Raw genomic sequence first — 144,179 nt, forward strand, 5'->3', positions numbered from 1 at the left:
TGTAATATATATGTATTCAAAAAATTATGTTTTATACCTTAAATATATATAATTTTTATTTGTCAGTTATACTTCAATAAAACTGGAAAAAATAAAGTGGATAGTTTGTGCTAGATTAGCTTGGATAGAATTTGAGAATTTGGATTAACTTTTTAAGGTATTCTTGACTTAATATAAGGTTTTTAATATTATTTACTATATATTACATTATGCTATTTTCTTTCCGTACCCTTGGACAATCAACACCACTGTATTTTTACCATGTCACCTATCAGATTGAATTCTCAGAAGATTTAATAGCTATTTTCTTCTTGGCAGAGTCAGATTTATGTTTCCTGATTAATTGTTTTATTTTGAACTAAATCAAGACTCTGAACTGAATTTCTTATTTTAAAAGAAAATAAAACTGTAAGTATATTTCTATTCTAAAAAATATATTTTAGAAAATATGTAGACATGTACTTTTTAATGTATGCCATTCTTTATTAATTTTTGGTGTCTATGTATGTTAGGCAATAACTCCTCATTCTTGAAAGGTTATGTTTCTATGTATTCTATTTCTTGTGACAAAGGCTGCAGGCATATAGAAAAAACATCCAGGTGAATGGCTGGTATGAAATGGGTGTCTCTCTTCCTCCTAGCCTAACCCCTGTGAAAGTGTCCTTGAAGAATTATGTTCTAGGCATTATCACACCTTTCCTGTGAGCCACAAGGGAATGTATACGCCGTGCTGTTTTTCCTAGGACTCTACTTTTCCTTTCAGATGTTATTCAAGGTGATTTATTTCTAACTTTTGACAGGAGTACTGTTGTTACCCATTGGGCATCATCTTTGCCCCAGTCCACAAAGGTCTAACTTTGCACTTATAAAACCAGCAATAGAACCAAACTTTAATTTAATATACAAAGCATCTATCATCAGTTGATTCATGAGATTCATGGAATAAACCAGTATTTTTTTAATGATATTGGACTCAATTTTACTATTAGGAGATATTAATACTCTTCTTGGAAAAATATTGTTTTTCAAATTTGTTTGGTTATTTAGTGAATTAAATAGAAATCTTAACAGTCTATATTCACTAACTGTGTAGTAATAGTACATGAATACACCAGGATTATGCTAGTTATCCTGTCTGCCCCTATACTGCTCAGGGAATGAGAGAATGTGCCCTTTTGTTCTTTTGTTTCATTTTTAAATTCTGATTTAATTATTACAGAAGAAACAAATACATAAGCATTTTGTGTCATTTTGAATCATTAATATTTACTTTTTGTGTGAAATATATAAAGAAATTCTAGATGTGTCATGTAAATTTTATGAATAAAATAAAAACCTGTGAAATACATTTTGAAAATATACAAATAAGTTAGCATTAGTGCTACCAAACATAGCAATTGGTAACACCACATAGCCTCAGGAAGACTATGTCATACCACAGTCATACATGTAATGCCATATACACGTTCTCCCTAGAGCTATGCCTCTTTTTATTGAAGCCTCTGATTCCTGTTAAAATACAACTACACTTAAAAGAAATAAAAAAATTAGATATTCTGTCATTTACACTTTACAATTATGGAAAAGCCGTATATTTTCTTAGGAACCGATACTGTTAGATGGCATACATTAGAACAGGATACACATGAGGAAGAGTAGACCATTACACCATCAGATAATGAGTGAAGATATGCATATGTACACAATCAGGAAGCAAGAAAATATTAGTGACTATTTTCACCTCAATGAGAGAATTGTCCAGAAACAGGGTGAGATAAAAAGTCACTATTAAAAAAAAAGAAAATGAAAAACTGCCATACCAAAGCAGCTAAGTAAATTATTTGCTTAGTAACAACTGCTGCCAAGAACTACAGTTGGAGTGTTTGTACATTAAAGGGCTAGCAAATTCAGGAAGCATGCACAGCTCATCACACACACGATGATGGCACAATCCTGCTTCCCATTCCATCTTTCCTCGGAATGCTAATTGCTTATGATTTTTGAACTCTGTTTTCCATCTTGCAGTTGGAATTCTCCTTCAGAGCCAAAGCTATAGGAAGGAGAAAAAGATTCTGACTGACAAAGAAGGAAACATGAGGATGATGAAAACTTCATGGCTCCAAACCAGATGGTTTGTTACTTGAATAAAGCTTATCTGCCTAATAAATAAAATCATTTCAAGATCTCTTCTCCCTCAGTGTTTTTTAGGCATCATTTTTAAATGTGACAATTTCTATTTATTTTGAAAGAATGGAAAATAGTTCTTGCATCTTCTAAGAGGTAGTAAACTTATTTATAGGCTGAAAAACACAAATATAAGCAGGAAGATTCTTTTCCTGCCTTTCTCAATTTCACTAGTCATTTGCTACTGATATTGAAAATGAAGAATTCACTTCTCCTAGAATAAAAGCCTAATGTTTCTGTGAAACACAGGACATTGGAAACAGAGCATTCCCAACACCAAACTGAACCCGTATTTGTGGTGTTAATATAAGGACTGGGGTAAAAACTTCACTTCCTTGTGCTTAGAGAGATACAGAATTCCCCTAAAGTCTATGTGCATGGTTTCATCTATTGAATCAGTAAATCTTTATTTGGGTTTGTATACTCTGCTTCATCATGTTCTTGGTACAAAGGATACAAATATGAACAAAACAAAGATATAACCTCATGACACTTACATGCTGTTGGAGAAAAACAATAAACAAATGAAAAAGAAATATAGCATAATCAAGGGTGATAGGTATTATGAATATAATAAAGCAGGATATTGGGGGTAGAATGTTCCCAGGAAAGGTTTTACATATGATGATTTTAAATACGTTGGTTAGAGAATGTTTTTCAATATAAAGTATTTGAGACGAGACTTGAAGGAGGTGAAGGAATAATCTATTCAGATAAATGGGGAAACTGAATTATTTCAAACCTATGGAAAAGCAAATGTGAAAACGCTTAAGAGAATATTTATTTGCATGAATAATAGCAGGAGATCAGTAGTGAAGTATGAAATAGATGCAGATTATTTGGAAATTTGAAGGTAGAGCCAACATGACTTGACAATGGACTGGATATAGAATTTGAAAGGTGTCAAGGATAACTACAACAATTTATGGCCTGTACAACTGGAAGACAGATATGTCATTCATTTAGGTAGAGAAGACTGCATATGAGACAGTATTTGTTTGTGTTGGGGGACAGTGATAGGAATGGAAAACTGTGCCTTGGAGTTGTTGACCATGAATTAATAATCTTTCAAGTTGAAATATTAAGGAGGCAGGTAAATAAATGTGAGTTTGGAATTCAGGAGAGAAATATTGATTAGAAAGATAATTTTTGGAGTCATCAGCATTTAGTTGGCTCTAAAGTAAATACAATGTTTAGAAAGATATAAACAATGAGTATAGATAGGTTTAAAATATCCTAGGATTCATTTGTGGCCATTTTGTTGCTGGCAAGGCATGAACAAAGAAAACTTTGAAGTGGACAGTGAGATAGAGGGAGACAGAAAAGAACGTGCTATCTTGGGAATATGCTGTAGTTTTCACAAGATAGGTTAGGTTTTTCATAGCTGCTAGAACAAATTAATATAAACACTGGATTAAAACAACACAAATTGGCTGAGTGTGGTAGCTCACACTTGTAATCTCAGCACTTTGGGAGGCTGAGGTGGGTGGATTGCTTGAGCTCAGGAGTTTCAGACAAGCCTGGGCAATACGGTGAAACCCAGTCTCTACCAAAAATAAAAAATAAAAATTAAAAAATAAATAAAGAGTATATAAACACATATATATGTATGTGTATATATATATATACTCAATAGAGAGTATATATATATGTATATATGTATGTATATGTGAGTATATACATATGTGAGTATATGTACATTTAAACAAGAGTGTGTACATATATATATAGGCCGGGTGTGGTGGTGCCTGCCTGTACTCAGCTACTCTGGAGGCTGACAAGAGAGGATCACTGGAGCCCAGAGGTAGAGGTTGCAGGTAGCTGAGATAACACCACTACACTTCAGCCTGGGCGACAGAGTGATGCCCTGTGTCAGAAAACAAAATGAAACAAAACAAAGCCCCATAAATTTATTATCTTATAGTTCTGGAGGTCATAATCTGATGTGCATCACCCTGGGCTGAAATCAAGCCTCAAAGAGCTGCGTTCATTGTGAAAATTCTAAGAGAGAATCTGTTTCCCTATGTTTGCTCACTTTCCTTGGCTCATATTTCACTCTCATCTTCAGGCCAGCAATGGTCAGTCAAATATTTCTCACATCACATCACTCTGACACTAACTCTTCTTGTGCCTCTCACTTTCACTTTTAAGGACTCCTGTGATTACATTGGGCCCACTCAGATAATCCATTATAACCTCCTTATTTTGAGGTCATCTGATAAGTAACCTTAATTCCTTTTCCATGTAATATAACATCCTCACATATTTTGGGGTTTAGGATACGGATATCTTTGTTTGGGGCGAGAGAAACTTTTCCTTTTTCTCTCTCTCATAGAAGGGAATAAATGTAAGATACTGCTGATAGGCAATGTGGGAGTCACTGATGATCTTAACAAGCAATACTTTTGTAGAAAAGATAGAGTAAAACCCAATTGAGATGTATTCAGCAGAGAGCAGCAAGAAGATTTGGATAAAATTGCTATAGACAGCTCTCTTGAAGAGTTTGCTAATAGAGAACACAGGATGAGGTGGGAGTTGCAGAAAAATATGGGTACAAGACGGGGTGTGCTTGAAAAGGAAGGCAAAATGATAGGATATGAACTGATAAAATTCACCATTACAATGAGAATTATTGAAGATGTGAGGAAAAGGGAAAATTACAGTGGTATAATTCTTGCCTATGGGAATAATGATGAAATCTGGCGAAAAATATGTGGTTGGATCAAAAAATGACTTCATTTACAGCAAAAGAAAGGAATTTAGGAATCATGTTTTAGGTAGGTTGGTTTATCTGGTTGGAATTAGATGAATAGTTTCTGGTTTACTATTTATTTTTCGTCAATATGAGAAAGAAACCAATCAGCATAGAGTGAGGATGGGAAAGCAGCATTTAAACTTGAGTGTAAAATATCCATCTCAGACAGTACTTTGTGACATTTTCACATCATGGTGCACAGAAAATAATCTTTGGGCAAAACCTTGGCTCACACCTGAAGGTAACTGGGCATAAGTCCAAGGTAACAATGAGTTCTAAGTCACACCAGCGTTACCTAGCTTCTCCTTGGGTGGTGGAGCAAATATTTTTGCAAATTTATATCCTATTTGTGGCATATCAATGTACATTAACACAGTGGTTGGAAAATTCTGATATAGAGGAGTGGAAGAGTAAACAGATGAGGGAAAATGTTAGTATTTGCTGAGCACCTCCCTTAAAGTTAGTTCTCTTTCATTTCAATGAGACTATAGCACAGATGTATGTTTTCCTAAAGCCACCCATTTAGAAAAATGGGTGAGAAAAAGAATTAGCAAATTCATTATTAACTACGGTTGAGTTTTTTCACAAGTAGAAAGAAAGTTAAGGAAGTAACCATATGAGTAAGGGAATAAATTTAGTGTTTGGCCATGGAGAGAAAAATGAGGACTGACAGAATGAGGGATGTGCAAATGTGATAGAATCATGGAATGATCTCACAGTTCTGCCAAAGAATTGAAGGTGTGAGAAATAAATACTAGAATGCAGAATAATTAAGGCTAAGATTTTTACCTGATTACAGTTATTGGTGATGGCAGATTTTAGGGTTTTATCATTACCTGGTATAGGGAAGTTGGCAAGGTAATTGGAGAAGAGAAGAAGCCAAGTGATCAGAATTATCACCAAGATTTATGGCAAGAGTTATGTTGACTTGTGAGGGAAGGACCAGGAGCTAAAATTTTCAAGCAAAGACTCCAAATTTGTTCTCTGGTTCCCTGTTCTCAGGTGCTGGCTGAGTGCTTACTCTGCTATTTTGGAACAGTCAAAACCATGTGGTGGCCATTTTCCTGAATTTTCAGTGCATTTTATAGAAACCCAGCTAGCCTCCCTTAACATACTTGACATTGTATGAATCCATTATTACAAACCTCAACTGGGCCCCATAAATTGCCAGGCATTGGTCTGAATTTCTCTAATCCACTGTCTGACTGCTTTCTACCTGTTCCTCTTCTCTAATACAAAAAATACTTTCTACTTTTCCATCCACATACCAGAGGAACCATACTTTCTAATTTTGTTAAAAAACTGAAGCAATCAGAAGAGAAATCTCATAGATGCTAACCAGAAGCTATACATAGCTACCAGTTTCCGTACTCACATATTCAGCATTTCAGTTTATTTAGGTGAACATTGCAGCTTATATTTAAAACCGTTTTCTCCAAGAATGTTCTAGAATATTTCTTTCCTACTTAAGGACATTGCTATAGCTTCATTATTTTTTTCCTCTCTAGTGGATCTTTCCAGAGCCAACAAACATAAATTTATGTGAATATATATATATATATTTCCTCTTATTAAAAAAAAACAACAAGAATGTTTTGATGACATTTACTCTTAGAACAGTTAATAAACTATTTTTGCTTACTGCTGTAATGAGTTGATTTTTATGGTTATCTATATTCACTTTTTCCATTTATTTTTCTCTCATTTCCTTTATCCATTTTGTTTTATTAGATTCAATTTTATTTTACTATATGGAGCTATACACATTATTGTATGCATAATTTATAGACAATGAAATAGACATGGCAAGTTTGCACTTTGATGAATTTTTACATATGAATACACTCAAGCAACTCATAGCTCAATGAATATATATTTCCATTAATATTTCTCTAATTTCCATTTCCAGTCATCCTTCCAAAACTCTCCAGAGGCATCTACTATTGGATTGGTAGTGATACCATTACAGGAACGACGGGAGGGGAACATGGAAAATATTTGTTAGAAGAAGACAATGGGAGTATTTAAACGCTCTCCTGTCATCCCAGTGACGTGGGAGGCTGAGGCAGGGGAATCCCTTGATGCCAGCAGTTTGATCAGCCTGAGAAACATAGTGAGACCTCATCTTTTAAAAAAAAGTTTTAAAATTAGCTTAGCTCCATAGTGCCTACCTGTAGTCTCAGCTACTCAGGAGGCTGAGATGGGAAGATCATTTGAGCCCAGAATTTTGAGACTACAGCAAGACATGACCGTGCCAATATACTTCAGTCTGGGTGGCAGAGTAAGGCCTCATTGCAAAATAAATAACTGAAAAAATAAAAATAAAGCCAGGCGCCATGGCTCATATCTGTAATCCCAGCACTTTGGGAGACTGAGGCAGGTGGATTGTTTGAGCCCAGGAGTTTGAGACCAACCTGTGCAACAAGATAAAACTCCATTTCTGCAAAGAATAACAAAATTAGCTGAGTGTTGTGACACATGCCTGTAGTCCCAGCTATTCAGGAGGCTGAGATGAAGGAGCCATTAAGCCCGAGGTTTGAGGATGCAGTGAGCTGTGATAGCGCCACTGCATTCCATCTTGGGAAACAGAGCAAAACTGTTAAATAAATACATAAATAAAATCAAAACAAAGCAAAATAAAAGTGTTAAGGATTATCCATCCATGCATTGTCTAGGTACGAGTATATTGTATTCTGTTTTATCAAGAGAAGAGCCTTTTAAAATACTACAAATTTTCCTTCAACAAACTAAACTAACCATTTTAGTATACTCACTCGCTTACAAATATCTTTTGCTCATGATTTTGGCCCTGACAAATAAGCCCATCTGATATAAGTGGCATTGGGTTGCTTGGAAATCTTGAATTTATAGACTGTGTATCATTTTTTTCCTGAAAAGAGACAAAACACATGAAATTACTCTAAGTCACTAACTTCACTGTTGGAAAAGCATGGGGTCAAAAATGAGCAGGTGTGAGTCTCCGCAGTCTGCTAACTCACATGACTAACCTTTGCATGGCTCTTGTCTTGGACAGGAGAGGGCTCTCCTTTTTTGTCTAAGTTCTACACTAAAATTCCTATCTTCCATTTTCAATATTTCCTTTAATTCCGACTGAGAGCAACATTTATTTATTTGTGGCAATTGGTGTTTCACTCACTAAACATATATTATCTAAATCTAACTAATCCAAATTTCAGACCTTTGTAAAAATGTTTTTAAAATTGATTTGATACTTTCTACATACATATTTATATTTAATCACTACCTTACTCTCTTTCCTGAGTTAAAATCTTTCTTATATTTTCTTTTTCATCCACACATATGTAATACTTTTTTAATCTACCCATCTCTCAAAATGTCTAAGTGTATGCAAGGCTGCTTGCAATCTTTACATTTCATTATTAAATTAATTTCAACTTCTTTCAGCCAAGCAGTGCTGAGCTTCTTGATTTGTTTTGGTGCTTGCAGATTGTCTAGTCCAGCTTCCTGTTGTCACAGGCTACTTGTATTTTAATTAGGGTGCTTTATGTTATTTCTAGGTTAATTTTCATCATATTTTTGCTGTTTTATCTTAGTAATTAGTCTTTGTTTAAGAAGGTTGATGAATATACAATTAGTCAAACTTTAAAAATTGCTTTAAAAACTAAAGTTTAACTAGAAGAAGGATAATTTGATTTTGTACTCTCATATGCCAGACTAGATTGAAGGGCTGTCCTTTGGGTGTTGGTGACTCCCTGGTTCACAGACACAGATCAAGTAGGCAGCTGCCTGTTCCCATAAACTGAAACACTTCATTCACCTCTTCTGGAGAGAAGAGAGGAGAAATAGAACACTGCAAATACAATTTTTTCATTTATTGTCTCCTGACTCTTACCAGACTAGTATGTTTAATTCTTTCACCCTCCTTTTATACAATTTAAGTGTCTTTCACTACATAGATCTTGTTATTAAGTCACAGACTTAAGTTTGATGTCATTTAATTTTTACCTTCTGTCCACAGTATGGTATCCACTAAAGTGGGCCATGGACTCAGCCTACATGGGTTAATACTACAGGTTTGCTCCTAGGTGTTCTGTGGCAATGTGTTTAAACTTTACTTGCCCTTTTCACCTCCTGTGCAATTGCTATAACTTACCTGGTAGGATAGACATTATAAAATACATCTCCATAGGCCCTGTTTCTTCCTATGCACTTAATAAATGTTAGAGGCTCTTTTTATTAATTTTGGGAAGGCAAAGAGTACTTTTCACAGGTTCTGTATCCCATAGTTCCACTTCCTTTCCACTATCTTCCCATCTTTATGAAAGAACAGTATTTATTCAGGTGCACCGCTGCTTTACACTAGCATGTGTGTGACCCTTTTGCCACACTTATTAAAAAATACACACATACACACACACACACAGCAAAAAGTTCAGATTATACATGTGAGAACCTCCTCAAATATTTGCAGAGTATTTCAGAAACTAATCATAGAATAAACAGGGGAACTTGATAAAAGAATCCTGTCAGAACTCTGAGACTTCCCACAGTTCTTCAGATTCCTCATACAGAAAATAATTTCTGAAGATACACCCACTTTACAGAGCACAGCCCCACCCTCTAGATTCTGTCTGTCCATATCAGAAAACCTACCTACCCTAGGATAGAACACGGCTTCTGTCATGAGTTCAGCAGTGATATGTTCATAATAAGTTTGCATAGTTTTATCATTTCCCTCAGATCCCGGAGGAACTATACTAGTCTCTCAATTAGTCCAAACTGCATTTTCTACTAAGTCCTTTGCCTGGAGCCCAAAATCCAGATTAGTGCTTGACATTTGCATATATCATCCATCATCATTAATTGCCAAATAGTTCTCACTCTCAACCTCCCAGATATATAGTGGGATTGCCTTTTATGGTCTCTTTGTGATCAAATTCAGCCACATAACTCATTTTGCCCAATAAACTGTGAGCAGATATGGCATGAGACACTTCTGGGCTTGATTATGCTATTACTGGTGCTAACCTCTTCAAAGTGCTCTGTTCCTCTGGTATGGTGATTGGCCGTGTTTTCAATGATGTCTCCTCTATCTGCCTTAATTTCTGTGTTATGGTAATAAACAAGGCCCTCTTGCCAATTCTCAAGAGGCATGTGACGTGAGTGAGGAATAAACTCATTATTTTGTTTCAAGACATCGAGACAATGAAGTTGTGTTTTACCATTACAAGCTTATCATCTCCCACCTGATATTATCTGGATTTAATTTCTTCTTTGGACTCATTTTAGATCTTAGAATTCCAAACAACACCCACAATTGCACATAACATCCACAAAATATTTTTCACCTATGTTATTTTAGGATATTGTATGATAGGCAGGAAAGTAAACATATTCTTCTTTTCTCATGAGAACATGGGACATTCAAGATTTTGAAGAAATTGAATTGAAGCCTGTATTCAGATTTCAGACAATGATCATTTTTATACAGCATCATTCACTTAAACATTTTAGAATTCCTACACTACTGTTTTATTCTGAATTAAGCTGGCTGGGAGCCTTGCAGTGTTGCCTGAAGGACGCTGAAGAAGTCTGTGTTGTTTCAGTAAGCAATCTAAAAGCTCTACCTAATATATGAGATAGGTGAGAGTGTTTTTAGGTTAGTAGACAATATGTAAAATAATTTTTTCACAAAATCTTTTGTGGAAACACCTTATTAAGGATTGAGACCAAAATAATGACATTTAATATCATTTCCAGATTTATTTGCAATTAATATTCAGGAATTTACTTGGGTTTTTGCATGCTAAAGTTCACATATTGATTAATTTTTCCTTCAAGCCCTTCATATAAATAAAAATCCAGGATGTCTAAATGACCAATGAATTGGAAACAATATTCTTGGTGATCAGGCCTGAAATTGGATAAACAAGAACTGTTGGGTAGCTTTTGACGCAAGGCTTTCCTGATCCAATTCACTGTAACATTCTGCACTCCTCAACTTGACTGAGGCAGCCACAATCTTAATAATTTTTAGCCAAACAAATTCTACCGTTAAACCTTTTTGAAAGGCAGTTTGATATTATATTTTGACAAGGTGGAGATTGTGTCTCATTTTTCTATGTAAAATGTAGTCTCCAGGGTTAATGTCAGAGGAAAGAGTCAAGCCCCAGTAATCTCATGCTCCATATCCAAAAAACCCAAATTTTCACTCTAAGGAAGATTAAATATGGTAGTCTTCCCACAAGAAAGCATTTTTGTGAAAAAGATAATCTATATGTGATCAGATAATACTGTTGTGAATATCAGTAATATGGAAAGGAGCTTGGGAGAAGTCTCAGGTGGCTATTCAATATGATGATTCAATAAAGTAGAGTGACGCTGTCTGGATTTGTATTTTCATAGGTCTAGATTTCAAAGCTATAGAAATCACAGGACATGGTCCCTTCCGTTCTTCCAGATAATGGAAGTGGCATCTTTTATGCTTTTTCTGAGCATTCTGCCATCTTTGTACTTGTCTTTCTCTTCAAACAGAGTCATTACTTTAACCATGGACAGTGGTTTCCAAAACTGTGATCTTAAGTTTGGTACTTACTGCATTCACTTGGGGACCATGAGAAATAATGATTTCTGGGTCTCACACCAAACTTACTAAATCCCTTGAAAAGAACTAGAAAAAATATATATATGTATATATGAAATGCATATATATGCCTTTTTATAGAGCTCTACAATGATTCTTATGCTAACAATCCACGACACAATATTTAGGACCCTGGGTTGAGGCACTGTCTTTAACTTCAGATTCTTACACTTGGGGAAAAATGCACTCGATCAAAAGGCACTTCCACAGGATTAAACTGTCAAGTGATGTCTTTATCAAAACAGATGGCTTAAGAGATAATGCTTACATGAAAAACATTATTCTCTCTACTTCTCCTTGTTTTTCACAAATTATTATGTAACACCCAGTTTCTGAACATTGATATTCTTCCTTCCTTTACCTGTCTATACTCTGATTTTGTTTTCCAAAATTTTGTTCTCAGTATTGTATCTATTAGAGAAATACAATATGTAAGTATGTTTTGGAACTATATTATACAGAGCTATATTAACATAGGTGACTTCTTGCCAAAAATCCTATCATGTTTAACAGCTACATGTGGCTTTTCCTAAACTTCTTCCTATATTGTTGAAATTTACAACAATATTGTCTGATCACATAATCTCAAACTTACACAAGTACTTTCTCATTACAAGACAACCATACTTTCTTTTTTTTTTTTTTGAGACAGAGTCTCACTCTGTTGCCAGGTGCCAGGCTGGGGTTCAGTGGCACAAGCTTGGCTCACTGCAACCTCTGCCTCCTGGGTTCAAGCAATGCTTCTGCCTCAGCCTCCCAAGTAGCTGGGACTACAGGTGTGTGCCACCATGCCCAGCTAATTTTTTTTTTTTTTTTTTTTTAGTAGAGACGGGGTTTCACCATGTTGGCCAGGATGGTCTCAATCTCCTGACGTCGTGATCTGCCCGCCTCAGCCTCCTAAAGTGCTGGAATTAAAGGCTTGATCCACCGCACCCGGCCAACTACCTTACTTTCTTAATATCATATGAGGTTCCACAGCCAAAACAGTTTTTTAAAAACTGATTATTTTTATGGTCACACATCCTCATGAAACAGAAGGTACAGTCTCTGTGATAGAATGTATGCTAGAGGAATATTGCAAATTGTTCAAAGTGTTCATTATCAGTTTAGCTTGAAAATGTATCAGTCTTATTTTATGAACCTGTTCAAATATTTTAACTATCTTCTGTAGTGCTTGAAAATTACTTTATGCTAAAGAAAGCAGAAGTGAGGGTCTGTTTCACATTGGGGTTGTTTGATGCCAAGAGATTAAAGATCGTTAGGTCTGACAGAGGCAAGTAAGAGCTTTCTGTACCCTGCTGTGCTGCTGATCTATCAACAACTCATCTTCCTCACTTTTTCAATCCTTTCTCATGCAATGCAGAGACATACCAAGGTGTGTGTGTGTGCGCGCGCATGTCTGTGTGTGTGTGTGTGTGTGTGTGTGTGTGTGTTATAGATTGACTTCAGTTGCAAGCTAGCTGCTGGCTAGCTTTAGAGAATACTAAAAACGAATTTATGTGCCAGCACAGGTTTCACAGAGGAGTTTCTCTATACTTTTCTTTCCCTTCCCAGTTTATGTTGCAAGATAATTTATTGAGAAGAGGCCTCTAAGTAAGGTTTTTACAGCACCCGATTGGAAATTTGTCACTAATCTCCTTTGGCATGATAAGCCTATGCCAGTCTCTTTGATTTTCTGTCTTCTCTCTTTCCTCTCTCTATTTTCTCCTTCACTAAATTGATCCTCGCTAAATAAAAGAACAAAACATGTTGATGAATCAAAAATGGGTTTAACTTTAATAATTTACTATGTAATTTCATGGCAAACCTTTTAATGATGTTTAATTTTCTTAATACTCTTAATTCTCTGTAAGAAAAATGTTGATAATGCTACACATTATTATATTTGAACGAGGAATGTGTTCCTGCAAGTAATTGCTTAATTACTTTAGTGGATTGTGTACTGCTGGGTTGATGTGCTTCTCCATCTGTTTTCTTTAATTTATTGAATTGATGCCATTTGACAAAAGAGCAAATGTAAGTCACATGAGATAGGGAAGAGACTAGGTCAGAAGCCTAAAGCTATTGGGAATATATGGTGGCTTAGAAATTTGTCAGCCAGCTAAAGTGTAAAATCCTGGACTTCAAGGCTGAACTCCTGTGTCTGAATTCGGCCTCATGTCATTCAGAGTTACATGAACTCGGGAAAGCCTCGGTTTTCTCAGCTATAAAATGGGAGTAATAAGTAACTTAACTGACATATACAGAGTAATTTTCATGTGCAAAATACTCTTTAAGAACTGAGTAGATAAAGAAAAGTGAAAACCTTAGTGATTTGCCATCTTTTTGCTTGTTTTCCTAATGGAGTGATTATGAGTACCTACACTGAAAATAATTGGGAAATTCATTTGACATTTCTTGCCTTGGATATGGTGACTTTACCCTTGACTTGGATATGGTGACCTTATCTTTGCTCTATTACTTCCTATTCTGTTGAACTTAATCCTTTTTCTCCCTTGCATAGTAGAAAATATTTTTCATAGACTACTTTAATCTACTGTGCCACTGGCCCTGGTTTTGAGAACTCCCTGAAATTTTCCACGTGTGTGTTTCAGCCTCAGTATCTTAAACTGAAAATATTTTTTTCTCCTCTAAAACTGATTTACTAACTCGTGGGGTTTGCTTTGTTACATCAATGTTTCCTCTGTAAAATAGGCTTGGTGTTTCAGAGCCATCTGATTAGTTGTACAGACTTCCTGTTTCACATAAGCCCTGATGCTTATGAACATGTCCTTTAAATTTAAACTCAATCTGGTTGAAATCTTGGCTCTACTTAGTATGACTATGGATTTGGGCAAGTTATTTAATAACTCTAAGTCCCAGTTGCCATCTCCGTAAATTGGGGATAATAGTACCTGTCACATTGGGTTGTTGTATGTGATAAAGGAAGTAAGGTGCATAAAATTATTATTATAATATTTAGTACATAGTAAATGTTTCAAATTGTAGCTTATATAAATAGTTCAATCTGAATTTACTTCAATAACATTATAACTTGTGAATCTCAATTCTAGTTTTGTATTTTCCAAGGTATCTTGAATTTCATTGCTGATTTAATCATTTTAATATTTTTTTACCTGTTTTTAAACTTAATAATGGATTTAAATAACTACAAAATGGTTTCTAATCTTACCCTGTAGTTTCATAGAATAAATCCATAGAGGATTTTAGAGATTTTGTATAAGGATTATTATGTTGCTTGCAAAATTTCAGTTGTATAAGAACAAATAAAACTTTGAGAAGAAGAAATCAGTGGTATGATAGCAACTGGTGCAGTTTAATACTTTCTGTTTGGGAATTTCTGTTTATGGCAACCAATGATTCTTTTTAAATTACTTTTATTAAAACTCTATAAAAATTTTTCCTATTCCATGTATTAAAATTAATATTTATATAATAGGAATTCAAAACAATCTTTCATATAAGTTTCTTTGTATTCACCTATAATCTATTTGATCACTGTTTGAAACTATGTAGAAAGCTCTGTATTTTCTTTTGTTGTATTTTTTCCCAAATTTTAGATTCTCTAAAGAGTTATATATTTAAAAATATCATGAGCAACTGGTTACAGATATACAATAAGGAAACATAATTTACTACAATAAAATACACTGTGTCTAGAAATAATGTTAAAAATAAGTAATTATCAACCTATATTATGCAAGCTACAAAACTTGAATGAAACAAAATAGAAGATATTAAGTAGGATAACATATTAGATCTCTTGAAAGAAGCCTAAATGTGGCAATTACGTTAATTCTTTAATTCATCAAACTTTTGTTATATAATTCATAGAATCTTTTAAAAAATCACACAAAATATTAAATGAACAGCATATCAAATAATTCTCTGTAAGAATTGAGTGGTATGAAAAGCTAACTTATCTCCTGTTTATTATAAAACAAACAAACAAAAAAGCAGTTTAAAATCAGGAAAGGTTGAAACATATTTTGATACTTAACTATTGAAAGATACCTACTGATCAGGATCTTGGTGAATTAAAACCAAAAGTAAGAAAGATATCTACTGAAATGTCAAAATAATATAAAAGCATGAAAAAAATCTACATTAATGATGTTATGTAGAGAAGAGTGACATTCGTTTTCCATAAGCAACACATGAAAGTTTAGAAACTATGTATGAACACATTGAGGATTCTTTCAAAAAGCTCTTCAGACGAAAGTCTATTGTGTCACCAATAAAGAAAATAGATTGAGCAAATCTTATTGAGGCATAAAAACATTTCCTTCACGCCAGAAAAAAAATGCCTAGAAACTAAATGGATGAAAGTACAGAAGAGAAAACTTATTGAAATTATCCAGGAACCATGAAGCTGAGAGGTCCAAAGACAAGCTGAGCTAAAACAGATCAAAAACATCATGATGATAATAGAGCAGGTATTTCCCTAACATCTTCATGAGACCCACGACAGGGGTACCTTGTTCACCCAACCCACAGCTTTTAACTCCTCACTAGAGAATGGAGTGAACAAGGTGGGACCTGAAGTGCGTGAACGCTGGAACTAGCTAGTCACTTCAGCACAGGCAGGGGCAAACTCCACTCACTTGACCTACTGTGTTCTACCCCTCATGGGAGGGAGCACACAGGTGAGCAGGTGCAGGAGCCAGGGAAGACCTTTTTGTGTGCTGGCAAAAGAAATCTCTGTGTAGGCCCTGCAGCAGCGCCTGAAGGGGAGTGCCTGTGACACCTGAACCCCCGGAGGGAGTGTAACAGTGCTCTTTTTGCTTTGCCATCCATGAACAGCTTAAGTGTTAATAGCTAAGTGTATTCGCACGCTTATATTTGCTCTTGTGGCTCCCAAGCTCTTGTCCTGCATCCAGGAGAAATGAGGTTGCATGAACAAATCAAAGGATGGTAAATGTGGGAGATTTTATTGCTGACGAAAGTGGCTCGCAGTGGGAAGGGAGGCTAAAAAGTCCAGGGTGGAAAGGTAATCTTTCCCTGAAGTTCAGCAATCACCAGTCATATTTTTCTCTGAAGTTATGCTGTCAAGCGCTCCCTCTGAAGTCAAGATGCTTCTCTCTGATGTCCAGTGTAGTCTCAACATTCAGCTGCTTCTCCTCTCTGCTGACTGAATCTGGGGTTTTTACAGGCACAGTATGGGAAATGGGGCAGGCCATGGGTAGTTCTGGAAGTGGCAACATTGGAGTGGGAAAACAGGGATATAAGGTTTCACTTTGGGCCCTGGTCTCAGGCTTTTCAGGTTGAGGGTGAGGCTTCCCCAGGGACCTGTCCTGTACTGCTTAGAATTTCTCTGCATCCTATCCCTATCAATAGTGTTTTCCATAATTTGGTATATTCCTAATATGATGAGCTCCTTACTGTGGAATCTAGACAAACAGGTCCAAGGAAGTGTCTTATCCCAATCTGATATGTGACATGGAGACTAGAACAAAGCAGAAATAAAAAAATGAAGACTAGGGCAAGCAGTCCCTCCATAATCAGAGAATAAACCATGTTCCTATTTGGGCCTTAGGTCAAATATTTGGAAAGATGCTATTTAGAGTAAAAATTTCAACACCTTATTTTGTAATAAGAAAAATGATGCATACATTCTTTATACTCAACTCAAGAAATTATAAAAATAATATAAAGTTTATTGAAATAAAAAATAGAATGTAATGATATTCGGTAATAAAAGTGATAAAAACAACAAAAACTACCAAACTGAAAAATACAGAAAAAGTCAACAAATATTATACCAAAAAAATCTTACTTGTTATTCAAGGAAAATTAAATAAATAAAACAGATTTATTTATAATTATGTAAGAAAATCTGGCTCTAGACAAATTTAGCAAGGACCTTACAATTCTTCATAGATTTCAGGTTGAAATGTGTGAAAGTCATGGTGAAGTAGATGCTTTTCCAGGAAAGTAGTATGTACTGAGGAAGATTACATAAATTCTAGCTTGCTTAAATTAGAAATGTATTTAGGGTCTATAAAAGGTAAGAAACTTTATTTTAAAAGTCCATTTTAAAGTTTCAGAGAATAAGACAGTGTGACATTAGTATAAAGGTAAAATATATCAGTATGTAGAATAGAAAGTCTGGAAAAATATTCTTACAAATATGGGAAACTGATTTTTTTTCTAAGGTATATAGAAAATTCAGTGGCAAGAGGATTGTTTTTTCAACAAATGGTGCTAGATAAATGGGATATTCATAGGCAAAACATGGCCTTTATACATCTTGTACCACATACAACATTTAAATTAAAATGAATCATATACTTGAACATAAAACATGAAATTAGAATTCTCAAAAAAAAAAAATGAAATACACAAACTACAGCATAGCCATACAATGGAATTATACTTAACTGTAAGAAGAGATACACTATTGTTACATGAAACAACACAGGTGTTGCTTAAAAAGTAACCTGAATTAAATATTCAGGTGAAAAATAAATACATACTGTATGATTTTATTTATGCAAAATCTTAGAAAATGCAAACTAATCTACAGAGATGAAAAGCAGATTAGCCATTTCCAAAGTTAGGGTTGATAAGGTGAGAGGAAGATATTACAAATGGTCTCAAGTGACCTTTTGGGGATGATATGTTGATATCATATGTTCATCATCCTGATTTTAGAATTCAAATTCTCTTCTTTCGTTACAAGTCATGAGAGAAAAAAATGACATTATTATTAAATATAGCTAACAAAAGGAATTATGTTTCTATAATGGAAAAAAAGCTCTAAAAATTATTTTAACACTTTTAAAAACTCTTCAATATCAGGCAAGAATATATAAACTCCACTAAATAATAAAGTGTTATATTGAGATAAAAAAAAAAAAGAAAAGAAAATCTGATGTTAAAAAAACAGAAATAGAATAAAAACAATTTCAAAAAGTAAAAGAAAAAATAAACAGCAAAACAGCAAAATCAAAATACTTATTAGAGAAAATGATTTATACATAAACTTTATAATATCTATAGACATAACTAATTTATGTTCAGGATAAACATGAAAATGAAAGGAAGTTAATAGTAATAGATATCGGAGAGAAAAAAGATAGTAATTCAGTGTAGAAATCATTTGGTTATTGAAAAAAATACGAAATATTCTAAATAGAAGCAGTCATTAAAGAGACAATAGAGGAATATTTCCCTGATTGGAATAAAGGTTTGTGTGTGTATGTTGAGTGAGCTTATAGATGTCTTGACAAATTTAAATGAGGGAGAGGAGACGTGAATCTAGCCTTGGCCGGATAAACTCTTTGAAAGTGATTAAAAAATAAATCAGAAAAATGTCAAAGAAAAAAGAATAGAACATTCTATCTAAATGACACAACTATCTTTCTTCTAAATTCTGACAAAACAGAATCGTCTTGTTTTTTCACAATTAAAGAAACTGAGCAATATCCTAAGATAATATTCAAAATGATGTTTTCTTTTGTAGTGTTCCTGAAGAGTATCCCTTGCAATCCTAAATGAACAAGTCTACAGGTGAAATATATTATTAATATTACCTAGAAATCAGGGATTTTGTGTTACAGAAAATAAGCAATGAACATTTATTTTTATTTTTCAATCCTTTCTGTTTCTTAAACTAAAAACAGGAAAATAAGATTTGTAAAAGTATTCATGTGATTAAATATAAATTGACATGTAATACATATACTTTGAAAGAAACATTTCTGTCATAAAAGAGATAAAACATAGTACTTATATACAAAAAAGTAACTGCACTTCATTTTCACAATTGGATATAGATGAAGAAAATAGTAAGGAAAATGTATCATAAATTTATAAAGTCATTATTAAACAGTTTGCTATACACTGGAATTTAGGAAATACATGTTCATTAGGCCTTTAAAATCAAAGTAAAGTGTTACATATACATGCATGTATATAGTGATATATGTACATATATGTATACTCCATATACATGTGTAATATATCTGCATATATAAAATAGAAGGTAACAGTAAAAAACGTAGTTCACATATAAAATAAAGGGAATAAAATAAAGACATAATAACATGGTGTTAAAACAATAAAGACAACTTGATAGAGACAACTGGAAAATTATGAGTTACCACAATTAATATAAATGGCTTAAACTCTCCTTTTATTATGACACAAAAATTCTTGAAATGCATAAAAAAGAAAATCCAATTATGTATTTTTCTTTTTGCAAGGAATACATACTAAAAATCAGGTATGTATGAACCAAAAGAAATTAAGGACACAAAGTTGATACCAGACAAGGTTGAATTAATAATCTAAAAGTAAATAAGAGGAAAATTTTCTCTGGATAAATATTGTTTTCTTTTGTTAAATATGATGGGTGTGATACAACTATGTACCCTGTTCCATCTGGATACTGCAATAATATGAAAATTAAAACATTTAATAAGTGAGCACCTACTAAAACAAAAATAGTGGTGACAAAACATGATACATATTTTATAATTGGAAATCACAAAGGATATGAAATACTTTATTTCAGAAATTCAGAAAAACTGAAGCAAACAGTCTTCATGCTAAAGCAAGAGTAAAAAACTGAGAGCTCAAGAATTGAGGGGACTGGACATCTAAAGTTGTTTCCAAAGTAAGGCTGGAAAAAATAGGATTAGACTCCCGCCCTGTATGTCTCTCCATCACACTGTCAAGCACCTCCTACTTTTCCAACCTGACTAAAGAACTCCACATTCTGGCATTTGAAGGCTTTCCCAGGAATATAGCCAACTCTACTTTATTTCAGGGAATTTCCTTACTGAATAAACCCATAAATATCCTCAGAGAGTCTAACCAGAAAAGTACTTTATTCTCAAGCAAACAAACAAACCAGTACACTTAAAAGTCTACAATCCTGTTGGAAAATTTAGGGATGGGTAAGTCATAGATGCATATAAAACTAATAAAAAAATGAGGCAACTATTGAATCCCACAATGATATAGACAAAAAGCCACTAAAAATATAAACAGATTATTCATCTCATCTCTGAATAACACGTATGTTTTAATGAGTTTATAAACACTAAACATATAGTAAACAAACATTAGCTAAAAAGAAATCTTGGAAAGGTAATTGCAAGTATGGCAGGAAGGTATAGTATCAGAAAGTTGAATATCGATCTGCCATAAATCAATGGATAATGTGTAAGACTGAAAAAGAAATCAAGAACTAGTGGTATAAACAAGTAGTTTTGAAGTATGAGTTAATTACCAAGAAAACAAAATAGCTTAAACATTTGAAAATTATTTAATATAAAATTATGTAACAATGATGTACATTTTTAAGACTGATGTATATTTCCTAGTTAATAGTTGTAAAAATTAAAAAATAATCTTAAAATAGCAGCAAAAAATGAATGTTTGTGAATATATATATATACATATATCTGAGCAACATTGATTCCTATATGCAGAACATTAAAGCAGAAAAACAGATGTATTTACACAGCTCATTCACTTCTCTTAGATTTTCGTGGATAAAACAGACTGAAGAAAATAAGAATATAATTAATCTGAATAGTATGCTCTATTTCATTGATATTATAGATGTGTGTCTGTATATGAGTTTGTGTATGTGTATAAATAAATTCAATCTACCATGTTTGTTTTTGGTACTTCACTAAAAACTGAATTTTCTTATAAACAACAATGACACTAATATTGATAATATTATGCAATAGAATGTGTAATGCCTACAGTTTCTAATTGCAATGAAATGAAAATTTCAACATATTACATAACTAGATAAGAAAGAAATCAATCTCCTTGCTAACTTTTAAGTTAAAAAATACAATATTACACCTTTAGGTTATATGCAATAATGAATTCATTTTTTCTTACTTTCTACTGGTAGATAACTTGTATTAATCATTCTAGGGTTTGCAAATATTTTATCTCAGCAATTCGACAATGTTATTGCTTCATTTTGTCTATAGGTGCTGATGAGGAATTTGCTGTCAGCATGATGTTTTGGTTGTGCCTCACTTGGTTTATTTGGGTCATTTTTTTTCTTTCTGTTTGGTTTTGTGATTTTCTTTTCCCTATACTCCTATAATTCCATTATTATTCTACAGTTTCAATGTGATGTATAGCTATGAATGTATTTTTGCTATTTATGCTCAAACTTAAGTATACTATTTTTAACTTGCTGCATCACATCTTTCATGAATTCTGGAAATTTCTCAGCCCTCCTATATTTTGCTATTATCTCGCTAGTGATTTTCTCTTCAGGATTTTTCAGCTATTTCACTATCATATGGAATTTGAATATTCTCATTCTGCATTCTATATTTTTTAAAGCTTTTTCTTCTTAAACTTTAATTTCTTTTACATTTCTTTATCCATATGTGCAGGATTTTTCTTATTTACTTCCTATGATCTTCCAGTTCACTATTTCCTCTCCAAGAGTTTCAATTTCAAAGATACTTTTTTCTTCTCTGTTAAATTCAATTTAAATACTTTCATCAATGACTACTGTTTTTAAGAATTTCTTATACGTTTCTAAATTTATCTAATTCAATTTTTGCTTCTCACGTTATTTAAAGTATACTTTGTTTTTATATTTAGAAATGCAATATTTAGCTATTTTTTTCTCAAGATTTGAGTGCTCTGCATTGTATTGTGTGTCTCCTGCCCATCTCTCATGGTAAATCTCTTTTTTGTATTGTTTGAATGTTAGTTTTCACTATGACTTCATCCTCACTGAGAGTTGTGCTATGGCCTGCACATGGTGGCCACCCCACTCCCACCCAATCCTGTGGTTGGATTGCATGTACCACATTCTATAAACACTGTCCCGAGAGGTTCTGCTGAGCTTCTGCAGGTTCTCCCGGAATTTCATCAGTCCCCACCATTATGTATATTCATTTTCAGGCAAGTAGAACCCCACATCCCAGTTATAGCATATTTTTAGATTCATTACAAATATGTAACCTGCTTTGAGTTTTGGTTACTGAAGAAAGGCAAGAACAAAAGACAACCTTTGCTTGTTTGGGTTTGTGGGCACATTTTTTCTGTTTCTCTATTCCTCTTTTACTGAGGAGAGCAATCCCAACGTTTGTCATGCTCTCAGTTGTAGCTCACTGCCTGTGCAAGACCAAGGCAATGTCTGTTTTTCTCTGAGGCAATAAAAGTACAGACACTATTCAGTAATGGCTCTAGATAACTGTCCTATAACCTTCATACCCTGAAGCATTAGCTTATGAGCATGCTGCTCAGGATTTCAGTTCCCTCTTTGATTTCAGTGCTTAAAAATAGCTCTCACTTTCCTTTTGAGCTCAGCAATTAGGTTTTTTTAAATGTTTTTCTTATCTACTATATTTTGTAGACAATTATTTATAATAGCCATAAATTGTAATGACTAAATCTTCAGAGATAGGTGAGTGGACAATCAACTGTGTTTTATTCCTATAGTAAAATATTTTACATAAGTTAAATGTATTTATGTAAGTCTACATGTATCAATAAAGAAAAATAAAATAGTATTTCAAAGATACAATATGGAGATGCAAAAGAATAGGTACAATGTAGCATTAAATGAAAGATACATACAACAATGTGACATTTTATAGGTACATGAATATCAAATCAACTGTGAAATGTATTCAGTAAGTGTAGACATTCCTCTCAGAAATGAGGTAAGCTCTGAAAGATTCTCAAGGTTTGAGTGATCTTCATTGTATTGTGTGTCTCCTGCCCATCTCTCATGGTGAATCTCTTTTTTGTATTGTTTGAATGTTAGTTTTCACTATGACTTCATCCTCATTGAGGAAATGCCCATGCTGTGGACATTGTGGCAGCCTTCACCTAATTTTATGACATATTCTTAAAATAAAAGGATACAAGTTAATATTAACAAATAAGACATCAAATCTGTCACTCAATATTAAATATTAGCTAGATGTGGTGACTCACACCTGTGGTCTCAAGTGCTTAGGAGCCTGAGGTGAGAAGATCACTTGAGCCCAGGAGTCCAGCCTACAGGGAGCGATTCTCACACCACTGCACTCTAGCCCAGGCAACACAGGACAAGAGCTGTTTTTAACAACAACAACAACAACAACAACAACAACAAGACAACAAAACCCTTAGCACTCCAGAGCACATTATGCTTTTTCAATTTTATTTTTAAAATATGGCATAATTTTTTTTAAATTTTTCTTTATATTTTAAATATTTTAGACCTCCCTCCATAATTAATAATTAAAATTATTATATTTAAATAATTATTATATTTAAATAACATTCAAAATTCCTCTTTCATAGGACAATTAAAGATGGGAAAATTTTTCATATTTACATTATTCTTCACATTTTTACTTTCTCTTAATCCCAAATTTCTTATCTACATTATTTTAAAAATATTATTTCATTGCTTTCTCAAGTTTTGATGATTCTAATTCTCTTATGTGTGCCTCCTATAATACCAAATGCTTCTATAACCATATAAATGAATGATTTTAACTTGTAATTCTTTATTTAAATAATTCAATACTTTCTGCAAACACTCATGTTTTAGGTTTGTCACTGATCACTTGGTTGACTAAAATGGATTCTCTAATATTTTTCTTAAAACAATGTCATGGGAACTCTATTCCCTGAGTTATTACACATTCAGAAATAATCATTTTTTCTTTAAAATTCAGTAGCAGCATCCATACAAATTTTATGAATCCATTTTTATTTTATTAAAGGCCCAGTGGATATTGATCCCTGTTTTGTAGGCTGCCTTCCTGCCTGCCTGCCTTCTTTCCTTCCTTCCTTCTCTCATTGAACAAATATTTATATCATTTCTAATATTTGACTAGCCCTGTTCTTGGGACAACAGTCATTGCAAAATACAATAATGCTATAGAAATTATGCTGTCAACATTAAGTTTATCTACTTTATAGGTTTAAAAATTCATAGTAGAGTGTTTATAATTGTTGAAGTTATTTTTATATGCAGTAACTTGACAATGCCATGCTTCAAGACTGGTCATGCTGTATCAATTTCCCATCAATGCTATGAGTACTTTCTACTGTAGTTTCCAAGCTTCTATTTTCATTGTCTCTTTAAAGTTATATATTTTAATTTTCAATTTATCTTCTTTTTCTTCTTCATGGCTGCACTTTCAACATCCTTTTGTTCTGATTCCAATACCTAATATATATGTAGACAGGAAATAAGAGTGGGATCAGTAGGGAAAGTGGAACTTAGTAATTATTTTTACTGAATGTAATTGAAAGTTTAAGGAAAATGGTATTAAATATTTTATAATTGTACAACATATAAATAGCCTTAAAAGTGTAGCAAAGAATTACATTTTTCTGAAATACCAGTGTGATTGGAAGTTGATCTTTGGCCACTAATAATTTAGTGCTGAAAAACTTGTGACCCATATAATACCTGCAGTCTTTTCCTTTCAAAATAATTAAATAAATGACATAAAAATAATAAAATTAGCTATATATACTAATTTGGATGAATAGGTTGATTACTAGACTGACATCAGAAGATTTTGTAAATTTAAGTGGATACATTACCATTGTGGCAGTATAGAAGGACATCACAGAGGTAACATTGTCTCCAATCATTTTTAAACATTTGTTAATTTTCTTCTATTGCAAATAAGCCATGGTAGTATGTTGGCAAATCCCATTCAGTGTACTAGAATGGTATATATTCCTCCTTTTGCTGTTTCCGACATATTATTAATTTCTTAATTGCCAATGACTTTTCCCTCTTTATTGATTGTGTGTTTTCTCTTATCTCTTTCTGTTGTCTCTGAGATCTTCTATTTGAGCTCTGGATTTCTTGCTTGAGTTTATGATGACATATGTAGATAGAGTTTGCAACAATACTAATTTTTCTTCCTGTTGTGAGGGATGATTTTCATGAAAAAGAGGGGACGAGTATATCATTTTTCTGCTGTTGTAATACCATAAGACAACTAAGGTGTTTTTATTTTTCCAAAGCTTTAAGTTTGGTGAAAAATAGTAAGTGCATATTATGGTTTACTACAATTCATATATATTTATCTGAATAAAACGGAATGAATAAACAAATCCAGAGAGAATAACAAATAATATTTTCAATTATTAGGTACTTGAAAGTTGTTATTTATCTTTGTATTTATCATTCTCAGGTGATAAAATAAGGAAAAGCTGAGGAAAAGAAAAATAATCCATAACTGCTTCGGATTAATTAATCATAAATTTAAGAAGTAAAAAATAAGAAATAAAATTAGAATCATATTCACCCTATAAGCTATAACAAATCCAAGATGGTTCAATAAAGTATAAAAATAATCAGAGAATAACTTTGAAAGTGCAAAAAGAATACTAGGTCTCCTGAAGCAATTAGAGTCAGCTCTCTGTATCCCTAGGTTCCACATACATGATTTCAACAAACTATAGATTAAAAATATTTGGGGGAAAAGAAGTGGATTGCTTCATCTGTACTGAACATGTATAGCAATTTTTTTCTTGTTATACTTTAAACAATACAGCATAGCAAATATTTACATGATATTTACATTGTATTAAGTATTATAGGCAATCTAAGTATATGGGAGGATGTATATAGGTTATATAAAATTTTTATGCCATTTTATATTGAGAACTTGAGTATCCATGGATTTTTGGGTATCCACAGGTTATCCTGGAATGAATCCCCCACAGTTACCAAGGTAGAGTTCTACCTATAAATCTGAAAGCAATAAAATAAAACTAAACAGCAGAAAGTTTAAATATTTATTAAGAATAACAATAGAAATTTAAAATATTGATCATAGAAGGAATTTTTGCAAATTAGTAAAAGAAAATTCCGGTAATTTAAAATATATTAAAGACCATTAAAAGGTAGTTGACAAAAGACTTTCTTGCATGTAATAAATCAATCTAATACATACTAAAACCATAATTTTAGGTGATAACAAATAAGCATGTTGTTATTCCGGGAATCTTGAATGCAAATGATTTATATTCTTTATAGAATCACTCTGTGCCATGGATATTATTAACAGCTAGCTATTTAGCTTAAGACAGCAGATAGCTATTTAGCTTAAGAAAACATAATTCACATGTAGTAAGGTCAGGATAGCCAAAAATCTGTCTGACTGTAATGGCTATGGAGCACCATCAGGCGTCACCATTTTCTACCCTACATAAGTAACTTTTACTTAATGTGTGCTGCTGGAACTATAAAATGGTGTAATAATTTAGAAAATAAATTAATAATATTTGATGAGTTGTAAAAAACAGTCATGCCATTGGAAGATGTATCTTTGGTCCTGAAAATATTTTAGAGATTTGTTCCTAAATATAAGAAATGGTTGAGAATATGTGCTTATTAACTTGTGATCAATCAGTAGAGGAATTGTCAATTCATTCTTGAATATCATAGTACTAGTTATTTCAACATCATGATTTTTAAAAAGAGGGTGGAGAAAAGGTCACTTAAACTCTAGGTATACGATGTAGATGGTAATTTTTAGTATGTTTCTAGATAATATATTGTTTAATTAAATGAAAATATTTTAATTACTCATATAGGAATATCTTTATTAATTTACTGTGCTATTAAATTGCAATAATTTTTTTAGGTCATTTTATCATCCACCTCCAAGTTGTGATGGTATGGTCCTATACTGAAAAGTTTAGAAGTCATTTTTTTCTTTATATTTCAAGAATAGGTATAATTTAGAGATAAATAAATCAAAGATACTTTATCACTTAGCTTTTGTAGAGTGATTTTGACATTTTGCCATGATTTGTTTCTACTTTCTAATGAAAAAAATACTATTGTGATCTAACTTTGGACACACTTCTCTCCACCTGTACATATTTGTTAGTGTGTAATCAGAAAATCCTTGATTTGTAGTATGTAGTTTCAGATAAGAATAGAGGATTTTAGATTGTTCTTTTCTCTTTAAGTTATTTGGCAAAATTAGATAAAATCATTTGATGTCATAGTTCTTAGACCTTCTCTTTTGCTATTTATCAGTTACGATGCTGTAGGGCTCACTTTGAGATTTGATTTTTTTATCAACAAATTTAGGTCCATACTGTTTATTTCTTTAATGATCAATTTCTTTGTAAATTGTTTAGGCATATTTAATCCATTTGTAGATTTCCATTTAAAATTTTTCTTATTAATATAGAGTTAAGAATATATACAAAAGAATGTTTATAGCAAGAAGAAAATACAAGAAAGTAAATTAAGATTCTCTGATAGTCCATGTTTATCCGTGTTGTGATTTTAAGGGGAGAATAAAAAAATCTTCTTTTCTATTCTAACTTACTACTCATAGCTTTCATACCATTTATTTCTCATAAGAAGAAACTTATTGAAAGTCACCATAGGCAGAGGAAAATATTCAGATCTTATTAAAATTTCCAATATTACATCTCCAAGATTTGTTTTGTAAAAAGTCCCAGCTGACAAATCATTTCAAAAATGTAAACACATTTGATGTAATGAAACTCTACACTGCAGTCATTTCTGCAGGGTTGGCCAAGTACTGCTCCGTATCCTGCTTTGTTAAAACTTTATTCCAAACACATAAAGTAGAGAAAGAAGTAGAAGTTAGGAAAGAAGCCATTCCGATGAATTTACATAGCAATGGTTATCTTTGAAAGGCTTCTAAATTGCATTTTGAAATTCGAGTAACATTATTTTTGCATCTTATTTTGTAACTGGATTAGCTGCAACTGATTCTCTGAAATTTAGGTTCTTGGCCTCTCCGACCCAGACGAATAGAGAAGAGGGCCTCGGTGTCACAGTGAGTGTTACAGCTCAAATAGGACTCATGGACCCAAAGAGTGTGTGGTAGTGCAGTTTATGAGGCAGAGTGAAAGGACAGCTTCCACACCGTGGAAGGGGACCTGGAGGGGGTGCCACTGCAGGCTTAGGTGGCTGGAGCTCTTACCTCTGAGCTTTTCCCATCTCATTCTTGTGATCGTCCAATGAGAGGGTTTTTTTTTGTTTTTTTTTTTCCAAACTTTCTCTGGATTTGATCTTTGAATCCTTTACTGGATTGGTTATTGTTTTAAAACCCTGAGTCACTAAGCCTCTGCCTCCGGGGATCAGAGGTGGGAAAAGTCCCTGTCCTTGAACAAAGCCCCTATGAGCCAGAGGCAGAAAAACTGGAAACAGCCCCTAGCCAGCCAGAGGCAGGAAAATTCCTGCACTGAAAACAAAGCCCTAGCAGATCAGAGGCAGGAAAATTCCTGTGCTTGAAACAAAGCCCCTAGCTGATCTGGGAAGTTCCTCTAACAAAGTCCCTGAATTTTATCCTCTCAACCAACCCATGAATTGGGAATAAATAATTATTATATATATTTAATTTTATGGTGAAAATTGAAGTCCACTGGGGATAACAACACACCAAAGGTCTTATATCTAGTAAATGGCATAGCCAAAATGAAATTCTGGGTTCCCTATTCTCACACAAACTTTTAGAACATGGGCAAGAATCAGGACAAATTTACCTAAAAAAGTGAAGGCATTTATTAGATAATGAAGCAAATTGTTCAAGAAAGTAAAAGAGAAAAGATGGTGCACAGGACCAGAGGGAAAAAGATGGTGTTTGCAGGATTACCAGTACTGGAGCATAAATTGTCCGCACTTTGTCGGTTAAGTGCATGTGAAGAAGGAGGAAGCAAGAGATTCTGCTGAGGAAACTCATGTTGGCCAGAGTCCTGCACACCAGGCTAAGTACGAGGAATTTTTTGTTTTCTTAAAGACAATGGAAAGCTATTGAGAAAGGAGTGAAATAAAAAGATTAGATTTTAATCTTGAGAAGGACATTTTGACCCACATACAGAATGGCTAGCATAAAGCTAAAATAGAGGCGAGCAGAATCATGAGAATATTATACAAACAATGCAGTTGAAAGATAATGATGAGGGTGTTTACAGCTTCAAAATGAATTGCTAGATGAGAAAGCTAGAACAGTTTTTGAAATGTGAGAACTTATTAATGAACAGGAAGCTAGAGATGAAGTTTCAGATCCATATATCAAGATTAAATTCATGTAAGCCATGTAATAGTGCATTGAGAGTAGCTAGAGAAAATACCAAAATAAACAAGCAACCTCCTATTAAGAATGTTTCCAAATTAAAGCCTTGTTTAAAAGTTTTAGCACATCTCTAGAAATATTTCCAATAAAGAGAAAGATCTGAAAACCACTTCTGAAGAATGATTAAAATTAAAAGTGCTTTCTTATAAATAATAAGGTCTCATAGATCTTTCAAAACCTCTTAGACTGAGGTAAAATATTTCTTTCCAGAGAGATCCAAGATGACTGATCACTAGCAGCTCGGTCTCATAGTTCCCAGTGAAAGCGCAGAGAACGAGAGGACGCCACACTTTCAGACGAATATTTGTTGCTCACGGACCAGGAGATCCCCAGCAAAGGAGCCCCACGTGTCGCCAGGGCAACTCTTGTGGCCGGCACGGTGGTTTTGCTAGTGCCTTAGCACGCCAGTTTTTGGTGCAGAGTCCGGAGATTCCCGGGCAGAAAATCACCATCAATCTTAACACCGCTGTTTTGGCCGGCGCAGTGGATTGCTCAGATTTCGGCGCTGGGAATCAACAAGTTGGACATCTGCTCAGAGACCTAGTTAGAAAGTCGGTAGTTACAAAGACAACAGACGGATAAATATATAATGAAGGGAAGAAATCAGCGTAAAAAGGCAGAGAATACTCAAAATCAGAATGCCTCTCCCTCTACAGGGGATCGCAATTCCTCATCAGTAACGGAACAAGGCTTAATAGATTACACGTGTGTTCCAATAACAGAAGCAGGTTTCAAAACGTGGGTGATAAGAAACTTCTGTGAATTAAAAGAACTTGTTCTAACCCAATGCAAAGAAACTAAGAACCTTGAAAAAAGGTTTGACGAAATCTTAACGAGAATGGACAATTTAGAGAGGAATATAAGTGAATTGATGGAGCTGAAAAACACAACACGAGAACTTCGCGAAGCATGCACAAGTTTAAACAGTCGAATTGATCAAGCAGAAGAAAGGATATCAGAAGTCGAGAACCAGCTCAGTGAAATGAAACGAGAAGACAAGATTGGAGGATGAAAAGGAATGAGCAAAGTCTCCAGGAAATATGGGACTATGTGAAAAGACCTAATTTACGTTTGATAGGTGTACCTGAATGTGATGAAGAGAATGAATCCAAGTTGGAAAATACTCTTCAGGATATCATTCAGGAAAATTTTCCCAACCTGGCAAGGCAGGGTAATATTCAACTCCAGGTAATACAGAGAACACCACAAAGATATTCTTCAAGAAGACCAACCCCAAGGCACATAATTGCCCGATTTATTAGGGTTGAAATGAAGGAGAAAATACTAAGGGCAGCCAGAGAGAAAGGTCAGGTTACCCATAAAGGGAAACCTATCAGACTTACAGCAGATCTCTCAGCAGAAACCCTACAAGCCAGAAAAGCGTGGTGACCAATATTTAACATCCTTAAAGAAAAGAACGTTCAACCCAGAATTTCCTATCCAGCCAAACTAAGCTTTATGAGCGAAGGAAAAATTAAATCCTTTGCAAACAAACAAGTACTCAGAAAGTTCACCACCACCAGGCCTGCTTTACAAGAGCTTCTGAAAGAAGCACTATACATATAAAGGAACAACTAATATCAGCCTTTCCAAAAATATATCAAAAAGAAAAGAACATTAACACAACGAAAAATTTACACTAACTAATGGGCAAAACAGCCAGCTAGCATCAAATGCCAGTATTAAAGTTATATATATTCAAATTGGATAAAAAGCCAAAACCCATCGGTATGCTGCATCCAGACCCATCTCACATGCAATGATACACAAAGACTCAAAGAGAAGGAGGAAGATTTACCAACCAATCAGAGAGTAAAAATAAACAAATAAAACGCAGGAGATGCAATTCTCGCCTCTGATAAAGTAGACTTTAAAACAACAAAGAGCAAAAGAGGCAAAGAAGGACATTACATAATGGCAAAAGGATCAATGTAACAAGAAGAGCTAACGATTTTATAGATCAACGAGACAGAAAATTAACAAGGACATCCAGGACTTGAACTCAGACCTGGAACAAGTAAACTTAATAAACATTTATAGAACTCTCCACTTCAAATACACAAAACATACATAACCACCTCACACCTATTCCATAAGTGACTACATAATTGGAAGTAAATCACTCCTCAGTAATTGTATAGCATTTCATAGGTTTAAATGAAATATTGGTTGACTGCTCATTTGCTATTTTCTTCCCTTATTCCTTCCTGTTTACATCAAGTATAATTATTGGTATAAAAGAGGTTTTCAATATCCATTACTAAACTGCATTCTAGCCTGGGCAAGAAAGCAATACTCCTATTCTCTCTCTCTCTTTCTCTTCCTTTTTCCTATTCTTCTTTATTCTTTTTCTTTCTTTCTTTCTTTAAAAAAAAAAAAAAATTCTTTCCATTTGGACAAATGGGCAGACATTGCAGATAAAAAAAACCTAAGTCAACATAAGGATTTCAGATTTATCTCACAAATTGGGGAACTTGCTCATCTTAGAGATATTGTCAATGAAAAGAGTCAAAGTCTGTAAAATGAAATATTTAAAAAGACTTATTCTGAGCCAAGTATGAGTGACAATGGCCTGTGACACAGTCCTCAGGAGGTCCTGAGAATATGTACCAAGGTGTTCAGGGTGCAGCTTTTTTTAATACATTTTGGGGAGACATAAGACTTCAGTCAAATAAATTTAAGAAATACATTGGTTTGGTCCAGAAAGGCAGGATAACTCTTAAGTGGAGGTGGGGGTGAGGGATCCAGCTTATAGATAAATTTTAAAATTGTCTGATTGACAATTGGTTGAATTTATCTAAAGACCTGGCATCAATAGAAAGTAATATCTGGGTTAATATAAAGGATTGTCGAGACCCAAGTTCTTATTTGCAGAGGAAGCCTTCAGGTTCTAGGCTTTAGAGATAACAGGCTGTACAACGTTTCTTATCAGGCTTAAAGTCTGTACTGATGTTAATACCTAAGAGGTATAATGAGGCTTGTCTGGCCCCTACTTTCCGTCAAGGCCTGAACCAGTCTCTCAGGTTAAATTTTAAAGGAGCCCTGGTTGAGGAGGAAGTCCTTTCAGATGGTTAGGGGGCCTTAGAATTTTATTTTTGGTTTACAGTATCTAGAAGTGTAATTCTATGGAACTGATTACTGCAACATGGGAGAGTGTGAATTATAAATCTACCTCTTAATTCTACCATTATTTAATTTCAGTTACTATGGACACTTTTGGAGAGTCATTGGGCCAAATGAAGCATTTAAAAAACTCAAGCTGAGGTAAATAAATTGTGGACAAATTTTTCTTTCCTCCAGTAGCAGCCACACAGCATCACCTTTCTCCGTGATGCTTATGAATTGGCAAAAAGAGGTGTGGAGCACTTCCTAGCACAATTTTTGTTTTGTTTCGTTTTATAGGTTTTTCTTCCCTAGTCCACTAATTACAGACTTGAAATTATGCTTTACAGCAACGTTGGAGTAAAAAATTGTAGACCATTCCCTTGTTTGATCTCTGTCAACAAACTTGTTTTTTAATCTGAATTCCAATAAATTATTTTCATCATCTCATGAATCCTACTGTTGCATTTTGTTAGGGAGTTTCTGGAGGTCTTGATTGAAAATTATAATTGATTCATAAAATTTGATTTACTAGTTCAAGTTTGTCCTGGGTAGGGGAATTTTGGATTAGATTGAACCATATATTTCTTTCAGTTTCATTTCAACCAAACTACTCTGGGCCTGATTGTTTTGCTGTTTGAATTAGTCTGATTTTCTTTGGTCATCTTGACAGGGTAGAAGTGATGAGAAACTCTTGTAGCCTGATATGTATTGTGAGGTACCATTGCTTGGTCTTTCCCATACTGAGCAAAATTCTTATGCCTACAAAGAACTGTGGAGAGAAGACAGTACTAGGACTTATCATGAGAAAAAAAGAGAGAGAAAAGCTTAACATTTCCAGCTCTACTTGGATTACCCTGATCCAAAGGTTTGTAATCACTACCAGTGGACATAGGCAATTCTATTCTTTCAGAAAACTATTTTTAACAATAAAAACTTAAACAAAAACAAAGAAATTCATCAAAAAATAACATTAGGAGAATCATTATTCTGGGAATATATTCACAGGGTATTTGAGCATTTGTTTCTCTGCCATATCTGTCTCTAACACCATGTCACTGGTTTCATTCTGAAGAATTTTTTTTTTCAATGTATCTTGGATTTTAAATGTTTTTAATTAAAATTGCCAGTAACCTTTTAAAATATAGAAAACACAAAAGAGAGGAAGCAACTTGCTGACATATACCAAATGAGCTGATTTTCTTTGAAGATTTTTCAGACAGCTGGAACTCAGGACCATTGTATGCTCCACACCTGATCCTTGTGCAGTTTTGAGCACGATGGCTCTTGGCTGGTGGTGTAATGGGAAAAGGATTCTAATCTAAACCAGCGTGAAGAGAAAGACTTAAAAATAATACTAAACCATTTTTGTCATTTAATTCCTTCATTTGACTCTGCTCATTTTGAAACTTTGAACTATAAAGAGTCTTCAATAATGATCATACAGTTGCTTATGTTAGCATTTTGAAGCCAAAAACAAGGCAAGAGTCATCATCTCTTTAACTGTCGACATGGATAAGCATCAAAATTGAAGTATGTGTATTACAAAGGCAAACCTTATTTCTGGCTTCACCGGTAGCCCAGTTTTCTCAAGTAGGTAAGCATCAAAGCCCACTCAGCGTATGAAGATGTGATAAAATGTAAGAAGATGCCACACGGCCATACTGAAAAATTGTGATTCTTCTATTATGTCTGGTAATCTTTGCTAGGCAAAACAAACACACAAACACAAACAAAATTCTCTAAATGTTGTTTCTATGTGTCTCTGACTTATATGTTATTATACCTCACACAACTCTGAAAATGACTGTGTGGACAAAAACACTAAGGTCATTAAATTCATGAAGCATGAGACTTCTGATATAGAAAGTTTAAAGATTCAGCAAAATTAGCACTTTGCTGTTGACCACTTTACGCTGATTTTATTTCTCTGTACCTCACCCAATCAATACAGTGTTAATATCAATACCTTCATGATATACTTGTTGAATGGTATTAATTACTATATATATGTTGATAATATCTGTCAAATATTAATCACTTTATTAATATAAGTATGGCTACTATTATTACTAGTAGTATATGCCATAACATTTTAGAGTACAAGCTTCAAAAGCAGAGTATCTGGCAAATGATGCCACTTACTAGCTGGTAACATTGAATACTGATGGCATTATCTCATTCTTCTTTTTAAATAATTTGTCTCAAAGAAGGCCTCTCAAATTATATCTTAAGTATATTGAAAGTTTATGATTTCCTTGCAAAAAAAAATGTTTCTTCATTATTTTTCCAAGGACAATACTTTCTAATCTCTTTATCGAAGAAGTTTCTTAAAGTTTTATTTACCTGGTTGTACAATGGATTTAACAATAGTACTCATTTCAAGGTTTTAGATATGAAGATATGCTTAAGTACTTAACAGTCTTGCAAAAATATAATGTAATTAGCATAGCCAGCAATCTCATTGCTACAGTGGCCAGAATGTGGTTCCCGCTTTAATCTGTTATGCTTATGAAAAGAAAAATGATTTAAGTATTTTAAAAATAACCTGACAATACTGTTCTTTGAATTAGTTTTTATTACTAACTCTTAATTGTATTGCTTTAAAGTAAATTTTAAAAGAATTATTCTGCATTGGAGGAAATATGATTTATTTCCACTGCTATAACTTCTAGGGATTGGTTTTAATAACAAGATCAGCTAAGTTGATTTGTATATGTCTACATTAAATCCTAAAAAATTTGTACCTTCTCTCTCATGGAATTCTTTGTAAAGAGGAATTTCCTCCAGAACTCACAGCCTAAATAAGGTGACAATTGGCACATTATAAGAATTCATGACTCCGGCTGGGCACGGTGGCTCATGCTTGTAATTCCAGCACTTTGGGAGAACAAGGCAGGAGGATCACCAGGTCAAGAGATTGAGACCATCCTGGCCAACATGATGAAACCCTGTCTCTACTAAAAAGTAAAATAAGAAATAAAAAAATAAAAATAAATTAGCTGGGCATGGTGGCATGTACCTGTAGTCCCATCTACTTGGGAGGCTGAAGCAGGAGAATCACTTGAACCTGGGAGGCGGAGGTTGCAGTGAGCTGAGATTACGCCACTACACTCCATCCTGGCTACAGAGCGAGACTCCGTCTAAAAAAAAATTCATGACTCCAAAATGTATTCTATCAACAGAAAACATATATGCTAAGATAATATTAATAGTAATTCAAAAATACTTTGCTATGAGCTTATAATATTGACTAAAACCATGTCACTCATATCCATTTATCAAGTCTCAATACTAATTGAATTAAAATAAGAAAAAAAATAAGAATAGTCAACATTCTTTATATACCACCATTTAATTCCTACAGCAAATGTTTGAGGCAGAACCAGTATTATTCATTATATTGGCTATCTCTTGCTTTATAACAAACTATGTGAACTAATAGTGGCCTAACACAACACGTAATTATTACAGCTTTTGTGGGTTAGGAATCTGAGCAAGACCAAGCTAAGTTCTTTGATTTGGGGTTTTTCACAGACTGCATTCAAGGCATTGGCAGGAGCTGTGGTCAACTTAAGGCTCTACTAAAGCAAAAATTGGCTTTCCAGTTCAGTTATGTGATTTTGTGCTAGATTCAATTTTTCATGGGCTGTTGGACCAATAGCTTCGGTTCCTTATTAGATGTTGGATGGAGACTGCCCTCATTTCTTCATAAATATCCTCAATATGATGGTTGACTTATTTAAAGCAGGCAAGTAAAAAGACAGGAGAAAATGTGCTGGCAAGAAAAAAATCAGTCATTTATTGTCTAAACTCAGAAGTGACATCATATTACATTTGTTATATTCTATTTGTTAGAAGCAAGTGAGAAGGTCAAGTTCCAGAAAAGAGCATGAACAGTGAAGGTGGGTGGGTATTATCTCAGAAAGTGCCTACTATATACATGTTTTATAGATTAGAGATCTAAAACCTCATTTGAATATTTACTTTGTTCCATGTCACCTAAGTAATAACTGGCAATTTGGATCCATAGGCTTAACTGTTTAACTGTACTTATATACATTAAGCAGCAAATAAGAGTGAAGGTCAAATCAAATATTTCTCTAAAAAGTGATATAATTTAATTAGCAGTCATCATATAACTTGCTAAGGAAAAAGAGGTAGAATTTTACAGGTACTAACTGTATTCAAGAAATAAGGAATCTTCAAGTTTATTGGCCCTCTTGAGCTCAGTTCCTCACTAGCTGCTGGATAGAGATTGCCCTCATTTCTTCATAGAAATTACCTAGTCTCAGGCATTTCTTCATAGCAGTGTGAGAATGGACTAATGGAGTAATGAATTCTTATAATGTGCCCTCTTTCCTCTTGAGCTGTTCCATGTGGAATTGCACAGCAGGAAACTGCAAATGGCAGAATATATTCCTTTGACACTGGGTCAGGCAGTACATTACACATGCCAAAACCTTAGTGTTAGATGCCATTGTAAGAAAGTTTGGCTCTGCAAAGGGCATTTGAGAGCATTTGGATTGTATCAAAAATTGCTCCCTAAAAATAGAATATTTTTCTCTAAGAATGAAACAGCAAATATTATCTCACAGAAAATAAAGATAATGCTTAGGCCTACAAGATTCCCAGATAACATGCTTACTTAGTGCAATATGTGTGATACATTTCATCAACATACAATAAAAACAAGGACTTACTTTAAAATATTTAATTTAATATCTATCATATTCTGAACTCACTACTCCATCTATGCATTTCATCTTCAACTAGATTCACTCTTCTTGGCGTAAAGCCTTTCCACAAGGTGCTTAACTGTAAGACACAATTATGGTTATCCCATTTCCTTGGGAGTAAAAATTCAGACACAGTAATTTGAGTCCAGAAAATACCACGGTTGTCACCATGTACAATTATTACCTGTTGATATGATCTGGCTCTGTGCTCCAAACCCAGATATCATTTTGAATTGTAATCCAATTTTAATCCCCATGTGTTAGAGGAGGGTCCTCCTGGGAGGTGATTACATCATGGGGGTGGATCCCCCATGCTGTTCCTGCGATAGTGAGTTTTCATGAACTCTAATGGTTTCCTGCTTTGCTTCTGCCGCCATGTGAAGAAGGACATGTTTGCTTCCCCCTCCACCATGATTGTAAGTTTTCTGAGGCCTCCCCACACATGCAGAACTGTGAGTCAATTAAACCTCTTTTGTTTATAAATTACTCAGTTTCAGGTATTTCTTCATAGCAGCATAAGAATCAACTAATATAGTAAATTGGTACTGCAAAGAGTGGGGTGCTGCTATAAAGATACCCAAAAATGTGGAATCATCTTTGGAACTGGGTAACAGGAAGCAGTTGAAGCAATTCAAAGGGCTCAGAAAAAGATAGGAAAATGTGGGAAAGTTTGGAACTTCCTAAAGATGTGGAGAGTTTAGAAAACAGGAAGATGTGGAAAGTTTGGAACTTTCTAGAGACTTGTTGAATGGCTTTGATCAAAATGCTGATAGTGATGCAGACAATAAAGTTGAGATTGAGGTGGTCTCAGATGGAGATGGGGAACTTGTTGGGAACTGGAGTAAAGGTAACTCTTGCTATGCTTTACCAAAGTCATTCAAATTTTGCCCCTGACCTAGAAATCTGTGGAACTTTGAACTAGAGAGAGATAATTTAGGGTATCATGGAAAAAATTTCTAAGCAGCAAAGCTTTCAAGAGGAAGCAGAGCATAAAAGTTTGAAAAATTTGCAGGTTAACTATGTAATAGAAAAGAAAAACCAATTTTCTGGGGAAGAAATTCAAGCCTGCTGCAGAAATTTGCTTAAGTAACAAGGAGAAAAATCTTAATCACCAAGACAGTGGGTTAAATATCTCCAGGGCATGTCAGAGAACTTCATGGCAGTCCTTTTCATCACAGGCCTGGAAGTTTAGAAGGAAGAAATGGTTTTCTGGGTCAGGCTTAGCCTCCCACCCCACTCTATGTAGCCTCAGGACATGGTGCCCTGTGTCCCAGATGTTTCAGCTTCTGCAGTGACTAAAAGGGACCAACATACAGTTCAGGCCATTGCTTTAAGGTGCAAGTCCAAGTCAGGCCCATGGTGTTGGGCCTGCAGGTACACAGAAGTCAAGAATTAAAGTTAGGGATCCTCTGCTTAAATTTCAGAGGGTGTATGGAAATGCCTGGATGTCCAGGCAGAATTTTGCTGCAAGGGAAGAGCTCTCATTGAGAACCTCTACTAGGGGAGTACAGAAGGGCAATGTGGTGTTGGAACCACCAAACAAAGTCCCCACAGGGGCACTGCCTACTGGGGCTATGAGAAATGAGTGACTGTTCTGCAGACCCCAGCATGGTAGATTCATTGACAGCTTGCACTGTGCACCTGGAAAAATCATAAACACTCAACACCAGCCTAAGAAAGCAGCTGAATGGGGGTGCTGTACCCTGCAAAGCCACAAGGGTAGAACCACTCATCTCTTGCCTCAGGGTGACCTAGATCTGAGACGTAGAGTCAAAAGAGATTATTTGGAACTTTAAGGTTTAATGACTGACCTATTGGATTTTGGACTTGCATAGAGCCGGCAGTCCCTTTGTTTTGGCCAATTTCTCTCATGTGGAACAGGTGTATTTATCCAATGCCTGTACTCTATTGTATCTAGAAAGTAACTAACTTGTTTTTGATTTTACTGGCTCATACTCAGGAGGCACTTGCCTTATCTCAGATAAGAATTTGGACTTAAACTTTTGGGTTAATTCTGAAATGAATGAAGACCTTGGAGGAACTATTGGCAAGGCATAATTGTGCTTTAAAATGTGAAAAAGATGATATATAGGAGGGGCCAGAGGTGGGATAATATGGTCTGGCTCTATGTCCCAACCGAAATCTCATGTTATAATGTAATCCCCGTGGTTGGGGGAGGGAATGTGTGGGAGGTGAGTAAATCATGGGGGCAGTCCCCCAATGTTGTTCTCATGATAGTGAGTTCTCATGAGATCTGATGGTTCTATAGGGGGATTTTGCTGCTTTACCCTCACTTCTGTATCATGATGCCATGTGAAGAATGGTGTGTTTGCTTCCCTTTCTGCTATGATTGTAAGTTTCCTGAGGCCTTCCCACCCATGTGGAACTGTGAATCACTTAAACCTTTTACTTATAAATTACCCAGTATCAGTATTTCTTCATAGCACCATAAGAATGGACTAATACACTAATATATAACTGCTTGCAGAGATGTTGTTCTAATTATCTAACAAAAACCAGTAGTCAAGCAGCAAGAAGTTTGAAGAAACTCTGTCTAACAATATCAAGACATCTCGGAACAAGTCTCAAAGAAAGAACCAGAGAATATCTACTAAAAATATCTATTGAAAATAGAGTACGGCATATTTGTCAGCTGATGTGATGAAGCCTCTCCTAATCTGAAAGATTTTCTCAGTGCATGTACTGTTAGATGATAGTCGGGCGTGGGTGTGAAGAAAAAAAATCTTGTCTACTCGATTGCTATACAGACTGGTTTCTCCATAAGACTGTATAACCTAGAGCTCTTAATTTTGTATTCACCCACAGTCTTAATCCCAAAACAGATTCATGATCAGGACCTTTGCTATTCTATTTGGTGCCTTCGATCAAATTAGACATAGGCACTTCTATGGAAGAATGCAAATTTTTAACAAAGTTAAGCATGATAATTAAAGTATGCTGGTTATTTCTCTCTGTGTACTCCATCCCTAGTTCTGCACCTATCTGAAGAGCATTAACATCATAATCATCTGTGGCTATTCTATATGAAGTTGTAAGTGTTAGATCAAAAGTTTTCTGTCTCCATTTCATGGTAGTCATAGAACAAAACCTTTCAATATCCAACTAGGTGCTGACTATTAACTTGGTTTATCACTACAAACATCCTGATTATGAAAAATTCAGCATCAAAAGGTAGAAGGATAAGGATCTCAATTCTTTCTTTTTAAAAAGACTTTTAGATTTCCATGAAAATTTTACCAAATCTTTTCCTAAACTTCAAAATCTCCGATTTAAAATAAAATTGTCATTTGATGCAGCAGATATTTTCAAATCCAAAACTAATATATATATATAAACTACTTATATATATTATAATATATACATTATATATATATGTGTGTGTGTGTGTGTGTGTGTGTATTTATATATAAGTAGTTTGGTTATTTTTCACACCTATATATGTCACATCATCAAATAGTAGCAATAACCATCTTAGTAATTTCCAGAAGAAGAAAAATTAAGCAAACAGTTTTGATGATTCTTTTTCCATCAGAAAGTCAGCTCTAAAGTAGACATGAAACATTAAACTAATTTTTACCTGAGGTCATTAAATTTTAATTCCTTTTCTTTTGGTTTCATATCTGCCTTATATAACATAGTTTACCATGTCTCGTTGCTAACAGTGAAAGAGCTGGTTCATTGAACTTTAGTTTCTGAAGGCAGATATTTAAAATTATGCCTTTCAAAATAAATGTTTGAGCTTATACACAAATTTACTGAACTTTTAAAAAAGAAAAATTTTCCTCCTTGGTGTTTAGGCAAAATTATGTTTCTGCTTTCCAAGACTGAGTCTATTTTCTGGATATAAGTAAACTCACTATAGTAAGAAACAGTGGGGCTGCTTTTCCTGCCTTACAACCCATATTGCTTATCTTACAGAAATGCCTAAGGGAAAGGATATTAGATGTCATCTCTTCTTCAACTAGGCACAGTAGTATTCTTTCAGAATACTTATCTCACTCACAGATGGTTCTCTATTGCCATGCAAACTTTGGCTATGTCTATCAAAGACCTCACCCTCTTGCACATCAGCAATATCAGCATCGTCTCTAATATTTGGAACGCATTTCATTATTGTTTGATGACATAACAGTGCTCACACATACCATCTAATTTAATTTTACTGTACAATTAGTTTGATAATTGGAATTATAAAGAGGGAGACGCTTAAACTTTATGGATAAGTTACTTTCCTGGGTTTGTAAGCCTGTAAATGCTGAGTCCAGGATTGAAGCACAGGAGTTTACAAACATTCTGAGGTTTGACCTCAGTTCTCCACTAACCAATCTTCCTCCTCTTTAACATGTAGGTATTATGGTATCCCTAGAATTTTATAAAAATAAAATAATGAACTTAGCATTGTGGTGGGTGTAACAATATAATAAGTAGTGCCTGCCAGAGGAAATATTATCTTTACTCATCACTTTTAATTCATAGCCAGAAAAAAAAGGCAGAACATTAGAATGGGGTTTAATCTAACTCCAGATGAAATTAGTATGCATAAAGCCTTATGAAAATAATAAACACATTGTAATTGTGACTTTTGTCTGCCTGTAGTAACCACATTTACTCATTCTGAAACCTTATTGACTTGTCTAAAGAGAGAATGAGCTTTAGACCCCTATTTCTTCAAATGCTGACTACTTTTATAGGCTTAGAAGAAAAATAAAGAAAACTAATATCTATTTTCATAACAACTAACCACTTTGAGATACATATAGGGGAATGAATTTGGCATTGTTTCTCATGGTAAACATTCAGGTACTCAAATTAGTGATTAAGTAATATACTAATTGCTGAAACTCTTAAATGCCATTTATTTAAATCAATATGTATAGGCATGGATTTATGGAAAGTCAAATAAATTTGACTTTAAAAACTATATAATCAGGTTTGTCAAAGAACTAATGCTTGTAGATGAGTGATGTTGTTTCTGAGGCCTCTCTCTGTTCCATTAGTCTATATATCTGTTTTGGTACCAGTACCATGCTGTTTTGGTTACTGTAGCCTTGTAGTATAGTTTGAAGCCAGGTAGCATGATGCCTCCAGCTTTGTTCTTTTGCTTAGGATTATCTTGGCTACCCAGGCTCTTTTTTGGTTCCATATGAAATTTAAAGTAGATTTTTCTAATTCTGTGAAGAAAGTCACAGAATTGGACTTTAATGGAGATAGCATTGAATCTATAGATTACTTTAAGCAATTGGGAAAAGAATCCCTATTTAGTAAATGGTGTTGGGAAAACTGGCTAGCCATATGCAGAAAACTGAAAGTGGATGCTTTCCTTATGCCTTATACAAAAATTAACTCAAGATGGATTAAAGACTTAAATGTAAGATCTAAAACCATAAAAATCCTAGATGAAAACCTAGGCAATACCATTCAGGACATAGGTATGGGCAAAGACTACATGACTAAAACACCAAAAGCAATGGCAACAAAAACCAAAATAGAGAAATGGGATCTAATTAGACTGAAGAGCTTCTGCACAGCAAAAGAAACAATCACATCAGAGTGAACAGGCAACCTACAGAATGGGAGAAAATTTTTGTAATCTATCCATCTGACAAAGTGCTAATATCCAGAATCTACAAGGAACTTAAACAAATTTACAAGAAAAAAGCAACCCCATCAAAAAGTAGGTGAAGGAGATGAACAGACACTTCTCAAAATAAGACATTTATGCAGCCAACAAACATATATTAAAAAAAAAGCTAATTATCACTGGTCATTAGAGAAATGCAAATCAAAACCACAATGAGATATCACCTCACACCAGTTAGAATGGCAATCATTAAAAAGTCAAGAAACAACAGATACTGGAGAGGATATGGAGAAATAGGAATGATTTTACACTGTTGGTGGGAGTATAAATTAGTTCAACCATTAGGAAAAGTGTGGCGATTCCTCAAGGATCTAGAAATAGAAATACCATTTGACCCAGCAATCCCATTACTGGATATATACCCAAAGGATTGTAAATCATTCTATTATAAAGACACATGCACATGCATGTTTACATGTATGTTTGCTATGTTCACAATAGCAAAGACTTGGAACCAACCCAAATGCCCATCAATAATAGACTGGATAAAGAAAATGTGGCACATATACACCATGGAATACTATGCAGCCATAAAAAGGATGAGTTTATTTCTTTTGCAGGGACATGGATGAAGCTGGAAGCCATCATTCTCAGCAAACTGACACAGGAACAGAAGACCAAAAATCACACATTCTTACTCATAAGTGGGAGTTTAACAATAAGTACACATGGACACAGGGAGGGGAACATCACATACCAGAGCCTGTCAGGGGTCAGGGGCAAAAGGTGGGATAGCATTAGGAGAAATACCTAATGCAGATGACAAGTTGATGGGTGCAGCAAACCACCATGGCACATATATACCTATGTAACAAACCTGCACATTCTGCACATGTATTCCAGAAATAAACTTATATTAATAAATATATATATATAAAATCAAGAATAAGAAGTGTGTGATAATAGTCACTAGAAATAGAACACAGATTGTCCCTTGTTTATTTGTTTGTTTGTTTTGAGATTGGATTATACTCTGTCACCTAGGCTCTAGTGCAGTGGTGCTATCTCGGTTCATTGTTGTAACCTCCACCTCCTGGGCTCAAGCAATTCTCCCTGCTCAGCCTTTCCAGCAGCTGGGGCCACAGGCATGCATTACCAAACTTGGCTAATTTTTGTATTTTTTGTAGAGACGAGGTTTCTCCGTCTTGCCCAGGAATGTTTTAAACTCCCAGACTCAAGCGATCCACCTGCTTTGACCTCCAAAAGTGCTGAGATTGTAAGTGTCAGCTAGCATGCCTGGCCAAGATTTTTCCTTTATTATTTATGATTATCTTACGAAAGTATTAAGGCAATCTTCTTGCTTAGGAGAAGCAATAATAATTACCAACAGAGTTTATATTAGTCAGCCAATGCTCACCTTACTTCTTTTCAAAATTTCATTATATAATTAATAAGTTTATTATTCATTTATGTGTTTTTTGTTCAATAAATATATTTTATTCTGCCCATATTAGCACTTTCTAGGTCAAGTTTCCAAAAGGCACCATAGACTATTGGAGTTGGCAGAAAATTAACAAAACAGAATTATGTCATTAAGCAATTACTTTTGTAATACCTGTTACATAATAACATAATTTTCCTTGAATATTTAACATGATTGGAAACTCTCAGCTATAGCAGAAATTTATATACATACATATATACACATATATGCAATGTTTGTTATTCATGTCCAATTTGAGGCAGCTCACTTCAGTGTTCTTTTTCAAGGAGTAAATCTGGACTCCAAGCTGCTTCTCTGCCGCCCTGTCAGAATACATTGCTTCCATCTGTACAGACTGAGAATGGGCAATTACGAAAAGTGTAAAATACTTTCTCAACAGCCTCATATAGAAGAAGCAGCATATGAATTTTGCTGTGGTCTACTAGCAGTCTAGATTTATCACTTGATATACCTGGATGCAAAGGGCTATATAATATAAATCATGTGGATACATGGAAGACACATGTGGCCTCTCTCATTGTCTATTCTTTCAGTCACCAAATGCCTTTGTTCTTCCTTCATATGTGTGACTAATAATCCTAAAAGACAAGTGGTGTACCATCTTCATACTCAATATTTAAAAGTGAAATAGAAAAAAATTATATATCTATTAGGTTTCTCTAGATTGACAAAACTAATAGGATATGTGTATATATGAGAGGGAGTTTATTAAGGATAATTGACTCAAAGGATTATTATATTGGGGTCAGGGTGCCCTCTCTCCCCTGGAGAGACCAAGCTCTCCAGGTTCTTGGTCTCTTGCCCTCTCAAGAATGAGAGAGGGGACCACGGCTCAGTGCACAGTAAATGCCAGACTCCAAAGTGTTTGTAGAAAGTTGTGTGTATAGAGAGAGAGAGAGAGAGAGAGAGAGAGAGAGAGAGAGAGAGAAACCAGAAAAGGAGAGAGAAGAAAACAGTTAACTCTCACACTGAGTGAGAGAATCCAGAAAGATCAGAAAGATGGAATCCAGGAGAGGAAAGCAGCTTCCACACTGAGTGGAAGGGAATAGAGAGAGATGGAGTTTAGGAGGCAAAGACAGGCTTGTGGAAGAAGAGGACTTTGAACCTGGGAGGAACCCCCACCTTCTCTAGGACCCCACGTCAATGAAAGGAATCCCTTAGAACTTCCACTGGAGTGATTGACTCTTAGTTTTTCCCATGCCTGCAAAATTTAAACATAAACTGTTAAATCTCCTGGATGGAGATGGATGGGAGGGGGCATGGCCCTGGGAAGTTCTTGCCCTTAAAACTACACCCCCTTGTGGACCCAGAAAGAGAACATATTCCCTCAGGATCACAAGGTAAAGCCTCACAATAGGCCGTCTGCAAGTTGAGGAACAGGAAACCAGTGGTGGATCAGTCTGAGTCCCAAAACCTCAAAAGTAGGGAAGTCAACCGTGCAGCCTTCAGTCGGTGGCCAAAGGCCTGAGAGCTCCTAGCAAACCACTTGTGTAAGTCCAAGAGTCTGAAAGCTGAAGAACTTGGAATCTGATGTTCCAGGGCAGGAAGCATCCAATGTAGGAGAAGGATGAAGGAAGGAGGCCGCAGCAAGTCTACTCCTTCCATGTTCTTCTGCCTGCTTTTATTCTAGTTGCACTCTCAGCTGATTAGATGTTGGGAACCCAGATTGAGTGTGGATCTGCCTCTCCTAGTCCACTGACTCAAATGTCAATCTCTTTTGGCAACACCCACACAGACACACCCAGAAACAATACTTAACACACTAGAAATAATACAAAATATATTTATAATTATACATTTATATGTATATAGATGCTAACATTAAAAAAGGGTAATGATAGGAGACATCCCACAGTCATTAGTCCATAGCAATCTAAATGTCCTTGAGCAGACAGGTGTGAAAGCCCTCTGAATCTACAGTAAAAGTTGGAAATGTTTTTGGTGTGGCCATAGTATTGCTCTCTAGAAGGAACTTTCTTGATTCCTACTCTTCTCCAAGATCATTATCTTTGCCATCTGGGTTCTTCCTTTTTCATGATCACGTTTGACACCATCTGAAATGACTGTGGTAACTCACGCCCTTTGTGAGACTACACAGCCTTCGAAGCCTGCCTCATATCTGTGAAAGATTGGTGACACATGGTACTATTTTAAATCTTAAACAGGCAAATTATTTTTCTAGTTCATCTTTGGCAGTACATTTTATTCAGATCTTCATCGACTTCTGGCCAATTAGCTTTTCGTCTACAATGAATTGAAAACTAAATATTTAAAATACATTTAAATATACATATGTTAAAGTCATAGTTCTCAATCTATTGAACTTCTTTGATTTTTTTTTAGTTCTCTTGCCTCTTCCTCTCAGCCTAATTGCCAGCAATATGGAGGCTATTTGGAAAATAAGTGAAAAGCCCCACCCTAAATCTAATCTGCTCCCTAAGTTATTTTATTGAGTTGAGGTTTGCTTGTAGAAATTTTTGATTTTGATATTCTTTAAAAAATCTACAAAATTAATGCAAGAATAGTCCCAGGAACTGTTGTGCATCCTTACCGAGATTCTCCAATTATTTCAATCATGTACCTTTTGCCCTATCACTCTCTTCACCTTCACATATGTGTATATATTTATGTATATATATAATATATGTATTTTTTTGAACCTTTGAAAATAATTTGGAGATGATCTGCTTATTTACCATCAAATATTTGCATGTATATTTTCTAATGCAAAAATCTCTCTTTCTCAAATAAGAAAAGTTTTCTATCATACAAGAAAAATTATGAAAGTTTGGAAATTTAATGTGAGTGCAACAATATTATCTAATGAGCAAGAATTTCTTCAAAAACATGGCTCATAAGAACACTTATAGTGATGGGAACTCATAAAACTATCAGAAATCAAAGATACCTTATGTAAGTATTTGGTAGAAAGTTGTGACGTTTGAAGCAGCTGTGAATAACTTTTGAAAATTAGTATAAATTTAAACACACAAACATATATACACATATTTCTACATAAAATATTATCAGTATAAAATTATTAAAATGCAACCAAAAATTTAAAAGAAAATCTTTTGATTTGAGATATATCTTTATGCAGTTACATACAAATTTTTCTTAGTTTGAATATAATTCACTACTGACTTTAACCTTTTTAATTTTATATACAATTTCTTCAAGCAATGGAATATTTCATGAAAACAGTATTTTCAAGGATTCAATATATTGTATAATGTCAAAAATATGAAGTCATTTCCATGCTACTCAACAAATTGTTTTTCAAATTTGTAAATTAGTAAATAATATCATAATGAACACTTTTTAATGCAAATGTTTTTATCTTCATGTTTTCTTTGAGTACATTATTAGAAGTAGAATTTAATATTCAAAAGTGTGACTGTCTTTTAAAGATTTTCAATATGTATTACAAAATTTGTCTGCAGAAATATATCCCATAACACATTCAAAAATCATGGATGATAATTCTTTTCATCCCTTTCAACTGAAAAAATATGATGAGGAAGCTAACAATTTCTTTTTTCATTTTATAGAGAAAATTAGAATATTATTTAAAACCTTGATATTGCTTTAAAATCTTAAAGCACTAGAACTTTAGATATGAATATTGTACAGAGTTGACTTTTTAAAATTTGTTATTTTTCTGGACAGGGCATGTGTGATATTTGCATTTTAATCTGATTAAACTTTTAAAATAATGTTTCTAAAAAGTTAATCATATAACACACATGTGTACATGTCCTGTGTCTCAACATATTACTAATATTTTGTCATATATATCAAACTTTTAAAATATATATTGAGGATTAATTTGAAGCACTCTATGTACCCCTCTCTTTGTCACTAAAAGTAACCACTGTCTTGCATCTGGTCTTGGTCATCCCTTATGTATTTTGTATGTATTACTTCATGCTGTAATACTCAGTTTAAGCATGTGGGACAGCTTGCATATTCAAAACATTAACAAAACAAACTTAGTTTTATTGTTGTATCCAAGCGAGTTAGAAGGAGAGTGCCACACTCTGAGCTCCAAATTAATACTCCTTTATTAATTAGCTGGTGAATGAGATATGGCTAATGCTCAAAATTCTCTTGGCCCTGAGGAAGGGGCTTGATTCCCCTTTATACCTTGAGTTAGGTAGGGGAGGGGGAACCTAGCCGAAGCAGAATTTTACAGAAGCATGACAAGCAAGTTAGATAAGGAGGCTGGTAACCAGGGGGCAGGAGATTCCCAGGATTGTTGGTTGCTAAGGGTATTTCCATACAATCATCAATGGGGGTAGCAGAGGGAACTTTCCATACAATCAATCACCAAGGAAGGTATTCCCAGTAGCAGGTAGCCTTGCCAAGCAGGATGCGGTTACAGTGGTTACAGGTACTGTGAACAGTGTGAACCGCTCTTAACAGTTCAAAGCTTTGAGGTCAGCGTGACCCAGTAATGCACCTGTAGGGGCTGAGGCAGGGAGGGAGAAGCTGAGCTGGACCTTACTGCTGAGATGGAGTCAGTTAGGGTAACACAAACTAGGTTATTACAATACCATAGAGAAAATATTCAACTAGGATTACTGATACATAATTTTGACATGTTATTTGATTTAACTGCTCTATGTATTCAGTTGTTTAATTTTGAAAAAATGTATTCTTCTTACTTTTGTGAACATTTAAGATCCTCCACCTTAGTTTTTGTTGTTGTTGCTTGTGTGTTTGTGTGTGTGAGCACACGTGGGTGTGAACCCTATTACAATGTAATAGTAGCTGTAAAGCCCCACCCTAAATCTAATCTGCTCCCTAAGTTATTTTATTGAGTTGTGGTTTGCTTGTAGAAATTTTGATTTTGATATATTTTTCAAAATCTACAAAATTTTTGCAAGAATAGTCATAGGAACTGTTGTGCATCCTTACCCAGAATTTCCAATTATTTCAATCTTGTACCTTTTGCCCTATCACTCTCTCCCACCCTCACATATGTGTGTGTGTGTGTGTGTGTATTTATATATACACACACACACATATATACTGAACCTTAGAAAATAACTGGGAAATGCTCTGCCTATACATGTGTGTGCATCCTATTACAATGTAGAAATACATAGTTTTTCATGTGAGCAAGAGTTTAGGAGAAATGTGAAAAGACTTGGTTGAATATTATTTGATATTTTTACTTTACTAGACATTACCTGCTTGCTTTCCAAAGTTATTGAACCTCAGTTGCTGCTTAATTTGCTCTTTTCTGTTTACAGATGAGGTGGGGCTTATTGTGGGTATGTACATACTTTGACCTTTCAAATTTCCTTTTTTGTGCTATCATTATGTGTAATGTATTTTGCTTATATTTGTATTTATATTGCAGACTTTTTCATTTTCTTGTTGAATTCAAATGTTCTTAATGTATTTTAGAAACTATCTCCTTATTAGTTATATGCCTGGTAATGTTACCTAACTAATTCATTCTATTGATTTGTCATTTTTGAACAATGCTTTACATTATAATGCTGTCATATTTATGAGTACTTTATGGTGTTATTGATATTTTCATCCATTATAAAAAGTGCTATTTAACACTAGAAATCTGTTTATTGAATATACTTCTTCTTCCTTTGATATGTAAAGTTGTCTATGTCAACATGAATCTATTTCTGGCCTATATAACTGATATTGTTTGGCTGTGTCCCCACACAAATCTCATCTTGAATCATAGATCCCATAATTCCCACATGTCATGGGAGGGACCTGGTGAAAAGAAATTGAATTATGGAAGCGGTTACCTCCATGCTGTTCTTGTGATAGTGAGTTCTCATGAGATCTGATGATTGTAAGAGGCTCCCCCACACTCTTTGCTCTATACTTCTCCTTGCTGCCCCCAAGTGGAGAAGGATATGTTTGCTTTCTCCTCCACCATGATTCTAAGTTTCCCGAGTCTTCCCAAGCCCTGTGGAACTTTGAGTAAATTAAACCACTTTTCTTTATTAATTACCCAGTCTCAGGTATTTCTTCAATGCAGTTTGAGAACTAACTACATGCAGTTTGAGAACTAATACACAAACCTTTCCATTACTGATTCAAATATCACACATTTTTATAATTACTAGAACTAGTTAGATTGAGCTTCAAAATAAACTTTGGCAGCTAATAGGATAGTTTCATTGTTAATTTTGGAAATGATTTGGACAGTTTTGGGTCTGTTTTCATCTTCTTTAAAAATGTTAGCACGTGCTTTAAAATCAACAGAAAAGTGCCAATTTGCATTGAATTTACAAAGAAATAGAGAGAATTTAGGTCTTCAGATTTCCTCTTTTTTTAAGTTTCACTCTTTTTATCACTATTTATTTGATTTTCTTTACATTGTTTTTATGTTGCAGTGATATCTCTATAAATAAAAGGCTAACCAAGTTTCAAATTTTGACATAGAATGTGTAGAACTCTATTAATATTGTGTGTCTGAATAGTCTGTATTATTACTCAGTTAGTTTTGCCTGTCTTCTGAAGGACTTTTATTATTTATAAACAAGGAAAAGGTTATTACACAGCAGGCCACAACACCCTCATTCCTCTTTAGTTACCTATCAACAAGGAAAAGAAAATTCCCCAGCAGGCCACAATATCCCCACTCCTCACTGGAACTTGTAGGGTTCTTTAGTTTGGCCTTTGAATACTTGCCCAAACTTAATTGCCTTTAAATTCAATAACATTTCTTGTGACTTTATATCAATACATCTTGTTTCCACTCACATGTCTTTCCAGACAATCCTGTAGTACTTGGAAGAGCTTTCTCCACCACAGTTATTGATAAAGAAGATAATTCAGAAACTACCATAAGCTAAGGGCAACATCAAAATCTGGTGCCAAAGAGTCCTTTAATGAGTCCTCAACATATCTGAAAGACCGCTTTTGAATATCGCTGTAATTCTTCTAGGGTTTGAAGGGCCATTCTCAGCTAAATAAACCAGGAAAAGATTGTTATCAGGATGTTTGAAAATGCTCTTCTTAGCAGAGGTAAGGGGAAGAACAAAAATGCATGTGATATATTTATTCCAGTTTCAGAAAATGTGTATTTTCTCCTTCCAGAAGTTTTGTGGGTTCTTATAACTTCCTATTGTTGACATTCAGTATTACACATTTCTCATTCTGTGCCTTGAATAATTTCCAACCTGATAAACAAACTTACCACATATTGGCATTATAGTATTGCCTGAATCCTCTTGTAAGTCCAACATCAAATGATTACCAAAGGAAGATTAGTGGAGAAAGATGAATATAAAGTATTTTACATACAAGAGACTTTACAAGTGAGGTCATCCAGTCCTGTGTCTGGGAACACAATAGTCAAATTATGCCTTATTTCAGACTCTTCACTCTTTAGTGGTAATCCCTTTCTGTTTTAAATTGAAACTGATGACCATCTCAAAAATATAAATTCTCTAAAAGAATATAATTGGATTGTTTGTAACATAAAGGATAAATGCTTGATGGGATGGACATTCTATTATCCATGACATGATTATTACATACTATGTCAAAATATCTAATGTACTCTATAAATATATGCAACTACTATCCACTCACAAAATTAAAAATAATTTTTATTATAAATTTTATATTATTAAATTTAAAAAGTAAAATATAACTTAGATGAAACCAAATATATCAAAATAACTTTATGCTTACCCTATATCTTCTTGTCTTTAACTTGATCTTTATCAGTTGCTACTTGATGATAATTTTATATTTTTAAAATTTTGGTTTTGTTCAGTTTAGTAGTAAATTTCTTTATCTTATCACTTAGATCATAACATCAAATGTTTTCATTGATTTTTTTTTTTACTTATTCTATTTCAAAATAGACCTTAAGTTAATATGTCAACATCTCCTTTATCTCTAAGACCTTTCAGCTCAAACTGTATTTACTTTTGTTTTTCGCAAATAAATAATATTATTGTTTCTATCCTTGTATTCTCATTAATAATAATAGTATATTGCTAAATGTGGTGGCTTACACCTATAATTCCAGCTACATGAGAGGCTGAGATGAAAGGAATAATTTATCCTGGGAGTTTAAGACCAGTCTAGTCAACAGATAAGACCCTGTCTCAAAAAAAAAAATAAAAAGAAAAGAAAAGAAAAAGAAGAGAAATAGCATGATTCAAAGATGCAAGAACCAGCTCCTTTTCTTGAAGACTTTGTTAAAACAGTGGAGAACCAGAACTATCTGCCCTCACACAGCTTGCTATGTTAATAAGTCTTTATTATTCTTTGTTTTCTTTAGTATAATTTTACAGCTGCAAGAGACTCCTGACCAAGAAAATAACGAAATGTTTGCAGGAATTTTCTGAAAAACAGCAACTCTTTAATAGAAAGAACCAGCAAATCTCCCATTGCTATTTACCTCTTGGCCTTAGAAGTTTGCCATGTTCTCCCAAATCATAAACTGTTAAATATGATTATTTCCAAACCTAACTAGGTCTCACAATAAAACACATACCTTAAACTAGACTACAAAAGATGAAGAATTTCTGGAGAGCTAATGTTCTGTATGGTAACTATAGTTAAGAATACTGTATTATATATATTTGAAATTTGCAAAAAGGGTAGATCTTAAGTGGTCTTATCACATTAAAAAGATAAATAAAATACACTAACTATGTCAGGTGATGGATATGTTAATTAGTACATTGTGGTGATCATTTTGTAATGTATATTTATGTTGAAACATCAAGTTGTATACCTTAAATATATGCAATTTGTCTATGTTAATTATAAATCAATAAAGCTGAAAAAACTCAGTAAATCTCACCTTGTCTTTTCCCTTTGGTAACACTATAAAAACTCTGCTGAGGTGCTGAGGCAGCATTCTCCCACGCGAAGGTAAGCAATACGTTATGCTATCTTATTTACATGCAGTAGCAGTGATACATGGAAAGCAAACATTCCTAAAAAATTTTGGGTAGTCTTCAATTATAAGTGTCAAAATTTAGAAAAAAAATATTAGAGATATAAACTAATTAATAATGAAACACACCTAAGTAAAGAGAGTAGAAATAAATACAAGTAGAAATAGTTGTATTAATTCATACCAGGTTACTCATTAATTTTAAAATGCTTTTCATAGTAACTGAAGAATTCTTTGAAATCAGATGTTTATTTATAAGCTTCAAATTATTTTTATGTAGACCTCCTTTTCTTTGCAATAACCTGCCTCAACTATCAATGCAAGCTATGCTTATAGCGAAGATTTTCTACTGCCATTTCTTTAAAATGTGAACAAAAGCCAGATGCCAGTCAGTATTTTCACTTCACTAAAGTTAAAGGCAGAGAGAAGTAGAGAAGAGAATAAGAAAAAGCTGTGAACATTTTGAACAAAACAATATTTAATTCTTACTGTATTTTGCCACAGAGATTTCTGAAAGAGTGGGAGGGAGTGAGAACAACCAAACACTGCTCATAATCATGTGAATTCAACACGTCTAGACTTTATGAAATTAGCAGTATTCCCCAATGTTACGCAAGATCTAAAGAACTCACACATCAAGAAATTAAGCATAAGAAACAATGCAAACACAAAGGGAATCAAAATAACCTACTAAACAATACAGCAAATGTTACAGAAATTCTGCCTAATATAGTCTAGGCTATGACAGCCTTGAACCAGTATTTTAATGATCTCCCTAAACAGAAGAGTTTGTTATCAAAGCAGCTAATTATAATCAGAAGAATAAATTCCATAAAAATGTATTAAAAATGCAGTTCACATTTCTGACAAACTTGAAGTGATTTTTTCAGAAGCAGTGGGAAGAATATAAAAGCTAGCTGCTTAGATTTTTTTTGCAGTTGTTGGTAACAGCTTTACCAGGATATAATTCATATATTTAACATCTACAATTTGATGATTTTTCCTATATTCATAGAGTTGTGCAACCATCATCACAAACAATTTTAAAATATTTGTATCACAGTAAAAAACCTTTTGTATTTTAGCTTTAATCTTGCAACTCCAGTCCTCAGCCCAAAGCAACTACTAATATACATTCTGCCATTATAGATTTGTGTATTGTGGATGTTTCATATAAATGCAAGTATAAAATATATTTTGCTCCTGGCAAATTTCCTGTAGCAGGTTTTCAAGGTTAACCATGTGGTTGCATGATTCAGTATTTCATTTTTTTTATGGCTGAATTGTTGGATATATCACATTTTGTGTAACAAAAAGTCTATCTATCAGTTGGTAGTCTTCTGGATATTTTCTATCTTTTGGCTTTATGAATACTATTTCTATGAATGCTCATATAATATTTACAAGTGCATATGTTTTTAAGTTACAGTTTTATTTGTTTTACTGTTTATTAAAGTGTAATATGCATACAGAAAAGTGTTGTAAGTGCAGAGCTCTATGCATTTCCACAAACTGAGCACCCAGATTAAGAAACAGTAGTAAGTGCACCCTAAATGCTTCCTTTTGGCTCTCTTCCAGTCATACTCTCCCCTATTCTGACTTCTGACAGCATGGCTTAGTTTTGTCTTTTCCTGTATTTTTTATAGAAATGAGATAATATTGTATGTACTCTTTTTCAGGCTTCTTCATTAAGCCGGGGAAACTAATGCATATTTTTGCATGTTGGAGTTTGTTCAATTTTATTGTATAAGCATAGCTTCTCTGAGTGTAACATAGAGACTCCTAGGGTTCCTAAAACATTTTCAGGGTGTCCACAAGGTCTAACCCATTTTCATAGTGACACTAAGATATTATTTCCCTTTTCACTCTTAATCTGTCATAAGAATACAGAGGAGTTTTTCAGAGATTATATTAAGTGATGATGCTTATGTGTTCCTGTTTTTCAAAACGTCTCAATTTTAATTTTCTGTATGATAAATATTAATAGATAAAACTCATGTAAATAAAAGTTTCTTGGATTCTGTAATAATTTTTAAGCATATAAAGAGATATTGGGACTAACAAACTTGAGAACCATTACTGTAATTGGGTGATTTTACCACCATTTATTTTCCAAGTAAGTTGTTGATTGGCATTCGAGATTGTTTCCAGTTTTTGGCTTTTATGAATACTGCTTCTAGGAATAGATCTATTGGAGAACATATGGACTCATTTCTGTTGAGCATGTATATACCTACAAATGGGATTGATGCCACATAGAGTACATATTAATTTCTAGTAGATGATATAAAAAGTTTTAGTTCCCTCTGGAGTATACAGCATTCAATGTGCCCACTTGGGAACAGAGATTGGGCCCTCAGCAAACAGTAAACATGCCTTGATCTTGGGCATCTCAGTATCCAGAACCATGAGAGATACACTTATACTGTTTATAAATTTTGCTAAAAAGTTTCCAGAATGTGTGAACCACTTTATGCTCCTGCAAGGAATTTATGGAAGTTTCAGTTGCTTTACATTTTTACCAAATTTAGATATTGGTTACCATTATTGTTTAAGCTATTTTTTTGGTTGTATAGTGGTATTATATCATAGTTTTCATTTGCATTTCTCTGACGGCAAGTGAAGTTGAGTACCTATGCATATTGATCATTTAAATAATAATTCATTAATTATTCAATTACTTTTTCAGTTTTATTGAGGTATAATTGATTAATACAAATTGCATATACTTATGATGATCAATATGATGCTTTGACATTGTGAAATGATCACCACAATCAAGCCAATTAATAATATATTAATCACCTCACATAGTTACCATGTGTGGGGAGGGGGGTAAGACCACCTAAGATCTAAATTCTTAGAAAATTTCAAGTACATGATAAAGTATTGTTAACTGTAATCATCCTTCTGTACATTAGATTTCCAGAGCTTATTCATCTGGCATAACTGAAATTGGTATGCTTTGGCCAATATCTCCTCATTCCCACCTCCTCCTAGTCCCTGGCAATCACCATTCTACTCTCTGCGTTTATGAGTTCAATTTTTTTAAGTGCCTGATTATTTTACATAGCCTAATGTCCTCCAAGTTCATCTATGTTGTCGCCTATGGCAGGATTTCCACATTTTATTAATCCATTTATTCATCAACAGGCACTTGGGTTATTTCCATACCTTGACTATTGTAAAAACATACTGCCGTGACCATGTGGGTACAGATATCTCTGCAAGATAGTAATTTCATTTCCTTTGGAAAGATACTCAGTACTTAGATTCCTGGATCATGTGGTAGTTCTATTTTTAATTATTTGAAGAATGTTTATACTGTTTTCTATAAGGGTTATACAAACTTACATTCCAATGAACAACATGTAAAGATTATCTTTTCATCACATCCTCACAAACATTTGTTAATGTTTTGACATTTTAGTAAAAATCATTCTAATAGGTGTGATGACTTGTTACAGTTTTGATTTGCATTCTCTGATGATTAGTGATATTACACACATTTTCATATACCTGTTGGTCATTTGTGTGTCTTCTTTTGAGAAATGTGTATTCCATTTCTTTGCCCTTATTTGTATTGGGTTGTTTTCTTGCTATTGAGTTTCTTATATATTTTGGATATTTAACCACTTATCAAATGTATAAATTGTCAATATTTTCTCCCATCATTTATGATGTCTTTTCACTCTGTTGATTGTTTCTCTTGCACAGAAGTTTTTTAGTCTGCTGTAAAGCCATTTGTCTATTTTTGATTTTCTTGACTGTGTTTTGGGGGTCATATCAGAAAAAAACATTGCACATACCAGTGACCTGGAGCTTGTCCTCTATTGCTTTCTTCCAGAAGTTTTACAGTTTCAGTTCTTACATTTAAGTCTTGAGTTCATTTTGAGCTGATTATTTTTGTATATGATGTGAGATTATTTCATCACCCAGGTAATAGGCATAGTACCCAATAGGTATTTTTTCCATCCTCACCCTTCTTCCATCTTCCACTATGGCATAGACCATGGTGTCTGCTGTTTCCTTCTTTGTGACCATATGTACTCAATGTTTAGCTCCCATTTATAAGTGACAACATGCAGTATTTGGTTTTCTGTTTCTGTATTAGTTCTCTTAGGATAATGGCTTCCAGTTCCATCTAAGTTGCTGCAAAGGACATGATTTAATTTTTTTTTATGGCTGCATAGTGTTTCATGGTATATATGTACCAAATTTTACTTATCCAGTCTACCACTGATGGGCATTAAGTTGGATTTCATGTCTTTGCTATTGTGAATAGTGAATCAGTGAAGATACATGTACGTGTGTCTTTGGTTGAATGATTTGTATTCCTTTGAGTACATACCCAATAATGGAACTTTTGCTTCAAATGGTAGTTTTTTTTTTAAGATTTTTAAATTGCCAAACTACTTTCCATAATGGCTAAACTAATTTGCATTTTGCTTTTTTGAGATGGAGTCTCACTCTGTCCCCCAAGCCAGAAGCTGGAATGCAGTGGTGCAATGTCGGCTCACTGCAACCTCCACCTCCTGGGTTCAAGCAATTCTTCTGCTTCAGCCTCCCCAGTAGCTGGGTCTACAGCCACCTTCAACCATACCAGGCTAATTTTTGTATTTTTAGTAGAGAAGGGGTTTTGCCATGTTGGCCAGGCTGGTCTCAAACTCCTTACCTCAGGCTATCCACCCACCTTGGCCTCCCAAAGTGTGGGGACTACAGGCATAAGCCACCCCACCCAGTCACTAATTTGCATTTCTACCAGAAATGTTTAATTGTTCCATTTCCTCCACAGTCTTGCTAGGAAATAATATTTTTTGACTCTTTTTTTTTTTTTTTTTTTTTTATTGCATTTTAGGTTTTGGGGTACATGTGAAAAACTTGCAAGGTGTTGCATTGGTGCATACGTGGCAGTGTGATTTGCTGCCTCCCTCCCCTTCACCTATATCTGGCATTTCTCCCCATGGCTGTGTGTATGTCTTCTTTTGAAAATATGTTTATATCCTTTGCTCACTTTTTAATGGTGTTTATATTTTGCTTGTAAATTTGTTTAAATCCCTTATAGATTCTGGATATTAGACTTTCATCGGACACATAGTTTGCAAATATTGTCTCTGATTTTGTAGGTTGTCTGTTTACTTTGTTGATAGTTTCTTTGGCTGTGCAGAGCCCTTTAGTTTAATTACATCCCATTTGTCAATTTTTGTTTTCATTTCAATTGCTTTTGGCATCTTTGTCATGAAGTGTTTGCCAGGTTTTATGTCCAGAATGGTTATTTCCTAGGTTATCTTCCAGAGTTTTTATAGTTTTTGGTTTTAGATTTTATAGTTTTTTGTTTTAGATTTAATATTTAATCAATCCTGATTTAATTTTTGCACATGGTGTAAGACAGGGGTCCAGTTTTAATCTCTGGCATATGGCTAACCAGTTATCCCAGCACCTTTTACTGAATAAGGATTCTTTTTACTGAATAAGGATTCCTTTCCCCCTTCCTTGTTTCTGTCAATTTTTTCAAAGATCAGATGGTTGTAGGTGTGCAGCCTTATTTCTTAGCTCTCTATCCTGTTTCATTTGTCTATGTGTTTATGCTTTTTTGGTTACTGTAGCCTTGTAGTATAGTTTGAAGTCAGGTAATGTGATGCCTCCAGATTTTTTATTTTTGCTTAGGAATTCCTTGGCTATTAGGCCTCTTTTTTGGTTCCTTATGAATGGAATTGGTAGTTAGATAGGAATAGTATCTATTTGTCTTGTGTTGACTATGCAGCAGTTAGCACTTCTTGACTTTATAGCTGGTTCCTGTGAGGGAAGACCCTCACCTATCGGTGTATGTGAGGATGCTGTCTCATGGGATATGGCAGTTCTTGGTACAGTGATGATGCAGTAGTATCGTCTCTGTATAGGTCTGTATACTGCTGTCAGTAACAGCAAAGATTTCAGGATTCCACACTGGCCCTGCCTATGAATATCTGCAGCAGTGTTAAGAGCTATTGGCATCTTCAATGGTGCAATCTACTGTGATCATGTTGATCTCTTTTTCCTCCATGGGGGAATTCATGGCTGAGAAGCTCTCTCTTGGCACTATATTATGTTCACAGGTGCATTCACTGTAACAGTGGCACTACTGTCTTATGTACACTATCATGGAGTGATCACTGAGCCATGGTTTGGAGTAGGGGCGTATTCAGGGACTATAACTCCAGGGCCTGGGACAGTGGTAGCACTGCTATCTGGGGCATGGACATCCCCACTGCTACTTTGGCAAAGGTGTGTGTGACACAGGCACTTGTGAAGTGGCTGTGGAGTTTGGATCCAGAGCATGTGTCCGTAAGATAGGATAACTGCTGTTCTGGGGATAGAGTACAGATACATCTGTTTCATTGGTGCCTCCACCGGAGGCAGGGGTATACATGGTACATATCAGAAACCTGAGTCTGGAGCTCAAGAACATATTGAGCAGCAAGATTCCCATGGTTCCAACATGGGCTAGCTTACTGTGAAGACAGCTCATACGTGGGAGATATATTCTCAGGGAGTGGCAGTGGAGCTAGTGTGTGACACAGATGCCTGAATAGTGACACAGTTTCAGGACATAGAGAAGGGCTAGCCCATATCGCTGGTAGCTCTGATGCCTAACATGCTGGTGCACATGCTGTGGCAATGGTGCCACTGTCTGGAGTGGCATTGCAGCGACTCCTTCTTGGGATACAGAACAAAAATATCTTCAGTTTCTAAGAGATTGTGGCAGTAATGTCTGTTTATTACATAAATGTGAAAGCTGCCAGTATCCTCTGCAAAGCAGGACATGGGGGATAAGAAGAGCATTGACCATGTGGCAGATACTGATATCTCTTGACCTTCTTTATACCTAGGCATCTCTAGATGACTCAGATATGACAGTCTCACCAGTGAATCTTTCTCTGTAGTTATTCTCCATTTTGTTTTTTATTGTGTTGATGGACATTCTTAACTAAACCCATACACCCTCCCAAAGATATTTTTATTCATTAATAGCTGTCTAATTTTGTGTGTGGGCGTGTGTGTGAGGGGTATACATACCTTCTTAATAGATATCACCTGTGTTAGTCAGTTCTACTATGCCAAGATATTACAGACTGTGTTGCTTAAGCAGCAAACATTTATTTCTCACATTTCTAGAGTGTGGAAGTCCAAGATCAAGGTGCCAGCAGTTTTAAGGCAATCTTTTTAGTTTGCCAGCAATTTTCTTTCCTTATAACCTCACATAGCCAAGACAGAAATAATCTCTCTCATGTTTTTCTCATCAGATGCTAATCCCATTCTCAAGGGTTTTTCCCTCATGACCTAATCATCTCTCAAAGGCATCACCTTTTAATGTCATCACACTGGTAGTAAACATTTTAATATCTGAATTTTTTGGGTGGAAGAAGAATATTAAACCTAGGACATTACAAACTTCACAAATAAATACATACATAAAAATATATCTCTACCTTGTTCAAATAATTTACCATTTAAGCATAATCTTCATTAAAATGAACAATGGATACCTTCATGACTCATGAAGAAGAAAAGGTAAATATTTTTACTTTAAAGACATCCAATGAAACAGATGTGAGGGGATGGTTATATATCCAGGAAGTAAATGTATCTTTTCTATGCACAAAATAAATATATTTAATTGTCCAGTATTATTTAAAGAAGTCTACATGAGTTATCAATATATTTTTATTGTTGGGATCAGATGGCATTAAAAAGATAGCAGATAAACAATCTGGAAACAAGAGAAAATAAGCACAGAGAAGAAAATAAGAGGGATTTGTTACAGAAAGACCATTGAATGTTCCTCTGTTGTTTATGATCTGTGCAAAAACTTCAGGCACATACAATTACTTGAGAATATCTAAATACTTAATCTTGTATTAACAAACTGAAGTGTCATGAAAATTCATTGAGATCGTTTGTGAGCTATAATAGCTAGTGTGAGTTTAATAAGTTGGAAGTCAGGCAGTGGGATATGCCAAATAATTATTAATTATAGGTGAGGATGAATTTGTTCACTTTGAAGAACAGTGTGATTAAAATAGTTGTCAGAGAAAGAGGTTGAACAGTCTGATTTTCTTATAGTAAGACTGCTGTGGAAGGAGTGCCTTGCTTTTCCAAGCTTTATTCTCTACTGTGGTTAGATTTTTCTTGTCTGAAGAGAAACAAGTTTACAGAGACTTAAAATAAATTGAACATTGTGTTGCTTTTGACAATTCACCTGGCAGATTTACTGAACTACTATATATCATGTCCTGCCAAATATAAATTATTTTTTATCTGCTATGTGCAAATTTTACATAAGCATTCTTTCCAATCCCTACTTATCTATTCTTCCTTCTACTGTGACTTTTGTCTTATATATTGATGCTTTTGAAAGAGGATGAACAAAAATGTCAAAACAGGCACACGAAAAACATCAGAAAAATGAGAAACCCACTTAGGGCAAATGGTGGAGACAGAAGATGTACATATGAATAGCAGGAACAAAATATGAATAAAGAGAAAATATCCATATTAGGATAAAAATGCAACATCTGAATCTAAATTTGTATGTCATGAAACCAAAAAAATATAGCATTTCATTCTCTCTAAAATGTCTAAATTAGCTATATGCATTCAGTTTACCCTTTCTTAATGTCATCCTCATTTTTCAGAAATTATCCTGTTGTTTAGTTATTTTTCTGGAATGTATAATATTCTAAAATAAAGCTATCTATACATAGAAAAAGAACGATTAGGCTAATTCTTGAAAGCTTTTAATGTCATCATATTACAGGAGCTCCGTTAAGTTATGAAACTGTTATCAAAAAGTTCTTTTTTATAAATAGAAAGATGTGTCTAAAAACAAAGACTTGACCACTTTCCTAACCTACAGTCAAATTTTAGTAATGTAGTAGAATAAAGTGTTTTCATATTTTTAAAGTACTTTTTTCATTCAAATGAATGTGTTATTATATGAGAAAACTCTTAAACTTATCTGAGAAAACAGAAGTGTGCTCCCTCTCAAAATGCATAATACTCTAAGATTATAGTAACTAACTCATAATTACTGATGTGTGGTGAATTTCTTTGGGGAAAAAACGAAACAGCATAGTACCTTTTGTATACTAAAACATTTAAGACATTTAAATATTTGTGAATTTTCTGATATTTTCTAAATTAAAAATAGTTAATTCTGGAGAAATTACTATTTTTTTTTTGCACTAGTGGACTCTACAGTTCAGCTCAACAATGTTATTTTCTTTCATTTACATAATAGTGAGACATTGAAATGCATACAGCAAGTGCAGGGCCACATTAGACAGAAACAGCAAATAGATCAACCCATCATTTACATATTTATATGACACATCTATCCAGTAGATATTTTGAGTGGCTGGGAGCAAAAGTCATCTCCAGTAATGTGCCAAGCATGAAAATGTAATTAAAAATATATCCTCCTATTTAAAAAAATAAAACGCTTGCCAGGTGGAGTTTGATTTTATTGATGTTCTCTACTCAGTCTTTACTGAAAATTCCTATAACACATACTTTATTACCTATTGAATTCTTTTTCTTTCATTGATAATGTTTATAATAATGTGGGACACTTGAAAAATTACAGTAACTATTTCAAGCCAAAGATCCTCAAATAAATAGTGAAATGTCTATTTTCCTAAAGGTCATACAACACGTTGTTAAGGAAGAAGATATAGCCACAATGTTTGGGAAACACATAACCTGACAGAGAGAGAGAGGGGGAGTCAGAGAGAAAGAGAGAGAGAACAAAGCAAGCACAAATGAAAATATTCTAGTTTAAAATATGAGGACTTTTTAAACAAATGCTGGAATTAAAATTTAATGTGATATTTCCAGAGTATTGATCAAAGGGATCTTACTGCAAGATGCTTACTGAAGGAAATGATTTAGTGACTTAAGACATTGTTATATGAAGTTTCAGAGAATTCATTTTTTATCTTCAGATTATGTGCATATTTCCATGTGTTTAATGCACAACTTTTTACAATAAATATTTTATCTTACTTGAGAAAATGTAATTTCTCACATACTGATAAATTTCTTTTAAGACTGCAAAGCATTTTATGTCTAATATTTTATTCCTTGTCACATTGCATTGGTCATATTATTTACTCATTTGCAGAATTTCTTTCACCAAAGAGAACTAACAAAATATTCAAAGCACATTTTATGCCAGTAGAAAGAGGACGCATGCTTTAATAAAAATAGTGTGTATTTTATTTAATATGCAATTAAATAGTGTGTATTTGTTACTTGCCGGGCCCTTTTCCAATATCTTTCCAATAATAACTTACTTAATCTTCATGGAAATCTAGTAATATTGGCAATGACTTAGTTTCTTTATTCCAATTTCAGTGATGAGGGAAATAAAGGCACCAAGAAGCTAAGTCATTTTCAACACAGTCAGTAGGTAACTACTTGTGATGTTTCACCTGTATTTTAAATGCCATTGGATGTAACAGCTAAACATTTACCTAAATGTTCAGAATTTTATAGATCTAGAATAAACAAATCTATGTCAGCCAGTTCTTGTTACATAAGCACTTCAAAATTCAGTAATTTTAAATACCAATCATTTACTCTAGCTTGTGAGTCCGTCAGTTGGCTGGGGGTTGATGATCTTGGTAGGATTCTGCCAGTAAGTTCTGCTTTTAACAGTGGGGTCTGGATAGAATTGGCATATTGGACATAGGCCTTGTTTAGTCTTGCTGCAACACTATAAAGGAATACCCAGGGCTGGGTAATTTATAAAGAACAAAGGTTAATATTTGGCTCACTCTTATGCAGGCTGTACAGGAAGCATGGCACGGGCATCTTCTCAGCTTCTGGCGAAGCCTCAGGAAGCTTTTACTCATGGCAGAAGGCAAAGCAGGAACAGCAGGTCACGTGGCAAGTGAGTAAGAGAGAGAAAGAAGGGGGAACCTCAGACTCTTTTATACAACCAAGTCTCAGAAGAACGTAGCAAGCAAAAGCTCATTCGTCACCAAGGGGATGGAGCTAAACCATTCATGAAGGATCCACTCCCATGATCCAATCACCTCCCAGCAGCTTGCACTCCCTACACTAGGGATAATGTTTCAATGTGAGATTTAGAGGGGACACATATCCAACAAATATCAGTCTCTCCCACAAGTGATCATTATTTTTAGATCTATTAAATAAGAAGCAGTGGCTACAGGGCAGGGAGGAACTTCCTACTCTGTTGAAAGCAGAAACCTGTTGAAGGCAGGAAAAATTCAGTCTTAAGCACTTTTCAAATACTTGCTTTCAGTCTGTATGTTAACATTATATTTTCTAAGTAGTTCCCAAAGCCAAGCTCAAGGCAAAGGGTCAGGGTGTTAGTCTCCACCCATCATAAACCAAAACAAGTCACATGGTGAAATCTAACATGATATCTTAAAGACATAAACTCCTGAGGAAGGTATGGAGGTGGAATTCAATAAAAATAAGTATAACTATATTTGCATCTATATGACTCTATCAAAGTATATATACATACATGTATGGTATGTATATATATGTATAAATCCACGTAATTTTTTGTGAATGAATTTCTAAAAAAAAAACCATTTTACCAGTGCTGCTTTATGCTACTGACTTCTAGAGTTTTATAATTTTTCTAAAATAATGTAATTTCTTATCTTGGATTGGTTTTTGGCCCCAAATAGTTTCTGTATTCCTAATTTATAAGTAACTTAAATAATTTCATTGTAGGCAAATGCTCTTTCAGTTTCATCTACCTCTCTTTATTTTCTTGTATAATCATTGACTCCAGTTGACAATTTTTTTTTTCCTGCTTTTTTTTTTTTTTAATTTTATTTTATTTTATTTTTTATTGCATTTTAGGTTTTGGGGTACATGTGAAAAACATGCAAGGTTGTTGCATAGGTGCATACGTGGCAGTGTGATTTGCTGCCTTCCTCCCCTTCACCCATATCTGGCATTTCTCCCCATGCTATCCCTCCCCAACTCCCCACCCCCCTGCTGTCCCCCCCACTCCCCCACAACAGACCCCCGTGTATAGTGCTCCCCTCCCTGTGTCCATGTGTTCTCCTTGTTCAACACCCGCCTATGAGTGAGAACATGTGGTGTTTGATTTTGTGTTCTTGTGTTAGTTTGCTGAGAATGATGGTTTCCAGGTTCATCCATGTCCCTACAAAGGATGCGAACTCCTCGTTTTTAATGGCTGCATAATATTCCATGGTGTATATGTGCCACATTTTTCCTGTCCAGTCTAAAATACCAAAAATAAAAACAGAATAACAAGAGTGAAAGTTGGTTAATGTGTCAGATAACTGATTGTTTTTCATGCTTACCTGTTAAAGCCTATACAACCAATCAATGACATAATCATATCTGTGAACTTCCTCTTACAGAGGAGGATACTGGGGATTCTAGAGGTTTGTTTGCCGAAAGTCAGAAAAGCAAGACTATGGTGAGCTGACATTTGAATGTGCATCTAGAGGATGCCAGAGCTCTAAGTATACAAATATAAAAGGGTCAGAAATAGTCTTAATATTCTGTTTGCATCAACAATTATGTATATCTGAAATAAATGAACTATAACATGCTTTTATATAATAAAGAAGATCCAATATAAAAAAAAAATTGTGTAAATCAGGTAAGAGCAAAGATAGTCACATAAAGACAGAAGCTCTATCGAACAAAAACGATGTGAACTGCAAGAAAGAATGGATGTATCTACAGAAAGATGCCTGCGTTTAGACTGAAGTAATGGAAAAGTTAATTGTACATTATTGTAAGTCTCTGTTATTTCTTTTTTCAAGATCTGGGTATTGTTCAAATGCATATGTACAACCTATAGCTTAAAAACTGTTATAGAGTAATATGTTAATAAATATTTGTTGAATAGATCTATGTTTATGATAACTTACCCCCTAAATAAGAAAACAGATAATAAACTTAAGACTGTAGTCATATACTCATTCTTGACTAAAACAAAAAAGGTATCATGGGGCAGACATTGCTACTGCATTTTGAAATTTTGTATTCTGTGAAGCCTAAAATGTCTATTTACATACACAGCACAGCTATCTGAAATATATTTGAAATATTCATATAGAATTTGGTTGAGGAAGAGCAGAACTGATTAAAAACATGATGTCTGTGGAGGAACAACATAGATGAAATGCAAATTTCAAATTTATTTTTTTGATTAAGGTCAGTTGGTAGAAGATACAAACAGCCTTTAAGGTGGAGTGTGAAGGGATACATAATCTTAAATTTATAGTATAATCTTTGAAATGCATTCTGATTATGACAAATCAATTTATTTCTGGTATATATTAAAATGGATAAATATGTTTGCTTACCTCTCACTTTCATTAGCGATTTAAATCAAATAATGTGCTCTACCGAACTTTGTCAATTATAAAGTAAAACATAATGGGGGTTATGGAAAGGATGTTAAGTAATTCTTAGTCCAGTGGTCATCTAGGAAACCACATCAGTTCTGCTAGCCTAATGGTGAGCATCCTTCTCTACAACATTCAGTTTTTTAAAAGTGGGTATACATAACCTAATGAATTACCTGAGGCATAATTTTTGTCTTATTGAATCAACATTAAACATTGCCCAGTAATGTAAATCATGACTGCTGCCTATACAATTATTTTTTAGAGGGCATTTTCTCTTTCCTGTGTTTTAGTGTAGGTCATGTTTCTTTAGGAAAGTGAGACAATCACTCCTTTGTAAGCCATCTTATGCCATGACTCTGTGGAAAACACACACACACACACACACACACACACACACACACACACACACACAGATACAGCTTTTTAAAAAAATAATTGCTACCTGTGAGAGAATGTACTCTTCCTTAGCCCAAACTATTACTTGGAAACCTGAGAAAATTTTGCAGAGGCAAGCCGTGGTTTGGCTGAGAAATATCTGGCTGGCTGTCATATAAATTTGCTCTTCGATATTTCTGGCTTAAATCCAAAAGGACATTATAAACAAGTCTTATGAAAAAAGACAAAGAGAAAAAACAAAGCTAAACCAAAACTTCATTTTTTAGTCTTTATAGTATCCGCCTTTTTTCCCCTTCTCTTCAGAGTAGTACCAGTATCTTAAGACACAGGTGAGAAGAAAACTCATTAGCAGCAATGATAGCCTTATTATGCAATTGAAGCTTTCACTTGTAATTCAATATTCCTTCCTATTTTATTTTGTTATTTTCTTAGAAATATGTAACAACTTTGTCGTTAATAAAAATTCAGGGTTTGGCTTAACAACATCAAAAGTTTGACAAAATAAAATCATTAGTATTTCCAAATTTTGTGTATTCTACATTTTAACATTAGAACATATTTTAAAAAGCCTAACAAGTTATCTTTCTTTACTAGTTAAGAAAATATGGTTTCCTAGAGGAATAACAGGGAAGTACAATCGCCCTGATACACTTTAAATACAGATCCCTAAATTTTAAACAGGGAGTCCTCAATAATTTTCAAGTACCAAAATGACACTGTCTTCAATCATTCAAATATTTTGTAGTCTTTTATTCAACAAATTCATATCAATCTATATCATTATTATGTATCTGGAAATATTAAAAGAAGATTAAGTTAGAGAATAACAATACAAACCAGAACACACTGAAAAACAATAGAAAAAGTCCACAACAATATTGTCACAGCCTTTTCTTATTTAGGTTATTCGAAAGCTCTGTGAGGTGCATGTTTTAAATTCTATTTTATATTTGAGAATTTAATTGGTAATAGACCTTGAACCTCGATGTTATTAATAGGTATTTAGACTAAAATACACATTACTCCCTAACTCACAGACTGTCAGGAATTTCTCAAAATGCTAATGCTCTTTTCCACACAGCTGACCTTCCTGATCTCACAAGAGCAGAGGTTCCAAGAAATCTGGGAGCATGTAAGTTTCTTCTGGCCATTTTATTATCACCAGACTCTAACACAGTGCTGGGAATTTAGAAGGCACTTAATAAATATTTGATGATATGTATCATTATAGAAAAGTTTCTTAGTTTCTCTCTTTTCTATCACTTTCCTGAGGTAGCACCTTCTGTGGAACTGTGTTGTAGAAATGCTTTAAATCACATTAAACAAAGGAGTGTGGTGCCTTGATCAGGAAAGACCATGGACAGAAGATGAGTCTTTTCTGAAAGAGGAAGAAAGCACATGTATTTTTATTCATTTGTGTTGTCTGCTGTAGCCAAGAACATCCTGCAGATAAAAGAATCAATATTTTTTGAGTTGCAGACTTAGCTTCAAATGTAAAAGCAATACTAGAGTGCAGTGTTTTGAAGCGGAAAAGAAAAAAGTTTTGATAAAACTTTAATATAATGCTTGTTTCATTTCCAAGAATGCCTTTTCAATTTGTGTTTATAGAGTTATGAGAAATAGGCAGCAACCTAACTAGAGTATTAAGAGAATAATATTAATGTAAAAAAATGCAGTAAAAATAAATAGAATGTAGTTTATAATTCCCCAGAAAGAGGAGTGATTGTTTTTCTGCCAAAAATTTTCAAAGGGACTGAATCTTTAAACGGATTTAAGTTTTAAATTCACAAGTGGATTTAACCATGGCAATACAAAAAGTCAAATATCTTACCTGCCTGTGAAATATGTTTTATGAGATATTCCCAGGATGAATATGGTAAAAAAAAATAATAAAAAAAAACCAAACACATAAGGTGTTCACAATGACTTTAGGCAAATGTAAGTTTAGAATTTTAATATTATTTGGCCAAGTCTTCTTCTCTCCCTTCCTTACTCCCTCCCTCCTCTCTCTCTCACTCTCTCACAAGCACATGCACACACACAGGCACAAATACACACATGCAATATGTGCACATATATTAAACTTTACTCAAAATATTCAGTATAGTTTTCTTGGTTTCATCCACCACTTTGAATTTTTATCATGCTACTTGTTTGTTCTCTTGTAAGCTCTTAGTGTTTTTTTTTTTTTTTTTTGACTAATTATGATAACTTTTTAAAAAAATTACATTTTCCCTCATATAATCAGGACCTGAAAGTCATGATACAAAGAAAGATCTGCATAACTCTCAATTAGCTACCATTCCACCAGGCTTTGTCAAAAAATCCTCCAAGAATCAGGAGTTCAAATAGGTTTTATGATCTGGTGTAATTAATAATTACTTGGATATTCCATACTGATTCAATTTTTGATGGTATGGAAGACACACACACAGAAGCCAGAGTAAATTAATCATGCTGAGGATAAATTATGCTCATACTTTAAAGCAGTTTTCCATTGGACACTTAAGGAAATCACATTTCCTATTGCTTCAGGTGTCCAGATGCCTGAAATTTCTTTATCCCTCTTAACACTTTCAAGAAAGAAAATACTTTATTATCATTGAGCTACAAATGATGTCAAAGATTTAAACTTTTCAGAGATTCACTTCAATTTAAGTGATATCAATGATGAGAATCAAGGAGTTGCAGATGTTAGAGGCTTCAGGGAAGCCTCCAGATGATGTGCACTTCTGCTGTGTAGCTAAGCTTTGGTTATGCCCATGCAGTGGGATAATAAAGAAATATATATAAACATCCTTCTCAGATATCCTACCTGCATCTTGTGCCCTACAGACCTTTTAATTTGCCTGGGCTGAGGGAAATTCACTTCCTAACATGCTTTGTTTTCTTTTCTTTTTTTCTCTTCTCTTCTCCCCTCCCCTCCCCTCCCCTCCCCTCCCCTCCCCTCCCCTCCTCTTCTCTTCTCTTCTCTCTTTTTGTATGGTTTCGTTTTTTTTTTTGAAATGGAGTTTCTCTCTTGTCGCCCAGGCTGGAGTTCAATGATGCGATCTCGGCTCACCGCAACCTCCGCCTCCTGGGTTCAAGTGATTCTCCTGCCTCAGCCCCCGAGTAGCTGGGATTAAAAGCATGGCCCCCATGCCCGGCTAATTTTGTATTTTTAGTAGAGATGGGGTTTCTTCATGTTGGCTAGGCTGATTTCAAACTCCCCACCTCAGGTATCCATCCGCCTTGGCCTCCCAAAGTGCTGGGATTACAGGTGTGAGCCACCTGGCCTAATATGCTTTCTTAGTTACCATTTAATTATCACCAAAGGTTATAGTGTCTCCTTTTTTGTATAACAAGAAATTTTTAGAAGAAGAGTATTGTAAGATCAACATTAACTTTTATCATGATCAACACAGTCTATTTTAGTTTCTTGCAATTTACTTTAGGTTCAGTATGAAATTCCTTAGCGAAATCAAATAATCTAGATCATGGCATCTTGGTGAAAACAAACTGATTTTTGTTTATGTACATCAAAGCTTAGCAGAGACATTGATGCTCTAAGAGATTTTGTCTCTAGCAGGGTTGATCCCATAGAGTCGTAGTATTTTTAACCTTTCAGATCATTTCCACATGCCTAATGTTGTGTGATCCTCAAAATAACCTTGCTAAGAGAACCATTATCTGTATTTTATAGAACTAGAAAATGTGTTTAAAGCCAGAAAAGTGATTCAGTGTCTTCATATAGGTAGCTTTTGCACCGTGGAAACAGGAAAGAAAGGAAGTGTGCCCAGAACCAATAAAGCATGATGTTTTCTCTGCCTATGCCTCCAAATGCAGCTAAACTATACTCACCCTTTGTTTTCATGATCCAGCAACACTCATCAATACCTCAACTCCTTTCATTATCTTGAAGACTGTCCTTTTTCTCATCTCAACAAATTTGTACATGTTGTTCCTAAAATATTCTTGAGATATTTTTATTTCTGTGTTTTCCTGACTGGTTCTGTATATTTACCACATGCCAGTCTAATCACTTTCTTGGAGATGACTTTCCTTTCCACTATTCTGTCCTCTACCAGAGATTTTCTCTTAAATTTTCCTATTACTTCCTTTAAAGTTCTTATAGTAGCTTGAGATTATGTAGTATACTTAGCTCATTTTTCATTGTTTACCACCTCCACTCTCCTGCTTCATAAATGCTAGGATAGTGTATTTCTCACTATTGCATAAAAAAAGCTTGGTTTGTAGTACAGTTCTTGAGACAGAGTAAATGTATCCAAATTATGGATGAGTAAATCTAAATTTCCTTATTTGCATTCCAATATTTGTTTTGTTAAGCAAGCTTATCTCCTATACAAAATATTCTTTTGTGGTAGCAAGATGAATATTTCTTACACATTTTTAGTTTAAAAAGTATAATTATATATGAGTTCTCTTACCGTTTAAGATTTTCATTTTCTTACGTCTAAAATTACAGTGTCAAACTTAATGAGTTCTAAAGGGAATGAATATAGTACTCTGTTTCCTTTTGTCATGGGTAACTGGAAGGCAGCTGTATTTAAATTTCTAGAAAGGTCAGATCCTCCATAGACATCTTTTATTGTGAGTAAAACAAGGGCAGTCTGGATGAAAGGCAGTTTCATTCGGATTTTGCCCACTGGCTAAATATGTGAACATTACAAGGGACATACATAAACAGAACCTTTATACATCTGGATCCAAACTTGCATCTTTTACCTCTAAGACATTGTTTAAAAAAATCAACATACAGAACTATATTTGCCTTCTAGATCTTACACAATTGATAAGAAAAACTGAAAATAAACACATACATTCATAATATAATGTTAGATAATAATGCATATTGTTTACGTGAATTGTATACTTCACTTACAGATTTTACACAATCTCATATTTCTAGTCAATAATCCTTATGCAGAAACCAAGTGTTCTTGGTTTTAAGGATATTATATGCCACCATGTAATCAATAAATACTTAGAGAAACACACACACTCACACACATCTTGCAGCAAGCCTTTTTAAGTAATTTGATAAAATTATCTCCCCAAATATGAAGTATTATTTTCTCAAGACAAGCATTTAATGGCACATCTTAGTTTAGATGGTAGATGATCACAAAGGAATGATAGAATTGCCAGCTCTCTCCAGTAGACATTAAAAAGAGTTGTCAAACAAATTAAGAAGAAAATTCTTAGAGAATCATTTATAAAATTTGAGATTAGAATAGAGCAAGAAGTTAAATTAAAAGAGATTGTCATGTTCAATCACTTTTCCAAAAAAGACACAGTTAAATAGCAGTCTTTTTCTACACTTTTTTCTAATGGCATAAATGCATGCTGGGATTAAATGAAACAATTAAACAAACAAAAATATAAAAAAATTGCATTGTCCCAGTATACCAGTTCAAGTACTTCCAATAAATGCTAACCTAATATCTTTGTGGTATAGTAAAACATTACTTTTCTTATTACATTATTGTCAAGATCTTTTGCATTCAACTAGTAATAGTGGATTTCAAACTGCTCTGTGTAACTATTCATGCATGGATGAGATTCATATGAAAGTTAAACTAAACTGTCAATGAAAAAAACTTTATTCCCAAGATAAATATGGCTTTTAGAAATCAGAGATAAAGAGAAAAATATCAGAATTAAAATAAAATGTACACTCAAGAGAGAAGTAAGAGAGCTAAAGAATTGAGTGATATATATATATTTCAGAGAGAATTTACATTTAAAAATCTGGAAGAAAATATAGGTAAAATAGATATATGTTTTAAGTCAGTGTGGGCAGAAGAAACATTCTTATATTTGGAGACATAATAATTGTTCATTCAGAAAGAAGAATGAATTAATCATATTTTATGAGCAAAGCAAAAAAGGTAACATTTTAAAATATATTTCTTCCCAGGTTAATTATACTTTCATCATGAAATCAACATATGAATATTTATTCATTTGATATTTACAACATTTATGTCACAGGATAATTACTAATTATTTAAATAAATGGCTTGATGTCACAAGTTTAAATCTAAACTTTAAAGTCTTAAATTATCTAAAAGCAGATATGAAATAAGATGAATTTAACTAATCTAACAAGTTGTAATAATATTGATTTATTTCAAATATAGTCAGTTGTAGTAGAAAATTTAGACTTGTATATACATACATATATCTTTAAAATCCTATAGGTGATTCATATGTATATGAATTATTCACATGTATAGAAGACCAAATTCTAAATAAGAAAATTCACATGTATGTGATATCTACAGTTGACCTTTGAACAATGCTGGGATTATGGGTACCGACAACCTGTGAGTCAAAATTAAGTGTATGACTGGGAGACGTGGCTCAGGCCTGTAATCTCAGCACTTTGGGAGGCCGAGGCAGGCTGATCACCTGAGATCAACAGTTCGAGACAAGCCTGGCCAACATGGTGAAACCCCGATTCTACTAAAAATACAAAAAATAGCTGAACATGGTAGCAGGCACCTGTAATCCCAGCTACTTGGGAGGCTGAGGCAGGAGAATTGTTTTAACATGGGAGGCGGAGGTTGCAGTGAGCAGAGATTGCACCATTGCACTCCAGCCTGGGCAACAGGGAGAGACTCTATCTCAAAAAAAAAAAATGTGTATAACTTTTGGTTCTCCTTAAAATTAACGATTTAACTGCAGATAGCCTACTGTTGCCTGTAGCAATAACATAAACAGTCAATTAACATATATTTTGTACATTACATGCTATATATACTGTATTCCTACAATAAACTAAAGACAAAAATGTTAAGATAATTATAAGAAAGAAAAAAATATATTTACTATTTATTAAGTGGAAGTGGATCATCACAAAGGTCTTTATCCTCCTCAACTTCACATTGACTAGGTTAAGAGGAGGAGGAAGATGAGGGATTGGACTTGCTGTCTCAGGAGTGGCAGAGGCAGAAGAAAATTTATGTGTAAGTTGACATTCCCAGTTCAAACTTGTGTTGTTCAAGGTCCAACTATATATATAATCAAAAATTGGTTGTAGATGATAGAAATGAAAACCTTATTATTCTATAAAACTAATCACTATGTTTCATCTGTAAACAGATTTTTTACTCACATAGTCACACTTCAAAGATCATATTACATATGGTACTGTACATTTCAAATCTTGTAAAAATGTAACTCAAAATTTGCAAGTAAGCCACTCGGGTAACTTGATAATGAAGTTTAAAGTTTATACAAATATATACAATAATATAAAATTATTCAATTGCATCTCTGAAAATATTGTTTCTACTCCATTAATTGAGATTAATTCTATAAAACTATAACGTCCTAACCCACTCAAATACAACCCTCTCAGAAATTATATTCTCTCTTTAGCACCAATGATTCTTTATCTGTGACATGTTAATGAAAATTCTCCTTTTATCTTCAAATCCATGCATAAGTTCTGTTTGCAGCAAAAGTTTTAATACGAAAACAAAAACTATCCTTCGGCTCAGTATTATTAAATGTGCAAATAATCTTTTAATCTGAAACCAGCATTCAGCTAAAAAATATTTTTCTAAGTTTTTTACCAAACCGGACATGAAAACACCATTTGTTTTGTCATCCAAAGTAGTCTCGACTATGTTTGAAAGTAAGTTTGCCCTATGTATCCATGGACAATGGCCTCAACACAACACAAAACAAACAACAAACCCTGGGTTTTGTAAATATTTTACTGAGAAAAACATACCATTTCCTCTACTTTAAGACTTATAAGAAGAAAAATTGTATTTCTTCTAAGGAGCTGATTCGTTTTTACTTATAATCACTGAGGATCCCGTAATTTTCTTCCTTCTCCCCTTTTTGTTTCTAAGATGTTTGAAACCAATGTGCAACTCATCTTAAAAACTGTGAAAGTCTTGTGAAATATATGTAGATCACTAATTTTCTTGCTTATTTGTTTTAACACTCTATTTTTCCTTTTACACTATAAGGAGAGTGACTTGTTAGATTGCATATTACTCCTAACTCTTAGCAATAGGTCAAGGACTAGGAAGAATAAAATAATTCATCCTATCATATCTAGATAAGTCCCCAGGAATTTTGAGATCAAGTTGGCATGGTAGTATTATATAGTTATTACCCAAGTATATTTACTGGGTATATAGAGACTTTTGACAACCAAATAAGTCGTTGCCTTTCCAAAATGCATTCCCAACTGGCTACCCAGTAATTCTTTGGACAAATTTAACCATTTGAAACATAACTGACTTATTTGAATACGACCAGCACTGCTACATTATGCCTCAGTAATATGAATTGGTCATATATGATTGGCATACAGGGGAGTGATGTCAGTTAAATAGATACTGTTCGTTCATGTGATGTTTCCCCACCCTCCTGCCTCCTCCTTCTGTTAATGTATTGTGCCCTTCTGGCATGTGTAACAGAAACTTAAATGAAAATCCAAGGGCAGAAAATAGTGAGCAAGAGGAATGCACAGTAGGGCACCAGGTCTACTCACCCTTCCATCTGCCACCTGGCAGGCACCTGGCGTGGTCAGTCATCTGCTGTACATTAGAAGTGCATATTGTTTTTATTTATTTTGTAAAGTTTTTTCATACCCTCATTACTTAGTAGACTCAAGCCTTGATTATAAATACTTTATTTTTTTTTAAAAAAAGGTATATTTTTATATTCAATGTACCATTCATTTATTTGGAATAATATCTTATAACTACGAGTATTATTTAGAATGCTATTATGTTAGCCCCAGTTACAAGTTTGCCTAGATTCTTATATTATGCTTCTAGCAATATTGTCTTCTAAGCCCTGACATTTTTAGTGCATGATTTGGCAGAACATGAGTTTCCAGGAGCACATTCATGGCATTCTAACAGAAACACTTCTACATTAGTTGTTCAAAATCAACCCACCATTTAAAAAAATATTCCTTTTCATGATAAAATGTCCAATTTGTTTTTTGATAAAATGTTGGATGAAATACAGATGTAAATCTTGAAATAGCTCTAGACCCATATAATGGTCAGTTAGTATTGCACTATATTGTTGACTGTATAAGTTGTACACATTGGAAATCCAACACTAATATGCTATTGGAAATTTCATCTTCTGTGTTTTAGTAGAAAAATCATTGAGAATATAAACACCAATTCATAAAAATTGTAACAAAAACAATGCATCACCACTGTCAGTTGCCTAATTATTTATTCCTTGTTACAAAACCTCAGTTTTATTTAGGTACTTTCTCTGAGGCAGGATGAACCTAATTAACAGCTCAGGGGTAAAGACTCCAAATTTAGGCTGTCTGTGGCTAGTCTATTAGTGATATGTGTGATGCAATTCTCTTTACTGGGACATTTTTGTCACTTTAAAAGAGAGATGAACACCATTGTTTCATGTCTTTTTATCTGTCAACTGAAGTATCAGTATATGACATTAGTCTAATATCTTGAAAAGGCCAGGGGGCCTGAGAACAGTCCAAAGACAGAGTGAAAAAGTGACAAAAATATGAGGCTTCCATGGATACTCATTTGACCAACTCAGAACTATCTTCATTACATAGCTGGTTCTGAAGATGCTAAGCTCAATTTGCTATTTTAAGCCATTTACTTTTCTACTTAGTGAAATATACATTATTCTCACAAATACGCATGTGCATATGCAGAAAGACACACACATACACACACACACTCTCTTAATCTTTCATGAAGTTTTTAATCTTTTTTCTTAAAGATGGTCTATGGCCCAGGCTAGAGCAAGCACAGTGGTGTGATTCTAGCTCACTGCAGGCTCTAACTCCTAGCCTCAAGCAGTCCTCTCACCTCAGCCTCCTGAGTAGCTGGGACTACGTAGAGGCATACACCACTGCACCTGGCCAATTTGTAAGAAACGTTTTTGTAGAGACTCCTGGCTTCAAGAAATCACCTCACCTTGACCTCCCAAGTGCTGGGATTACAGATGTGATCAGCTGTTCCTGGCCTCCTGAAGATTTTCTTCATATGGATTCCCAGAGGTCATTCACAAAATTCTCACATCTATCTACATATTTTTCTTACTTCGAATGAAAGACATTTCTAAAGGCACAATACTGAACTTTTTCGTCTTCTGTCTACTCTTTCCCATCAACAACTGAGTTACAATTTCAACCATCTTCTCTAAGAAATTTAAATAAATGCTATTAATGATATTCCATATCTTCAAACTTTAGTGCAGTGTTGTTGCAAATTCTAAGCATGATCTGGCTTTGTCCCATAGGATTCAAATATTAGCCATCACTATAATTCTATGTTGAACTACCTTTCAATAACTCCCTATGAGGAAAAATTGAATTTTGTCCTTCAGAGCAATAGTCTTGCTATAATTTTAGATCTTTAATATCCTCAACAATATTAATTTGTCTTTAGCCTACTAGACTTTCTGATAAGAGACACATAGACAGGTATTGCTTCTGCAATAATTATTAAGCAATCACTACTCTGTGCCACAGGGACTCTTTGAAGAGTGGGTGGTATATCAATGAGTAAAAAAGTCCTTACTCTATAGAACTTAAGTTATATTAAAGCAGTTTTATTAGGAACACACAGTGTTTTTCAGGGTTTTTTTTCTCTGTGTTTGCCAAACTTCAAATACACATCACAAGCCTTCCTATTGATCTGTATCTTGTTTTGTCTAGGAGACCAACATAACTTAGTGTTTTACCCAGAATCAAGTATTAGGTGCCTATTATAGGCACCTAATTATTATAGGCACTTTAAGTTTCTGTTACACATGAAAGTGAAGAACATGGTTACTATCATAGTAGACCTTAAAATACAGATGGAAGGAGAAATGAAAATCAACTATAGCTTACAGAAATGAATACTAGAAAACAATATGAGAAACACCATTGGTTCACATAAAGTGGTTATCTGTTAAAGTGACTGAGTAAAGGGAGAGAATATTTAATTGATACATAATTGTGTATGGAGGCTGCTTATTCCAAGGGTAAAGAATGAGCAGAGATGTATACATCTGGTAGAGAAAAAATACAACATCCAATTAAAAAGAACCTAGGACATTAGATCTTCACAGTGTGGATAATGAATATGGTCTTTCTTCTGCAGGATAGAGGAGTTACTGGTGATTGTAAAGGGCATGGTACAATTGAATATCTTGTAGGGAGTTTACTCTGGTACAAGGAGACAACTAGTTCATAGTGGTGTAAGAATAGAGACAGGGAAACCATTGATAAATTATGGCAATGTGTAAGCCACAGATAGATAAAATAAATGGCATAAAATATAGAAGCAGCAAGCATAGATAGACAAATATGAGAAATATTGATCCAGGACTTTCCAAGACAGAAAAGCCTTTAGATACTAGCCTGTGACTGAAGATGAGATGAGCCGCCTCTAAAAACATAATGATTTTTTTTATCTCCTTTCTCTGATCACAAATCAGAAAAGAGAAAAAGAAAGTGTGTGCGTCTGTGTGTTCTCACCAGTGTTCTACTGGTGAAGTAAATACACACACAAACACACACACACACACACATATCTGTGTTCTGAAAGTTTCAAATACATTTTGGAAAAAGCTGAATTATTTATATGGCATCTGGTAATGTTTTTCAAATAAGACATAATAAATATGTCATGATTCCTATTAATGTAGAAACCACAGACTAAGAACAGTTATAAGTGACCTCTAAGGATAAGGAACATGTTACGGGGGCTCTGGTACGTTTATAATCAAATTATGAAGAAAATTAAGACTGTCATTAGCGATAGATACAGCAAATATCCTACTGCCAGACCACTGGTCTAGCAGAGCACACACTCCACATTCATGGTGAAAAATACGAGCTTTTAATTGAATTTTCTGGTCACTTTTCAGCAAGACCTACATTCCTATATTTGTTTGTTTATTTATTTCTATTACAAATTGCACAAATGATTTTTCTATAGCAATCAGAAGGTACAAGGGCTTCCTTTCCTGCCTGTGACCAGCCATGTGTACCATTTTACTGCCAACTACTACGGCAGGGTATTAAGTTGTCACCCAAACCAAAGAACAAGCAACCATAAAAATAACTGCATGATTTGCAGTTTGGTTCAATGTAAAGGGCAGAATATGTGGTCTGTGCTGGGTGACGCTCTAGCCCCCAGGATTCTAGTCCAATTCCAGAGATTGTACAAATGCACTGCAATTTTCCTTGTTCATTTGGGGATGTACATTACATGATCGTTTGGGCTTTATAATATTATTTACTTTCCCAAAGGTCATGAGAAAAAGAAATTGCAACTAATGAGTTAGTTCTGGAAGAACAGCTTATTTTGATTATGCTATGTTCATATAGTAGAGCAAAAATTAGACCAGGATGCATTAGCATTTATACTGCTTTTATAAAGCTTACTGGGGAGGGCGATTGATCAAAGGGGGCATAATACACAGATTGCCTTTATGGGAAAGAACATTAAAAAGGCTGTATCAGGGCATTTTAAAAAATTCCTTTTGTAAAAGTGCCTTTCTCTCAACATTGAAATGTGGATTCATCAAGATAATATATAGACTAAAAATGTTCAAGCAAAATATATTGGCACACAAAAATTAATATTTAAGGTATTAAATACAAACATTTAACTAATATGCTAGAAAGCAGATGATGCCTCATAATTAAAAACACTCTTTATAAAATATCATCCAAACTCTGACAAGCTCTAAGAAAACACAATTTATTTTAAAGGCCAACATGAATATCTCATAGCAGCAGCTTTGAAATAGCCAATTCCATCAATACAGCAAAATAAACTAAGTAGTCTATTCCCTCTCTCTTTTTCTACTTTTCTTTTTATTTTATAAAAGGTATATTTTTTTTTCAGATAACTTTAGCTGTCTTTTTCCTATGAACATAAAATAGACAACCTAATTTCAAAATAAAGCCAAATATACCTTTATCCACAGTCATTTGCTTCACACTGCACTAGTTTTTTATCTAACTATAAATATATACATATAATGTTTGTAAAGTCCACTTAAAGCAATATCTAACACAATATCAAACTGATTTGTAGAGAAATGAAGATCAAGTCTATGAAGATAAAATATATCTTTCTTTGTAGGCACAACAAATCTGAAGAAAACATTGTGGTAAGATCAGTGTTCTTCCCACCCCACATACCCAGATATCCAGGTCTTAATTTTCAAAACTGTGGAGTATGCTACATTACAAGGCAAAAATTATTAAAGTTAAGATTCATCTTAAAATCTTAATTTATAATAGGAAAACTATTCTGGATTATCTGGTTCAATTCAATGTAACCGTATATGCCCTTAAAAGTGCAAGAGGAAGGAGGGTGATTGGGTCAGAGGGATGTAGCAACAGGGGAAGACAGAGAGGAGATGCGTAGCATGAGATGGGCTTTACGTGTGTGGCTGGGTTTGAAGTTGGAGGAAGGGAGGCATAAGCCAATGAATGTGGGTGGCCTCTAAAACTCAAGAATGATGTTCAGCTTACAGCAACCAAGGGACTGGGAACCTCAGTTCCACAGTAATAAGGAATTGAACTTTGAACAACAACCTGAATGAGCAGGGAAACTGGTCCTCTCTCTTGTAGTCTCCTGTTAAGAAACTGCCCTGTGGACACTTTGCCTTTAGCCAAATGAGACCCATGGCAGAATTCTGACCTCTGAACTGTACAATAGCACATTTGTGTTGTGTGTGTGTTTTATTTTTTAACTACAAAATGTGTGGTAATTCCTTCCAGCAATGATAGAAAGTTAATACAAACAGTCTGTCAAATACTTCGTTTTTTTTGTTGTTTTTTTTCTGAGAAGGAGTTTCACTTTTGTTGCCCAGGCTGGAGTGTAATAGCTTGATCTCAGCTCACCACAACCTCCAATTCTCCTGCCTCAGCCTCCTGAGTAGCTGGGATTACAGGCATGTGCCACCATGCCTGGGTAATTTTGTATTTTTTAGTAGAGACAGGGTTTCTCTATGTTGGTCAGGCTGGTCTAGAACTCCCGACCTCAGGCGATCCTCCGACTTCGTCCTCCCAAAGGGCTGGAATTACAGGTGTGAGCCGCTGTGCCTGGCCCAAATACTTCATTTTATGTCTGAGAAATCTGAGCCTATAGAGATTCAATGGCTTAACATAGCCAGGTAGTGACAGGGTTGCTAAACTCTTCTCTTTTTCCAACAGTGCTTTCTTCTTGAATTATCCAATCCATTCTAATCTAAGCATTCTGAATATAGTTAAGCTAGATCAAATAATGTGCCTCTGTGCCTATAATTCATGCATGGCTCCTTCCATGCTTTAAAGTTTTCTTTCTAGTTTTGTGTCTGCTCCTCTTATTTCACCCAATACCCAACTCACCGCACTTCTCACAACATGGTTATACTCTATTTCAGGGTCATGGCTTCTGATCACCTTATGGTAACACTTTATTCTTGCTTGTCCTGAGGACTGAAGACCTGTGACTCTTTCTCTAAGTTCTCAGCATGGCTGGTGAATTCTCATAATTGAGGTATCAGGTTAAATATCAGTTCCATAGAGAAAATGTCTAGATTTAGATTCTTTAAATCACCATATTCGTCTCTGTCATTTCAAGCTTTTCAATCTATGTTTCTTTCCCCTCTCCTTTATTATCTTCTTATTCCTCTAGAATTTGGTAACTGTGGTATGGAGACTATATCTTTTATATAAATGGATAACATTGGTATATACGGTGTTGGGAAAACTGGCTAATCATGTGCAGAAGGCTGAAACCAAACGCATGTTCTCACTCATAAGTGGGTGTTGAACAGTGAGAACACATGGACATGGGAGGGGAACATCACACAACAGGGCCTGTCAGGGGCGGGGGGCTAGGGAAGCAATGGCAGAGGGTGGGGAGGTTGGGGAGGGACAACATTAGGAGACATACCTAATGTAGGTAATGGGGGGATGGAGGCAACAAACCACATGGCATGTGTGTACCTATGTAACAATCCTGCAAGATCTGCACATGTCTCCTAGAACTTAAAGTATAATAGCATGAAAATATCTAGTAAAAGAATTTCTGGCTCATAGTTCAAGGCTGTTAGCTACTGAACTTTACCAGTTACATTAACTGTGACTGGCATTCAGACCCCACATTCTAATGCCTATTATTATTAAAGGAATCTACTTGTGTTCATTTATTGACTTTATGTTAAGTAAAAATAATAAATATAAACATAAAATGTACTGACATGAAGTACCACTTTTATGTTTTATGCATTAGAAATTGACACATTTATTTTTATTATTTTTAGCTCCTGTTAAATAAAATGTAGCACTTGCAGCTATAAATATAGGATAACTTACTAAAAGAAGCATGGTGGTAATGTTAATCTGGCACATTCCAAAATATTCAGTGAAAAAGTACAAGCTCAAAGATGAGCTTACCAGACTGTACTATGTTTATTTAGACAGGAGTAAAATACTGCCCAGGTCCAGAGATATCAATGAGAAAGAAGAGAGCGATGATGGGACCTTTAATCAAAAGGGGAGAACTATGGGTACAGATTATGACAGGATTCATTACAGGTTATAATATCAGTGAAGAAAGGCAGTGACTCAGTTGTGTACATGAAAATAAAATAAATTACTGGATTAATTCACAGTGGTTATATAAAACTGACTTATATGAAGTATTTGTGCTTTAGAAACTTATTATTACAGATAACAAAGTGAATAAAAATGAACTAATATATATCTAAAGAAATTATTGGGGAACTCAGACAATTATCTAATTATCTTGAAACAAGTTTGTTCAATGTTTGAAATTATTATAGCTTAAGTTGCAAATTGCTCAGGAGTCTGTTCTTTTTATTACTATTATTGAGATGTAACTTTAAACAATGACTTTTTTTTCCTAAAAAGAGATAGTAATGTTATTGTGTTTCACTAGTTCCATTGTAAATAAATGTTGTTTTATCACTACTTCTTGCTTTAAAAGATTCACTTCTTTAAAATTTTACAACTGTAATTTTATAACTATTTTGTTTACTTGAATATTTCTAATAATTATGATAAATATTGCTTAGATTGTTCATATATAGTCTTCATATCATTCATTAAGTCAATCATTATGTTGTTCACTGGACATTAAGTCACAGGAAACTAAAAATAAATTAATCTTTTAATTTGCCATCATGGAATTTACAATGTAATAGAGAAGAGAAAATACGTCTAAAGAGCTTTGTTGCCCCTTTAAATAAGCTCTTGTCTGGGACTAACTAATGCATTCTATTAAATGTACAAAAGAAATTTAAGGTATATTGTTTGGTTGACTGCATGTATGATACAACAAAGCATCAAGTCTTATTTAAATTAGGATATTGGGGGTTCTTCCTGAGGAGGAGATGCTAAGTAATGAAAGAATGTAGTCATGTGAAAACTGGGGAAAGATGGTACTGAAAAAGACTAGCATGCTGTGTTTCCTTCTTATGTCTATACGTACAAGGGGTGGGTTCACAGCATCAAATTGTAGTCAGAACACACAGAATGTGTTAGCAAATATTCATTAATTCAACAAATAATCTCTATGCCCTTTTAGGACTCTCTGATGAACTGTATTACTGTTCATTTATATCCCATGCCTTCCTGAGAGAGGCTCTGCATCCTTGCTCTGTTGAACTCAGGAGTGGTCATATGATTTGGCTAATGAAAAAGTATATATGTGTATATATGTACGCTGTATAAATATACATTTGCTGTATGAATGTATATGCATATGTGTATATATAGGAGCAGAAGTAGCATGTGTCAGTAATAATCAGAAGTCTTAAGAACCAGTGGAATATGTAGTTTTAAAGCTTCTCTTTTGCTCTACAAAGACAACTACCAATGTTTTACACAGAATGCTCTGTGACTGGGGTCCCAGGTTGAAACTGATGTGAAAAATTCAGTGTGAAAGGAGACATAAATATTTGCTACTATAAGCCAGTAGGATTCTAGAATTTGTCTTTTAAAATTTCATTACTATAGCATTTAGCTGCACATTCCCTAGCTTATTTTTACTAATATAACCAGCCATGTGAACATTATCAAAGTTTTGCTCCATTTGGTTAGAGAAAATGTTCAGACTTGCGCTGTCGAAAATTATAGCCACTAGCCACTAGATTATTTAAATTTAAATTATTTCAAGATAAATACAACTTAAGCATTAGTTTCTCAGTTCCACTAACCTTGTTTCAAGTGCTCAATAGTATATGTAGCTGGTGAATACCACATAGAACAGCATAGATAGAGAAGATTTCCGTCATCACACAAAGTTCTATCACAAGGGAGCCACTCAGACTGTGAAAGATTTGGACCTTTTTCTAGCTTCCACCCTGTTTCCAACCCATATGGAGTCATTCATAGTCCTTCTCCAGGGATAGTTAAACTTAATCAAGGGAAGAGTTTCAGGTCTCCCAAGCATCTTAAATCTCAGTGGCTTCCTATGAATTTTTATTCCTTTTTATCTAAAACCAATTAAAGTTGTCGCTGGATCATTTTATACCTCACTAATGGCCAGACCCTCTGGAATTTACTAATGCTGTAACACACCAATCGATAACAATTAACTGCCATGGCTTCAACTTGATCTTCTTCTGGTTCCAGAATTAGCAGTGTGACATCCTTGGTTTAATTAAGAAATGCAGTTATTCTGAAGCTTCTCAAATCAAATTGACGTAGACTTTAAAAATGATTCCCAGACTCTCTTCCATGCCTCCTAGCCCAACTGAAGTCAGCTGACATTAAAGCACTTTAGTAGAATCGGCAAGCCAGTAGGCACCAGCATCTGATCCCTCCAGTCCTAATTTTATTTGTTCTGCCTCATTTCAAAGTTTTCAGGGACACCTGATTGCCCAAATAATAAAGGATATACTCTGATCTAAAAATCAATTTTCTCTTTCCAGCCTAAATTACCTTTTTATACTATATTTTTTCCTTCCTCTTCTAAGAAATACTTCATTTCAATATGTTTCATTTTGTCTCTGTTCATGAAATTTGTTATATATTTTGCTACAAGTATTAACTCTGAATGCATCTTTTTATCTATCTACCATTTAGGACCCAATTCAAACCTCATCTTTTCATGACTCTTTCCCAGATCTTTTCAGCTGACATTAATTGTTGCTGCAAGCATGATGATACTTTAATATACTGTCTTTTCCTACGTATCTAACTCATTTATTGAACAATTATTTATTAAGGGCCTGCTGCATACCGGACACTGATCTAGATACTTAGGAAATATACACCAGTAAATTATAATAGTAAATTAGTTCCCATAGAACTTATATTTCAGTGGAATTTGATACATTTTAGCAAGTCAATATAAGGTTCTCAAATACAGGTGCTGTCTGTTGTATCTTCTCCCCACCTTTCCCTCCCTCCTTGCTTCTAGGTTCCCAGAGCATCGCTTTGGATTCAGAAAAGTATTAATGTTCACCAGCCATGTGAACATTATCAAAGTTTTGCTCCATTTGGTTAGAGAAAATGTTCAGACTTGCGCTGTCGAAAATTATAGCCACTAGCCACTAGATTATTTAAATTTAAATTATTTCAAGATAAATACAACTTAAGCATTAGTTTCTCAGTTCCACTAACCTTGTTTCAAGTGCTCAATAGTATATGTAGCTGGTGAATACCACATAGAACAGCATAGATAGAGAAGATTTCCGTCATCACACAAAGTTCTATCACAAGGGAGCCACTCAGACTGTGAAAGATTTGGACCTTTTTCTAGCTTCCACCCTGTTTCCAACCCATATGGAGTCATTCATAGTCCTTCTCCAGGGATAGTTAAACTTAATCAAGGGAAGAGTTTCAGGTCTCCCAAGCATCTTAAATCTCAGTGGCTTCCTATGAATTTTTGGACCATCTCAATGTACAGTGACTGTCTACATTTTCTGAGTCCTTCGTTCTCTCCTTTTAATAGCTCCAAAAATGTTCTAAATGCATGGTCCCATCCAGACTTCCACTGAGTGCTTTGGGTTTCTTTGTTTTTCTTTTTTGAGACAGAGTTTTGCTCTTTGTTGCCCAGGCTGGAGTACAGTGATGCAATCTCTGCACACTGCAACAATCCTGCATGATCTGCACATGTATCCCAGAACCTAAAGTACAATTAAAAAAAAAAAAAAGAAACGGCACTCATTATATTATATACACAAATATACCTATGGCTATATAATCCAGGTGTATGGGTGGTTGTCTGTAAAAAAGCTGCCCTCATTGTATATATGTTTTTAAAAATTAACATTATATTAATGGACTTTTTATACTATAAAATGTATTTCAAATATGATTTTAAATGATTGTATAATCTCTCATGATGTAGTATAGCTTATTTAATGTTTTCCCTATTATTTGACATTTATGGCCTTTTCTCATTCTAGTAAATAACACTATAATGTTCTCAAAAAATACATATATTTGTAAATATATATGTATTTATAAGCTAAAGTTTATTCAGGTCCAAAGATCAAATTATATGCAGACATACTGGCTTAGACTCTAATTATTATATCAAGTGCTAACAATATAAACAAACAATCATTCATTTTCTTCTTTTCTCCTTTACTCATAAAAATTTCAAATTTTTAAAAGTTTTCAATATAGGCCAGATGTGGTAGTTTCTGCCTATAATCCCAGCATTTTGAGAGACCGAAGAGGGCAGGTCACCTGAGGTCAGGAGTTTGAGACCAGCCTGGCCAAGATGGTGAAACCCCATCTCTACTAAAAATACAAAAATTAGCCAGGCATGGTGGTGGGCACCTGTAATCCCAGCTATTTGGGAGACTAAGCCAAGAGAATTACTTGAACCCAGAAGGCGGAGGTTGTAGTGAGCCAAGATCATGCATTGCTCTCCAGCCTGGACAACAAGATCCAAACACTGTCTTAAAAAAAAATTTTTAATATAAAAAAATTAACAAAAAGTTTCAACAAAAGCATAACAGTGCTCTTGTCTCCATATCAGAGTACCCCCTTTTCTCATGTTAGTAGCCATCATGGATAGTGTCCTCACAGGGGCTTGTTGAAATTGTTACACTGGGATTGTAACAGGGCTTCCTTCTGAGAAGCTCCAAGAGCATGATGGAAAAAAAATAAAAAAAAGAAAGAAAGAAACTGGCTCAAATGTGAAAATGTCAGACTGCAAATAAAGCTTAATATTTTAGGTGCAATATTTACCCTGCAGAGGAAGTCAGTACAGTTTTCTTTTAAAGACAATCTCAGTATTGTGAGAAGTCAGGGATACCATTTGATCTTTTTTTTTTTTTTTTTTTTGAGACGGAGTTTCACTCTTGTTACCCAGGCTGGAGTGCAATGGCGCGATCTCGGCTCACCACAACCTCCGCCTCCTGGGTTCAGGCAATTCTCCTGCCTCAGCCTCCTAAGTTGCTGGAATTACAGGCATGCACCAACTAATTTTTTGTATTTTTAGTGGAGACGGTGTTTCACCATGTTGACCAGGATGGTCTCAATCTCTTGACCTCGTGATCCACCCGCCTCAGCCTCCCAAAGTGACTATTTGATCTTTAATCTTAGTCTTAAAGCTTATCTAAAGTATATATAGTCACCTCCCAAATCCCCAATTCACAGATAAGCTGCCTATTTGTAAGTTATAGCTCTCTTTTGGAAAATGGATAAAAGAGCCACGGACAGCTTGGACAGCAAAAGTCAGAGAGTTGTCCTTTGAATTGCATTTCACAAGAGATGTTGAAGAAAATTGTGGCATTCACATGTACATAATTCATCTATAGAGATTTTTCTATCTCATTTTAAGCTTCCAGAAATTATTCCTAAAAGATAAACACAAATTGTACAAAGAGGGAACTAAAAACCTATAAAGATTACCAGGAAGACCGATTGGCAGGCAAGGAGGAAATATTTACTTTGTTAATTGGTAATTTAACTTTCCTTTTTAAATGATCAGCATTAAACTCTAACATACAGTTATAGCAGATCACATAGCTATATATTTGTGTTTTATATGATGAATCTAATTTTCTCTTGTGAGACAGTTAATTCTGATACTGCAATATTCTTTTTTTTTGTAGATTTAAAAGTTTTAAGTTTCAATTTTTTTAATTGTATTTTTTTTTTAAATTTATTTATTATACTTTATGTTCTGGGGTACATGTGCAGAATGTGCAGGTTTTTTACATAGGTGTGCATGTACCGTGATGGTGGTTTGCTGTATCCATCCATTGCCCCGTTATCTACATTAGGTATTTCTCCTGATGCTATTCCTCCCCAATCCCCTCACCCACTGCTATTCCTCCTCATCCCTCCACACCCTAGGCCTCAGTGTGTGATATTCCCCTCCCTGTGTCTATGTGTTCTCATGTTCAATACCCACTTATGAGTGAGAATATGTGGTGTTTGGTTTTCTGTTCTTGTGTCAGTTTGCTGAGAATGATGGTTTCCAGTATCATCCATGTCCCTGCAAAGAACATGAATTCCTCTTTTTTATGGCTCCATGGTATCCCATGGTGTATATGTGCCACATTTTCTTTATCCAGTCTATCTCTGATGGGCATTTGGGTTGGTACCAAGACTTTGCTATTGTAAACAGTGTCACAATGAACATATGTGTGGATGTGTCTTTATAATACATGGGTTTATAATCCTTTGGGTATTTACTCAGTAATGGGACTGCTGGGTCAAATGGAATTTCTATTTCTAGATCCTTGAGGAATCAGCACACTGTCTTCCATAATGGTTGAACTAATTTATACTCCCACCAACAATGTAAAAGTGTTCCTATTTCTCCACATCCTCTCCAGCATCTGTTGCCTCCTGATTTTTTAATGATCACCATTCTAACTGGTGTGAGGTGGTATCTCAATGTGCTTTGATTTGCATTTCCCTAATGACCAATGAAGATGAGCTTTTTTTCATATGTTTGTTAGCTGTATAAATGTCTTCTTTTGAAAAGTGTCTGTTCAGATGCCCTCTCCCACCACACCTATTCAACATAGTATTGGAAGTTCTGGCTAGGGCCATTAGGCAAGAGAAAGAAATAAAGAGTATTTGAATAGGAAGAGAGGATGTCAGATGGTCCCTGTTTGCAGATGACATGACTGTATAATTAGAAAACCCCATCATCTCAGCCCAAAATCTCTTTAAGATGATAGGCAACTTCAGCCATGTCTCAGAATATAAAATCAATGTGCAAAAATCACAATCATTCCTATACACCAATAATAGACAGAGAGCCAAATCATGAGTAAACTCCCAATCACAATTGCTACAAAGAGACTAAAATACCTAGGAATGCGACTAACAAGGGATGTGAAAGGACCTCTTCAAGAAGAATTACAAACCACTGCTTAAGGCAATAAGAGAGGACACAAACAGATAGAAAAACATTCCATGCTCATGGTTAGGAAGAACCAATATAGTGAAAATGGTCATACTGTACAAAGTAATTTATAGATTCAATGCTGTCCCCATCAAGCTACCAATGACTTTCTTCACAGAACTGAAACAAACCACCTTAAACTTTATGTGGAACCATAAAAGAGCTTGCATAGCCAAGACAATTCTAAGCAAAAATAACAAAGCTGGAGGCATCATGCTACCTGACTTCAAACTACATTACAGTGCTACTATAATCAAAACAGCATGGTACTAGTCCAAAAACAGAGATATAGACCAATGGAACAGAATAGAGGCCTCAGAAAGGATGCCACACAACTACAATCATCTGATCTTTGACAAACCAGACAAAAACAAGCAATAGGGAAAGGATTCCCTACTTAATAAATGGTTTTGGGAAAACTGGCTAGCCATATGCAGAAAGCTGAAACTGGATCCCTTCCTTACACCTTATACAAAAATTAACTCTAGATGGATTAAAGATTTAAACATGAGGCCTAACACAACAAATACTCTAGAAGAAAACCTAGGCAATACTATTCAAGACAAAGGCATTGGCAAGGGCTTCATGACTAAAACACCAAAAGCAATGGCAACAAAAGCCAAAATACACAAATGGGATCTAATTAAACTAAAGAGCTTCTGTGCACAGCAAAAGAAACTATCAATAGAGTGAATGGGCAACCAACAGAATAGGAAAAAATTTTGCAATCTACCCATCTGATAAGGGGCTAATATCCAGAATCTATGGAGAACTTAATCAAATGTGCAAGAAAAAAACAAACAACCCCATCAAAAAGTGGGCAAAGGATACGAGCAATATTCTTAATGAGGGAACTGAGGAATATAAAATTGAAAGATGTGTTCAAAGCAACTTAAAAAAGAGAATAAGGTTTATTGTCCACATCATTACTCTTATTTTCTGATTTTAGAGCCTAAATATGATCTATCAATTTGCAAAGAACATGACGCCAGTTTTAGTTGGAAAGTTAACCAGGAAATATTTGTTCTTTGGGATTTTTTTCATTTTCTCTTCCATACTTTTCACATTAGTTCAGTTGTTATCAATCCCCCTCTCTGAAAACTTGGGAACAGTCAAAAAGCTGAGGCCTAATGTACAAATCTGTTTTTATAGCATATACTGTGTTAATTGTGGAGAATGTAAGATAAAAATTCTCCAGAACATCACCATCTCCAAATATTTTGCAGAATGGAGAAACAGATATCAATGGTTGATTTTGTGTATGGTGTAAAATAAGAGTCAAATTTCATTCTTTTGCATATGGACATCCAATTTCCCCAGCATCATTCATTGAAGAGACAGTCCTTCCCCCATTTTGTATTCTTGTCTCTGTTGTTGTTGTTGTTGTTGTTGTTGAAGATCACTTGACCTATAAGCATAGATTTGTTTCTAGGCCATCTCTACTGTTGCTTTAGTTTATATGTCTGACTTTATACCAATATAATATAGTTTTAACCACTGTAGCTTTGTAATATATATTGAAATTAGGATGTGTAATATTTTTAGCTTTGTTCTCATTCAAGATTATTTTGGCTATTCAGGATCTTTTGTAAGTTTATATAAATTAAATTTTTTTTAATATAAAAAGTACCACTGGTATGTTGACTGGAATTGTATGAAATCTACAGATCACTTTGGGGAATAGAAACATTTTAAGAAAATTAGTTTTTCCAATCCATAAATATGAGATGCCTTTTCGTTTATTTTGTGTCTGCTTTTATTTAATTAATGTTTTATAGTTTTCAGTGTACAAGTCTTTCACTTCCATAGTTAATTTCATTTCTAAGTATTTTGTGTTTTTTGGTGCTATTGAAAATAAGATTGTTTTCTTAATTTCCTTTTCAGAGAGTTGATTATAAGTCTATAGAAACACAACTGATCTTTGTATGTTTTTTAGTTCTGTGTGTGTGTGTGTGTGTGTGTGTGTGTGTGTGTGTGTTTGTATAGAGGTTTTGGGATTTTTTATATACAAGATCATATCATCTGTAAACAGGAACATTTGGCTTACTTTCATTTATTTATTTTTTCTTTCCTAATTACTCTTGCTAGAACTTCCAGTTCAATGTTGAATAGAAGTGGTAAGAGTGGGTATCCTTGTCTTGTTTCTGGTATGAAAAGAAACGCTTTCAATTTCTTCCCATTTACAAGAATATCTGTGGGTTTTTTACATATGACCTCTAGTATGTTGAGATAATATCCCCTCCATTCTTAGTTGTTGTGATTTTTTTTTTTTTTTTTTTTTTGAGACCAAGTCTCACTCTGTCACCAGGCTGGAGTGCAGTGGCATGATCTTGGCTCACTGCAACCTCTGCCTCCCAGGTTCAAGTGATTCTCCTGCCTCAGCCTGCTGAGTAGCTGGGACTACAGGCACATGCCACCACACCCAGCTAATTTTTGTATTATTTTTAATAGACATGGGGTTTCACCATGTTGGCCAGAATAGTCTCCATCTCTTGACCTCTTGATCTGCCTGCATCGGTGTCCCAAAGTGTTGGGATTACAGGTGTGAGCCACCACACCTGGCCTCTTGTGAATTTTTATTATGAAAGGGAATTAAATTTTATCAATTTTTAAAAAAATAAAAGACAATAATTGTTGGTGAGATTGTGGAGAAACTGGAATCCTTATACACTTTTGGTGGAAATTCAAAATGGTTCAAGTACTGTGGAAAATAGTATGGAGGTTCCTCAAAAAATTAAAAATAGAACTACCATATTATTCAGCATCCTATTTCTGTGTATTTATCTTAAAAGTTGAAATTAGAATCTCAAACATAGATGACCCTTGAGAAAACTATGATAAGTGAAACAAGCCAGTGACAGAAGGACAATATTCTGTATGATTCCATTTGTATGAGACATCTAAAAGAGTAAAACTTATGGAAGGAAAGTAAAGAATGGTGGTTTCCAGGAGGTGTGGAGAGGAACAAATGGGGAGTTGCTAATTAACAGGTATAAAATTTAAGTTATGCAAGATGAATAGCTCTATAAATTTGCTATACACCATCTTGCATGGAAATAATAATACCCTATTGTAAACTTAAAAATATGTTAAGAGAATAGATCTCCTGGTATGTGTTCTTATCATAATAATTATTTTTAAAGCAAAGGACATCCATGGGTTTTCTTATGGTGTTAGATAATAACTAATGCTAAAAAAACAAAACTGTAAATCCATACAAAGTAACTCCGTTTTAGAGTTATTAAGTGAATATTGGAATATCTTCTTATCTAAATGACACTTCACAGATGGATAGAGCACACTTCAGAGATGGATAGAACATCATTTTAGTTTTGCATAAAGAGTACACTATTAATACTCTTATGTGTTTTGTAGAGTTATAACTATATATAGCACAATATGATTTCTAAAAATTAAAAAAAGTAAAACACTGCTCTACATGCATGAGCCTGGGGACATTAGGTTAACTGAAATAAATTAAGCCCAGAAAGACAGATACCACATGTTCTTACACATATGTGGGAGCTAAGAATGCTTGTCTCACAGAATCAAGGTTAGAATAGTAGTTACCAGAGGCTGGGAAGAGTAGAGACTACAGGGGTTAACAGGGAGAGGTTGGTTAATGGGTGCAAATTTATAGCTAGATAAGAGGAATATACTCTAGTGTCCTGTAGGATTTCTGGGTGACTCAAATTAACACTAATTTGTTGTATATTTCAAAATATAAGAGAATATTTTGAATGTTCCTAACACCAAGAAGTGATAAATGTTTGAGGAAATGGATATCCCAATTACCTGATTTGATTAATCATTACACATTGAATAAATGTATCAAAATATCCTATGTACCCCCAGAATATGTGAAATTATTTATGAATTAAAAATAAAAATACCGCTAATACTTTTTTCACAAAAATTGTCCAGGTTTTAGAAACCAGGTGGAAGAAGGTCTGGAAATAATGTGCCTTAGATAATTCCTTCTGCAGGAATGCATAACTCTGCCTTCTCCAGTTGTCACAGAAGAACCCAAACAGACTTAACCATTTGAAAGTTAGGGTAAACTACAACATTGTTTAATTTTGAAAAAAATATAGTCATTCATAATTTAGTGTTGCTTAGACAATATTAAAATGCATTTTTATTAATTATAGCTATATTTTATGATAATATTTAAATTATCTTTATTTGGAAAAATGTATTATTTTAACATACACTGTTCCATTGTTTACTCTTTCGCTCTTTTCTTTAACATTTATTACAAAACATGTAATATTTATACATGTTTTATCTATATTCATCAGTGATAACTTGTCACATCTTCTCCCTCTCTATGGACACACACACACACACACACACACACACACAATTCATTGGAAAGTAAGTTGCAGACATATTTTATGCCTGCAGAAACAAGGACATTCTACTATATAACCAAAATGCTATCATCACACTCAATAAAATGTCACATTGAAACATTAATATCTAATAATGAGTTAAAATTAAAAATCCCCAAATGTACTAGTAATAATTTTTATATCTGTTTATGTAAGCACAATACTTGATCAAAAAAAGTACATTACATTCAGTTATCAGATCTATTTAATCTCATTTAATCTAGAAAAGTCATCCCATCTTTGTTTCTAATATGGCATAGATATGTTATGGAGTGAACATCACCTGTGTTGAAAACCCCATTATGGATTTGTCTTATAGGTTCCTCATGAAAATATTGAGACTAGCCTTGCTATCAGTAGCACTACGGGGATGTACCGGCGTGCATCCCCTTACATTAGAGACCCTGAGGTTCTATTGCCCCATTATTAGTCATGCTAAGCTTGAGTACTTGGTTGGTGGTAGCCTCCTGGTTTCTCCATTGTAGGAGTAACTTTGCCCCCTGGTAATAAATGGTTTGGGAGGTAATATTTGAGACCAATGTCTATTCTTTTCATAACAATATTTTAGAAAAGTTTTCTACATCCATCCATATTCCTTACTTGAATAAAGTACTGCATTGGGAGTTGAAAAGTTGTGAATTTCTAATTCCATCATTTCTTTCACAAATATTAACTGGCATTCTTCATTAGTGAAGTGCCTTTCCTTTATTAACATAATGCTATGAATTCATGGGTTTATTTTGGCTTCATGTATTAAAATCTGTTACCATTGTTATTCCTTTTAATGTACAAGTTATAATAAATTTTACCATTGAAGGTCTTTCATGCTGGCTACTATGTTATTTCAGCACATCTCCAACAGTCTTTGGGCCCCTTCCAACTTTCTGACACAACAAACTGTATTAGGCTCTCTTGTTGAAATTACAGAGATAGTTTATTGACAGGATAGTTCCTTCTATCTTCTTCCAATCTCATCCCATAGAATCCAGTTTTCAAGTGAGATTTTTGAAGACTTAGCCATGAATAGCCCCTTTTTATATCTTTATACTCTCTTGGGATTTTCTCTGACATGTACTTGTTAGAGAGCATAGCTCTTCTTATTGGGCAAAACTATTTAGAAATGAAGCTATGAGAATAAGTGTGATAGCTACACAGAAAGGAAGCATTATTTCTAGGACCAGTGGATGAACAGAGCTATAACAAAACAGAGCTTTGTAAACATATCATGAACTTATACTGATACGTCCAATTTATATCTAACACCACCCTTCGCTGCCCTCACTTCTCATAGAAAGAACTTAGAAACATTTGTGTGTTTACTTATTTTCTGTCTTTTATGCACACATTTCAGAATTATCACATCTAGAGTATATCTCACTATGGATATAAGATAGTAACATGTTTTTAAAAGTATTATAGATTAACTCCATTTTTTTCTGCAGTTATTTTTATTTAATTTTTTTATTTTTCCGATTTTAAATTTAATATTGTTATTAAAATATATGAAATTTACAAGTTACAAAATTGAAATTATATTCATCTTCATCTTCATTTTCATCTAATTCATCTTAATCTTTTCTGCCTTTTGTCCCCATCCAAGACCATCGGCCCTTTTCATAAATTTCTTGCTTATGCTTTCTGTGATTCTCTTTTAGAAAAGATAATTTATATACACACCTTTATTTGCATAAAAGGTAACACATACACTCTATTTCGTGTATCTACCTATCTATAATCTACCTGTCTTGTTTTACATACTAATTTTTTTAATACTTACAAATATTTTCTGTAAACCATTTGATTTTAATTTAATAGAGATGAGATGGTCATTATTTTGTATGGGTACATAATGCTCTACTTTTCAGATGTACAATATTTTACTCAAAGAGTAGTTTTTGATGGGCATGTATTTTCTTTATAAAGTTGATATTACATGACAAATGTATTTGTAGACTCTGCCATCATTTAAATATCTCTAAGCTATTTTAATGAAAATGTATCAAAACCATATTATATTCCTTTCTGCATATTTAAATCATGTTTACTATTGAATGTATCCTTGATTAATGATGATGGTTATTATGATCCCCATGTATGTTATTCATGTCATTTGTACCTACCTTAAGCAACACTCAAATTCTCTGTTTTATGATTCTTCTGTTTAATTATTATACTTGATATCTGATTCCTCAATGTTAAAAGATTAGCTTTAGAAACAGTAAGCTACTTCGGTCTCACAATTTTTGTTTTGGGGCATTGTATTTTTCTGTTTAGATGTAAAAGATGTAAAACACTGAAGCTTAGAAGGGTTAATTAATGTACTCATGTCTGCCTGAGTCCAAAAACCACTCTATTAACCACTATGTTATGCTACTGAGTGCACAATTTCACAGGAAAGTCTGAAACTTTAGTGTACATTTATGTCTAGATAATTGTATCTCATTTTATGTCCAATTTTGAAAGACTAGAGTATCAAAACAGAGAGATTAGATTATAAAAAGAATACTATGGCTCGGCACAGTGGCTATGCCTACAATCCCAGCACTTTGGGAGGCCAAGGCAGGCAGATCACCTGAGGTAAGGAGTTCGAGATCAGCCTGGCCAACATGGTGAAACCTGTCTCCACTAAAAATACAAAAATTAGCCACGTGTCGTGGTGGGCACCAGTAGTCCCAGCTACTGGGGAGGCTGAGGCAGAAGAATTGTCTGAAGTTGGGGAAGTGGAGGTTGCAGTGAGCTGAAATGGTGCCATTGTACTCCAGCCTAGGGTACAAGAGTGAGGCTTCCTCTCAAAAAAAAAAAATATATATATATATATATATATATATAATATTATAAAAAGTATTGAAACGAGATTAGATTATTAAAGAAAAACAGTTACCAAAAAAAAAAAAGAGTGTCATCCCTTTGCTTTCAGAAACAACCTCAAATTTGAGATTTTTTTTTTCTGATTCCTGAAAGCCCTTTCTCTTCCTTATATGCATGCCTGGATTATAATCATAGACCTTAAAGGTCAAAGAAAACAACATGAGGGCACTTGGAACAGACCTGGCCCTCAGCAAGAGCCTCACTCTCTCCATTCTATCACCCACACAACTGTCAGTAGAATCCCTTAAAATACGTAAATAAGACCTTGTCACATCCTTCCAAAACCTCCAACTGCTTTCATTATATTTAGAATAAGATTCAGCGACCTGCTATGCCCTATGTTGACCTATGTAATATAATCCATGTCCACCTCAACACCTCTCCAAACTGATACCTTACAAAGGCTTGTTTCCTTTTACTCGTTTTTCCTGTACTCGTGGCTTGCTTCCCAAACACACTGGATTCATTCTTGTCTCCAGGGCTTTACACTTGTTGATTCTTCTGTTTATAATGCTTTACTCCCAAATTTCAATGCAGAACTTCATCTTTCATGATGTGTTTATGCTCTAATATCTCTCTTTCAGAAGGAAATTTTTTGATCACCATTTGTAAGTTTGTTTCCTTCCTTCTCCCCTTCTTCATGACATCCTATCTCTTTCTTTGCTTTATTTTCCTTCATAACACTTCTAAGTCTCTAGAATTGTATTATTTGCTATTCTTTTTAAACATTTATTCATTGTCTATCATTTTCTCTACCTCATTCCAAAAGACAAAGGGTTTATTTCTGTATCGTTTATCACTGTATTATCATCATCAGCAACAATACCTGAACAGATTAAAGACAAATAAATGCTTAATTAATTAATTAATTAATTCCAGATTCGAAGGAAAAGATGAATATAGAAACTTGTTTTTCCTGTTTAAACCCAAAATGAAGGTCTTCTAACACCACAGAGAGATTTTCTGTCATCATCCTCTGTTGATTATGAAGGGTACATTTGGAGTGCTCTTTTGATATTCGATCAGTCCCATTTTCCTAAAGCCTACATTTCAGTTTGTAAATAAGCTGAGAGATATGCGTGTTTTCACAGTCCAGGGTAAAGGGACAAGTCACCCTCTTTTCAAAGTTACCTTGCCATTTGTAGGAAATAGCACATACTTTTTTAAATGACAAAATTACTCCATTGAATAACTTCCCTCTGACTTATCTTAAAAATAATAAGACTTTATTTATATATATAAGCCTTATTTTATATATATATATATATATACACACACATACATGAAGCTTAGAAAGGTTTTATATGTATATTATATGACATCTGCTCAAAATGAAGACAGAAACTAAGTAATCTTTCTCTTTAAGATTCTTTTTCTCTCACCACACTAACTTATCACTGTGGAAGTAACTTAGCAAAACCTTACCATTAAAGAAACCAACAAAATAATGAATTAACAAATAAAGAGAAAAGCCCTATGGGAACAGGGTTTCTGTAAAACTCACAGCACTGAAAACAATTAATTATGTAACACAGATGTTCAAATAAACATGTGTTACATTTTTGAGGCTCAAAATGTCTGCAAGAATAAATCACAAAATTCCATATATTAACAGGTGGTCTCTTTTTCATTCAAAATTCCAGAACCACGGTTATCCCTATGCTTCATCAATGAAATTTATCATTAGTAAAATTGAATAAATGCAAGATCCTAGAAACACTCTCTGTAGAGTAATCCCTCTAAATAAATTTCGTCCACTAAATCTTATAGCTGTCTTTATAAGCCAGGTTGTCATTTCACACTGAATTATGAAATTGACTGGAAGATAGTCAACTTCATACCCCTTTAATTTATCCTTTGTATGTGAATTATGTTAATATTCCCAAAAGACTTTTGTTACATAATTTCTCAGAAAAAAAAATGTACAAGACTTGTATAAAAATGGATGCTACTTTGTTGGTAAATACAATGATGCCTTCACTAAGTGAGAAATTACAAAATCTTAATTTTTTGTAATTAAAAAATTACAAAAATTTCTAATAGAAATTTTTAAAAGGTATTTTTTCTTCATGCAGCTCTTCAGTGTGAACAATTCTGATTAGATGTCTTTCCTCCAGCTGGTGACTTAGATACCCAGAGTCTTTCCACATTATGGCTTTATCTTCTTCAATCTGGGGTTCCCAAATTTACTCTAGGGGTCACCTCCATTTCATTAAGTAGACAACAAACACATGGTGTTATTTGTGAAAGGTATTCAGGCTCTGGGCCTGGAAATGGTGCCCATGGTTAGTTCCTGTTATATTCCTTTAATCAAAACTTTATCACATAACAGTTGATAACCCATTAGCCTCTCATTTCTAACCCTATAGCCTCTCTTTCCAAGAGTAGTGCCTCAAAGATAGTCCTGCTACCTTGATGAAATTTCCCATGGTTATTGCACTGTCCAAATCAGGTTCATCAGTGGTTAAGCTCTATGAACCATTCCATATGTTTCCATTGCAGTCCCATTTTTGCTTATGTGAGCTAAAAGCACTATCTCTCTCCCCCTTAAAAAGAGTCTTTTTTCTTTCTTTCTTTCTTTTTTTATTTTACTTTAAGTTCCGGATCTTAAAGTAAAATAAAATTTACTTTACATGTGCATATCTTACAGGATTGTTATATATGCACATGCCATGGTGATTTGCTGCCTCCATCCCCCTGTCACCTACAATAGGTATTTCTCCTAATGTTATCCCTCCCCAATCTCCCCATCCCCAACTATCCCACCCCTAGCCCCCCAAGACCCCAACAGACCACAGTGTGTGATGTTCCCCTCCATTTGTCCATGTGTTCTCATTGTTCAATGCCCACTTATGAATGAGAACATGCAGTGTTTGGTTTTCTGTTCTTGTGTCAGTTTGCTGAGAATGATGGTTTTCAGCTTCATCCATGTCCCTGCAAAGGACATGAACTCATCCTTTTTTATGGCTGCATAGTATTCCATGGTGTGTGTGTGTAAAAGCATCCCTATTTCTCCACATCCTCTCTGGCATCTATTGTCTCCAGATTTTTTAATGATCGCCATTCTAACTGGCATGAGATGATATCTCAATGTGGTTTTGATTTGCTTTTCTCTAACGACCAGTGATAAGCATTTTTTCATATGTTTGTTGGCTGTATAAATGTCTTCTTTTGAAAAGTGTCTGTTCTTTCCTTTTGCCCACTTTTTGATGGGGTTGATTGTTTTTTTGTCTTGTATATTTGTTTTAGTTCTTTGTAGACTTTGGATATTAGCCCTTTATCAGATGGGTAGCTTGCAAAAAATTTTTTCCATTCTGTTGGTTGCCAGTTCACCCTAATGATTGTTTCTTTTGCTGTGCAGAAGCTCTTTAAACTTCATATGAAACCAAAAAAGAGCCCACATAGCCAAGCCAATCCTAAGCTAAAAGAACAATGCTGGAGGCATCACACTACCTAACTTGAAACTATGCTACTACAAGGCTACAGTAATCAAAACAGCATGGTACTGGTTCAAAAACAGAGATATAGACCAATGGAACAGAACAGAGGCCTTGGAAGTAATGCCACATATCTAAAACCATCTGATCTTCGAGAAACAGGACAAAAACAAGCAATGGGAAAAGGATTCCCCATTTAATAAATGGTGTTGGGAAAACTGGCTAGCCTTGTGCAGAAAGCTGAAACTGGACCACTTCTTTACACCTTATACAAAAATTAACTCCAGACGGATTAAAGATTTAAACATAAAAAGAGTCTTAATGCACTTTTTCTATAGCATTTTTCTTGCTCTTTCCTCAAATGAAATTCAAATTTAAGTATTCAGTTAGACATGTCTTCTCTGAAAAAAAGTTATTCAGTCTCTTCTGCAAATGTGTATCTTTAAGTCATTCTTCCCCAGGACCTTCAATGACCTATTCGTTTTGTTAATATCCCACGAGTAACTCCCCTCCAAACATCCTTTGTGTGTGTGTGTGTACTCTTCACACATTTATATTCAAATTCAGCATTTATTGATTTTAATAACTGTCAGTCATTTTTCTAGTGGTTATATATTTTCTAGAGTAATTAGATGAACTTCAGCTTCTTGATTTAATTCTTTTTACCTCCCACTTAAGATTGCTTATTTTACCCCTGAGTTACTTATTAGATGATTGATGGCAAGGTGTTTTTTTTCTATCTCTCCTTTTCTATGTTCAGGATTGGTGCTTGAAGAGTTAAGGAGAAAACGAAGTATAAGTGGATGCTTCAAAGTCAAATGGTTACAAATGATATCAGTCCATTTATATGACAATCTCTAAAACAGGGTAAAAGGTAAGCAGCAGGGTGAATGAGTATCACCTGAGCTTCACTGCCTGTCAAAATCAGTGGTGGCATTAGGTCCCTGTGGGAGCACAAATCCTATTTGTCAACTGCACATATGAGAGATCTGGGTTGTGTGCTCATTATGGGAATTTAATGTCTAATGATCTGAGGTGGAATACTTTCAACCTGAAACCACACCCCCAGCTCACTCCTATCCATGGAAAAATCATCTTCCACAAAACCAGTCCCTGGTGCCAAAATGGTTGGGAACTGCTGCTCTAAAGGGCAAAATTATAAGAATAGAAAGCAGTTGTTGTCAGGTGCCAGTGGTAAAAACATGAGATTGACTACAAGGGGACATAAAACATTTTAGAGTCATGAAAACCTATCTGTGGTGTCAGGTCTTATGCTTAAATGTTTAATCTATCTGGAGTTAATTTTTTGTATAAAGTATAAGGAAGGGTTCTAGTTTTAGCTTTCTGCACATGGCTAGCCAGTTTTCCCAACATAATTTATTAAATGGGGAATCCTTTCCCCATTGCTTGTTTTTGTCCCATTTGTCAAAGATCAGATGGTTGTAGATGTGTGGCGTTACTTCTGAGGCCTCTGTTCTGTTCCGTTGGTCTATATCTCTGTTTTTGAACCAGTACCATGCTGTTTTGATTACTGCAGCCTTGTAGTATAGTTTGAAGTTAGGTAGCATGATGCCTCCAGCTTTGTTCTTTTAGTTTAGGATTGTCTTGGCTATGTGGGCTCTTTTTTGGTTTCATATGAAGTTTAAGATGGTTTTTATACAGTTCTGTGAAGAAGGTCAGTGGTAATTTGATGCGGATAGCATTGAATCTATAAATTACTTTGGGCAGTATGGCCATTTTCAGGATATTGATTCTTCCTAACCATGAGCATGGAATATTTTTCTATCTGTTTGTGTCCTCTCTTATTTCCTTGGGCAGTGATTTGTAGTTCTCCTTGAACAGGTCCTTCACTTCCCTTGTTAGTTGTATTCCTAGGTATTTTATTCTCTTGTAGCAATTTCAAATGAGAGTTCGCTCATGATTTGGCTCACTTTTTGTCTATTATTGGTGTATAGGAATGCCTGTGATTTTTGCACATTGATTTTATATCCTGAGACTTTGCTGAAGTTGCTTATCATCTTACAGAGATTTAGAATGGGATCTTCTAAATATACAATCATGTCATCTGTAAATAGAGACAATTTGACTTCCTCTTTTTCCTAATTGAATACTCTTTATTTCTTTTTCTTGCCTGATTGCTCTGGCTAGAACTTCCAATACTATGTCGAATAGGAAAGGTGAGAGAGGCGACCCTTGTCTAGTGCCAGTTTTCAAAGGGAATGCTTCCAGTTTTTGCCCATTCAGTATGATATTGGCTGTGGGTTTGTCATAACCCTAGAAGAAAACCTAGGCAATACCATTCACGGCATAGTCATAGGCAAGGACCTCATGACTAAAACACCAAAAGCAATGGCAACAAAAGCCAAAATAGATAAATGGCATCTAATTAAACTTAAGAGCTTCTGCAGAGCAAAAGAAACAATCATTAGAGTGAACTGGCAACCAACAGAATGGGAAAATTTTTTTGCAAGCTACCCATCTGATAAAGGGCTAATATCCAGAATCTACAAAGAACTAAAACAAAGATACAAGAAAAAAACAAACAACCCCATCAAAAAGTGGGCAAAAGATATGAACAAATGCTTTTAAAATGAAGACATTTATGCAGCCAACAAACATAAGAAAAAATGCTCATCATCATTGGTCATTAGAGAAATGCAAATCAAAACCACATTAAGATACCATCTCATGCCAGTTAAAATGGCAATCATTAAGAAATCTGAGAGACAACAGGTGCTGGAGAGAATGTGAAGAAATAGGAACTTTTACACTGTTGGTGGGAGTGGAAATTAGTTCAACCATTGTGGAAGACAATGTGGCAGTTCCTCAAGGATCTAGAACTAGAAATGCCATTTGACCCAGCAATCCCATTACTGGGTATATAGCCAAATGATTATAAATCATTCAGTTATAAAGACACATGCATATGTATGTTCATTGAAACATGTTTACAATAGCAAAGACTTGGAACCAACCCTGAAGCCCATCAAAGACAGGCTGGATAAAGAAAATGTGGCACATATACACTATTGAATACTATGCAGCTGTAAAAAAGGATGAGTTCATGTTCTTTGCAGGGACGTGGATGAAGTTGGAAACCATCATTCTCAGCAAACTGACACAAGAACAGAAACCAAATACTGCATGTTCTCACTCATAAGTGGGTGTTGAACAATGAGAACACATGGACAAAGGGAGAACATCACACACTGGGGTCTGTTGTGGGTTGGGGGGTTAGGGGAGGGGTAGGAGGGAGTGGGGAGATTGGGGAGGGATAACATTAGGAGAAATACCTAATGTAGATGACAGGGGGATGCAGGCAGCAAATCTACCATAGCATGTGTATACTTATGTAACAATCCTGCAAGATCTGCACGTGTACCCCAGAATTTAAGAGAAAATAATTAAAAAAAAAAAGAAAACCTATATCTGGATAGTGGTTACAAAACTGTATGCATTTCTCTCAAACTCATCCAATCATTTGCTTAAATTGGATGGCTTTCCTCCATGTAAATTTTAAAAACTTAAAAAAAAAAAACTTACAAAATAATGGCAAGTATAAATGAACTTTTATAATGAAGTCATTTTCTACTATGACTCAATTTTTTCAGCCTCATGCAATGCTGAGTCCATGACACCTATAGTTCAATGATTACAGGTTGCAGTGTGATTTCCCAAGTCTATAGAACGCTTTGCACCAATTCTTTCCTTAGATTAAGATGAACATTTCCACCATTAAAGAATCTTTTTTTTTTTTTTTTTTTCCCGAGACAGAGTTTCGCTCTTGTTACCCAGGTTGGAGTGCAATGGCGCAATCTCGGCTCACCGCAACCTCCGCCTCCTGGGTTCAGGCAATTCTCCTGCCTCAGCCTCCTGAGTAGCTGGGATTACAGGCACGCGCCACCATGCCCAGCTAATTTTTTTTTTGTATTAGTAGAGACGGGGTTTCACCATGTTGACCAGGATGGTCTCGATTTCTTGACCTCGTGATCCACCCGCCTCGGCCTCCCAAAGTGCTGGGATTACAGGCTTGAGCCGCCGCGCCCGGCCAAGAATCTTTATAGAACCAACTGACATATTGCTTCCTGTATTAGATCTATCTGTATATCTATATCACATCTATCCATCTCTCCTTCTATATACCAATCTACCCACATGCCTATGTATTTTACCCCCTCCCCAACTCATTGTAACCCTATGTGTCTTTATTTAACTATCATAGCCCTACTTCTTTAATCATGGTCCATTCTATGTTTCTTGCTGGAAACAACACATAGCACACATATGCATCAGTACAATTCAAAATGCTAAGCTCAATGTCGAAAGATGTGCATATTATGGATCCTAGTATCGTCTTCTTAATTACTGAGGACATTATTTGACTTACTCATTGATTTTCTAAGGAAAATATTTTCCTTTTATAAAATATTCAATCTATTTCACCTAATATTTCTAAATATTTCCATACTCTCCTCCTCTGGGTCACTTATGTCTATAGATTTGTTATACTAAGCAGTTTCCCAAACTAAAAATCAAGTTACAATTATCAGAGCTATTCATTACTAACACTCCTCAGGAAGCTATGACTTTAAGGGGAGAGATTTGTTAATGCAATATGTCTGTGTCTGTAGCTTAATCACTAGACATTAGAGTGATTTGGGGCAGTCAGGTGTCTCCTAACACAAAGCTTCAGGTAGACATTTCAGTTTTATTTTAGCTCTTGTGATAGAGACAATGTCCTGGGTGCTGGCAGAGACAATCACCTTCATCTAATAAGGAGTTAAACATAATTGATTAATTTTTAGTAAATATTGGAAAAATCTTTTCAGTCTAAAATATCTTATGAAACATGTATTTGTAAATGAATAATTAAATAAATGAATAAATAAGATAATATTGAAAATGTGTATGAAGAGGGTTCAGAAATTAGTGACAGTATACAAATTTTAATTCCAAGTACTTTGAGGTTTCTAGGACATTCACAAACTAGTATGCAAACTTGTGACCCCTAATATCTGACTTGGTAAGTTGGGTGCAATATTTTAAAAGATGTGTATTTTCTGTTTATACAAAATGCATTTTAAGAAAATAATATCGTTGTATCCATTTAGTTGTTTTGTTTAAATAATGAACTACTTGCACATAAGCATAGAAAAGCAAATTGATTATGCAATACTAATTTTATTTTATTTCATTGTGTAGTTGGGATTTCAAAAATGTCACAGAAACTGTGATTAATGCTTTATGAATAAATAGGAAGCCAAGTGTTAATCTCAAGCAATACTAGTTTTTAAATTGTCAGGTTAAAGAAAAATGTCTTTATTTTATAATTTGAATTATATTATACCAAGTATAAAATTTATATGTACACATATGTGTAAATACTATATTTTTTTCAATTAAAAACAAATTTTCTCTGTAAATAGCAGTATAGTAAATGACTCTGACCTGTTATTACAACAAATACAACAATACTGGGGGCAATTATAGTAACTTAATTATAATAACTAAAATATTACACAATCTAAACAACAGCAGAATAAATCAAACAAACAAAAAGGATTTTCATTCTGTGGCCAATTAAATCAAGAAGTTAATATTTATTACTTTGCTCTACATTTTAATAAACAAAAATAAGTTGTATGGAGCAAATCTGTCTATAAATTAAAATGCATTTGGGTTTGTAGTTAATCATAGCTTGTTTTGTTGTAATAAATTTCCTATGAATGTACATAAATGTACATTTTGCATTATGGTTTAATGGCATAGTCATTTGAAGAAGAAAATTGCTAACTAAATCAGCTATGAAAATGGTAGATTTCTGCAAAGCCACTCAGATTTTACTATATTAAGACATGTTTTGTGGATTTTATTTAATAAATATTTAAGCTTAATTATTGTTTAATTATGGAATATGGATATTATATTTTATTGTAAAATAATTATGTACAGTTGGAGGAATGAAATTCAGTTATCTAAGTTATTTTTTAGCATTTGCATTTGCTAATACTGAACTTCCGCTTTCCCTGTAAAGTGATCCCATACGGTTAGGCTTTGTGTTCCCACCCGAATGTCATCCTGAATTATAATCCCCATAATCCTTACATGTCAAGGGAGAGACCAAATGGAGGTGATTGGATCATGGGGTGGTTTCCCCCATGCTGTTCTTGTGATAGTGTGTGAATTTTCATGAGATCTGATGGTTAAATAAGTGTTTGGTCATTTCTCCTGCATTCATTCTCCTTCCTGCCACCTTGTGAAGAACGTGCCTTGCTTCTCCTTCACCTTCCGCCATGATTGTAACTTTAGTGAGGCCTCCCCAGGCAGGCTGAACTGTGAGTCAATTAAATCTCTTTCTGTTATAAGTTACCCAGTCTTGGACAGTTCTTTATAGCAATGTGAAAGCAAATTAATGCAGGACCCTTACCATAAAATATTTAGATGCTCAAATTCTGTCCTCCTTATGTTCAAGTAATAACGTTAATATCAAATAAATATTATCTCATCCATATTGGGAAAAAAATTACTTCTTATCACCTGAATATATTTTCCCAGGTGAGTACTGGGGGTAGAGCTATGCGCGTTTATGTGTACGTGTGTGTGCACGTGTGTGTGTGTGTGTTAGTTTATATTTAAAAAATGCAGTGTTTCCCTGTAGAAACTAAAATCTATCAATTAAATTAAATTCAGCAACTACTATGTTCATATCTATATTGTGCAGTACACTTTACAGAGACATGTTTATAACACACTTCTTGTCTTTAAGTGGGTGATAATCTAGTATAAATACAAAAAAAACAAATATAGTGGTATCTATACTATAAATCAGAATTTATCCCAGAATGTTTTTATGTAACTGATCAGTCTAGGTGCACTAAAGAGTACTAGTCTGTGTCACAAGGATAGCATCCAGATTAGCTTGTTCCCATCTGCAAATGAAGGAGCTAGAAAAGTGTCTGGCACATAGTAGGCCAGCAGAAATATCTTTTGATATCTGTTGAAGAACAAAAGAATGATTAAATGAATAAAACTTAAAGAACGTAAGTGACATTTGTAGTGAGTTACACTGTAACATTTTAATGCACAAGGTAAAATAAGTACTTTTGAAATTGTTTTCTAGGGAGAGGTACAGTAGTCAATTTAGGATGGTCATGAGAAATACCTATTTCAAAACTTTTTACTTGTTTCATCTAACAGCCAACTTGCTTATAAAACTCAAAGCAGGCAATTTTTTATTTACTGTATGTAATTTCCCCATAATTCTATTGCCTTTTTTTCCCTAGATTTGATAATAATGTAGAGCAAAACCTTCCTCTCTAGTGAATAAATCACCAGCACTATCATGCACTAAGGAAAACTAAAATGCTTGGGGCTTTTCAGGCCTTTTAAGATACCACCTCTCATTTTATGGGAATCCCAAAGGATTCAAAAATGTCTCTGAGTCCATAGGTCTGAACAAGAACCAAAGGAAGTTGGATAATAGATGTTATGTTGGCCCATGTTCATCTGCTGGTGGCCAAGAGTGCCCAGAGAAATACTCCGTGTTTATCCAGATACTGATATATATTTGGAAGGTATATAGAACATGAGGCAGAATTAAAGCATCCAGATACTGATATATATTTGGACTATATACAGAACATGTGGTAGAATTAAAGTACTGAATCATGGAGTGAGAGATGTGATATTAAGACAATCCAAATGGATATTCCAGAAATTTCTCTCCGTAGTAGATTATTAAAAGCAATTAATATTCAGGACCTTCCACTTCTGGTGAAGATGAAAAACAGAGACAAGATTTACTATCTCTCCCAAAACAATAAAAAAAATGGTATTCAAATAAATGTATATCAGATAATGAAAAGTCATAATCCTCAAGAGATGGGGAAACAAATGAGGCAAGACCTAGGGTTCACCACACTGCCTTACGACAATTTCCAGTATGAAATGCAGGGAGCGCAGAGCTAGGCATCTTCCCTGTTGAGGAGAAGGAGCTGATTATCTGGTGAGAACAAGGTGACTAGACTTAGCAGAAAAGAACATGGAAGAGGAGAGAACAGCACAAAGACACAAATCTGGGACTTTATAAAAGATCCTATTTGAGTATTCAGTTGAATACTGATAAACGTATGTATGTATACGTTGGTGCAATAGTAACTGCAGTTTTGGCATTGTTGAAATTTGCTGTTTGATGTTGGAATACTTTGTTGTTGTTAGATTGAGTCTTACTCAGGCTGAAATGCAGTGACCTGATCTCCGCTCACTACTATCTCCACCTCCCAGGTTCAAGGAATTCTCTTATCTCAGCCTCTTGAGTAATTAAGATTACTTGCCTGTGCCACCACATCCAGCTAATTTTTGTATTTTTAGTGGAGCTGGGGTTTCACCATCTTGGCCAGGCTGGTCTTGAACTCCTGATCTCATGTTCCACCCGTCTCAGCTTTTCAAAGTGCTGTGATTACAGACATGAGCCACCACATCCAGCGGATATTGAATTACCTTCTTAAATAAATGTGGTTGTGTTATATATCACTTTAATGCACATTTCTGGCATTATTATTATTTTTTTGCTAATGACATTACTTTCTGCTTATTTTATATTTATTTTAGACTATGGAAATAATGTTAGACAAAAAGCAAATTTGAGCGATTTTCTTATTCAAGTTCAAAATGGGTCATAAAGTGGCAGAGACAACTCACAACATTAACAAGGCATTTGGCTCAGGAACTCTAATGATCGTACAGTGCAGTGGTGGTTCAAGAAGTTTTGCAAAGGAGATGAGAGCCTTGACGATAAGGAGTGTAGCGTCTGGGCATTAGAAGTTTATAACAACAATTGAGAACAGTCATTAAAGCTGATCCTCTTACAACTACATGAGAAGTTGCTGAAGAACTCAACATTGATCATTCTATAGTCTTTTGGCATTTGAAGCAAATTGGAAAGATGAAAAAGCCTAATAAATGAGTGCCTCATGAGCTGAGCAAAAATTAAAAAGAAATTGTTTTGAAGTGTCATCTTTTCTTATATACACAATAACAACAAACCATTTCTTGATCAGATTGAGACATGTGACAAAAAATGGATTTTGTATGGTGATTGGCTATGACCAGCTGAGTGACTGGATCAAAAAGAGATAATCCAAAGCACTTCCCAAAGCATAATTAGCAACCCCCTCCCCACTCAAAAAAAAATAAAGGTCATGGTCACTGTTTGGTGCTCTGCTGCCAGTCTGAGCCACTAGAATTTTCTGAATCCTGGCGAAACCATTTCATTTGAGAGGTATGCTCAGCAAATCAAGGAGATGCACTGAAAACTTTTTTTTTTTTTTTTTTTTGGGGACAGAATTTCACTTTTCTTGCCCAGGCTGGAGTGCAATGGAGAGATTTCAGCTCACTGCAACCTCTGCCTCCCAGGTTCAAGCAATTCTCCTGCCTCAGCCTCCCGAGTAGCTGGGATTACAGGCACATGCCACCATGCCTGGCTAATTTATGTGTTTTTAGTAAAAACGCGTTTCTCCATGTTGATCAGGCTGGTCTCGATCTCCTGACCTCAGGTGATCCACCCACTTCAGCCTCCCAAAGTGCTGGGATTACAGGCGTGAGCCACTGTACCAGCCTTGAGCCACCAAGCTGGCCTTGAGCCACCATGCCCAGCTTGCGCTGAAAACTTCAACACCAACAGCTGGCATCGGTCAACAGAAAAAGCCCAATATGCCATGGTGTATGTTCCCCTTTCTGTGTACACAGGTTCTCAATATTCAACTCCCACTTACGAGAGAGAACATGTGGTGTTTGGTTTTCTGTTCCTGGGTTAGTTTGCTGAGGATGATGGCTTCTGGCTTCATCCATGTCCCTGCAAAAGACACGATCTTATTCCTTTTTATGGTTGCATTGTATTCGATAGTGTATATGTACTACATTTCTTTATTCAGTCTGTCATTGTTTGGCAATTGGGTTGGTTCCATGTCTTTGCTTTTGTAAATAGTACTGCAATAAAAATAAGTGTGCATGTGTCTTTATAGTTGAATGATTTATATTCCTTTGGGTATATACCCAGTAATAGGATTGGTGGGTCAAATGGTATTTCTGGTTCTATATCCTGGAGGAATTGCCACACTGTCTTCCACGATGTTTGAACTAATTTACATTACCACCAATAGTGTAAATGCATTCCTATTTCTCCACAGCCTTGCCAACATCTATTGTTTCCTGACTTTTTAATAATTGCCATTCCCACTGGCATGAGATGATATCTCATTGTGGTTTTTATTTGCGTTTCTCTGATGATCAGTGATGTTGAGCTTTTTTTATATGTTTCTTGGATGCATAAATGTCTTATTTTGATAAGTATCTGTTCATATCCTAAAAAATGGGTAAAATATTTTAATAGACGTGTCTCAAAAGAAGACATACAAATGGCAAACAGTCATATGAAAAGGTGCTCAACATCAGTGATCATCAGAGAAATGCAAATCAAAACTACAATGAGATATCATATCACCCCTGTTAAAGTGTCTTATATTTAAAAGACAGGCAATAACAAATTTTGTACACTGTTGATGGGGATATGAATTAGTACAACCAATATGGAGAACAGTTTGGAGGTTTCTCAGAAAACTAAAAATAGAGCTACCATATGATCCAGAAATTCCACTGCTGTATATATACCCACAAGAAAGGAAATCAATATATCAAAGATGTATCTGCACTCCCATGTTTGTTGCAACAGCATTCGGCCATGAAAAAGAATGAGCTCCTATCATTTGCAATAACATGGATGGAGCTGGAGATCATTTTGATAAATTGAATAAGCCAGACACAGAAAGACAAATATAGCATGTTCTCACTTATTTTTTGGATCTAAAAATCAGAACAATGGAACTCATTGACATAGGCAGTGGAAAGATGGTTACCTGTGATTGGCATGGGTAGCAGGGCAGCTGGCAGGGAGGTGGAGATGGCTAATAGATATTAAAAAATAGAAAGAATAACACCTGGTATTCGATAGCACAACAGGATGACTATAGTCAATGATAACTTAATTGTACACTTAAAAATAAGTAACAGAGTATAATCGGATTGTTTATAATACAAAGGATAAGTTCTTGAGGGGATGGATACCCCATTATCCATGATATGATTAGTAAGCATTGCAAAACATCTCAGGTACCCCATGAATATATACACCTACTATGTACCCACAAAAATTAAAAAACTAAAATTAATTTAAAAAGAGAAAGCAGTTAAACTACAAATATTTTATTTGATTTTTATAATGATCAATACATCTAATGCATTATTAACCATATTGGTAAGAAACAAGAAGGGACACACATTTTCAGGATCAGAAATAAAAGGTATCACTACGAATTCTTTGAATATTAAGAGCACAATAGCAAATACTATGAATGATTTCATGCAAACAAATACAAGCAATTAGAATGGACAAAAACTTTAAAAGACACAAACTATCTAAACTCATTCAAAAAGAAATAGATAATAACAAAAGCCAATATGACTCCCAAAAATTTGCCCCCCAAAACAGTATATTATTATATATGTGTTACTTAGTAACCATCTTTTTGAACTTTTCCTGGTCACTATAAATAATTTATGATAATTAATACATTATTCAAGTTTAGGGTTTGTTCATTTTCTCATCTACATTCCCTGCTTTGTCCTGTTCCAGAGGAATTTCTCATGGAGATACGTCACTTGTATGTTTCAAAACTAATTTGATAGCTTCATACAAGTGAAACCCTATTTTGCTTTGAATGGCTAAATACCAAAACACTGGGCAGTAAAACTGGCAGTGAGATTAAGAATAAATTTGATATATGATTAATTATAATTACTATGATTGAATTAAAATATTAATAGTCAAATTTCAAAAGTCTCCATTTATCTGCTATCTGGTGATGGATGACTCTGCTGGTCACTATAATAATCATTTGTAATTCTCATGGATGTTCACCTTCAAATGTAATCAGTAGGAAAACAAGTTTTTTTAGACTGCCTTTGCCAGTGCAGGCCTCTACTGATGGCGATATTGCCATAAAGTGATACTCAGTTTTCCTTGGCATCTACCAGTAACGACCCCAAATTCTACACTGTAAAAAATTATTTCTAAATAATGTTTGAAATGTGGGTAGCTTTGGAATGTGATTAGGGAAAACAGAATGTTTTGGGTACATTATTTTTTCTTGTATAATCTTTCTTTTTTTCATATTTTTTGCTTCACTGAATCATACCTAGATTGAAAAAGTTGCTAACATGTTCAAATGCTTTTTGTTCGAATAAACATTGAAGTCGCCAGTTTATAATCTGCCTTCAAATAATCCTCACAAGATGTGGAGCATTCTGAAACAAGACATTTTCTTGAGATTTGTATTGACTAAATGAAATTAAATAACTAAAACCTAAACTTAGTTATCAAAGATTATACTGTTTAACATTTAGAATTTTGTACTTCAAATGATTTCACAGAATATAACTATTTTACAGAACAATCTATATTATTCTGTTTTGTAATAGTATATTATGAATATATCTTGGCTAAAAATATTTTGTTCTTAAATGTATAGAGATATTGCAGTCTGTTAATATTTATATTAGCTGTTATTCATTAATTATTACAAAACTATAATAATATTTTGATTTATTATTGATTTTTTATTTAGGAATTATTATATTCTTGTAACGAAAATGTTTGTAATGTAATTGAGGGAAGTTCCAAACATGAAATAAATGAGATTTTTATTCTAGATTATATTTAGAATGCTTGCTCTACTTGAAAATGAGTATTTGGATATTAATATATTCAAAAGACAGCCTTACTGACATCACTGATTGTGTTACAATGATTAGATATCATCATACTTATATTACCCAGTAATCATTGTTTAGACACATATCCAACAGTGACAGAAATGACAGTAATTAGACCTTCAAGTTCTAGACTGAAGCTGAAGCCATAAATGAGAATATAGCCAAATAGTGAGACCAACATCTAAACTTGGTGCAGACATAAAGCTGACATCAGAAAATAGTCTTGCCAACACAGACTTTATGGAATCTAGATCTTTTTTACTGTGAAAATTGTGTAACAAGAGACATTATTCCAAAAGGACCCATATTATCATATTTCTTTCAACACATTTGACAATAAAGTTGTTTATCAATATCTATGAGAAACAATTGACACTTTAAAAAAATCACAGAACATTGGTCAAATTTTATCTTTTAATTATTTTATTATTAACTAAATGATTTTAAAATGTGTGTCTTAGTTCATAATAATTTTCAGTAGTTCTTAGTTTACATACATATATTTGTATATGATCATGGGGTACAAGTGCAATTTTGCTACATTGATACATTGCACTGCGGTGAAGTAAGGCCTTCAGTGGATCGGTCACGATGCACATTGTGCCTACGAAGCAACCTCCCATCGTCCGTCTTGCTTCCATACCTCTCTGAGTCTGCACTGTCCATCATCCCACATTCTGCTTCCATGTATACACATTATTTAGCTTAATAAAAGCTTGAGTACATAGCCACTTTCAGGCATTAAATGGGAAAAACTACCAAATTACAGTCACAATAATGATTTTATCGTTTACTGTGAATCCTGGCTACATGAGAGACCTTTGAGAATTCGGATTTCAGGCTTATTTGTGAGCAATTCTTAAGACCTATTCTTGTACTTGATGTCTCTTTCCTTGAGATGGACAAAAAGCATAGCAGGATTAAGAGAGGAAGAAGTTGCTAGCAGAGAAAAGATGGAACATATTTGGATCATTTTAGAACAAAAGTAGAGTAAGAATCCCTTTTAAGCCATGAGTTTGTTCTTTCCAGAAAGGGGCTCAGTTTTTGTTCAGTTCTAAACTTCTACCTTGTATGCACTTTAGATAAATGTAGTACTTTATCCAATATCTGTGTGAGAACTCCATGTAATCTTGACAAGTTACTTAGCCACTTATCCATGCCTCTGTAGCACCATCTGTGAAATAAAGATGAAAATAGTATTTTCATATTCCACAGAATTCAAAATAATTACACTTGTTATTATAAGATCTTTACAAAGTATTGGATTTTAGAAGTGCCTGTTAAATGTAGATAATGATGGTAATTGTGATAATGATGACTCTTATAATTCATCAAATGTTTTGACATTGAAGGAGCTACTTTTGGTTTTCAATTTCATTCATAGTTTTAGCAAATAACAAGTTAAAAAGTTTATAAATGTAATAGATGGGAAATGTGATAGATACTTTTCCTTGAGATGGGAAAATACCTTGGATTTTCTGCGTGAGTTCAATTTAATTACAAAAATTCTTAAAAGTGGAGATCTTTTCCTGGCTATGGTCAGAAGAGATGCAAAGACAAAAGTTGGGTCATGTAAAAGGCATTGCTGGAAGGATTTAATTTGTTGTTGAACTTAAAGTTGGAAGGAGGGGCCACATGCCAACAAATGCAGGCCCCTCTAGAATGTGGGAAAGAAAAATAAGAATGGATATTCTCCTAGCTCCTCCAGAAGGGGATGCAGCCTTGCTAATACATTGTTTTGAGCTCCAAGGGACCCATGTTACACTTTTGGTCTACAAAACTATAAGATAATATATTTGTGTTGTGATTACCCATTACTTTTGTGGTAACCTTTTATGGCAGCAATAGAAAACAAGTCCAACAAACAAAAGAGTGGAGTGGGTACGGCTCCAGATCTGTGTCTGGGTGTATGAGAGTTGGCCAAGGTCTCGTGGAATTAGCTTTCTGAACTGTGATAATGATCTCTCTTTAGTGACCAAGTAAGAGACGATTTGATGATTAGAGAAGAGATTAAGGGTGTTAATGTAGAAAAGCCAGTCATTGGAAGCAGAGAGCAAATACTGGAAAGCAATTCAGGAAGTAGTGCATTTTGAAACTGTCAACTTAATGACAACATCTTGGGAGTTCAACTCATCCTCTGGAGAATTAGTATTACCATAAAAACTAGAATAAACTGGAAAAAGTGCCCAGATAGCTGAATAATTTGTGCAGTATTTTACGAAGGTCATATATGGGGAGGGAGTGTTTTGCTAAACAAACCTTTTTCAGTAAGAGATGACACCTTTAGTAACTGAAATATACCCACTCCTCAAAAACTTTCTTCCTTTCCTAATAGAGGCTGAAAGAGCATTGAAACATACTCTTTTCTATTTTGGCCTACCATGCTACTTTCAGCATTTCTATTCTGCTACATTATGCATGATGTACAGAAGTAGTGGTTGAACCACCTCAAGTGACTGGCAGAGAAGATCCATCATAAGCAGTGATCATATTATCTTTAATGTTCTCAGCACACACACACACACATACACACACACACACACACACACAGAGAGAGAGAGAGAGAGAGAGAGATACTCGCACTGTGGTAAAATTCTGAATAATTTCTCCTAATCAGTATTCTGTGGTTCTGGCTAAAGACATAAATGAAATGAAAAGATGGTTGTTGAAATATATCCTTAGCAACAACTTGAAAATGTTCAGTGCCTGGGTAAATATAGCAGGAGTTGATGTACATCAACTATAGGTCAGCCAACCTTGCAGACAACAAAAACCACATCTAGTTTATGACTACTGTTTCCATAGAACCTCCATTACTGGTGTTGTCAGTCATATTTCATAGTCTGACTTGAAAACCATATTAGACAGAAAGTGGCATAAATTGAGAATATTTGGAAAAACACATCAGTTTTAAGTTTTTGAAGTATAAAATTTGTTCAATCTTTTTTCAATTTTGTTTCCTGAACATCTCTTGTATTTCTCTTACCTCTGCTTCTCTTTTGTCCAAGGAACGACTACAATCAAAATGGTTCACATGCAGTCATCATCTAACCAGGCACCCTGTATCTGCACCTGTCCCTGTTTAATTCATAATCAGCTTTGAAAAAAGAGTAGTGTTAAACTAGTAAACAAATTTTAAAAAGTCCTGCTGTAAAATAGCCAATGCCTTCTCATTTTGATTAGCATCACGATGAAAACACTTATCGTCTCCCTATGTGCTTTTGTTCTGCTTTCTGATGTGGTTCTTCAAGTCATTCAGTTTCTCGTCCTTTTATGCTATCTTCCACATGATATCTTTTGCATATCAAGTGCTCCTAAGCACTTCTGTCCTTCATCTGTTCTGGATAATTTCATTAAGTTAGTCTTCAGATCATAGTTTGTATGGCATTTTCAAAGGACTGCCCTGACTCCTCAAATCAGGATGGATTGATGGACGTATCTAGAAATTTTCTTCAACAAACGGTGACGTATCAAAGTGCTTATATGCTTTTGGCAATAAATTACACACTAAATTACTTGCAATGTTAGTCCTCTGCATGTAATTATTTCCATATATATTTTATTTGATTTATTTAATTTATTCAGAAGAATTAGAAAATAAGTTTCATCTAATTTACTATTATATATTCTTATTTAGAAGAATTTTTCTTTAAGGAAGAGGTCAAGAAACCCCAATATACTATGTAAAATAAAATATGCATCATATTTAATATATGCATAGTAAACATAAACAATAAATTGACTTAGCACTAATCAAATTGTCATAGAAATAGATAATTCTAAGTTCCTAGAGATTGAAAGAATCAGGGTGATCATGTATGTCCACATTACTAGTCACCACAGGTACTTCCTCAACTGCATCCATGACAAGTCATCAACCTGGCTTTGAGACACTACATAGACACTACATGTAAGAATTCAATCTTTAAAGATTCTACTGGTAGTTATAATGAGACAAATTAATTTTAGATGCAGAATTATATCTACTCTCTTACAACTTCTTTTTTATTTTTTGAGATGGAGTCTCTCTCTGTTGCCCAGACTAGAGTGCAGTGGTGCAGTCTCAGCTCACTACAACCTCCACCTTCCCAATTCAAGGGATTCTCCTTCCTCAGCCTCCCAAGTAGCTGGGATTACAGGCACCTGCCACCATACCCAGATAATTTTTTGTATTTTTAGTAGAGATGGGGTTTTGCCATGTTGGCCAGGCTAGTCTCAAACTCCTGACCTCAGGCTATCTGCCCGCCTCAGCCTCCCAAAATGCTGGGATTACAAGCGTGAGCCACTGCACCTGGCCTCTTACAACTTCTGTTCAATGATCCTAATTTGTCTGTCTTACTGCAAACCATAACTTAAATAAATCTGGGAGATAAGGGTACTTAAAATAACTGAAAGCACGTTTTTTTCCCAAATCTGTTTTTTTTAATTCTATCTAAAAATCTCTTATATCTTTCAACTTATCTTTCCTGAGTGAAACAGTGTGGGTCATAGTTAGGCTTATAAAAGTGTCTTGAATTTAATTTTTTGATATAATCCTATCGATCCAATGTACAGTTGATATTTTTTATTCTCTTTATCTGTTGGGAAAGCCCCCGATAGCTTGGATGATGATAATTACATTACCATGGAGAGCATACTACTTTTTTCATCAAGTGAAATGTTTATATACTGTGGCATTTATAAAGGCATCTCTTCTCTTTGGCTCATTTTTAAGTTCAATTGGCAGAACACTCTTTTTTTTTCTTTCAATACATTGTTAGATTTAATGATTTTCAAATCTTTAAAATTTTCTGGTTAAAAAAGTTAGGTTTTGTCGTTCAGTCTATGTGCTCTGTCACCTAGCTTTGAATCACATGAACATATTTGCAATAATAATTCAAAAATTGCAGGAGAAACTTAGATATTTTAAACTATAGCCAATTAAAACAAAATGGTAGGGGAAATTGACCAACGCATTTGTTGACGAATATATTTATTTTTGAAATTAGCCACTTTAAGATGCATTTTTCCTCTCTACAGATAAATACTGGTACAGATAATTACTGGCAAAAGTATCCTTAGCATTCCATTTCTTGGATATAGGAAATAAAGCTATTATAGTGTATCTGTGCATTTCAGATAGTTTTCTGTTTACGTACCTGTACTTTGTGCCAAATTACTACATGAATTTAAATATGTGAAAATCTCCATGCTGATTAGGAATGATGCTGGCTGCCATTTTGCTTTTAGGTTATGAACTGACCCACAGATGCAAATTGAAACATATCTCAATACTGTTTAGTTGCATACATTTTTTTTCTTCCAAATATTTCTGCTCTAAAAGCTCTAATGACACAAATACCCATAAAAACAGGGCAATTGACTTCAAGTGAAGACTTTGCATGGTCAATTAAGCAAGAAGTATTTTTTTAAGCTTTTAAATATCCTTAAGCTGAAAATGTTTTATTAAAGGGGTTATTTTACTTTTAATGGCTGAAATATTTCTGGGCTTTGAAAGCATATTCAGTCCTTAAGGACTCTTTGGAGAGAGTGAGTGACCTTTATCATCAAAGCACTAAATGAGAACACCATTGGCATAGCTGTATTATCATAAAGCAAATTTAGAAACCAGATTTATAAAAGGGCATGGAATTGGCGTAATGGAAAAGGCCAAGTATGAGTCTTTATGGAATTTTCCCATGTGTTGAAGAGAATGCAGATTAACTGGAGTGGGACCAATTTTCTCTTTTAGAAATTTGCAGCAAATTGAGCATGGGATTATGAAAATAGGATACTGTTGTACAGAACACACGCCAGCCATACATATAGGTTATTATGGCTTAAATACTCTTCCATGGATAATAACAGGTCAACGATGATTGATTTCATTCTAAAGATTTCTTAACGCCTTCTCAGTGATCAGTAACTGAGATAAAATACAGTTCAAAGTTAAGATCACCTCCATACAAATATGAAGCATTGATTTATAGAAAAACAGCATGAGACATTTATGCCAAAAACACATGAACACACTTGCAATAAATTTAAATCATCTAAATTACATAATAGAATATCATCTATACTGTTATACTTTACATGTAAGTTCTGACCTATGTTATAGCAAACCAAAATGTATATACACAAACACACACACACACAGTCAGAACTACATACACCCCAGAATCAGTCTATTTGCTATGTGCCTACAACTGTTATTTCAAAGTTGCAAAATGAATAGATTTTTAATGTTCTTACCACACACAAAAAATGATAAGTAGGTGGAGTGATACATTAATGAGCTTGATTGACACTTTCTACATAGATTGAAAATCACATTCTACCCCATTAATTCACACAATTATTGTTTTTCAATTAAAAGTAACATTAAAAATATTAAAAATAAATAAATATGTTTATTAAAAGTACAGGCACAACTACCTGTGGGAGCGGCTATATAAAGTAGCAGGCTATAACTATATGCTATAAATAATACGCTATAACTTTGCCATTTTTTAAATATTTATTCTTTCTAATTTTTTAAGTTGGATAGTCAAGATTTAATATTCATAACCTTATATATGTAGAATGAACTTAGAAAAATAGTGACAAAAAGTATAAGAAGTAAGAGTTTGAGGAAATCATGTATAAATGGTTGAAGATACACAGTTATAAAAAATTACTCAAAATAAATGAGAATTCAGAGAAAATTACAGATAAAAGAACATAAGTGCAAGTAACAATAGGTAAAATGCAGATTATAATCTCCTTAAGAGTGGACTGTGATTTTCTTGTTATGTGAGTATTTAATCAATGCTACCTCAGTAGATAATTAAAAGGTCAAGAAGGATAGCTGTTCAAATCAGTTAGATCTTAATACCTTAAATGTCCACTTATTTGATTGAGAAAAATCCTAAAACCCCACTTGATATATGAACAGCTATGTGAATATGAACACAAACAAGGTTAATAGAAATGAAGAAAATTATCTCTATTAAGATTGAAAATAGTAGATAAGGTTGAAACCAGACACTGAAATATTTTTTAGTTGTACATAGTATTTGTCATTGCATCCTCAATTGTCACCTCTAATTTTGTGCTATCACGAAAAGAGCTACTGCAAAATCTTCATGCTTATGGCCTTAAGACTTACATGAGAATTTGCCTACTTTATATATTCAGGAATAGATATGTTAGGTCTTACATACACTTCATTTAATAATTAGCTGCCAGATTTTGCTGCAGACAGGTGACAAGGGTTCATTTTTTCACCCTTAGTAAAAACAAAAACAAAATTGAATTGATTTCCTCTTTTCTAACTCATACTAAATATTATCAGCTCTTCTAATTTTTGCCAATTGGACAGGTGCATTGTTATGTAAATTTTAATCTGTTCTCTTCACTGAAGAGATGAATCATCTTCTCAATACTTGTTAGTTGCTTGGATTTCTTTCTTGGAAGTGATTATTCATATTTTGAGTCAGTTGAATCCCTCTCTTCTTTTTTTTCTTTCTGTTTACTTGTAGTAGCTCTGTTGATATTTGCAATATTGATTCTTCGTTTTAAATATTACCAGTTTTCACAGTTTATATTTGATTGTTAATTTTACATATAATATTCTATTTTAAATCAGATATTATTCAGTCACAAATGTATTTTCCCAAAACTCCTTTTTTCTATTGTTTTATGTTTTTTCTTTAGTGTATCCAGTGTACAATTTAAATATTTTAAAAAATATTTGTGTCTCTATTACATTCACTTTCTTCTGACATTTCTAATTCAGTCCTTTTTTTATTTCTAATATTAACTATTTCTGATTTATTATTTGTTAAGTTTAATTACAGTTCTTTTGCTGTTTTAATGTTACTGTTTCAAGAAAAATATTTTAGATTGTATTGAATCTCTCTTTTATTTTGTTTAATATTTTGTTAATGCATGTTCACAAAATTTTATCTATATCCTTTCCTTTTCAGAGGATTTATTATGTTGCTTCTTTCTTTGTACTCTTGATTCTGAATGTCTAATTTAAAATGTACATCATTTTTACAAATAATATAAGCATGTAAGGCTATCAGTTTCTTTTGAACTAACATATTAGCAGAATTCCCTCTCCCACATTTATTAGTTTACTGTTTCGTTCACTACAAAATATTGAATAAATTCCCGTCATAATTTCTTCTGAAGCCTATTATACTTCCAGATGTGTGTTGTAAAGATTCAAACTTTTCTTTTTTTCTTTTTTAATAATTTGCTTCTTTCATTTTTTCTTCATGTTATTAATGTTTAATACCTAGGTTGTAATATGCCTACATTTTATAAATGTTCCATGAGCAATCAAGGAGGTATAAATTCTAAGAGTGGGATATAGGCTTCTGCATATTTCTAAAAGAAATTTGGTGATATTATTGCATAGATATTCCACATATTTTCAATTTTTTCTGCTTTACTATTATTTAAATAATTATGTTAGAAACTGCTAAAATTCTTACTTTATATATTTGTTTGTTTTTTATTAGTTTCATGTGATTAAGTACATGTATATAAATTTCATATTTGTTATTAAAATTTTATCTACATCTTTTAAAAACTTATATTCTTTGATTAGTTGAGTTTCTGTTCATTTCACCTTTTTAATATAAGCATTTTCACATATGTATCTAACACAAATACAGATTTTTCATCTTAGTTTTCTTTTTTAATACTTTTATGTTGTTATATTTTGCAATAAAATTTTCTTAATAAATTTATTAAATAAATGAATAGATTTATCTTATTAAACAAATGAATAAAATTTATTTCAAACACATTTCATAATTTCTACACTTTATAAATTTGACTCAATCAATATTAATGAGGTCTATTGAGCAAATCGTTTTTTGAAATGATGAATGACAATTTTTATTTTTTGTTAATTTATTATTATTATTATTTTATTTATTTTTTTATTGTACTTTAGATTCTGGGGTACATGTGCAGATCATGCAGGATTGTTGCATAGGTACATACACGGCAATGTGGTTTGCTGCCTCCATCCCCCTGTCACTTACATCTGGCATTTCTCCCTGTTATCCCTCCCAACCTCCCTATTCCCCACTGTCCCTCCCCTAGTCCCCCACCCTGCAACAGACCCCAGTGTGTGATTCTCCCCTCCCTGTGTCCATGTGCTCTCATTGTTCAACACCTGCCTATTATTATTAATTTTAGAGATGGAGTCTCATTCTGTGTCCAGGCTGGAGTGCAATGATGAGATCATAGATCACTGCCACCTCAATTTCCTGAGTTTAAATGATCTCAGCCTTCCACATAGCTGGGACCACAGGCATTAGCCACCATTCCTTGTTAATTTTTTTAAAAAAATAAGCTCTCACGGTGTTGCCCAGGCAGATCTTGAACCCCTGGGTTGAAATGATCCTTTCCATCTCAGCTTCCCAAGGTGCTGGGATTAGAGGTGTGAGTCACTGTGCCAGACCAAACATTTTTAAATGTCTTATAAGTGTGATTGTAAGGAATTTATAGTTTTAGTTGTTGAAGGAATTTTTTTCTATAAAATCAATGTATTAAATCGAAAGTTTATAGTTTTATACTTTCATCATTTTTGTCAGTTTGACTTATCAATTTCTAATAGTGATATTCTGAAACATTATCATCTTATTTGCTCTTTTTTATGATTGAATTAGTTTTGGTTTAGAACTGGAGGCTTGTTAGGTATATATTTTTATAAATTATTTTTTATTAATATTGTGTTCTTCATGGCAGTTTATATAGAGAATTTCTAGTTATACAGTTGGTTCCCAATATATTCAGACTTAGCTACATGCTTTTAAGAGTAAGTTAGCTATGGTCCAAAATCATAAGAACCTGCCTTGTGTCTCCAACTCCAGAGGTATTACATAATTCCACATTTAAGTAGTCAATTAGAAATAAATGCTACTCCAAAGTGACTGTAAAGGCAAAGAAACAGTACTCGAGTTACTAAAATTTTATCTTTCTGTATAACCATTTAGACTTTTTGATTGTGTTTGAATTTGTTTTCTTCGATTCTATAGTCTTTCTTATTTTCTTTTTTGACTTTCATTTTAGGCAAGGGCATAAAAATTCATGATATTTCACAGTACTAGTGTTTTTCTCTTTTTCTTATTATACAGTTTTCTTTTGTATCAGTAAGCATCAAGAGAAAACAGGATGTATACTCTAATCATTATAGTTGAAAATAGAATTATTTGAAAATACAACTAATGACAAAGAAGTGGGAGCAATTTAGAGAAATGCCAGTGGGCAGTGCAAGAACCCAGGGTTAAGAGACGACTGCAAGATGTAGAGACTAATGAGAAGAAGTGGAAGAGGCTGACTTGAGGTCCATCATAGTACATTTGCAGGAGGAGAGCCATATTATTATTAGGAGGTCTCATGATTATTAGGAGGTCTCATTCTCCTCCCTCCCTTCAGTTTCCCACAGAAGATACTCTTTGGCCAACTCAGTCAGAAAGCACTTTGTTAATAAAGGCCATCTAGTTTAGTCTCCTTGGTCAGAAAATACATAGGAGAAAGATGAAAACTAAATCTGAAGGTTTTAAGAAACCCAACTTGGCTTTTCCTATCATTACTGGGCTCACTCTAAGTGCCAGAAAGAAATGCAGGGATTCTGTCACTTATGAACTATTTATGTTCAAGGTATGTATATTGAAAACAAGTAACTACAGAGTACATTTATAGTTTCATTGTACCCACTATTAAATATTGTTTGGAAGGAAAAAAAAAAAAAACCTCTATCTTCTTAGTACCTGGGGTCTGTGAATTAAACTGGAAAGAGACAGATTAACAGAAGAAAATGTATGCACTTTTTATTTAATTTTAAATTTATATGCATGAAGGATTCACAGAAAAGAATTTTAAAAAAAGAATCCAAACAGCAGTTACATAGACTTGGAAGATTGTAACCATTTTGAAAAAGAGCAGTTAAATTACAGAGAGCTGTCCAGACAAAGGAAAGGGGGATTGATCTTCTAAAGCTAAAAATTACAGGAAAATGACTATAAAATACATGGGGAAATTAAGAAAAGATAAGGTCTGCTATGATTTGAATATGGTGTCCTCTCTAAAATTTATGCTGAAACTTAGGTATTATTAAGAGGTGGGGCTTTTGGGGAAGTGATTAAGTCATGAGAGTTCTGCTCTCATTAGTAGATTAATGGCCTTATGGAAGGGGCTTCAGAAAGAGCTTACACTTCTTGCTCCTCCACCCATTGCATCACATGAGGACATATCTTTTCTGCCCTTCTGAGGATACGGCAACAAGGCTCCATCTTGGAAGTGGAGAGCAGCCCTCACCAGACACCAATTCTGCTGATATGTTGATCTTAAACTTCACAGCTTCCATACTGTAAGAAATACATTTTTGCTCTTTATAAATTACCCAGTCTCTGGTATTTTGTTAAAGCAATACAAATGAAGTAGGACAGGGGTTATGTTGGTACAACTCATTTATACAGCTTCATCTTCAATCCTGCTCTCTGTCTTGAGTAATATGGATTCCTCTCTTCATTCTGGTACAGCAGAGGGAAGAAATTTAACTTTACTTTTACCTTCATAAGAGTGAATTAATGTCCTTTTTCAGGTAGGTAGGAGGGCAGAGAAACTCTTCCTGTAACTATTCATTCCTAATTGTCCTTAGCTCAGAATAAACCTTTTGCCAAAGTGGCATATTTTTAGATGCATATTCCAATCCCCTTTAATATGCTAGATCCCAAATTTGGTCTACCACATAACCTTCTTAAACCTCTATTGGTGGGCCATACTCACATTTCAGATTTCCAGTGTTAAGTATAAGTTCAGATTTAAAAGCTTAACTCTTACTTATTAGTAACTTTCTAATAATAACAAAGATCTTATTATTTCCTTCTTCTTATAGCATCACTCTAGTTTCCTCTTCAGGAAAACTGGAGAAAGATTTATAGTATATAACTGTGTGTCTATTAAAGGATACTTTCGAAAATAGACATAGAATCCTAATAAATTAACTCTTTACAGGCCTATAAATTGGGCTGTGAACTAAGTATAGAAACACTTGTGAATCCCCACAGTACTGATTTCAATTAGACATCTGTCTATCAGACTTAGATTTTTTTTTTCTGTCTATGCCATATAAAATGTTTGTAGGCTGCCCATTATTTTATTTCTAGGAATCATGTGTTTAATTGGCCATATCCCAAGATCCCTTAGAACCAAAAGTCTCTAGTAGCTATTTTTCCTCATTATCTATAGTTGTAATTATATTTACCTTCTCTGGGATGGATAACTAACAATAGTATCTGGCTTCTGTTTTTCTAGCATCATATTATTTCCACTAAGATTAGGAATAAATCCCACTGAAGTATCATCAACTCTCATCTTTTTGTGTAGTAAGCAACTACTATCAAGTTCTCAGGAAAGGCATTGCCTCCCTCATTACCAGTGTATCCCTTAATGCCTTAGGGAAGGGAGTCTTCACTGGCCCCTCCTGTGGGTATGACTTTGGAAGTGCTGAGCAGCTTGCCATAATAAATCTATATGAGCATCTCCTTTTCCCTGAGTCATTGTAACTTTTTACTTTATGTCAGGGAGATTGTTGCATTTCAACAGCATAGCAGGCCATCATTTAGTCCAAGCTCCTGGTAAGTTACCTAGAAGATCAACCTTTGGATTGAGAAATATGTTTGGATTAAGTCTCATTATGGACACAGAATCAGAGATGATAGAAATATATCCTAAGTAAATCAGTATCAGCTCAAGAAGCTGTTGTCCCAAGGATAGTCATTAAAAAGTCATTTTATTTGATAGTTGAAAGGAGTGTGAAGCTTCACAATTCTCTTCCTCATTCATGGGGAATGTTCCCTTGCCCAAATGTTCCCATACCATGTCCTAGTTCTCTTTATCTCCCCAGTGGTGTCCTTATACTTCAGTGTAAGATGACTGATAAGGTTGAACACTAATCAGCCCTGCAGCCCTCAGCCTTATCTGTTTGCACCAGTAGGATTGAGGAAATCCTACAATACTGACAAGGAGGACTTCTTGCTTGCCATGTGTATTTTAATACTATATTTGCAAGTTTTAATTTTGTTTTCTTAATATAGAGTCTTTAAATCCCTCAGGAGAAACCAGAGAACACAGTTTTATAAAAACCATTTTTGTCACCCTGGTGCCAGTGCCTCAAACCAGTAATCCCAGCATTTTGGGAGGCCGAGGTGGACAGATCATGAGGTCAGGAAATTGAGACCATCCTGGCTAACCATGGTGAAACCCCGTCTCTACTAAAAATACAAAAAATTAGCCAGGCATGGTGGCACACGCCTGTAGTCCCAGCTACTCGGTAGGCTGAGAAAGGAGAAAGGCTTGAACCCAGGAGGTGGAGGTTGCAGTGAGCCAAGATCACACCACTGCACTCCAGCGTGGGCTACAGAGCAAGACTCCATCTCAAAAAACCCAAAATGAAACAAAACAAAACAAAACAAAACAAACAAGAAACAAAAGAAAGCAAAAGCCATTTTTGTCATAGTGACCAATCTCCAAAGCCATTCAATCTTTCTGTTCCTTGCTTTCAATTTACCTTTCATTTCATGCTTCCACCAGTAATTATTTGAATAATCATGTTGCCAACACACAACATGTATTATTTGCATCTCTTACAGCAAGAAGGATATCTCCACTGCCCTCAAATATATTTTCAATCTAGTCCATGGAATTCATCTTTGAGTCTGTTTCTTGAAGCTATTTCTGTTAGTTACTCTCTGTATTAGGAATTGTTCAAACAAGAAATGGAGTAAATATTTAAAGTAGTACAATTTTAAAAGTTTGGCTCATAAAGGGACTGAGTACAAAAGAAGATGGAAAAGGTAGTTGGGGGAAGTGGGGATGGTTAATAGGTACAAAATATAGTTAGAATGAATAAAATCTAGTATTTGATCACATGGCAGGGTGACTACAGCCAACAATAATTTATTGTACGTTTCGTACAAATAAAGCATAAGAGTAAGTATAAGAGTAAGGAAAAAATAAGTATAAGAGTATAACTGGATTGTTTCTAACACAAAGGATAACTGATTGCAGTTTTGGGCAGCCTATTTACCCTGATGTGATTATTACACCTCATTATACCTCTATCAAAATGCCTCATGTACTGCATAAATATATACACATACTATGTACTGTCAACATTTTTAAAAAAAATAGAATTCAGGCATGGAGTGAGTTGAATACCCTGTGACTTGTGGCAGCAGAGATGTTACCATCTCTTCACCTCAGGGAACAGGCAAAAGGAGCAATACTGAGCGCGAAGGTCATGTAGAAGTGGCCACAAGGGAAGTGATCGTGATCGTCAGTTGGGAGAAACCGTTGCAGCTCAAGCTGAACTTATAGAGAGGAGACACAGGAAAACATCGTTTAGTTTAACTCTGTTGCATTTTTCTAGTATTTTGTTTGGCCTCAGTATTAGGTAAATCTACATGGAGGAGAGAGGACACAGACATTTGGTAAATAATTTATGCTGCACAGCCTTCTGGAACAGGCAGAATAGAGTGGAGACACATGGAGAGTGGACAGGAGAGGAGCAAAGAGAAGACTTCCAGCACATTTTTTAATGCTTCTTCCCTAAATTTATTATTTTTTTATATGAGAATTTCTCCCTCAGCTTGTTTGACATTTCTATAATTTTTTTTGTCCCTTGATTTCTAAGTTTGGCATCTGCCTTTGATTTGGATTTTTTATTTTAAGACGTGGCGTCATATAATTATAAATCCAATTTGATATTAGATATTTGAGTATTAATAATAAAAGTAATTGTTTTTAGATGAAATTATAGTTACTGTCAGTCATGTGTTGCTCTGTAACAAGGCTCACTAAACTAACAACATGACACTTCCCTTATTTAGCTGGTGCATCTGTGGGTCCGTTGGGCGTTGCCTGACCCAGCTGGGTTTGGCTGGGACCTGTCCCCTAGTGTGGAATTATTCCACGTGTGTCACTGTCTCCCCTTGGCAACCAGAGCATTAACAAGATGTCTTCTAATCAAGACAATTGCAAAAACACAAGGGGTGCTGAAATAAACTTCTCCCATTTAATGGAAAGAAACATAAAGAGCCAGGATAGAAGATGTGACTACAGGTAGAAGTGATGTATTGGGGCTAAGTACGTAAACTATCTCACTAACAATTTGGAATGAATATGTGTGTGTTCATTTTATTTTATCAACCCTTTTCTATATTTTCTGTTAGTAATCTTTTGTGGGACTAAGCTTTTAATATTTCATATTTTTTCCTGTGGTATTTTGGAAAAAATTGATTGTATTGCTAATATTTCATGATTATCATATCTAAAATATACATGGAACTATATAATTTTATTATATATTCTATTATATGCTACATATTTATTATACATTATTGTACATTCTATATATTCTGTTTATTAATATTTATTTTCTTTCTCTGAATAAAGTTCTTATCATTTGTAATTTTATATTATGCAATAGCTGCATCTTGCTTTTATGGTTTAAGGGTTTAATTTTAACCTTTATAAAAATAAAGCACAATATTAGTTGTTTTATTCTTTATTTAACAGTTGTGAACTAAACCAAACCATTTGCAAAATTTTTATTCTATTTAATTTATTGTGGTGGTCATAAAAATATTTGTGGTGATAATAAATACTCACATATAACCTTGCTACCAGGTTTAAATGAGTTAATTGTAGAGTATGTTTTTCCATTCAAATGTGACTCGTTTTGTAAAATGGCAATCATACATTTACATTCTGTTAACCTAAAGTCCCAATTCCCTGTCTTTTGATTTACTCAGGTTACCACTTTGCAGAACAAATTCATCGCCAGCATATAGAGCAATATCCCAAATGCACAATTATGTCACCCTTACAGAACGAAGCGCTCTCAACTTATCTTAACCATAGTTTCGGCCCATAGTTATTTACATGTCAAGTTCTAGGCACCATTTCCTAGTGCAGACTATAAGCTTCAATAGATTTGTAAACAGTTTCAATGAGGATGTAGCATACACTATGTTTTCATTTAGAATGCTTTTATGTCAATTCACAACACCCTAATTTCACCAGTAAAAACCTGTTTATGCCATTTGTCGGGATAATTAACAAAAAATCTGATGTTTATTGGAGCTAACGATAAAGTGACAGTTTAAGTAGCTGCCACCAACGATGGAATTTCTGATAATGCCATCTGTCCACTCTATTAGTAATATGATAATATCCTGATCAGAAATACACTCTGTCACTGAAGTGTAGCTTATATTAACACATGCACTTTTTTTTTTTTTAGATAGAGTCTCTCTCTGATACCAGGCTGGAGTACAGTGGCGCAATCTCGGTTCACTGCAACCTCCGCCTTCTGGTTCAAGTGATTCTTCCACCTCAGCCTCCCAAGTAGCTGGGACTACAAGCACTCACCACCATGCCTGGCTAATGTTTGTATTTTTTAGTAGAGACTGGGTTTCACCAAGTTGATCTGGATGGTGTCAATCTCTTGACCTCGTGATCCGCCTGCCTTGGCCTCCCAAAGTGCTGGGATTAAAGGCATGAGCCACCATGCTCTGCCTAACACATGCAATTTTAACAGGAGCAAAGATGAAACAGTCTAAACTAAGTTGTAGACATTGTAACATCAATTAATGGTTAATCATCTATCAACATATTTTACCTTTTTTAAGCTTAGTTTTTCCATATGTTACTCTGCTTAATTTTTCATATACCAAAATTAGATGCTAATAGTTTTGACACAGGGTGATATATATGTTCCTAAAATTCACACATTATTTAAAATTGTGCAGTAAAAGTAAATGAGTTTTGAATAAAATGGAATTTAGGACACAATACCCAAACACTATCATAAAAATGATAGGAAACTCACAAAAATGGTGGCATAGTTTTTTTTACATGATCGATGTTTAAGAAACACATAAGATCTATAATACATATTGCACATGCCTAGATAAAGGCAGAATTTTGCTTGTCAAAGTGGATGTAGGAGGGGTTACAATTTTTGAGTCATTGTTAAGTGATGGAAGGGGAGTCTATGAAATCAGAAGGAAAGTTTTACCAGAGGGAGATGGTTGCTTACAGAGACAGACTACAGATTTTTGAAGTTTGTGTGTTTCCATGTGGCATAATTCAGTTGGGTGCAAGGTTTTTTTATTATCATTATTTACCTAGTGTTTCTCATGGTTAGAGTTAAAAAATATAAAATTTGTATTTTTCTCAGATTATTCTCCAACATATCAATTGCTTTGAAACATATTCATGTTTTTAAAATAAGCTTAATAACAGATATGACTGCATAATTTTAGCATTTTTTCCTTGTGGGGATCGCTCTAGCGTAAGAGACCTCTAAGTGTCTCTGCCATAATGGAGTTTGAGCCCAGACACATTTCTCCCCGCTGGAGGCAGTCGAGCTAAGGGAAAGAAGGAAGTGAAAGAAGGTTGATCTTGCAGAAGTCTATTTCTGGTTCACTGATCTAACAGTTTGGCTGGGTAAAGGCTGTGTGGTTTCACTGGGCATTGTATTTCTTGAAGTTTCTGTTCTGGGCTAGTTTTTATGACTTTGTTTATCAAGTATTCACTGAACCTTGCGACTATTCATATGACATCTGCAATTGTTACCTTTAAGATTTGTAGCGTGCTGTGACCATGGTAAAATCAGATTTTGTTTCTGTGTTTCTGATCATTAGATAAGAAGAAAAGGTCACCTATTCGTTTTCTGTCTTTTTGATCAATCTTTATGACAAGTTGATTGTAAGCGTCTCCTTTTTACTAGTTTTATTATGAACCCCAGACTTTCGATGTTGTAACTTTCTGTTCTCCTTTTGTTGTAGCAATCTCACAATGTTGACGTCACCCACTGCAGGTTGAAATGTATATAATGAGACCCTGTGCACACAATAAACTGCTGATTTGGGCATTGCCTAATTCAGTCCTCCAGACCCCATCTGTCTGTCTCTCTTTTCTTCCACACACTCTCTCTTCCAGGTATTGGGTTCCTCTTGCTGGTCAAGAGACCCCCGGCAGATGTGCCGTTCTCACGGACCAGAACATTTCTTATTTGAGTTTCTGTAAAATTTAAATTATTTTTGCCTTATTATACTGAATATTTGTTTTTTTCCTCTTGCATCATGGTATGACTAGTTATAGAATTGTAGAGTGAGTGTTTTTGTGTGTTTGTTTAATTACTTCAGCATATTTTGGTGTCCTTGACTGCTGATGAGAGGTCTGTCCTCCATTTTATTTATTTATTTTTTTTGAGACGGAGTCTCACTCTGTCACCCAGGCTGGAGTGCAGTGGTGTGGTCTCGGCTCACTGCAACTTCTGCCTCCCTGGTTCAAGTGATTCTCCTGCCTCAGCCTCCTGAGTAGCTGGGATTACAGGCACGCACCACCACACACAGTTAATTTTTGTATTTTTAGTAGAGACGGGGTTTCACCATGTTGGTAAGCCTGAGATTGAACTCCTGACCTTGTGATCTGCCCACCTCAGCCTCCCAAAGTGTTGGGATTACAGGCATGAGCCACCGTGCCCGGCCTGTCCTCCATTTTTGTAGGTAATCTTTCTTTATATCCTCTGTTGGCTATACGTGTTTTCTGTTGGCTTCCTTGAATTGCTGTTTCAGTAAGAAGGTCTGAGTATATATTTAATTGTTTTTATACTACTTGGCCCTACAGTATGTTAATATCAGGATTTATATTTTGGTCACTTCTCTAAAATTTTCAGTATGTATCTCTTCAAATGTTTTCTTTCAAAAATTATTTTCTTTCAGGACTCCTGTTAGGAAAAGTTATAGTCCCTTTTCTTCTTTATTTTCTCTCTTCTTTTCTCTCATCTCTTCCTTCTCCTCTTCTCTTCTCTCTTTCCCTCCCTTCCTTCCCCCTTCTTTCCTCTTTTTTTCTTTTTTCTTTCCTTCTCTCTCCTTCTCTTTTCCTTTCTCCTTTTATCCTTCTTTCCTTCATTCCTTCTTCCTTTCTCTTTTTCTCTCTTTCTCTTTTGCCTTTTTTTTCCTCTCAGTATCTTTGACTCCTTAAATTGGATTCTGAAAGTCAATATTATCTTTTGCTATTTTATTACATAGTACACTATACAACTATTAGCATATCATTAATGATCATTGCTTCTTCAACTCTGTCCTTATGCATTTTTGAATATATATATATATTTTTTTTTTTGAGAAGGAGTTTTGCTCCTGTTACCCAGGCTGGAGTGCAATGGCGCGATCTCGGCTCACTGCAACCTCCGCCTCCTGGGTTCAGGCAATTCTCCTGCCTCAGCCTCCTGAGTAGCTGGGATTACAGGCACGCACCACCATGCCCAGCTAATTTTTTGTATTTTTAGTAGAGACGGGTTTTCACCATGTTGACCAGGATGGTCTCGATCTCTTGACCTCGTGATCGAATATATTTTATGTTATACAATTTACACACAATAAAATAGACACGTTTAAAATGTGCAATTTGGCATTTGACTATAGTATGCATTCATGTAACCATCATACCATATTCAAGACATAAAGTATTTCTATCATCAGAAGTTCTTTCATTCTCTTTTGCAGTTTATTGGCCACTGCCAACTTAGGCAACCATTGCTTATTTCCATGGAGATAGATGTGTTCAGTCTAGATTTTTGATTATTCACTATGTACTCATCTGTTTCTGGCTTTTAGATCATATGAGTGTGTGTGTGTATATATATATTCTAATTCATCCATATTCTGCTCCAGATGGATGACTTGTTTCATTTTATTGCTGAGTGCCATTAAATTGTATTTATTCATTTCCAATTATTTGATATTTGGATTGTTTCTTGCTTGGGGCTATTATGAATAAAGCTGCTATGTATGTTTGTGTGCAAATGTAAATATCTAAAATTGCATCTCTGGATGATACGGTTAGTGTGTATTTTACTGTATAAGAAACTGCCAACATGCTTTCCAAAATGGCTTATGGCTTACACTCATATCAGTAAAGTATAAGAGTTATAGTTACTCTGCATCTTCATATTGGATATTGATGATTTTTTTTTTTAATTTATACAACCATACTGTCTTAAAAAACTCATTTTCAGGAAAAGTTGTGTTGTTTTTTTTTTTTAATTTCCATCCTACTCTCTTTTCTCTCTAAATATCAGTGAGAGACACTGTAAGTGTGTTGGTTTATTATTTATTGGTCTCCAATTTCCAATAAGTTTCACCACTAATCAGCAGATTTTTATTCGCTTTTTTAAAGTTTTTCAATTGCGGTGAGCATGGCTTAGATCTTCCTTCAATGCTGAAAATTTTTTCCAGTTTTCCACAGTAGTTAAACTTTGTCTTTACCTTAAACTCTGTTTATATATTTCCATTTTTGTCTAATGTCTAGCTCATGAAAATATTTATTTTGCTTTAATTGTGAATATTAATTTTTGTTTTTTCTCTTTCTATATGTTAGTTGTTATTTTGACATGTTTAGAACACAAAGGACTTCTGAAGAGTAAACTCACAGAGCTATTTAATCTTGTTTTAGAAGTCCATTTGGAAATATTATTTCATCTTGCTTCAGGCATTTGCTTTCAGATTTTGCTTAACAAATATGCACTGACTTTTATTAGCTTAAAAAAACAGGGTTTATGAAATTAAAAGTGTGTTTAATTGTTTGACATGCATACGTATACAAACATGTGCACACATTTACATATTTTTAAATGTTTAATTATAAATTCAGTTTTTTAATTTTAGAATTTTTATAAATGTATATATATTGATAGATATATAAAAAATTTAGAAGTTGTACCCTTGGATCTATATTGTCCCATTTTAAAGAGTACAAACTTGTAATTATGTGGAATGGATAAGTCTAGAGATCGAATGTCTAACATAAAGTCTATAGTTAAAATATTTCACAATAAAAAGAGTAATTATGTAATGTGATAGATGTGTTAATTTGCTTGAATGTAGCAATTATTTCACTATGTATAACAAAACTCTATGTTCTATTTATGTACAAAAATGTATGAGATATGTAAAATACTAAAATGTTTAAATATATAAATAATATGTAAATAAATACATGTGTGTTTGCTTAACTCAGTGTATTTTGAGAAGATTATCTGGGAAATCAGAAAAATAGTGGAAATAATTAGTCTATGTATATCAAAAGAAATTAAAACGAAAACAGAAGACAGTTTCAGGGATGGTTAAACTTGGTTTCCTCAAATAGTGGAGGAATGAGTGCTGCCTTTCTACTTTTGTGTATTTTTACAAAATTTACAAATGAACAAATATTATATACATATTTTGGAAAAAAATGCTTTCAAATACTTTTGAAATTCTTCGGGAAAAATTAGTAGCAAAAGCAGATGAATGTCATCATTATGTATAACTGAAATAAACATAAATCTGTTGAACTCAAGAATTCACCGTTTAAAAAAGTTTTCAGAAAAATAAATTCTGACAAAATCTGTTATAATAAAATAAAGCAATCAATGTGTACATAAGACTTTTAAATTTATTTTTGCTTTGAATCTACTGTTTCCCATTCTGTACACGTCAAATCAAGTTAGTGATTGTTATTAATGACAAATGCATAATGCACATATTTATTTTTAAATGGGTAAATCATTATAATATGTATGTTTGTGCAGATGTATATATTTATTTACATTTGTGTGTACATATTATATTTTTATCATGTTTATATGTGTATATCATATATAAAATATGTGCATATATACACATTCATTAAAATGCTAATTATAAATGTGCATATATATTCACGTACATTGTAAATGATCATTTCGGCTAAAATCAAATTAAAAGGCTATTCTGGGTCCAATATGTCATTATATTAAGTGTAGCAATTATTCATTGACTACATGATGTATATGCCTTCCCTAAGGGAGGCTGGATGTGCAGTAATAACCATATTCACTTCTATCTTTTGAAACTACAAGCTGTAATGATGATTAGAGCCTCTGGTTATTATCATGTAATTACATCAAGCAATCTGACATACATGTGAATCAACCCCTTGATTGGGTTGCTTTAACACAATACTATGATCAATGAATATAACTTCAGTTTAAAGGATTCGTGTGTCATAAATGATGCAGATGGATAGATGGCTTTTAATAGTTCACTTATGCAATCTGCCAATTTTAACGAATGACCAGAAACAGCCAAAATTTTTACTTTAAAAGACTTTTAAATCTGTCTTGAAAGTGGAAGCTTTTTTTTTTTTTTTTTTTTTATTGCATTTTAGGTTTTGGGTTACATGTAAAAAACATGCAAAGTTGTTGCATAGGTGCATTCATGGCAGTGTGATTTGCTGCCTCCCTCCCCCTCACCCATATCTGGCATTTCTCCCCATGCTATCCCTCCCCAACTCCCCCCCCCCCGCTGTCCCCCCCACTCCCCCGCAACAGACCCCCATGTATAGTGCTCCCCTCCCTGTGTCCATGTGTTCTCCTTGTTCAACACCCTCCTATGAGTGAGAACATGTGGTGTTTGGTTTTGTGTTCTTGTGTCAGTTTGCTGAGAATGATGGTTTCCAGGTTCATCCATGTCCCTACAAAGGACGCGAACTCCTCATTTTTAATGGCTGCATAATATTCCATGGTGTATATGTGCCACATTTTTCCTGTCCAGTCTATCATCGATGGGCATTTGGGTTGGTTCCAGGTCTTTGCTATTGTAAACTGTGCTGCAATGAACATTCGTGTGCATGTGTCCTTATAGTAGAACGATCTATAATCCTTTGGATATATACCCAGTAATGGGATTGCTGGGTCAAATGGAATTTCTATTTCTAGGTCCTTGAGGAATCGCCACACTGTTTTCCACAGTGGTTGAACTAATTTACACTCCCACCAACAGTGTAAAAGTGTTCCTATTTCTCCACATCCTCTCCAGCATCTGTTTTCTCCAGATTTTTTAATGATCGCCATTCTAACTGGCGTGAGATGGTATCTCAATGTAGTTTTGATTTGCATTTCTCTAATGACCAGTGATGATGAGCATTTTTTCATATGTTTGTTGGCCTGTTGTATGTCTTCTTTTGTAAAGTATCTGTGCATATCCTTCACCCATTTTTGAATGGGCTTGTTTGTTTTTTTCTTGTAAATCTTTTTTAGCTCGTTGTAAATTCTGGATATCAGCCTAGGTTTTGGGGTACATGTGAATAACATGCAAGGTTGTTGCACAGGTGCACACGTGGCAGTATGATTTGCTGCCTCCCTCCCCTTCACCTATATCTGGCATTTCTCCCCATGCTATCCCTCCCCAACTCCCCATCCCCCATTGTCCCCCCTCCCCCCCAACAGACCCCCGTGTATAGTGCTCCCCTCCCTGTGTCCATGTGTTCTCCTTGTTCAACACCCGCCTATGAGCGAGAACATGTGGTGTTTGATTTTGTGTTCTTGTGTCAGTTTGCTGAGAATTATGTTTTCCAGGTTCTTCCATGTCCCTACGAAGGATGTGAACTCCTCCTTTTTGATGGCTGCATAATATTCCATGGTGTATATGTGCCACATTTTTTCTGTCCAGTCTATCATCGATGGGCATTTGGACTGGTTCCGGGCATTTGGACTGGTTCCAGCTCTTTGCTATTGTAAACTGTGCTGCAATGAACATTCGTGTGCATGTGTCCTTATAGTAGAACGATTTATAATCCTTTGGATATATGCCCAGTAATGGGATTGCTGGGTCAAATGGAATTTCTATTTCTAGGTCCTTGAGGAATCGCCACACTGTTTTCCACAGTGGTTGAACTAATTTACACTCCCACCAACAGTGTAAAAGTGTTCCTATTTCTCCACATCCTCTCCAGCATCTGTTGTCTCCAGATTTTTTAATGATCGCCATTCTAACTGGCGTGAGATGGTATCTCAATGTAGTTTTGATTTGCATTTCTCTAATGACCAGTGATGATGAGCATTTTTTCATATGTTTGTTGGCCTCATGTATGTCTTCTTTTGTAAAGTATCTGTTCATATCCTTCGCCCATTTTTGAATGGGCTTGTTTGTTTTTTTCTTGTAAATCTTTTTTAGTTCATTGTAAATTCTGGATATCAGCCCTTTGTCAGACGGGTAGGCTGCAAAAATTTTTTCCCATTCTGTTGGTTGCCGATTCACTCTATTGACTGTTTCTTTTGCCGTGAAAAAGCTGTGGAGTTTGATTAGGTCCCATTTGTCTATTTTGGCTTTTGTTGCCAATGCTTTTGGTGTTTTGGTCATAAAGTCCTTGCCTACGCCTATGTCCTGAATGGTTTTGCCTAGGTTTCCTTCTAGTGTTTTTATGGTGTTACGTCTTATGTTTAAGTCTTTAATCCATCTGGAGTCAATTTTAGTGTAAGGTGTCAGGAAGGGGTCCAGTTTCTGCTTTCTACATATGGCTAGCCAGTTTTCCCAACACCACTTATTGAACATGGAATCCTTTCCCCATTGATTGTTTTTTTCAGGTTTGTCAAAGATCAGGTGGTTGTAGATATGTTGTGTCGCCTCCGACGCCTCTGTTCTGTTCCATTGGTCTATATCTGTGTTTTGGTACCAGTACCATGCTGTTTTGATTACTGTAGCCTTGTAGTAGAGTTTGAAGTCCGGTAGTGTGATGCCTCCCGCTTTGTTCTTTTTGCTTAGAATTGACTTGGCTATGCGGGCTCTCTTTTGGTTCCATATGAAGTTTAAGGTGTTTTTTTCCAGTTCTGTGAGGAAGGTCATTGGTAGCTTGATGGGGATAGCATTGAATCTGTAAATTACTTTGGGCAGTATGGCCATTTTCACGATATTAATTCTTCCTAACCATGAACATGGAATGTTTTTCCATCTGTTTGTGTCCTCTCTTATTTCGTTGAGCAGTGATTTGTAGTTCTCCTTGAAGAGGTCCTTTACGTTCCTTGTTAGTTGTATTCCTAGGTATTTTATTCTCTTTGTAGCAATTGTGAATGGCAGTTCGTTCTTGATTTGGCTCTCTTTAAGTCTGTTATTGGTGTATAGGAATGCTTGTGATTTTTGCATATTGATTTTGTATCCTGAGACTTTGCTGAAGTTGCTTATCAGTTTCAGGAGATTTTGGGCTGAGGTGATAGGGTCTTCTAGATATACAATCATGTCGTCTGCAAATAGAGACAATTTGACTTCCTCCTTTCCTAATTGAATACCCTTTATTTCTTTTTCTTGCCTGATTGCTCTGGCTAGAACTTCCAGTACTATATTGAATAGGAGTGGTGAGAGAGGGCATCCTTGTCTAGTGCCAGATTTCAAAGGGAATGCTTCCAGTTTTCGCCCGTTCAGTATGATATTGGCTGTCGGTTTGTCATAAATAGCTTTTATTATTTTGAGATACGTTCCGTCGATACCTAGTTTATTGAGGGTTTTTAGCATAAAGGGCTGTTGAATTTTGTCGAAGGCCTTCTCTGCATCAATTGAGATAATCATGTGGTTTTTGTCTTTGGTTCTGTTTATGTGGTGAATTACATTTATAGACTTGCGTATATTGAACCAGCCTTGCATCCCCGGGATGAATCCTACTTGATCATGGTGGATAAGCTTTTTGATGTGCTGTTGTAATCGGCTTGCCAGTATTTTATTGAAGATTTTTGCATCTATGTTCATCATGGATATTGGTCTGTAGTTTTCTTTTCTTGTTGAGTCTCTGCCGGGTTTTGGTATTAGGATGATGTTGGTCTCATAAAATGATTTGGGAAGGATTCCCTCTTTTTGGATTATTTGGAATAGTTTCAGTAGGAATGGTACCAGTTCCTCTTTGTATGTCTGGTAGAATTCGGCTGTGAAACCATCTGAGCCTGGGCTTTTTTTGGGTGGTAGGCTCTTAATTGCTGCCTCGACTTCAGACCTTGTTATTGGTCTATTCAGGGTTTCGACTTCTTCCTGGTTTAGGCATGGGAGGAGACTACTGTCCAGGAATTTATCCATTTCTTCCAGGTTTTCTAATTTATGTGCATAGAGTTGTTTGTAATAATCTCTGATGATGGTTTGAATTTCTGTGGCATCTGTGGTGATATCCCCTTTATCATTTTTTATTGCATCTATTTGGTTATTCTCTCTTTTCTTTTTTATTAGTTTGGCTAGTGGTCTGTCTATTTTGTTGATCTTTTCAAAAAACCAGCTCCTGGATTTATTGATTTTTTGTAGGGTTTTTCGCGTCTCTATCTCCTTCATTTCTGCTTTGATCTTAGTTATTTCTTGTCTTCTGCTAGGTTTTGAGTTTTTTTGATCTTGCTCCTCTAGCTCTTTCAATTTTGATGATAGGGTGTCAATTTTAGTTCTCTCCTTTCTTCTCATGTGGGCACTTATTGCTCTATATTTTCCTCTAGAGACTGCTTTAAATGTGTCCCAGAGATTCTGGTATGTGGTGTCTTCGTTCTCGTTGGTTTCGAAGAACATCTTTATTTCTGCCTTCATTTCAGTGTTTATCCAGTCAACATTCAGGAGAAAGTTGTTCAATTTCCATGAGGATGTGCGGTCCTGGGTTGGCTTCTGAATTCTGAGTTCTAACTTGATTGCACTGTGGTCTGAGAGACTGTTTGTTATGGTTTCCTTTCTTTTGCATTTGCTGAGGAGTGATTTACTTCCAATTATGTGGTCAATTTTAGAGTAGGTGTGATGTGGTGCTGAGAAGAATGTATATTCTGTGGATTTGGGCTGGAGAGTTCTGTAAATGTCTATTAGGTTTGCTTGTTCTAGGTCTGAGTTCAAGTCCTGGATATCCTTATTAATTTTCTGTCTCGTTGATCTGTCTAATATTGACAATGGTGTGTTGAAGTCTCCCACTATTAATGTGTGGGAGTCTATGTCTCTTTGTAAGTCTTTAAGAACTTGCCTTATGTATCTGGGTGCTCCTGTATTAGGTGCATATATATTTAGGATCGTTAGCTCTTCTTGTTGCATTGATCCTTTTACCATTATGTAATGTCCTTCTTTGTCTCTTTTGATCTTTGTTGCTTTAAAGTCTATTTGATCAGAGATGAGAATTGCAACTCCTGCTTTTTTTTGCTCTCCATTTGCTTGGTAAATCTTCCTCCATCCCTTTATTTTGAGCCTTTGTGTATCCTTGCATGTGAATTGGGTTTCCTGGATACAGCACACTGATGGGTTTTGGCTTTTTATCCAATTTGCCAGTCTGTGTCTTTTGATTGGGGCATTTAGTCCATTTACATTTAGGGTTAATATTGTTATGTGTGGGTTTGGTCCTGTCATTTTGATGCTAGCTGGCTGTTTTGCCCATTGGTTGATGCAGATTCTTCATTGTGTTGATGCTCTTTACCATTTCGTGCGTTTTTGGAGTGGCTGGTGCTGGTTGTTTTTTTCTATGTGTAGTGTCTCCTTCAGGAGCTCTTGTAAAGCTGGTCTGGTGGTGATGAAATCTGTGAGTACTTGCTTGTTCACAAAGGATTTTATTTTTCCTTCACTTATGAAGCTTAGTTTGGCTGGATATGAAATTCTGGGTTGAAAGTTCTTTTCTTTAAGGATGTTGAATATCGGACCCCACTCTCTTCTGGCCTGTAGGGTTTCTGCTGAGAGATCTGCTGTGAGTCTGATGGGTTTCCCTTTGTGGGTAACCCGACCTTTCTCTCTGGCTGCCCTTAGTATTTTCTCCTTCATTTCAACCCTGGTGAATCTGATGATTATGTGCCTTGGGGTTGCTCTTCTAGAGGAATATCTTTGTGGTGTTCTCTGTATTTCCTGGACTTGAATATTGGCCTGCCTTGCTAGGTTGGGGAAGTTTTCCTGGATAATATCCTGAAGAGTATTTTCCAGCTTGGATGCATTCTCTTCGTCACATTCAGGTACACCTATCAAACGTAGATTAGGTCTTTTCACGTAGTCCCATATTTCTTGTTGACTCTGTTCATTCCTTTTTACCTTGTTTTCTCTGATCTTCCCTTCTCGTTTTATTTCATTGAGTTGATCTTCGACTTCTGATATCCTTTCTTCTGCTTGGTCAGTTCTGCTGTTGAAACTTGTACATGCTTCGCGAAGTTCTCGTGTTGTGTTTTTCAGCTCCATCAATTCACTCATATTCCTCTCTAAGTTGTCCATTCTCATTAGCATTTCATCAAGTCTTTTTTCAAGGTTCTTAGTTTCTTTGCGTTGGGTTAGAACATGTTCTTTTAGCTCACAGAAGTTTCTTATTATCCATTTTCTGAAAGCTGATTCTGTCATTTCATCACACTCATTCTCCGTCCAGTCTTGTTCCCGTGCTGGTGAGGAGTTATGCTGCCTTGTAGGGGGAGAGGTGTTCTGGTTTTGGGTGTTTTCATCCTTTTTGCACTGGTTTCTTCCCATCTTTGTGGATTTATCCGCCTATTGACTTTGTAGTTGCTGTCTTTCTGATTTTGGTAATTTTAAGTCTGCAGCAGCTGAACTCATAAACCCCCTTTTCTTCTCCCCAGGTGTTCTGGCCCAGGGGTTTAGCACTTTATGCTTTTCAGCTGTGTTGCTACCATTTTCCCTGCCCACAAGGTGGCAGTCTAGTCACACTCAGCCTGCAGAGGCTTCGCTGAGCTGTTTTGGTCTCCGCCCAGCTTCCGTGTGAGCTTCCCTGCAGTCCTGTGGGTGTAGTTAGAACTGCTTCCGCTATGCTGGCCCGCCCCTGTAGTGATGCAGTCTCTGTAGTGGCGGGTTGTCTTGGTTACGGAAAATTGCCCCGGAACTGCAGGGTGTTTCCCAATGGAGGACACCCCTCCCCCACAGAGCTGGACAGTCCCGGGTTCAGCCGTGTTTCCAGAGGGGCCCTCTTTGTCTGGTAATCTCTTGGCTTGCCTCTTTGCCACAGCTCCCCTTGCTGGCCCAGAGGGGACACAGTCTCTTTCACTTTGTTCAAGGAGCCGCTGCTCCCCGCCCCCTGTGCAGGCCGAGCGGCTGCTCCGGTCCAACCAGCGGCCACTCCGCTCAAACCAGCAGTGCTGGCGACCCGTGGGGCTTTTCCTCCTGTGAATCTCCTGGTCTGTGGGCAGTAAAAGTCCGTCTGGAAATGCGGCGTCCTCTCACCCTCTGCGCCTTCTCTCGGAGCTGCAATCCCGACTTCCTCCTAAGCGGCCATCTTGGATCGATCTCCGAAAGTGGAAGCTTTTACATTTTACAAGTTCACTTTGCATCTTAAAATACTGCATATTAAATACTACATATAATGTATATTTAATGTGTTATTATAATAGTGTTGTTTGATAGTAAACGTAGGCAACCTATTTTTTTCAAAACAAATACTTAGCAGATTGCTTGAAAATACTTCTATGCATATTGTTTATGCTTAGTATTTGTTTACAAGAATATTTCTGGTCAAATTCAATATGCATTAGTCATTCAACAGTTAATAGCAACAGAACAAATTACAGAAGCGGAATCACTTTGTTGATTTGTTTTCACAGTGTGAAATAGAATAATGTTAAAAAGAAATGAAGTTATTTGATTTAGAAAATGGCAAAATCAAAATATCTGCCTGGCAACATTGAAGCTCTCATACAGAGGAAAAGAAAGATGAAACAGTTGCTATTTTGGGAGCACGGTGATCACAAAGCTTTAAATAGTTTTGTGATGCTGGAGTTATGAGAAACATCAAGGATTTCCTTTAATTATAAAGTAATGGTTAGGGAACATTTGCATCAAAATACATCAAACCCAAATAAGTGGCATAGTTATTTTGCTTTCTTAGATTCTCACTGTTGAAAATTTTTATCCCTTATGTTTACATATTATTTATATTGAGAATTACAGCCAAATTTAGATTAATAAACATTGTTTTTCCATTGTGGGGGAAATAAAAACTTTGTATCTAATACAGGATCAACATTTTTAGAGTAACTTGTATGCACAAGTGTTTTTCTTGACTTGGCAAGGCAGTACTGCCTCCATCAGTAGCAATGAAAATTTTATAGGGAATACAGAGGAGAGCTTGGTTTGACATACATTTCAATGTCCAGAAATGTGTGTGAGAATTGAAGATGTTTATGTTCAAATTTCATGGTATGTTGTGTTAATGAGAGGCTTGACTTTAATCACATCTATTAAACTAAAAAGGAATAGAAGCTACAAAGGAGATAAAAGTAAGTACAAATTGCATTTAAAGTGTTGAATTAAATAAGCAGCAAGTCATTAGCCTGAGGCTGCTTCTGTACTTTGAATTCTGTGTAACAAACTGTAACCTAGTGTAGTATATAAACAAACTGAAACAGAATTTAGGAGTGTGTGTGTGTGTGTGTGTGTGTATGTGTATGTGTGGTAACAAATAGCCAAGTTTCAGCCAATTACAAACAGCCCAGTTTCAGCTAATGACAGTCAACTGATTAGACCATAGGCAAATAATGCAAATACTCTCACATTTTGCCAAAATAATGCAAAGACCTAGTCATTACTAATCAGGTGATTTCTCTACTTTGCTTTTGTGTTGGGTCTTTAAGAGTTCTCTGCACATGTACTCCAGAACTTAAAGTATAGTAAATAAATTGAAAAAAAAAAAAGAAAAAAGAAAACAGCTCACACTGTTGGCAGAGCTCTCTGACCTTCTTCTGGGTCTGACGGCTGCCCAAATATTGACTCATTATTTGCTTAAATAACCCCTATTAAATTTAATTTGTCTAAAGTTTCTGTTTTAACAAAAATAAACAGGCTTCAATTTCCACTCCTCTGTGATCATCATCTTTGTATTCTCCTCCACCTGGAAATATATTCATTAGGTTTGCCAGAGAAATAAAGATATGGTCAAAGAGAGAAACCAAATTTCTAAAGGAACTCAGAAATGCTTGATATGATGAAAAACTAAAGGTATCAGGAGAGTTTACACTGGAGAAGAGATCATGAAGGACAGTGAGGGGTCTCATTGGAATAAAAAAGTCAATTTTTTTTGTATGTGTCCATGGACTAAAAGATGTTAGTTATGTAAGAGCTCTTTCTCTTACTTAACCATTTCCACATTTCTATTATCATTTAAGGCTTTGCTGCTATCATATCCTCT

This window comes from Aotus nancymaae, unplaced genomic scaffold, assembly GCF_030222135.1.
Source record: "Aotus nancymaae isolate 86718 unplaced genomic scaffold, 86718_ANA_hifiasm-v0.15.2.pri h1tg000017l, whole genome shotgun sequence".
Classification (NCBI taxonomy): Eukaryota; Metazoa; Chordata; class Mammalia; order Primates; family Aotidae; genus Aotus; species Aotus nancymaae.